Here is a 144,179-nt window from a genome sequence, read left to right on the forward strand (position 1 = left end):
GGAAGTTCTGATTAAATAGAAGGAAAAACATTTACATGGGAGCTTAGAGAGACGGTGAAACCCCCATCCTTAGGGACACTCCACACTGGCCTGGAGAAGGCAATGATGACTGTAGCTGGCGCTGCTGGCGGCAGTGTGCTGGACAAGATCGCCTCTGGACGTCCCTTCCAAACTACATTGCTCTGATTCTGCAAGTCTCTCTGTGCTTCTCTAAGTAGTTGATTTAAATTTAAATATACTTACAAAAACATCCAATCCCTTTCCTGGGAAAACACATCTCACTGTCTGAACCTCAACTGTCTTTATTTAGCTCCAAGGGAAACAGACATCTAATAAGATAACGAGATTTAAATAAAATTTCTTTTTCTTTATTTATCCTCTTTATATGAAGTTGTGTTTAGAAATTTTACTTTACATGGTTACAGCTAATTACATTTGGTAAACTCATGAAAGAGTTATTTTTAAGGTGTCAAATACTTGAACTGCAGAAAATTAGCCACTGCTTTACATTCAGCAGCATTTGCTGTCAGGGAAGCAATCAGAACGTCCTGTCCAGCGGATGAGAACAGGTATACGCTCTTTTTTCCAGTACCTGCTTCGCAGCTTTTTTAATACAGTCATCCAGATTTTCATCTGCATCTGTGGAGAGACAGAAGGGAAGTTAAAACTAAAGGACCATAAATAACTTTCCTAAATTTCTTTCAAAAAGGCTTTTACAAATGCAAGTACCTACACTTCAGTGCCAGGAAATAATTCAACATTATCTTCTAAAAAAGAGTGATTAGTGCAGCCCAAGTTTCACAGTGCAAATGCCTTATTGGTCAGTATTTAACCAAATAGGTCAAATACCTAATTGTTAGCTAGTATTTTTTTTTACAGGAGTATTTGCTACTGACAGATTTTATATTCCTCCCCACGGCTGGGAAAAAAGAATCACTGCAGTTTGTTTTATCTAATCTATTAAATGAAGAGTTTTTATTTTCAACTGGTACCAGACCAGTTCTGTTCCTCATCCCAGTTCAAAGCAGAGCAAAACTATTCTGTTGGTCACATCAAACCCACCTACTTTTGATTAGAGCCTCTGAAAGCCCTAAGAGTATAACGTTCGTTTTAGTTCACAGAACTTACATTTTTGTAATTGAGCCATGGCATAATTATTCTTGAAATATGCTTCTGTGCAGAAGATATTTGTAAGAAGCACCTGAGGAAACAGTAGAATTCAGTTAAAAACTAGTAAATTAATTTAATAAACAAAATAACGTAGTAAAAATACAGTAATTTAAACTTCTGGAAGTCTAATTTTGTCTCTTGCTAACAGAGCCTTGCAGGCTTAGTCGTTATCTTTTTCCCCACAGCTGCCCAGTGTCAGATTTGGGATGACCCCTTCACTCAGAACTGCCCAGAAGACACTGTTGGTACTAAAACCAGAAGGGGGTTACGCACACAAAATCTGAAGTCTCAAGGCCAGTGAGGACAAAGGTTAATCGGTTTGGATTTGTCTAACACTTAATTGTGGCAAATTTACTTGTCCTGTAGCATAACCGTTACAACAAAACTTTAAGTGAGCTACTATACCATCACCTCTCTGCCAAACCGCCACCTTACTGTCAATAAATTGATTGTCAAACTATGGTTGTTATTACACGTTACTATTTATTAATGATTGTATGGGAAGTTTGGGATGAACTGCATGGTATTAGCAGGTTTAAGAGAACACGCACATTTGTAATTCATTCATAAATGTGTATGTATGTGTGAAAATATTTTAAATAGTACGATAGCATGCAACTCGTATGTGGCAATTGGTGTGGGTACTGCGCTCTTGCACCCACCAGTTTAGAACCATTCTGGTGCACTGTTGGTTTTACAGGAGAGTTTGCTGCGGTACATACAAATTCTTAAGAAATGCGGAGGGTGCTTTTAAGTAAGTGTAAGGAAAGCTGATTTGTCAGTGAGGTTTCGCAAAGTCCGAGACGTTAGCACACAGTGCCTGCTGGTTTAGAGCGCTCTTTTAGGGCAGCATCATGCTCGTGCAGGATTCAGAGTTGAGGGAAAGTAGGCAGGTTGAGCCTGTGAAAGGCAGACAGGCGGTAATGCTGCAGAAGTCTGAGGCTGGATAGCGCCTCTTTATTACAAAGCACTTAGTGAAGCAGAACGGTAATAAATACCGATTGTTAAGCTACATGATCCAAGAAATGCAGACGTTAAATGGGTATGACGGATATTAAAGTACACTTACTTCATGGTCGTGGTTTCTTAGCCCGATACTGATTGACCGGCTGGCTCTGGAAATAGCTGCGGTCATTGCATATAGATTAATGACTATATCTGCCACTCTCTTCAGAACCAACTGCTCGTCCACTATTGTCTAGAAGAGTAAAAAATGGTTACTGGCTTCTGGTTCGTCAATTTAAAACTTTACCCAGACATTTTCTTCATGCTTTGCATTTCGGGTCATACTTACTTAGCACAGACAGGTAAGTTGTTAACATAGAATTTTTACCCTAAATCAGACAGTTTTGCATTAATTTATGCTCTGCCTTGTAACAGTTTTGTATTAACTAACTATGTTTAAACTATGAAGTTTTGGATTAACTGTGTTCCACCCTTTAATGGTCTTTCTGGCTGCAGCCAACAGTAAAATCAGGTCTTGAAACCACTTTGGTAAGTGCCAAAATCACTGACATTTAAGTACCAAATATAGTAATCTGTTCAAAAAATGTATTAGGTAAAGTGGAATGTGGTGGGGCTTAGTCTGATAAGCGTTCTCAGGACACATCAGATTTAACTGTCACAAAATTGAAAATCCAGGGTGTTCTAAGTTCAGTCTCCTATTTGAACACCTCTACTTTGCATGGCATAATTACAGCTTCGTCAGCTGTACAATACTGATGAACAGCATCAGTTCTGGTGTAGCTCTTCATCTGTCAACAGGGGAATGGGGTTCAGTGACTGCTCACAGCAACTACTTAAAATGGTCACCAGAGCTGGCAGGATTTGTGCCCACAGAGGTAGAAGAAAACAACTCATTCACAGAGATTGTTGGTTTTTTGGTTGTTGTCCATTACATCGAGTCTAGAATTTCACTATGTTTTCTTATATTCAACGGAAACATGTTGTATAAAGGAAGTCCAGCCTCTTGCCGTACACACCGTCCACTCTAGATTCTCGTGAGGCCAATTTGGTTGAGGATAAACTATTCAATAACATGGATAACAGAAAAAATAGTAGTTACCTTGCCAAATCTACTTAGCAGGCCTCTCACTGTAGTGCCAAAATAATAAATGTTTTCTTCAAGTTTCTTGCCACTTTCCTACAAGATAGAACAGAAGACAGAATAATTTGAGTAGCCTTGTAAGGGACAGGAGTAGCCTTGTAAGGGACCGAACAAGCCGTGCCCTCGCCCCCTTAGAACAGGATGCTTGGCTAATCCGCAGGCACAGCGCAGGGCAGCACCTACAGGCACCCAGCCGATAATCCAAACCCTCGCCTTGGGCAACACGACCTCTGCCTGAGAAAGCAGCTGCTCTGCCTGCCCGGATCACTGGTGGGTTTAGTGGCCAGGACACAAATTAAGAGTTCTCAACTACAGCACAAAACCATTTTCCTTTTTTAATTAGCCAAGACTGAAGTGTAGCAGAACACTGTTAAGAGGTCTGGAATCAATTCCAAGTGATCCAAATGAAGGAACAATGTACGCCAAGTTGAACAACCAACAGGCCATTCTACTGAAGCAAGTACCGTGTAAGCCCCAAGATGTGCACCCCAACACAAGGACAAACTTCCCCTCTCTAAAGAAGTGGCGGTTCAATTTTCTGCTAAATACGGTGTTCATTATCAACGCCTAGTCACTGACCAGAATTCCCCTTTAAGATGATCTTTCACCATTTTACGTATTTTTCTTCCCATTTACGTAAGAGGTACCGGATTATAAAATGTTATTCTTTTCTGAGGGGAGAAATCACCGTCTAGATGCAGCCCTGGTATCCTGAAGCCCAACTAATACTAGATTTTTCTCTTGGCCAGCATTGGGATTTTTAACATTCATCCAGTTTGCTGCTGAAAGCCAGAGAGGCACTATTCTTAGGCTTATGGAAGTAATAGTCTGGACAATCCTTATGCAACGTTTAGTCTGCACGGCAAACCTAATTCTTATTCTAAGCGCGGCAGGTTATGAAAGCCCTGAAAAAATCAGGATTATCTGGTGCTACTGTGTGAATTCACCAATTGTCTCAAATGCTGGTATTAAGTAGGAAAAAAATTTCTAATGTCATATTTGGCTTTTATTAATTCATAAATGCAACTAATTCATTACAGTGACTCTTGTAATATGAAGGCAAGTAAGTGGGTTTGAAGCTATTTAGAGGAAATTCAAATTTAGCGTAACAGCTAGGTCAGAATTGCTGTTGTTAAAACAATCCCCCCCTGTACTCCGGTGGCGCTGCGGCCCCCAGAGGGGGATGCTGCAGTGTTAACCTGCTGTAGGGGAACAGGACAGCGTCAGCAAGTCCCAGCAAATCCTCTTACCTGTGTGCCTGAAATAGCTGACTTGGAGGACAGGTATACTCTCGGAACGGTAAGTCATTTTGTTACAGTTCTTCAAATCACTAACAAAACATCATGGGAGAACATACCTTCTCTTTTTTTTTTATTAACAGAACAGTCATCTTTGGTCATAAAAATTACTTACGAAGTGATTAAGTGAGTACACATATATATTTCACAGAAATTCTTATCTAAAACTGTGTTACTATTGAACAGGAAAAAAATACTGTGTTTCGTAACTGAGCATATTATGAAGGGCAGCAACAGAACATTACGAACAAAGACTTTAATACTGTGAAGGCTCAATTTATATAAATTACTAGAATGGCTATAAACCCGGATTTGGTATAAATAGAGACTTAGAGCAGTCTTCATTTTACTTTGACATGTACCCATATAATATCTATAACCAAGTCCTTACCCTTGGAAGGGTATAAACATCTGCTTAAACTTGCAAATCTCACTTTTCCTGAGCGCGAATTTTGGTCTGCATAAACAGGGTATCAAGCAGTGATGGGAATCAAACGTGAAAGACAGAGCAGTGTGTGGATCTGCCCACCGAGCCCTGTGTGTCCCCCTGCCTTACCTGGAGGCTGGGATGCACCACTCCACGATCACCGACCAGCCCATAATCCACTTTTCTGCCCATCGTGTCCCGCAATTTGTTTAGAAACTCCCCCAGTGCCACTCCCACGTTTCCTTTCTTGATTTCTCTAAAACGTTGGGTAAACAGCAGCAGTTAGAGGCCTTTTCCTGGGTTGCAAGGAAGTTTCAGGAGGTTTGCATAACCAGCTGAAACTCTAAATGCTTTACAAAACACCCGCAGTTTGTCTAAGAACCATCAAGTCTTTTGATCCATTTTACTGTGAAGCCTGGAGAACAATTATACGGCCTTAGAAGTACACAATATGGTTCATGTTCAGTTCCTCCCAAAACCACCATAAATTCCAGAGACCAGTACATGTACTCAATATGCATAATACAGCTGTCTTACCAATAACACTTTGTTATAAAATCTTAAGTTATAAAATTTTAGTTACTGGACTGGTAAGAAAGACTCTTACACAAGCTGTGATTGTAAGATAAAATAGAATAAGGCCAAGATTCCGAAATCTATAAAACAGCCAATTAAAAAGAAATAAACCCACAGCACTATAACATTGCACTGCTTTTTAGACAGATAATACATCGAAAAATACTGTGGGCTTTTTTCTACAGTTTCCCCTCTTATCTATCGTTAAACAGTTATCAGATTCTGTTTAGTTTATTAAAAACTATTAGCAATAAATAAGAACATACTTAATTTTGTCAGTTAAGATTTTGCCTGCATGTTGCATACCCGTCAAAGCAATATACATTCGCAGAATTTCATTTGTTCCCTGTAAAAAAACATAACATAATATGAAGTCAGTATCAAGTACAAAGTATTTTCAGTATCTAAAAAGCTAGAGATGCTCTGCTAATATTTTGTGTACTTTTTTTTTTCCTAAAGCTACTTTTACTGTCTAAATTAAAAGGGTCGGGGATACTGGAAGCAACCAACACAGACTCAACACGCTATTTAAAGTACATGATTTTGAAGACAGGTTCTTTAGTTAACTACAAATTTAGTTTACAATATTAATGAATATTTTTCCAAGCAGGTCTGTTGTGCCAGTCTTCCCTTTCTAGTGTTCTAGCGGTAAAAGATTCCTCTTCATCCATCCGTAAATGTTTGCGATCTTTTGCTTTACCTCAATTATAAATTCTGATTTCATTTAACTGTGAAGACGTTCGTTAGTATTATCATCTCATATGGATGTACCACAATGAAAAAGAAACCAGACCAAATACATTCTGAGTAAAAAATAAAAGTTCTGCATTGTTCCAGTAGAGGAACATCTACATAGTTGTGAAACTGCTCGATAAGCCTGTTGTTTGAAAAGCAAATGCAGACCAAGAAATTAAGATTCTACTGTACAATTTGATGTCTGGGAACCCATTATATGACTGATTGGTTTAATATAGGTGGCTGAAGAATAAAGATCAAAACACAGAAGGCTGAAAAGCATCCCCAGTATTAAATCAGTGTCAAAACCACAGTGACCCAGCGACAGGCCAAGGGACAGGGGCTACAGCGCACAGGGAAAGGATGGGACTGTTCCCGAGGCAAAGCAGGAGGTTTTGGAGGGGCACGTACACAGCACAGAGCAACAGACACGTGTCCTGGCACGGATTCTGTCCTTGGCTGCAGCAAACTGAACTTATCATCTGATGCGCTTGCTGGTCCCTTACAGACATGCCAAGATAAACAAGGAGGTAAGCACAACCTCCTTCTTTTAGCAGAAGAGTAACTTTATACAGCTGTTGGGATCTGATAAAAGAAAATGAGCTGAATTACAGGAATTCCAATGGTGCAGTGTTTTGGTTTTTTTAAACGAGACTTCCTATAACCTGTCCCATGTGAAAGGTCTTCTCTGCTTCAACCAGTCTAGACAGCACTCCTTACATCTGGTTTTGGTTTTACTATTAAGAATGTCTGTCAGATTCATAACTGTCACAGGAGGTAGGAGGATGACCTTATAGGTTGTCTGGTTTTGCTCTCTAATCCATACTGGAATTGACTCTTCCTACTTACAGGAGATAAACACACATGGATTTGCAAGAGCAGATAGGTGACTGCTATGCACTGAACTGCAGTTTGCAAAGTGTTGCTTGCACTAATTTGCAGCTGAGATCTCGGCTGTCCTGACACCAGGAGGTAATGGAGGTAATGGATCCTTTCTGAACGGTCCATCAAGAAAAATCAAGTCTGTAAGTCTGACTCAGACGCACAGATGGATGGTCACTGATAATCCCACTTGGAAACAGAATACATTTCACGGCCAACATTTTTTAAAAAAATAAACAGATGCACATCGATAAATTAATTCAACTTCTAAATTAGCTTTTGTGAGTTTCCCTACTTGACTTGTGAGAAGCATGCAAGAGAAAAGGTTACTCAAGTCCAGGCACCAACAGAGCAGTTTAACCACACACAAAAAAAATAAATAGAAAATCCTATTAGAGAAATCTATTTAAAGATTAAAATTTTGCCCGTACCTCTTACCAAATCCTATCACTGTCATTAGTACAGATACACAGGAACAAAGGCAGCAAAAAAGTTTCAAAATATGCTTGATACAAAGCAAGATGGCCAACTTCCTTCTCATAAGGCTCGTGCTGAGGCAGCCATTGCACTCTGATTTCACCATGAGTCAGCAATGCAATTACAACTGCTTACGGACCATAAACCCAGGAGTTACTTTTGTCAACTAAAATAGTTTTCGGCTTTTACGCTAATTTAGAATCCTTTAGTCTGTTCAAAACAACAACAAACCAGACCCGTGAACTGCGACTGTTTTTTTCTCATGACAGTGCATTTAAAGCAGCTGCATATTTTGTTTAAAACATGCAGAAAGTTTCTAAACATTTAAGAAACGGCATATACACTACCAGTGTATGTAGACAACTGTATATATACTGCCATGTATACATAGTACCAGTTTGTTCTTTTCGGAGGCAAAGCCGGTGCCAGTTCCTACTGTAACTCACACTTTGTAGTTAGTCTATAAAAGCCATCGTATCTTCTTTATTATTAAAGGAAAGTACCAACCACACCTCCAAAGAAAACAAGGTTAGTTCTTCAGTCTTGTACTATTACAGACTTTGCGATGAAAGGAACGAAAGCCCACGCAACTGACTGCTCGGGTTTCAGCTCAGGTTCACAGATCGTGAGAGCGTGAATTTCGGTTTACGGTAAAATCAGTATATTGATACTCGCCTCAAAAATCAGCAGTATCCTGGTATCGCGGAGATAGCGTTCATAGGGGTAATCTTTCATATAGCCGAGGCCGCCGAGAATCTGCAGTGCTTCACTTACGCAAGTCCACGCACCTTCAGAACTGAACACCTGCCGTTGAACAGTATTTTAATCCCCACGCTACACAGTAAATACAGAACATATTGCGCCGTTATTATAGCTGCGTGACGTAGCTGTAGTATTTTGTACTGCTGTTACAACAGTCCTGTTCAAAGCTCACCTGAACTAGTGTATACTCAGGCTCAGGGTGTATACTTGAGTCAAACTTTCAGTTTCCTTGAATCCACAGAAATGTCTCTATTATATTCCCGGAAGAGTCAGAGCCACAAAGGGACAGGGCAGCTGTAGCTGGGTGGCTGGAGCCCTTCACGGCTGCCCCCATTCACCAGGACATGAGCTCTTTCGAACTGACTGTAAGGGACCATTGACAGGGGCTGAAAACCTGTGTGTCCTCCTCCAGGGAGCACCCAGCCCCGCGCTGCAGAAATGCCTCTAACAGTGACGCTCCAGCAGAGAGGCCCGGCTCTGTCTCAATATACATCCTGCGACCACGTCTGAGTTAAAGGCAGGAGAGAGGCACCTGAGCCAGGCCTGCAGCTGGAAATACAGCTGAGGGCCTTTTTACCCTTCCTCCCCTGTGAGGCCACATAAAAGCAAAGTTCAAGAGGACTCTGGTATTCCAAACCTGCTGGATGCGGTTTTTATTTTGTACAGTGACAAAAGCCTGAATCTGTAGTAATCAACAGTATGTGGGACATAGAGAAAACAGTAATGTCTATTTTTGCTCATCTAGCTGAGGTTTTTTGTATCATACGTTTAAATGTAATGCCTGAGCCTCTCAGCAATCTGGAATGTAGACTGAAAAACAGGAGAGGTGTTAGCCTGTATTAGCTTGAAGCTGTAAGTAGGCAAGTCTTCCAATAAAATTAATCACCTTGACCATGGCTGCCTCCACAGAGCAGTCTGGAAACCCGGGCCTGTCCATCATTCCTGCAGTGAGGTACGCCATGCTCTCCATAACATATGCTTTCACAGCCATAAAACAAAACTTCTCCTGTCAAACAGTAACGCAAGGAGTCACACAGTAATTCAGAGGCAAACTCCCACAGTCAAGCCCAAAACTTAAGAGCACAACTCCAGTTTTCATATGTTTAATATATTATGAAATACCAATTAATAAAAAGTACTACTGCAAATCAATCATGAAAAATCTTAAAAATAAAAAAAATGCAGAAGTTTGCACTAAGATCACACGAATTTAATACCACTAGCGGTTTCTTTACACCAGTACAGCTGAGAACCCCACCATAACCTACGTTCTTGCACTTGGTCAATACAAAGCACAGAGATTTAGATTTTCATGTTTTACCTGAATTAATCCAAATTCGCTCAGTTTCTTATTGAACTGTTTCCGGGTACAAGCATACTCTGCTGTCATTTCTTAAAAAAAAAAAAAAAAAAAAAAAAAAGAAAACATCATCTCTAACCAGCTGAACTGTAACTGTACCAGAGCATTCCCACTGACAGCATCTTTCTGCTGATGGACTGTGACGTGCCAAACTCTATCTCGTAAACCCCTCGTGGCCGCAGTAGCAGTAGTTTGTGAAAAACACCCTCAAAATAACAGTGTTGATGAAGTCTGGGAACAGCATGCCGAAGGCTTGGAAATGGGGATCTGAGGCGTGAGCCTGCACTCTCAGCAAAGGCACACTTTAGTGCTGACTGACTGCTTTACAGGGACTTCTGTGACTAATTTGGGCAACTATTGGTAGAAACCAATGATGTTATTACTCATTACTGTGTATAAGCTTTGAGCCGGTTATTCAAGTGGGAGGTTTTACCGGAGATTACACCTTCTAAAAGCAACAGTATATAGGCTGTTCTCTTAGTAAGAGCATTTTACCTCAGAAAAATTAAACAGTGGCAGTAACTTTCCACTATATGAACTGAAAAAACTTCACTGTTAAAACACTGTAAAAAAAGGCTTTTAATAAAAATTTACAATATTTTTATAAGAAGTATATATACTTATATATTTATATAAGAAGTCAAAGCATGTTATCAGTTACAATCTAGCAATGTTATGATCAAGACTCCCGTTACTATTCTGAATTAACTGCATTATATGCCTTATTATATACCTTATGCAAGTCAGTTTTTTGCATGGCATCCAGTAACCCAGAACACCTAATTAACCCACCTATCAATTTTTTAATCATTCCAGCAGACGCACTGCCCATGCTGAATCTTCCACTGTTTAGGATGTTCATGGCAACCTGTGAAGAAAAAAGAATGCTTTTCAGGCAACGTTGTTGCCACACCACTTCTCCTCAGGTCATGCTGGTTCCTGCTACCTTGCTTCGTCTTGCAATTTCATTCCTCACTGGAATACGCATCCTGTCCTGTGACCCACCCTCACACTGCTCAGCACAGCATTCGGCTTTTCAGGTGACCTACCACATCCAATTTCATATCTGAAATAGTTTTCAGATACTGATGACCCAGTGACCTGGAAGTAATCCTCCATTCAAACTGCATTAAGGCAAAATGCAGATAAAAATGTATTTATCTGCAGCTAGACAAACAACATTCACATTGGACAGCACTGCTGAAGTTTTATCAGGTGAAGGAGAAAGAATATTGTTTAATGTGTGTCCACAACAGCCAAAGCTAAAAATCTTCTCTGCAGCTGAGCTGCGATAGGTGCTTTCCTGCTTCAGATGCCCTTCAGCAACACACAAGACAAGGGAACAAGAATGAAAGGTACAGAAATGAAATACAGATCAATAACGTACAAAAACAGATTCTGAAATCTAGGATTATTGTTTCTTAACAAAAGGAACATGGGTGACTCAGTTCAAAGACACTTAGGAAATTTAGCAAGAAGTCATTGTTCCTACATTTTAATTTGTGATAATTATCTGAAGAAAAAATCATAAAAAAAGATTCTTTTAATACGCTTACTACATTACAGACAATGGTTTCATTTAGCATTTCGGTCTGGACTTGCCAACTAAGTACGAAAACTGATTATGAACAGTTTTGCAAATCCACACGTGAGACTCCCAGAGAAAGGTTACAGCAGCGAAGTGACCAGCGGCAGCTTTCCTGCCGTCCCCACTTCTCTGATGCAGTGCGGAAATGCCAGTGCCAGAGGAGCATTTCAGCAGACTCCTCCTCCTGTTACTTTCCTGTGCCATTACCTCACGCTGGAAAACCACCTGACAGCCACGGGACCTCGCACGGGATCCGCACTTCCCTCAAACCATTCCCCCTTAAACTCATTTTGTTTGCTCCCTTTCTACACAGTCCCCAATTCTGGCTGTAGAAAACAGCAGAAGACGTTTCCCTGATTCAGTTCAGAGGTTCAGAAAAGGGAGCAACATTTTCTACAGAAGAGAACAGTATGCCATGAAAAAACATAAAAAGCCAAAGAGCAGAACCAGCTCTATAACTGTACTGAGCAGAAATACAGACAAATCTGGAATTATGGCATGCTCCTGCACGGTGGCAGTGAAACCAACTAGTACAAAGCACATAAGGTAAGCTGAGAAGTCCATCCTTCACTATCCTTCAGTTTGACCATGTTCTTAACACCAATAAGGAAACTTTGGTACAGAAAAAAAACACTGTAAGTCTCCTTCAGGCTTTTATAAATCATCAGTAGTTATTTTTACAGCTTACCTTAAATCCCCCTCCTACTTCTCCAATTACATTCTCTATAGGCACTTTTGTGTTTTCAAAATGTACTTCACAAGCTGAAACACAGAGTGAACAGCTGATGAATTATTTTGTAGAAATATTTAAAAGACAATCAGGAACATAACTGATTCTTTTTGTAACAAGAAGTAGTTTTCCTAATGCACTGTTTGTAACAGAATTACATATGCTTTGCCAAAGAAGTCAGAATTTGGGAAAAAACTGTAGTTGACATCAATTACTGATGTAAAATATTCAAAACATAATTAATGTACATTGTGTAAACAGAGAACTATTGTTTTGTCTCTATTTTAAGGAACTGGTACAGCAGTCAAGTCCAAATAATAGATGGTGAAAAACTATAACTCTCAGTAAGCTTAAGGAGAGCTTATGAAAACTTCTACATTAAAGTTATTTGGTCACTGAGTCTTCAGAGCAATTTGTTTCAGTGCATCATTAGGGAACCCTCACATGAGCAGAAAAGAATGATACAACGTGGATACCTAATTTCAGACCCTGCACTTGGAAGGACTCATAGGAAAAGCCAGGTAAAGAAACATTGGAACTTAAAGAAACATGGAACTCACACACTGTTACACAGAATAGATACAGATTTGCCTCTGAATTCAAAATGAAAACATTAAAATAATTTCTGTTAACAATTTTAAACAATTCTTACTATTGGATCCTCGAATGCCTAATTTATCCTCAGGTTTCCCATGGGTGACTCCACCAAAATCCCGCTCCACGATGAAAGCAGTAATCTTGTCTTTTCGTTGTCCATCTTTATCAACAACCTCTGTCCTAGCAAATACCGTGAAAATATTAGCGAGGCCACCGTTTGATATCCAAACCTGTTTTGAGAGAGGAAAGATGCATAAGAAAGAGATACATTTGCTCTGATTTTGTGACTGCTGCTCTTAAGCACTTCCTAACAGACTAGCAAAGAATGGAGTGGTGAAAAATTGCTGCTTCTTCCCTCAGATTCTGAGTGTTCTGCTACTAGTTTTGCCTCTTGTGAACACATTTCCAAGGAAAGTTGACCACAGAATGCTAAGTTTAGAGCAACTATAAAACCAGGTTGCAATACAGATTTGAATTAAATTAAAACCCATGGTGCGTTTTCACAAAAGCTTGTGTATCCCGCTACTTGTGGCACGTGAGGGATACACGGGTAATACAGACTGTAGAACCACTCTGCCCAAAGTAATTTCATCTCTGATGGGGAATTCTCTGTGTCAGGCCCCATACGTACGGCCACTCCCACAGGACGGGTCTCTTCACATCACAGCCACAATCACAGATCAAGTCTGCAATGCATCAAATATTGCTGCATCCAGTACATCTCTACATTTCTTCAATAGTATTTTGCCAGTATTTCTTTTAGTAGAAACGTTCCAAGCAGTCCTATTTCCAATTCAATGTCAAGTTTTCTTTCAAAAATACCTACAAAATCTGGCCTGAAGAATGAAGAGAGGGGAAACAAGGTTTTAGGTTTCTTTTTGCCTCCGCTGTCACAGAGGCGGCTAACCAACGAACCCTCCCTGCAGCTGAACACCACGAGCTGGCGATACAGAGAAGGAACTTAGGAGAGGCTTTTCCTGTCTTTCTTACCAAGAGCTTGGTGAAGGTCATTCCCTAAACAGTGAGCTTTTCTGTTCTCTTTGGCCCTAAACCAACATGGGTTGTCATTCTGACACGGTCATTCTTCACTAGGTTGGAACCTGCAGGATTCTGACGCGGCTGCCCAGCTAGCCTCTTACTTAGCAAAACCGACTGACTGCAACGCCGCAAAAGACAGATGATTTCTACAAACTTGTAACAACAACCTGTCACGTTTCCAGTCTGTGAGCGCATACCTTGGAACCATTTAGTAAGAAGTATTTCCCATCGTCACTGAGGGTTGCTCTTGTCTGGATGGACGCAGCATCACTTCCACTAAAAGCCAAACCAGTTATTAGTGTTTAATGAAATAAACATGCTTTAGAAAAACATCCTCTCCCTCTTTGCATCCTTTAAAAAGGAATGTTAACAGTTGTATTAAATAGTAGTATATAAATTTCAGTTTTCAACTAACAACGAAACTTACTAGATTCAACAGCTCTAAACAAACCTACTTGTTGCCTGAGGGGACACTCTGCCCCACATATGTTACCAATCTCATGACCTGACCACAACATTCAGAATGCCACGTAAGCAGCTTTTTTGAGCTACAGGTTGAGCTATGTGAACATACAATGAATGTGTCATCCTAAAAGACAATCAAGTTCAAAATGTCTAGGTTGTTCCTCAAAAATTCACACCCCGGTTTTATATCCTAAGTGAAAAAAGGCTCAACAGAAATGAAAAATAAACGTGTGCCAATCTCTGTCAATGAGCACTTGAGCACATCCAATACTTTCTACTGGAGCAAAGTCAGCAGGTGAATTACAACAAATCAATAAAAATTTTACATTCTGTGATTAAAAGTTCACGCCCTCTCTCCAATCACCCCCTTATTACATAATTACCCAGCAGCACATCGCCTCCCCTTGAACGAAGCCTACTCTTCCACAAATTAAAATGCCCCAATGGATCACTTTGGGCTGGAGCTGAAGGCAGTCATTAAGTTCTTGGAACTGCCAGGTCCCAGCTGGTATTTTAATAGGGTTACATTACTGAAATTCAGTTCTAAAAACAATTGCTTCTGTGCACTAGAACTAAGGTCTCTAAGAAGACTGAAGTTACTGAGACTAGCAATCTTTTTCAATAATACTGGGCTAAATACACGTCAGAAGAATTTCAGAACACAGTTAGCTCTTGGTTTGTTTTCCTGTGTGTTACTTCAAGTCCCTTCCATGGATCACTTTGTTAAAATATCTGTGCTAGTTTAAATTTTGCCTGCAAGTGGTGTAGCTTTTAGAGGGTCAAAACTTGGCTCAGAACTCTTGCATAAAAACCATCACTGATGGGCAGGAGGTATTTACGTCACAGCAACATGAGCATTAGCATGTAAATCAAATGCTCGCCACAAGTCATTCTAGCAGACAGGAATTCAGAAAAGACAGTTTCAAACTATGGGTTTGTATGGACAAGAAAGATTCAACTTCAAACATTCAACTGGTCTCAGTCCTTCAGTCAGTTCCCTTTACGATCACATAGTAAATCATGCCCCTATATGTTTGTAAGAAAACTGTACCTCTTCTGCATTAACAGAATTTGCAACATTAGCAATAATTAATGAATAAACATAATAAATATAACTTTATCTTTGAAATTAAGTTGCTGATACAAAGATGCCTCTTCTAAACTTCAAGGAAAGACGGAAATTTCTTCCTGTTGTTTTTTGTAGCTCCTTCAATACAAGCTTTTATAATTTCGACAAAGAACTAAACTTTCCTACAGCAGTCAGAGCACATTATTTCTGACATCACAGCACATTATTTCTAACCTAGCACAAACTATGCTTTCAATGCATATTCAGTAATGCCAGAAATTAAGTGGATGGATTCCTGGGATGGGAACAATGGTTAGCGATTTCATAGAATCATAGAATTGCCGAGGCTGGAAGGGACCTTTAAGATCATCATGTCCAACCATTAACCTACCCTGATAAAAACCACTTCTAAACCATGTCCCTAAGTACCACATCTACCCTTTTTTTAAACACCTCCAGGGATGGTGAATCCACTCCCTCCCTGAGCAGCCTGTTCCAATGTTTAATAACCCTTTCAGTGAAAAAGTGTTTCCTAATATTCAATCTAAACCTCCCCTGACATAACTTAAACCCATTTCCTCTCGCCCTATCACTTGTCACCAGGGGGAAGAGGTCAGCCCCCACCTCTCTACAACCTCCTTTCAGCCATTTATAGAATATTTCATCTTTCAATTTCATGGAAACTGCCTTCAGCAGCACATTGGGAAAGGATGGATTACATGATTTGAAGTGTACCTTTTGTAAAAAAGATAAAATTTTGACCTATATACTGAAGCCATAGACACCAAATAATAAAGATTTAATATATTAACCGACCACTGTAATGAAGATGAAAAAAAATTAAAAAAAAAAAAAAAAATCATTTTGTGTTTTGGTGCTTTCTGTAGCTTTTAAGGTTACAAACCCAGTACCTTCCAGGCTCAGTGAGACAAAAAGCTGCAATGTGCTCCCCAGATGCCAGTCTCGGCAGGTACTTTGCTTTCTGTTCATCAGTGCCAGCAATGAGGATTCCCTAAATAGAGAATTCATAGAAAACTTTTCAGCATCAACCTGTGTAAAAAGAAATGAAGCTGACAAGCTTTGCCAAGTTCAGGAAGCTCAATTTGCAAATTTCATGGCATAACAAGACGACATTTAATAAACAATGGGCATTGCTATTTATCAGACATAAAAGTATGTCAGTTATCATCACACAGTTGTTCAAACGCCCACAAGAAATGGGTTATTGTTCAGGCTGCCTTCTAGGGTAGATTTCACCTTATTTATGCTGTAAGTCAAGACATTGAGATAGTCCTTCCTTTATAATTTATCATACCTTCATTACTATCACTATAATTTTATTTTAAGAACCTCAAAACCAGCAATTTTCAAAGCTCCTAATCAGAGAACAGAACACACAATTTACGTAGGTTCCGAATTATTTCATTACATAGGCATTCAATAACTTCTTGTGAGAGCACACTTAGTTTAATTATCTCTGTTGTATTTATTTTTTTACAGCAGGTTTCTTACAAAGAACAAACAAAATACAAAAATACACAATAAAGCTAAATAATGAATGGTTAAACAGCTAAGACACAGTTACTCAACAAAAATAGGACTAACCCAAACTGGCCACAGCAGTGACAGCGGTTGTCTTACACAACCCTTCTCGCTAGACTGCTTTACAAACCAGCCCAGCTCACCAGCCCTGCTCTAAGATGGTGAAATGTTAAGTAAGGTGAGGAATAAATACATATTTTTAATCAGCACTGTCCGCTCAATTCCATGAAGAATGTTTCCTTGTTTGCTGTTTCAAGCTTCAGGCTATGACCATCCATTCATCACTAAATGTAGATACCTAAGGCTATATTATACAGAAAATGAGTTTAAAATTCACACACTTGCTATAGCATGTTGGGTTTGGGTAAGCTTTCTTCTCTAAGCTCCCCCCAACATGCAGCTTCATTCAGCTAGAAAAAGTCGCACCCTTCTGAATTCTCTGCATGACTGTCCCACTGCCCCATAATTTTAGCTCCCCCGATATGTTGTTTATTTCAATATTTATTCTAGCTACTTTTATCAAGTTTGCTCAATTTAAAAATCTCGGGATTGTTTAAGGTATTTTTTCTAAGAATCATTACCTCAATGTTTCCTGGACTCATGATTTCCTTGTGTACTTCACATTCAGCCTTTATGCTGCACAAAGGTCTTACGCTGAGTCACTGGCAGAGGGTGCTGGGCACACAAATGGCCAACCTGACGTCAGAATGTTCCACCTGATTTATGCTTCACTGGTAATTCTTGTTTGCTGCTCTCACACTCCACACTTAAACAAACTTCACATCACCTTTTCTATGCAGGTTGTGTAGAACTACTTGACATAAAAGAAGAGCATTACCTTAAGCCCAATAGCTTGATGAGCTGCCAGAGTGACTGCGATAGATCCATCTAAAGAAGTGATTTCTCCCAAACGTGCATACATGGTATTTGACAGACCAAGACCACCTGGAACAAATACTGCGTTTTATTCAAAGTAGATACCTTAAAAATTAACTTGCCCCGTTCACCAAGAAAATCCCTTTCAAGTACAGAAACATCAAGAATGTAGCTGTTAACTGTGGAGCATCTTAGTATAGACTGGATAGAATATATCCACAAACAAGTACGGCATTGCTGCAGATGCGCCAGAAGAGTGCATTGTGAAAACAGTAACTTTTTTAATAAGCATGAGTTGTGCTGGATTTAGTTCTATTCAGAAAGCAGATGTGTTTGTGTTCAAGCACACACGCATAGTAAATACAGCATAATCCATCAAATGGTAGAAAACAAGCTTGTTTATAGCACTCTGTATGTGAAAATGGTAAACGATTTGGTACAAAAATTGCTGCAGTCTGAATTTCTGTGCTTACAGGATAAAGTGATTTTTTGGTGGCATTTCCACACTAATTGCAAGGTTAATTGCAAGGCCAATTAACCCCTGCACAGCTGACCAGCCGCAGCCCCAGCAGCAGAGGGAGTGGTGCTGGACAGAGCTGGGCCAGTCCCTGCACAGCGACAGGCTGTCAATGACCTGGACAACAGGACTGCCACAAAGTAGTTCCCAAGCAGACTTCCAAACTGGTACTAAAGAAAGATAAAATAGAACACTTCAAAAATGTCTTTAATCAAAAAATATGAATATATCAAGAAACAACCTTGACACCAGCACACCCTTTTAGGAGGAGTTTTGTGATCTGCTGCTGCAAATGCAGAGACTATTTGTAAGGAGCTTGAAAAGCACAGAAGTAGTATAAATCAAAGCTGCATCTGTACGAGTCTCATGTTCAAGAATATCTTGTCATCAGGACTAGAAGTCCTGCTCCCTGTAATTTGACAGTATTTTATATATTACTTCTGAATAAACAACTTAATCTAAAGATAATCCTTTGTCCAGGTTAAAAATTTTCTACTTGGGACAGTGGTGTGTCAGGATAATGAATACCTTATTTCAGCAGATGTCTCAACAGTCCTACTATTTACGTATACCGAATAAATGCAAGAATAAGTCTCCTTGATACCATTAATTCACATCTCTGCCTCTCGCACCCTTCTCCTTCAGAGCATGCTGAGATGAATAAAAACTCCCACTCCTGCTATCTATACACTCTGACTTCTTTTCCCCTTTCTACGTGGTGCTGGTTCAGGACTCAGCTTGGAGACTACCGATGATGCGCACAGTAATTCCAGTGATGCCCATGTTAAAGCAAGACATTACTCCATGATTTACATGAGCTTCATTTTTCCTATTAACATTCTGCATTTTAGTGCTTCTGGCAAATATACCACTATTACAAACCATTATGAAAACTACCACGCAATGCACGAAGCACTGAACATGTGCGACTGAAGAGTTTTAAAATATGACAAGCACCACCAACAAAAATACAGCAGGTTTAAACTACAGAAAATGGGAAACCACCTTGTTAGAAGCATATTATCTGTGATGCAGAAAAGAAGTAGCTTGCTTAGAACACAGTGATTGCTTTCCATCTTCTGTTTTTCATCCAGCATACATGTTTACAAGACAGCAGGACTATGATTTTCTACAAGTACACTGAATGGGTTGTGAACTTTTACAAACCAGAAGCTGAGAGTATTACCTCACAAGCTTCAATACAATACAAGATCAAAACAACAATATTTTATTAAATTAAAGTATGATTTCTACATCAAATACATTGCCTTTCAGACTCTTTAAAAAAATTAACAGAACAGGAAACTTATTTCCAGTTAATTAACATAAGTTACACTTCCAACATCACGACGCTTGCTAACGCTCTGCTTTGAGCTATGTCCTTTGTTCCCTGCTCCCAACACCTCCTGTCTGTGGACACTAACCTCCTCTCTTCTTCCAGTGTATTTCTTAACTCCAAAATACCTCTCTCTCCCAATCTGGGTTAAGGTGCTCTGTCCAGACCTTTCTCCTCCCCAGACACTGTCCTGAAGAGAAAAACTTGGACGAGCTTGCAAACCTCTTTTCTATCTTACTCTCACATCATCCTGCCTGGTTCTGAATACACATGAAAATACCATTTCAAAAGTATTAATTATCAACTAAATAATCAACAGAAATCACATGATGTTACAGTACAGTTGTCCGATACACTTTAATGAATTTGTATAGAAACAGTTTATTTAAAGAACTGAAATCAGTGCAGGACAGCAACATTAGATATGTTGCCCTATACAATAAACAAAAAACGTCTCACAAAAAATGCTACAAAATCCAGGATATTACTTCAACACCAAGTAAATACTAAGGTATGTCTCCAGCTTTACATAGTACTAGTGTTATCACTGAAAAAAGTATTGTTTCACACTATTCTGTTGAAAAATTAGGTATTTTCCCCACTGAAATTATCTTCCGCAGATGGTCAGAGACAACTTCCTCTGAGTTATTCTCTTTAAAGTCATCTTTTATACTAGACAATAGATGATATGAGGATCTCATTTCTTTAAAAATTTCATGTAAAATATTAGTTCCAATCCCAATTTTTATTTTTTGCATAAGTTACCATTTTCTTGAAAATTCCTTTGCAAGTTTAAAGGTTAATCCACTGAGGAACTACTGTCTCTGATCTCAATGGGCACTATAATGTCCTTTAAGACAAACTTTTTGTTCAGTATGGAATAGGGAAGATTTTATACAAAAGCTACACTTTTAATGACAGATATTATACTTTTACACTTCTCTAAGGTCAAACACGTTCCCATCTGCCAATGACAGGTGGCAGATTTGATAGATCAGTTCCATGAGACATAGTAGTTTGGACCCATTTCAGGAACCATCAGCAAGAACTGCAAGTCCCGCAGAACGTCAAGTTACTCTACTGTGTCCAGAAAAAGAACAACAAGGAAAATGCTATGCCAAGAGGAATTTACACCATCTAAAATTAGTTATCTAAATCAGGCACCCAAGGTAAGAGTATGCAGAGCTCCCTCCATAGCCAACAGACATTCTCGGTGCCCCACATGACTTTATGAACTAAAGAGGAAACCTCAGCTCCTGATTTAGACATCCAAGTCAAAGGACTACACGTAGGACAGTATAGACTCATTTTGCAAGACCCAAAAATGCATTACTTAATACATAATACTGGGTAATTCTTTTGTGATCGTTTACTCACCATATTCCTCTGGAATCTGCATGCCAAAGAGACCCAGGTCCTTCAGTCCTTTTAAAGTTTCAGGTGGGATTTTTGCATCTTGATCAATCTTCTTAGAGTCCACTACGAATACAGAAAGTTTTATAATTTAAGACTCAGCGCAGAAAAAAATCTCTGAGACCGCAGCGTTCTCAAATCAGAGCCAAGGCCACTGCGTGCTATGAGTCAGCAGCAGTATGATCTCTATCGGACTGAGTGCCCAGACCCAAAGAACTGAAATAATGTACAGAAAAAGGGGCTGCTGGAGCATCACATCCCTCCCTGCTGTCATTTTCCTCTAGTCTCCTGAAGCATCTTTAGAAAAGATGCAATGCTTGTTGCACCACATACAGACATAGTTCTCATCCCTAACTTCACAAAAATTATTCTTTCTACCTCCACTCTGCCACCCCAAACCGTCCTCCTCCTGCAAAGTGAAAAACAATGATTTTCTAGCCTTTTCATGAGGATCACACAAACAAGTCCTAAACGTTGCAATGGAAGGTCTCAATTCTGTTTCTGGGGAACTTCACTTAAGTAGCCCACTTTATTACACCATCAAAGTCAAAATACAGAACCCAAGAATACTGATTATGGCTGTAAAGTCATGACATAGCCAGGAAAAGGACTTGGTAGTGGGAAAAATCTGTTTGTTTTTTTTTATTTTCTCAAACATTTCTATGTGTATGGATTGTGCTTGTGCACGTTCGCAGATTCCATGACTGGAAGAAGCGAAGTATTTCCAGGATTTTCTATCAGAACTATGTCTAGGTTATGATTTAAAAAAAAAAAAAAAGTACATAAATGCGTTAATTACAAAAATCTTGTTCTTTTGAGTTATTCAAAATCTTGGGGGATTACAAGAGCTGTTCTGTACTGTGACTGAAAATAACAGCAATCGTATTAAGCAGCTCAAGAAGGTTGTACGCTGCAGCAAATGGAACACAAGCCATCTTTCCAAAAAGTACAAAAAAAGAAGTAAGTCTGCAAAAGCAATGGCACTTTCCTAAAAGAAACTTAAATGACGCTGTAAATTCTATAAGAAATACAACAGGGGTAGGCAACTAAACATCCTGATGTCCTTTTAAGAGAAGTTACTAAAAAAGAAAATTCATTAAAAAAAAAAAAAAACAAAACCAAACTTTTAATTCACCACACTAATTTTTTAGCTACATGGTGTGAGATATATGTGTGGTATGCCATCAGCTCTTCTGGGGAGAGAAAGGTGTTTTTTTACTTCTCCCTCCATTATGCCCATACAGACCTATCTGTGGTGTCTGGATGCTGTCACGCTTCATAATGACTCTGCTGAGATGAATTTCCTTACCCAGTGCCAATCATATCAAGTTTCTAACTATTTAAGGCTGCTCTCCTAACCTATTTTTACCACACCCGTAAATTACCCTGGATAATGGAACAGGAATAGCTGTGAATTCGAACAAAGATGAGTAATTTCCACCTTTGGTTAAGATTCTATAATTTGACATTTTTCCCCCTCCTTAAATATCAAGTTTTTTTACTCAATAAACAAGGTTTGGCAACAGAACAAAGAATTAAAAAATGTAATCTGTATAAATTCTTAATTTACGGTTAGTGAGCAACATACAATTTTATTGTTAAAATTTCCTGGATCTCATAAATTGTTATCTGTGACAAACACAGGCTTCTTTGAACTCCTGCAGTGTTTGTCAATCTAGATCCAGTATCTTTGTCAGCGGGAAATCTGAGATGATACTGTTTAACTGTCTCAGAAATTGCTGTCTATAAAAAACAATTTTCTACAATTGTTCTAGAATTGGCTTATCTATTCCACCAGTAATAGAAGAAACACCCTGCAACCCTATCAGGAATGCATTAGGCTATTACAACTTTACCCAAATAGAATTACTACTCTAATGCTGAAAAAACATAAATGCTTTTGTTTTTTCATAGCTTCTCAATGAGTCATTGCTTATGAGTATCTCTGCTGCATTTTGCTAAACCCAGTTTTAGTACAATAGGACAGTTACAAAGTTTCAGAAAAAAATCACAATATATGAAGTGGTAAATAACATTATTCAACTGAGCTAAAACCAATTTCAAGCCCTACCTCTACAGAATTCTTTTACTTCCTGTTTTTTCTATTTATTTTTACCTGTTTTGAAGATTTATTTCTTCTCATCAGCATCCAAATACTCAATATGAAAAAAAGCCATAAATGAACATGCTTATAGAATCAGCAGCAGTATAGGATTGGCAATAAATGTATAACATAACTTGAATACCTAAAGTATAATAATCTTATTCAACTGCTACTGTTAAAATCACGGTAATCACTTGCATGAATAAGAAATGAATAACTATACCTTCTTCATTGAAGAATTTTTCTACAGGTCCTACAAACTGGTTGATCTCCTCTAGTTCTTCATTGCTAATTTCTGGATAAGGGAAAACTTCTTCCTAAAATACAAGGCAATTTTTTTTTTTTTTAAAAAAGCACAAATCATGAATTGAAATAAAAACTCAAGAACACATGCCTTCCAAATACTAGACTCTAAAGAACTATGAAAATTAAGAATTGTGAAATATGTTCAGCAATAGGATGCAACTTTGCTACATATCAAAATCAAATCAGAAGGTTATTACCTGAAAATCAGAAACATTAGGAAGAAATAGAGAGATTTTAAGAACTAAAAGGATGCAAAAATCCTTTACCAACCATGAATTTTGTCAATGTAATCCCATTTTGGGGTAAGAAAAAAAATTAGTTAATTTTAATTTTTATCAGAATCAACCGTTATCATGTTTTCAAAGCTTAGCCCATAAACGCTGTCCCTTAGAAACACACAGCACATTCCACCTGTTCAATGTCACCAGTACAAAGGTTAGTGTGTTCAGTACTCCTCTTTATCATGACGCTGGGATTTCTGGTTGTAAACTGGAAACAGGATGACCTGACAGGCTTGAATAAATAAAAAAAAAAAAATCCAAGCAACTAACACAAGAAGCGAAGTGAAAGATTACATGAGAAGTGTGCTCCTAATTTTTGTCATACATCCCCTCTGCCCAAACAAGGCTGTTCATGATAGTCTGAAGAATCACATCAGCTCCAAAAATTCAGGATCTAGTAAATGCTATAGTTTTTCAGAAAACTATTGCATTGAAATCTGAGAGGGAAAAAAAGGCAAACACGAACAGGGGTTTAATGTGATGGAGCCTGACTGCTGTTAGAACACTATAATACTCGACAAGGTTTGTTTGGGGAAAATTTATTGTTCAACTCATTTCAGTGAATTTAAGTTACCCCTTCTTTCAATTTATTTATCTGTAATCTCTGATAAGTGTATACACTAAACTTGGGATTAACAAGTACTGTTTTAATACAGCGTTATATCTCAAATTTGCAACTTCATTGTCCAGCGGCATCCCAAGACAAAATAAGAACTTCTATCTTTCCTACAAAAAAAAAAAAAATTAAATAAAAGATCTTGTCCCTGAAGTAAAGTCTTGTTCCCTGAAGTAAAGAGAGGACAAACTGACCTAAATTCTGCGGAATGCAGCTGCTCAATGCCCAGAGCCCAATGCAAACAACACCAGTGCGTTTCTGTGGGGAATGTACTGGGCTTGCAGGAACAGGCGACCGTGGTTTCGAGCAGCCCTTCAGACGCCGCTTGTTCTTGAGCCATCGGAACACCGTCGTGCCTTTTGCGCGCACAGGTGCAAATCGGTCAATTAGTTTAACCCACCTTCAGCTGCGGGGCCGACGGCCGCACCTGCGAGCGCCAACAGCCCGCACTGCACCAGCTCTCCCTCTCCCAGGGCACCCTCCCTCACCCGCACCGCCACCACAGAGCCCTTATTCGGTTAACAACCGCGCACCGCTAACTGCCGCCCGGGACGGCGGGGCCCCGCGGGGCGCCCCCACAGCCGCGGCCCGCACCCACCCCTCACGCGCCGCCTCCCACAGGCCCGCCGGACGGCGTCCCCTGGCCGGAGCGGCCCCCTCACCTTCCGCACCGTCCCCAGGAAGAGCTCCTTGGCGAAGGCGGGTCGCGGGGCGGCGGTGTGCAGGCGGCGGAGGGCGGGGAGCGTGGCGGGGGTCGGCAGCGCGGCGCGCAGGGCGCGCAGCAAGAGCCCGCTCATGGCCACCGCCATCTCGCCCATCCGCCGCTCTGAGGGAAGCGCCACGTGACGGCGTGACGCCCGCGCGCCTCTTCCCGTCACCCCCCGTGGGGCCGGACCTGCGGCCGGGGGGCGGGGCCTGAGGCGGCCGGGCCGGAGCGCGCTGTGCTCTGGTTAACGCGCCCGCCCGCGGCCCCTCCGCAGGGCAGGAATCACCACAGAAACAGGGCCGGCGGGGAACGAACCCACTCGCGGCTTCGTCCTTGCGGCTGCAGGGCCCCAGCGAGAGCGGGCCCGGCCCGGCTGCTCCGCCCGCCCCGCCCGAGCCCCGCCCTCTGCCCTTTTCGGGCCTGGGCACCACCGGACAGCATCTACAGAAATTGGGTCTGGTGATAGAAAAAGTGCGCCAGAGACAAGGGGCGCCCTTTGAGGCGTGGTGGATCCACAGAATCGCCCTCAAAACCCAACCTGCGCGCCCGTGGGGCTGGGGGGAGATGGTGTCACAAGCTGACAGCCCTCGCCTGAACGGCCCTTCACTGGCACCGTTTCCACAGATAACTGAGTGCCAAAGAGGAACCACCACTACTGTGACCGGGGGTGAACACTGCGCTGAGGATGCTCAGATTTGTATTTCCTTCGCTTTCATCTGCCCTGCCTTTGACAGCAGGTTTTGTTTCATTAAAAACCGAAGCGGCAGACCCATGCCAGGTTACTGAGCTGGTTACCCAGAGCAGTTAGGAAACACGCACCGCTCCGTTTCTGTACAAGAGGTCACCAACCGAGTTTGTTGCATCACACCCCCCCCCCACCTACTGCTCTCACCTGCAGGGGGGCACAGTGCTCACTGACGCGCAAGTACTTAATGAATACTAAACTTCATTGACGCAAGGGTAGAATTAATTTGTTTGAAATATTTCTTTCAAGTCGTTTGAAGGCTGTCTCTACTCTCTCATTTTAAGGATCACCATGTCCCGCTGCCCTTCATTCTGCATCTGCCCTTGTTTTGTTTTGGTCTGGGAAGAGACTTTCAAAACGCCAGGGATTCAATAAAATGGCATTTAACAAAAGAACAGGTACTAAAGTTAAACACAGGCCTAATAGACTGATTTACTTTGCTTACTTATTTGCTTACTTCACTTATGACTTGTAAACTGTAAATCCTTTAATCCTGTAGTCCAAATAATTTGCCATTTCAGTTGCCTCTCAGGCACCGTATTGCAACTTGGGAACAGGAAAGGACTCTGATGGTGAAGGGAAAAGAAAACATATCTGATCTCCAGCTCAAGCAGCTTTGCTCACTGTGTTGGTTTTCTTTTTTTTTTTTTTTTTTTTGGTGTACGTATACATGTATTCACATTGTGGTAATCCTCAAATCCTAAGTGTTCACAAGCAGGCGGGTATCTGTCAGAGCCCTGTGCACACTGACCAGGCTGACTGAAGCCAAAGGTATCACACAGGTATGTAATGCTGTACGCCTGGGAGGAGGTGAGAAATATTTCACTCATTTGGTTGGTCAATCAGCCAGACAGTGTGGAGTCCAAACACGTGCGGAACTCTGAGGAAACAAACCCATCTCGGCCAGAAAGGTTTTCCTTTTCACAGACTCCTTGATCCCATCAATTATAACTATTAGTTGGGGATACAATGCAACTTCTGAGTGCTCATCTTGTGACAGTCTCATGAAGGGTGAGTTTCTGATGGTCTGGATCAACTACTTGTTTTTGTACGAAACATAGCCACCTTATTTATGAGAGAAAAGCCAGCCCTCTTTGCTAGCCCTTTGGTAACGGCAATAGGCTGCCCTAGAAGGCAGACAGCCCAAATGATAGCCCGAAAGGCTACCTGCAGGACCCTGCTCCTCCATAAGATTACAACACTTTCACAGTTTTATTGTTACATGAATTCAGGAGTACCGACCACAAAAACTGATCCTGAGCTAATCTCCACATGTTCAGTTCTGGTTAAGTAAAGTTGTCCTACTTCTTTTAGTTTTGAAAGGTAGAAAAATCAAGAGGTGACATCTAGTCCTATCAGGACAAAATAAAAAAAGGGTGGGGAACACCAAGATGGCATCAGCACTTTGTAATCTTTGGGGTGGAGTGATAACACGTTACTGCCTCTATAGGGTGCTTATATCTACAGCCAGTTGATGGTATGGATAGTGAAACCAAAAAGCCTGCTCTGCTACATGTCACATCAGGTTAATTGAGCAGAAGGCCTTCCCACACGATGTCACTGAGAGGGAACCTGTCTGGCACCGCAGTGAAATGGTGGAATACTGAAGAGAGGGTGATGCCCCACCAATGCCACTTCCCAGTTCTGGACAGAGGTGGTGGCAGCTAAGACATCCTCCAGGGTGTCAGGAGGAGAGGTGTGGGTCCAATGACATCCTCCCCAGACTAAATATGCTAAGGACGCAAGTGCTAGAGCTGAGGCCACCCTCTCTCTGCTGAGACAAGTCAGACAGGTTCTGATCAGTACAGAGGAGGGTGATGTGGCAACTTTAAAGAAAGGATAAACAAAAAGCACAGTAAGACTGCTTGAAGAAAATGATCCAAACAGTGAAAACAAGGCTAGGCCAGTTGGGAAACAGCAGGAAAAAGATGCCTCATCAAGAAGTTCAAAAGAGCTGAAACAGCAGCCAGCACGCTCCACCCTGTGCATTCTTTCATGAAGAACAAGAATGGTATTGTGCGCATATCCTAAAGAAGTACCTGATTTTTTTTTTCCAACTGCAGAACAAATCAGAGTGGATGATAGCATGTCCACAGCACGAAACTACAAGCAGACTATCACTTGCACATAGAGAATCCTCTTTGTTTCTACACTGACACAAATGGTATCACACCATTTATATTGTTCCATACATGCAAATCTTCCTAATGTTGTATGTAACTACAGCTGAAAGCACACTCCTGGCAGCTCCAGTTCTCTGCAACTCTCCATAACAATTCCACCATTCTGACCTATAAACAATGTCAAACTGCATTCCACAGAACTGCACAATATGCTGCTAAAAAGAAATAAATACAGTTTTTGCCTTCTGCTTCAGCAACGTGCCCAACCTTTTTCTTTCCCCACTTTTATTTACAACCCATCTCTGCTGTCTCTGGCACCACATTCATCCATGTGTTCATATCATCTCAGCTTCCTTTGAAATTGTTAGACCCCTCTTCACTACCTTCCTGGACCAGCTAATCCCTCAGCTGTTAGAGAGCTCTTCATAACTCACATTTTATGATCAACCACGACTACTGCAGTGATGTCCATTTCAGTGTATTCCACATGGAATTGCTTCCTTGAGAAGCAATTAATACAAAAGAGATCTAGATCCATAAATGAGTATCATGAAATTGCCCTTTTGTTTTTACTCTACCATATTTTTCAGTAGCTGCTTAAATAATGGCATTCAATAATACAAACATCTGATAATATTTAGTGCCTTGAGACATGGATATTTTACTTACTGAAAAAGTGCCACTGTAGATCTAAATTACTTTATAAAAATATTCACCAGTCTTTGCGGCGCTTTCAGGAAAATACATACAATTCCTTTAGTAGCCTCTCCTCCCTTTATGCAATTGTTTTCTCCTTTACAATCAGATAGATGGCAGGAAAGTTTTAGACTTTAAATTCATAATTATCTTCCCCGTGGGCATGTGATGATGTGCTCATTGCATCATCTCTCCTGTCTCTGAATATTTAAAAAAAAAAGTCGCCTTACAAATTAAATCTTGGGAAAGGTGAGAGCAGGAACTGGTATTTCCACTTTTGCTCCTGGTTACATGCTGTGGAAGTAATGTGATGTGTTGGAAATGCAGATGTTAATGTGGTCACTGTCTAAATACATTCGTCCAAGCTAGCGTGCATCCAGAATTATTGTGCCGTGGCTATCATAAGAAGTACCTGAAAAAGAAACAGATATATATTGTTAGTGAAAGGGATTACTCTGAACTTAAGGTAGCACTTATAGGCAAATCATGAATTAGCTGTCATATTAGATTAAAAGGAAGCACTAAATTATCATATGTTTTTAAGTATTTTATTTCAAGTAATAAAGCATTATAATTTTTTCTTTACAGCCAAACAAGTTGGTTTTGTTTTTGGTTTTTTTTTTTTTTTTTGAGAGAAAATAGGCCAAACGCTGTATTGAAATCAAGTCGAATTCTTGCTCTGTGAAGGAGATAACCTGAACTCTCAACCTGGGAAACAAGCTGTTACTATGGGATACCGTACAAACACGTTTGTGGATAAAGAGCGACAAGCCAGCCTGGATAGTATAGGTTTTGTATCACCCAGAAATGACGGTGATAGGTGAGAGAACAAGGGTGGCTCTAAAAAGACCTTGCAGTAACTGCATAACACACATCTTGGCAGTATTAATGGATACAGAAGGGAGATTTGTCAGAGCCTCTTTGCCAAAATACATTTTATTACACTCTGATGTTGGAGAGCAAGGAAGATGCTCCACGGTCTAAGGAACATTTTATTAATATTTTTTAGTCCAATAATTTGCTTCATCCGAGATGAGGCATCTGTTTCTCCCCTCTCATATACGGAGAGAAACAGATGACCCAAAATGCAAGTGCTTTTTCTTCACGTTATTTCAAATTCACACAGTCCGAGGAATTGTTCAGGCTGCCTCCCCTGCGATTCATTGCTAATACAGAGACACCTTTTTTGCACGAAGCTACACTGGCAGTTTGCAAGTACGTCAGAGTATGAAATACTCCAGTAGACCAGAAATTTGAATGCTGCGGTCACAGAAAAAAATTAGAAAGAGTTTCCTCCACATTTAGGTATAAAATATATACACAAACTATTTTGAAAAATTTAAAAATTGCTACAGCAGGAGAGTTAGCAGAAAAAGAAATTTTTAAAAATTGCTGAAATGCTGTGAAAATTCAGGGCTATAAACACCTAGGAAGCTTAAAGTCCTACTTAGAATACTCAGTACACATTTCTCATTGGGATAGAAAATGTTAGAAAATGTTACTTCCTGTGACTCTTCTTCAAAACTCACTAGTTTTTGTGGTTTGGTGGTTTTTTTTTTTTGTTTTTTTTTTTAAATTTATTTTATTTTTAATTACAGCAAAGGCATTTTTGGAGGCTGGGGTAAGGGCTGAGGCAGAAGCAGAGACACAGGATTACCAGAAAGATGGAAAAGACAATATATAGGATGAATCATTAAATAAAAATCTCTTCTTCTCTGTTGTTGGAGATGGATATAAAGGAATATTAGCCAGTAAAATGAAAATAATCATCAGTCAAGAGCATACGGTGAGCTCATGGAGGAGGAAAATCCTCCCAGGGGTTGTGCCCCACTGCACGAGTGCAGTCCTGCCAAGGTCACGCATTCAGCACGAGACATGCTCCTCTGGTTTCTTCCTCCCTCACCCCAGCGCAGCATTTGCTGTCCTACGCTCGCAAAGGGCACAGTGCTCTCTCTCCTGCTCCCCGGCCTGACCCACAGCTCAGCTGCGCGGGGACCTCCAGAGGGAGAGGGACCACTGGTTTGTACAGCATCAGGAAATGGTGTGTTCCGTTCCAAGGATCAGGTACAAAGGAATGGCCGCACTTACTCAGCACAGCTGGATCCAATGCGATGAAACTCCAGCTCTGAAAGTCAGATTGTTTCCTTGTTGAAAAAAGAAAAAAAAAATACAATAGCAATGATTAAATTAATTCATTTCCAGCTTTGGTTTATTGTGATACCATTGCTAAATAACAGCCTCCTAACCCAGAACACCTGCAAGGTCTTTGCTTTTTCCATTTCCCTAGATAAAAAAAATAAAGCCCATTTCTTTGTCAAACACTTGTTAATGTATTATTTTGTAGCAGAAATGAGAAGCTGCAGAGAGAAAGCGTTTTTCCCTATGCGTGCGTAACATTTCATTTGCGTTAGAATGAATTTGCCCCATTCATCTTATTAAAAACAGATTATTTTTTCTTTGCCCATTATATATACCTGTTTAAATCGCTATGTCTAAATATGAAGAAATAAATGAAAGCTGAAGTTGTGTATGTCATTTTACAACAGAGCTGATAAATGGTATGCTTCTGTGATTTGTTTGAGCTGGCTGTGTCTTGTGAACCATGATGCTAATTTCACATCTCAGTTATTGCAAAAGTGCCAAATAAAAGGGATTTTTTTCATAACATTTTATCCCTAAAAATAAGCATTTATACGTATGGTAAAAATAAATTTAACCAGTTGAAAAAAGTGATGGTTTCAAGTCAGCATTACCCACACAACTTTCATTTAAGTCTTATTTAGCTTAGGAAGTACTTCAAGCAAGGATCTTAATTTAAGCATTTCCTAACATTCACGATCAGCCTCATCCTGCAGTTGATTTAGCTTAGCTAAGTAATACAGGATTGGGCTTTAATTTTGAAATAATAGGAAACAGAAAGAAAGTCTACTAAAAAATACACCTAAAATGAAGTATTTTTCTGTCATTTGTGGATTTTATATATTTAAAGTTATCAAGTTAGCTGTGCTATGTTCTCCTATACAAATTTTATATCAGCAAAATATAGCAGCAAAAAAAATAATCACTAAGATACTAGTAAGTAGGCTAAAAATACAGTATGTTCCCTTTTTGACAAAGGGGTATATAATGCAGCTATAATACCAGTAAAGATTTATTGTGACTTGTTACTGTATGTACATTGTTCATCTTATGCAAATGCGTTTTGTCAGTACACACGCATGCTGAAATATGATTTATCACACAGTCCTCACAGCATCGTAATTCTGATACCCTGTGACCATTGTTTGAAGGACTGCAGAAAAAACCCTCAAAGTTGGGTTAATGTTTCAAGCTCAACCTAAACCGCTGAGGGATAAGCAACAGTGTATGGAAGATATTCTGGACTTTGACAATGTGCAAGAAAGTTAAAAATCATTGCGGCTCCCAAATCTCACCTGTGCCCAGGTTGTAGCTGATGAATAAAACATCACACAACTACTATGTATACTCCAAATAAATACATGGTAAAATGCTACTACACCTGTTGTTATGAAGTTCCTGAATGAAAAGCAACCATTGAGGCCAACTGGAAAAAAAAGTTAAATAGAATTCTTAAGATTTTTTTAAACCAACAAAAACCTGATGAGAGATACAGATAAAACATATCGCTGAAGTAAAAGGTATGAAGTTCTTTAGTTAATTTTCCGGTCATTTCAATATTGCATTGCTTTATTTTAACCAAAATAATACAAAAAATACCTGGAAAGTAACACCTACTTAAAAAAGATGCTATTCAAGAAGAGCTTGAATAACTTGTTACTGCATGAAAATTCATTCCTGCAATTAATGTGTGTACTGATACACGAATAGAAGTACCAGTAAAGAACATCATTGCAAATTCTTCTATTTCCACTAGCAGAATGTTTCTATGAGGCATCGGTTATCTTCTAGTGTGTCGCACAGCTCGGAGGGATGGCACACTGGACGTATCTAGTAATAAATGCGCACTTACCGAGCAAAAAAATCACTGATCAAGATGCACATCCTGAAATTACAGCCATTCAGAAATAGGTCATAGTTGACTATTCCCACAAAATAATTCAAGAATCTCCTAAAATTCATAGAAAAAACAAGCAAACACAGTATTTAGTTTAAATCGATAGCTAATCATTACTTTTGACAGGCTTTACAGACACGCTATAATCCCCTTGAAATTCAGGAAACGCACAAAACCAAGAACACAATTGAGTATGCCACAGGTTATTACCTCAAGTAATTGCAGGGGTGTAACATCAAAGATTGTGAAGGCCCCGTGTGGCAAATATGCCTGTGTAGTGATGCTTTTGTGACGTAAATTACGACATGCAGCAAATAAATACAGGTACAAGCAGTAACGGGCTAACACTTATTGAGTTACATCGCTTACTGAAGTATGCTGCTGGTTCCCTGCCAATGGGCGCACAGAAGCAATGACTGCTCTCCCAGCTCCATCCAAAGAATGTAGGTTACGCTTGGGAAACGAAGGACTGCACGCCTGGGAAGGACAAACTGAGAACACTTATGAGTCAAGGGCAGACAGTCATCTGAACATGAGCTCCCAAGGCAACGTGACAGCCAAAAGATTAATGGGTCAGTCGAACACGCCAGGCAGCTCGTGTTTAAGACGATTCAAAATCTGGTTGCTGTTTTTCAACATTGGCACGATTTGACAAATAGCACACCAAAAAGCCTCTTCAGCGTTACCTCGCATTGATGGCAGATCTAGGTGGTGTATTTATTGCTTTTTATCGTACTTTGGAACTAAATGTATTTACAGCACCACCAAACACATCAAAACCTATTGAGAAGGGATCACAGACTCCACAGTACCGACCATCATTTCCACCAACTTCTCTACAATTTAAGCTGTGACTGAAATCTTGGCCCCTTTGAAGTGAGCGGCAGAAATCCCATTGTCTCAGTGAGGCCAGGATACCATTGGAAGGAATTTCCTGCAGTTCAAGCCCGAAGAGTTGAAGTTCTTGGATTACACAAAATGAGAAACAAAGAGTTTTAAATGATTTATTTGATTTCTCCACATGATCACAGTTATAGTTTTACATCAATAGGGTCTGTTACTACTTACAAACAGAATGCATATTAAAATGAAAGCACTCCTTTCTTCCCCATAGTTACAAAAGGGGTCTCAAGCCTCCCCAGAACAGAAGCTTCTTGTAAGCATAATGTTTTTTTGAAGTCTTTAACAGTCTGCATTCAAGACCTAATTCTAACAGTTTAATACAACTCAAAGCTGATTTAAGTTCCTAGCAGGAGATAGGCAACCTCAAAGTGACTGCAGACTTATAGTAATACTAATTTACACACTATGTACAATTTAGAGAATTATCTATTCCCCCTACTGGTCCCATTCTCACCACCCCCTTTTCTCTTTTCCAAATTTAGTCTTGCTATTGGTTCCACTTTTCTTTTAAATATATACACAATAATCCATTTCGCAGGCAAGAAGTGCGATGGTATTTTACAAGGGAACAGCAAAATGCATGCTTAACTGCAGAAAACACACAGCTTCATATGGAACAGCAAGTCAACATCTAGAGATTCATTGTTTAAATATCTGCTGACTGTCTTTCAGCTCATTTTATCAAGAAACAAGAGGCTTCTGCTGCATGCAGTACATGATGGGAAAATCATTCTACACTGTATGTCAGACTTGGCTTTTTTTAGCAATACAAGACGCACATTATATTAGGATGAACTTTGTTTTTTGTTTTTACATTGTTGTACATTTCATTCTTAACTTAAAAAAATAAAACCCCCAAATATATATTTGATTGTTGTCCCAGAAAAGATTTTTGTAGCCACACCTTCATTCTTTATGTTTCCCTTTCATTTTTTCAAATCAGCATTACTACTTTGCCACATTATTGATGGGAAAAGAGAAACACGGCCACTCTGTGCAGTTCTGTACCAGTTTTTAATTGGCAATGGCATTTGAGAAAAAAACCTCTCAATTCTACTCCTGCCTGCAGGCTGAAAAAATTAGTTTTCTTAACCACACGCAGTGTTAAAGTACTATCATCTTCCTATTCTAGGCACGATCCACACTGCTCTAAGCAATTGTTAATCAAGGGTGGAGTCGAGAGAGGTTATACTACGACCCTAAACAAGCAGCAAAGTTCTTAAGACTTATGCTGACACCAAGACACATTTGTTTGTTTAAAGTACATACAAACAGATAGTCTAAAAATAATAATAATAAAAAAATCCACTGTTTCTCCTCATTGACTTGAAATAATAGAGTTTACAAATACTGTGCTCTTATATGACCAGTTTTGTTTTTTTAAACTAGCCGCAAAATGATTTGTGATTTTACACATGCAACTTAATGCACCTAGAGGGTAGGCACAAGCTCTTTCCCCACGTGTACATGAAATCATGTGTAAATGGCTTTTTTGCATGCACATCTGTGACATCTCCTGAATATTTAATCGATTGCACATGGAAAACCAGTGGTCAAACGTTAAAAAGTGGCTTACTGTGTAAGTTTAGAATATTTATATGTAACTCTAATTTAAATGAATGAAAGGGGTTTTTAAAGATATAGCAAATGCGGGTCTGGGAGATTTAACATCTTCATTGTTAGTTAACACAGCTAGAGTCAGATTTTCCTCTCCACTGCTACCGCATATTCTGTATTCCATACACAGGCCATTTTACTTACGTTATAACTCTGCATCTGAAACTAGTACAGACTCCATCACTCAGTGAAGAGGAGCATTCTTACCTCTGTTTTAATTAAAAGATGCAGTTTCTGAAAGATGTTTGTACCTGAACGGTTCTTTATCTTTTCTGGAACAACCTATAAATTACAGTTAGACTCTACTATTGGTACAGATGTATGAAGAAAAGTCTACATATTGAAATATGTTATCACTTTACTTCAACTAATATCAACAGTAACACTGATATATTTTGCAAATATACAATATGTAGAGTGTAGCCTCACACTAATAACATTAGATGACATGCAGACAGTTCTACTTTCCCTTATAAGAACAGTATATATTTTTTTAAACTGCAAGGAACAGAGCCTCAGGGGACCCGTAGGAGCCCTCTTAAGGTAAGCCGCAGAATTTAGTATGAGTGATACTTAAAAATAATTGCTCGTTTTCTTTTCTTTTCACGAAAATAATTTAGAGGAGAAGGAGCAGAAGGGGAAAACATATTGCACATGTGTGAAACAAACGTGGACAGCTTGAAACAAAAGGCTAAACTCTAGATTGCTGTATTTGCTCTCTGTGGAGGGTAACAAAGTGCTCAGTTTGCAGTTTTGCTGGCATTGTGATATCAATGGTATGAAAGGGAAAAAAAAACCAAACCACTCAACCTCTCTCCCCATCCCCCCAAATATTAGAGATGCCATGAGCAAGCCAATATGAAGTGTCTCTCTCTTGTTCTCATGTCCTCATTCCTGACAATTTTATTACTATTAAACAGAAAATTGACTGGTTGTTATTATTACTACTTTTACCCATCTCACACTGGAACTTTTTGCTCATCCTCTTCAAGGTTTGCTTTTAGGCTGGTACAGTTTTGCCGTTGTGATTCCTTTGTCTCTACTGTTTAGGTGTAAAGTCCTTGCAGTGGCTCAAAATGCTGAAACTACAAAGTAGGCGCCATGTATAACTTTGTACAGGATTTCGGGATAAAAATTGTATAGAAATTTGCGAATGGTTTGATTACAACACATAAGCAACAACAGCACAGCCTGTTTTTATGTGATGTCTTGCAACTAACTGGACTATGAAAGTGAGGGTTTGAGCACAACTCAGCCTGCTGAGTGCTGGGTACTTTCAAACTAACAAATGTGATGAGTAAAAATGGTGAAGCCACTTTGTTGCTAGCACATGGCTACATGGAATTACATATTTTGTTTTAATACATATATAAAATCCCTATACTAAATTCTAAAACAAACCTTCAAGCTTTAGAGCACTTCCACCTGGAAACACTCTGACTAGAATTCAGCTTCATTGGGGGTAAACATGAGAAATTATGGTGAACAGGAAACAAAGTAGCTGAGAAAGATGGAAGTTTGCCATTTTCATGTTTGAGATGAATGTTTTTGCAGTGTATACATGCACCTGTCATAACTCTTCGTGTGTCTTCGTTAAATTGTATGCATACAAAAGAAATGTGGATCATGTAAATTCACAGTTATCACAGCCTTTAAAGTGTCTAAGAATTTGTGTGACCAATGCTTGAAGACAACCACTGGTAAATGGTCATCCTACATTGCTACGGTATAATTACTGCATCTTAACGAGTTTGCTTACCTGAAATAGCAGAGCAGTTATAATACTGATTACGTATGATATTATCGTGTTAATAAAATAAGGATTTATACAAAGCAGTATTTGACTACAACATTTAAATGCTATGTTACTTGGCACATTTAGTAATGATTGCTTAGAAATCTCAGCAAGTCCAGAGGACTTTTAATGAAAATACTGAAATGTCTGAAATTTGTTTCTAACGTTTCATGTTTTTGGTCTACTCTTTCATATGCTATTAATCTATTATACTGTCCTATCAAGTAAGTGGAATTCCTTGTAAAGTCTATATTGCTAGTTTTGTGGACTGAAAAAATTTCTTTCCAAGCACAAATGTTAACTATACAGTATATATATATTTATATGTATATATTTATATTATATAAAGTTTACTTACGTACTTTCATCAACCATATCAGGTCTACTTATTTTTTTGCCCATTGACAATAAAAGAGCAAGAATGCAACACTTGGTTCTGTATCACTTTTTTCCTTTTTTCATAGACTAAATTTTTATTATGCATGTAAAATTGTCAAGGGATTTGGCGTAAAAGGTAGCTTTGCTCATATTCAGCAAGCAGCATGTTTTCAAGGCAGTTTGGAAATAAGAACTAACCAGATGGTATGCATCTATTGAGTAGATAAGTAAAACCAGTATCGATTGCGCTAACTTGAATTACTTTATTTAGTAACAGCAAGCCTTTAAGCTCACACAACTCAATTAGATTGTGTAGGTAAAAACTGACAGTATTATTTGTTGCTTCCTGTAAGTGCCTTTGTAACTTTGTTTAAAACTACAGTTATTAGGAGGGTCAGTATCTTCTAGACTATTGTGCTGATGCCACTGTGTTTGGGCTTAGTGCTGGCTGAAGTGGAGGGAGGAGGTGGTGGTCCGTGGTGATGCTGCGAGTGCTGGGGATGAGAAGAGTGCCCCGGGTGTGGAGGGGGCAGTGGTGGGTGAGGAGAGTGGGTATGCTGCGCGTGGGGGTGCTGCATGTAAGGAGTATGCTGGGAGTGTGCCGCATGCTGGGAATGTGGCACGTGTTGGTGGTACTGGTGTGGGTGCTGGATGTGCTGGGGAGGGTGGTAGTGGTGGTGGTGGTGGTAGGGTGGTGGGTTCTGCTGCATATGACAGTACTGCGAATGGTGAGAGTGCACTTGTGCCTGTGTCTGCCCCTCAGCTGGCCCTGCGTGATGCATGGCAGAAGGATGCTGTGAGTGTTGCTGATGTGGGATTACTGGAGGGTGCGGAGGTTGCTGTGATGAGCCAGATGGTGGATGGCCTTGGGAAGGTGGCTTTCCCCTTTTACTACCAAATAAGGAACCTAGGAGTGAGGAGGAGTTAGGCATAGTCTGGTGAGGGCGAGATGGACACTCTCGGGTTGATGTAGCTCTTCGGCGCATGTGAGGACTGCTAATGATGGACCCCTAAAAAGAAATTAATAGAAATAAAAATTAAAAAAAAAATCTTAAAATGTTTAAAAGAAAAAGTTCACACTGACCCACAAACTCCTCCTTCAGTGTTCACATGGGTGGACTATGTTAAGAGTTCTAGGAAAAATTTTATTTCCACCTTCTCTAAGTTGCCAATGAGGCATTCATGCCCTTCTTGGGATATTTTAAGCATTAAATGTTTTTCTCTCAGTACTTTAATATCGAAAGCTATGACTTCAAATAAGAAAAATGTCACTGAAGAGTAACATGACATAAGACCTAGGGGTGTATTTTTAAAGGAAAAATACATTTTAAAATACTGTAAAAAAAACCCACCATACTTGCTTTTTTACAACAAAAAATAAAACTACATTAAATTCAACCTAAATAATTAAACACATAGCAGCAAATATTACAGTTACAATTCAGGTTTCAAACCAGTATTTTACACTTTTTTATAGTAGTTTTCCACTACTATATGCCACAGTGCTGCTTCTCAAGCCTACCTCTATGTGTTAAATGGAACCATACCGTTTTTGCCACTAAGATTTCTATGTGATTGCATTCTTCTGACCTGTGGTCCAACGTTCTCTATTATTTAGCCTGGAATGGTGTATTTAGCTTCTGGAAGTTTTGTTTGGTTTGTTTTTAGGTTTGGTTTTTTTTTTTTTTTTTGTTTTGTTTTTTTTTTTTAAGTTATGGGACACAACAGTACTTAGGCAAAGTGTGCTAGATTTAAACTGCAATCTACCTAAAAGCAAACACACAAAAAAAAGAGGAAAAAAAAAAAAAGAAAAAATCTGCAAGCTGAATTCAGAGACATGAACAGTATATATATAAATGGTTTGAAGATGAATGAAATCTCATGAAATCCACATTGAATTCACCTATCTTAATAATTTTTTCCTCCCATGCCCTATCTGTGCAATTCCATGGTGTCATGACTGCATACATTTAGCAATTTAACTCGAAAATAAGCAATGGGAATGGTTGAGCATGAAAGTCGATAGTTGTAGCTAAATATCAAACAGCAAGAACAGTGTACTTTGTAACAAAGAGCAAGTGGGCTTTTAAGCTGGGACCAGACTGAAATGGTGGCAAAAGGACACATCATATTCATTTAACCATGCTTGCAGGAACAAAGGGAACAAGGTTAGCTCAAACCAAAAATGGCATTGGTCTAAAACAAGCTGTCAGTGCTTTTTAAGCTGGAAGAATACGGAGTGAGTAGCCTAGGCATGCATTTTATTCGAGGCAGGCAGGTTATATGTTAGAAGAAAAAAGAGCAAAAAAATATGTATATAAAAGAAAGGTTTGAAATGCACATCATCACATCCAGCTAGACATCAGTAACTTCCTACTTACTTCCATATTGCTGTCTAGCGATCCTGCACTGCTGCGTCGCCCACGCTTGCCTGCCCAGGACATGCAACACCATAGATTAGAGACTGAGACAAGACCCGGGTGAAAAACAGCTGCTTTCCCTGAATCACTAGAGGAGTCTCTAAATGCAACTAGAGGGGCTGCAAGGGGGTTGTTAACATTGCACTGGACTGGAACAGCAGCTACTAAGGCAGAAACTTACATTTTTAAGGCCATTAGTTACATTAAGTTTCTGTACCTCACTAATTTTTAAGAGGTATTGTTGTGAATCAACTAGCATTAGCGGGGTGTGATTTTTTAAAAATTTGTACAACTCTTAAAATACATGTATTTTAGCATCTATATTTAGTACTATGGTTACGATGATGACCAGCAACGATTTTAAATTGTCCTATTTCCTGGAATCTAATTTTCTATGAAGTTTCTTTCTGTAAAGACTGGTAGCACATATATATATATATATTTGTGAGGTGATACTAATTTAAATACAAAATTTCATATTGACATATTCTGAACTTCAGTGTGGATGATTGGTGAGGGGCATTGGTTTCATCATTTCATTTTCAGTTTTGAACCTCAGTGGATTTCATATAATCTTCTTTCATGAGGTTTAAAAAAAACTAAACTTAATTTTTTATCAATAAATCTGTAATCTGTCTTGACATTATGGCTAGATTTTGTTTGTTTAGCTGTGCAGTGCTTTATCTTTAAGTATGATGGAATTGTTCTTCAATATTCTCAAATTGCCAAAGATGTTTGCCTAAAACTACACATGACACACCAGACTGTGTGCCTAAAGAGCCAGAATACTTCAGTGGCTATATATAGGACACAGGATCCCAGATTTTCTCTCTCATTTCACAGAAGAGAAAATAGCATATGGCTGCAGGGGAAACAGAGATTTGTGAAAAGATAGCTTGTTGAGCATTGCTTTGCAAAGTTTCAAAATACTTTACTGGCAGGGTGTATAAACAAAGCTAACCTTTGAAGAGCAGTCACGTTCTCAAACGCCTCTCTAAAATCCGCATGTTTTTAGAAACCACAATTTTCTCAGTGCTTTCTTCCTTGCTTTCCTGCAAGCCCAAATAGCAAGGACAGTCTGCACCCTGCATTGGTACATCGCAGCCTTCAGAATCTTCTACTCTACAGCTGGTTTTGGAGAGGAATGTGAAGATTTCAGCATCACTGAACCTATGAGCCACACGCTCTCGTCTTTAGAAGCCCAAAAGGCACATGGTGTCAGAGCTAGAGAGAACAACTTTGGGACTGGTTTGTAAGTGCGACAAAACAATGATTCCTGGGAGGTTCACCCTTACTTCTTGACATACCCTCTCATAGACCAATTTAGACAACACCCATAAGTCTTCTAAGATCAGTGTGATCTAAAAATACCAGCTATTAGATCCATAAGCATGACTTTGAGCTGGTTGGTCATGGGATGCCGCCCTGCAACACAAGCTTCTCGAGAGCTACAGTTCTGTTCAGACTACTGTAACACTTCCCCCTCTCGTTATCACCAAGAGTTACTCCCCAGAACAAACCCCTCTACGTTGACATTAAATTGAGCGAAAGGCATTTGTGGTCAAGGTGTTTTGTTCGGCTTGTTAAATTTGTTGGAATTTTAAACAATTTCCCTAGACAGGCTCTTTGTCAAAAGCTTGGCAGTTATCTCTTGCTGCTCTTGCAGATGAGTTTTAGGCTCATCAGAGCCATAACTGTGCTATCCTTATGAACACCCCAAGAAAAACTGGTTTTGATACCCTTATTTTTACTTCTTGTAAAACTCTAACTCTGCTCTGCTAACGGGATTAGTACTGATTAACACTCAAATCACTCTTGCTTGCTGATACAAAAGCACAGAGGAAGATAGCCATCATTTAACTTAGCAGTCAATATTGCAAGTAAGACTGACAGCAGCCACAAGCCATTAAATGTGGCCAAAAATGAAGGAAAATCTAATGCCTTTTGCACATGGCAAAGTCTCTAATAAAATAACCATGAACACGGTATATACATGGTATATATGGACAGAGACAGATGGATTTTTGCTTAGAATAACTTCAGGGCAAAGTAGTACTAGCAAAGCCAAGGACAAACAGAAAATCCTACTTAAAATGCCTGTAATTTTCCTCAGATAGGCACTATCACAATAAAGAGTGCTTTCTTTATTTTCTTAAAAACAAATCAAACCCAATTCTCCATTGACCTACAGTGTGATGTGAAAGCTATTAAGTAAATCCTCTAGAGCATTCTCCCTGCCAATGTGTGTTTATACAAGACTGTTCTTGTCTTTGAGGTGGCATCCCATCTTAAAAGTGTTTCCCTAGAGCTGCAGCGTTCAAATGCATTTCAAGAAAATGGGGAGTCTTGACTAGAATTGTATGTAAGCATAACTCTGTACTTACATAATAACAGCTGTGATATAAAGCAAGGTGGTATTTATCAAATCTGAAAACCAGTTTTTCTTAATATCTTCTGATTTACTTGAAATTTATAAGGATGTTAGTGGGTTTTAATTTATTTTTATAAAATTAAATTTCAGTTAATTTAATCTTTTCTGATTCATTCCGACACCTCATTGATGTTAGATATGAATATACGTTGTAAGAAATATCTTTAACTTACGTAAGTATAATATGTCCCGTATGTGTACATGCATTATATGGGACTAAGAATATTTCATATTTATAGCAGAAATATTAAGTGATCAAAGTATTTTTACAAACTTCAACATTCCAAAAGAAAATATAGTTTCATTAATAAAATCCATTCCATCTAGCAGATCTCACAGATGTGCAGATCATTACAGTACATGTAAATATTTCTCACTGCTATCCTGTACTTCTTGAACCTCTGTTCTGCGCCAGTGAAATACATTGGTATCCAAACAATGTATTGTGATCTGGCTTTGTATGTCTTGGGGAAAAAAGTTTGGAATAAAGTTCTAAAGTAAGGTTTTGGTAAAGCAAACTGGTCTAGCAGCTCATATAACGATGACTCATTATACTAGCCTCCAAAGGATGCGAAATTGATATTCCCAGCAGCAGCAGAATCTGTACCTATCTCGCTACCGAGCTTATAGGTATTACCCAACCTGACTTGCTCAAAATTATATGAACAATATGCTCTAATGGTTAAATTTGAGAGACCACTTTCCAGGGTGAAAAGGCTCTTTGTAACCTTCATATTTTCATCTTGATTTCTGGGTGAAACAGGTGTTGTCTTAAGATCACACACTAATTGTTAAAATAGTTTCTTGGCATCTTCAAACAGATTGTTCTCAAAATACTGATAAAGCCCCACAAGATGAGAAAACGGCATAACTACAGCTCACATTGCTGACCAGCTCCTTTGCTGGAAAAGCAGCGTCTCTTCCATAAGACAGAAGAGTTGTTGATACAAAGGTGTTTATATACAGTGTGGGGTGTCTTTGTACAAGATACTTGTAAAATGGTTTGATATTAACATATGCACGTCACCAAAGACTTAATTCATACAAATCTGTTATATGAAAAAAAAAACAGTAAATTCTATCATGCCATTACCGTTGCTATTCCACGGAAGAAAAGGAAATATAACAACAGTGACAAAGGAAGAGACAGGAAAAATCTCTCCCTACTTGGAAAGCTCTTCTAACAAGGGAGAAACAGACTGCTAGTATCCTCCGTCCTATACAGTGCAGCAAAATCCATGGGAGAGGTAGGAGAAAATAACCTAGTAACACTGCCTGCATCAGATGGGGGAGGAGCCAAGGGATGGCACCATCCCATCAAAGATCGATCCAACAGATTAAGGGATTCTGCAATTGCATGAACTCAGAGTCGTTTTAAGGGGATTACAATGCTGAGAAGTTCCACTATCTTTTCCATTACATTTTGGGATATAGGAAATTTTTAAAAATACGTGATGAAATTGTTTGGGAAAAAAAAAAAAAAGCTTTTGTGGAAGGTAGAACAAAACATTTAAAAAGTTCAAGGTAGATGACTGAGATTATATGCAATATACAAATAGAATTATTTTAATTCTTGAACTACTTTATGATTGGTGCTTTTCTTTTTAGTAGTCTCTACTTGTCATTGTTTTGAAATAGTTTAGCAGATTATGAGACAAGCACAACTTATATTAATAGTAACAGTTATACCATCCTGCACTTCTGTGCAGATTCCAGTATCACATGGGTATGCCAGTTGTGTATTACTGAGGCAAACCACAAAATGACAATTTTTAAACCAGTGCAGCGTGTAAATATTCCCCCCCTTACAGGTTAGGGATGGGGGGAATAAAGCTTCATTTCCACAGATGCTCACTGCTGTAAACACAATGTGAAAGCACAGAGTCCTCCAGCAACTCAGAGCCACTGGAATTCAGATTGACTAACCCAAAATTAGACAAGAAACCTGTGAGACATACAGAATCAGAAACACAACCAGTCTAATCCTCCATGCTTTGCTCTGGTGACCAAATCATTCTTTCCGCGTACTAATGGCCACAATGGAACTTCACACCTTTCATATCCTTCTGTAAACCTATCTATCATGTAATACAGAATGTGAAGTGGTGAAATGTTCAAAATTCTATCAAAAGCCATAAAACTCAGCTTTAAGTGCATTAAAATTTATCTGTCTTCTAATATTTTCATGTAAATTAAGAATTTCCAAGTCTGGGACAAATAAATTCAGTTCTTCCTTGACTATAAGCTCAAGTATGTGTAATAAAAAGGACATATTTTTAGTTTGAGAAAAATAAAGCACTTAATACTTTTGACATATTCACATCTTGGAACAGTTGGTTGCCACGTGCTTTTTTATTCCATAGAAAGAACTGTCAGTCCAAAATGAACAATACTACCTTTAAAACCAAGAGACCCTCATGCACATCCTTTTTGCAATTATGATTTCAGCTATTGTGGCAAATGCATGGAAGAAAAACCATCAGGAAATGATTCCTGACATTGTTTCCTGACAGATATATCATGCCTTTCCTGAGGGTTTACAGCTTTGGAGTCAGAATCATTCAGGGTATCAACATTCATTAGATCCAAGCAGCTTATGAATCATTCTTTTCCAAGAGAGAAATTTAAAGTCATTTTCCACAGCCACCATTTAGTACTGCGATACCTGGTAGAGAGTAATGGACTGTTTTCTTAAATAGTTTTGTCATATACCCATGCAACCAAAATGCTGTTCAATCAGATTTCCCCTTCATTGAATAAATATTTTAAAAAATTTCAATTTGTTTTTGGAACGTTCATTGGACAATTATCTGCCTTACTGCATAAATACGCAATCAGGTCATTTTCTCATGTTTATTAGACTTATTTCTGTTTAAACATAGGAAGGAACTCTCTAAAAATCCACTTTCATAATGCCTTTTCCTAGAGAAAGACACACATCCACGCACAGTGCCACCACTTTTGTTCCTCCTCCTTTTTGAGCCTGTGTTTCATCCACAAAAAGAACTGAGGCGACCTAACTCAGTGCTCTTTTACAGAAGCAATTTAATGTGGTGTAATCACTGGGACGCAGTATCTTGCTAACTGAAAGAGGTTTCTTTGTTTTTCTATGGATCACCTCTACCATATTGCAACAAAAACAGCCTCACATGCAAGCTATTCACTGAGAAAAGGCAGAAAAGACATGTATAATCTCATTAAAATTACACCAACTAACAAAGCAAATAACAGGTATGTAATTTCTCAAGTCAGTTGCACTGCACAAGACCAAACAGAAACTCTCCATAATTCTCAATTTGTTAAAGTTAAAATTAAGTTTAGTTGGGTTTAACAAACTCATTGATAAACCCTGCAGTCTGTGAGTGATTTCTACTTTTTATTATGGAAAAAAGTTATTTTCAGTAATAAGCATGCCAATTATAGGCACGCCCTGTTGAAACATGAAATGTTTTCATGATCACAAATACTTGTTTATTGCATAAAACCCATAATATGAATTGAATACATGGCAATATTTCAAAGACGGGGATGAAAAATTCCTATGGAATAAAAAAAATGAATCGGAAATCACATTTATGGGTACAGATACCCACTGAACTCACATATTCAACAATATGGTAGTTCTCATTCTAATGAAATAAAAACAAAACAACAAAGATGATGGAAGTGTCCTCAAATCTGAGATATAACAGTGGTAAAGACTAGGGGCCTGATCTAAAATCCATTGAAGCCAATCAAGCACCAATATTCAACTTCAGCCTGATTTTGGATCAAGGTCCTAGGTCTTTTTAATGAAGCAAATGGACATATCAGTATGAAAGCCTAAACCGAGAATGAAATAATTGAAAGAGCTCATTCTCTACATATCTGTATGCACATACATATACCCACAAAACACAGGCTATAATTTCGGTTTACAACAATTTTATTTCTTGCAGCATAGCTAAAATCTCTTCTTTAGTTAAAAAAAAGGAAAAAGATAAGTAGTGTCTACTACCAAAGACATACATAGCATTGAAATTATGACTATACTATAAATCATCACTGCAACTAAAAGAATAAATCAGAGTATGTAACACAGACGCTAAAAAATTATTTAAAAAAAAAATATAGTTACTACTATCCCCAGAAGTACTTTCTGAATAGTTGGCACGGTGTTCAGATACAACTTCTTGTCAGTGACAGGAGTCACGTTTAACACTGAAACACAAGGTTACTACCCCTGGTAGCCTTTATTGCATGGGTATGCCAGCTGTGTATTACCAAGGCAAAGCATAAAATAAAAACATACCAAACTTTCCCTGGCTTTTCTTTGGCTAAAAAAATCACACCACCACTCCTTTCCAGTCTTTAGCTATATTAATCAGTTAACAAATCTTAAGACACATCAGTGATTTTGTGGGATATCGGTATACTTGTCCACTAGGGCTTCCTTTATTATATTGGCAGTAGTATTTCACAACAACCTCTTTTGCAAGAATTGGGAACTATATCTTGAGTTACAAAATAATAAGAGAGCATCAGGGACACACTGTATCTGAATTACATAGCTCTAGGCAGAATTTAGTAGGGCTTCACTCAATTTCATTCATCAATGTGGTAACACAGGTACACTTGAGCACAAAATACACAGAAAGCGGTCATTACACAGAGACCAGTTTCTTTTCTTTCTAAGCTTGTTGTATGAAGGGGAAGAAGCAAAAGGGAAGAAAAAAAGAAAGGAGAACTAAGTGGGTTATTCCTAGCGCAAGTCAACCATTTCTTTTATAAAACACTTACAATTTGTCCTCTGTCTTCACTCTCCTTTAAAAGTATATATAGCAATCTACAATGGTTTAAATGCTTTCAAATAGTGGTTGCTTAATAGAACAAGGGTAAAAAACAAACAGAAATTAAACACGAACTGTGAAAAAGGAACCATTTAAAATGTTTGAAGCTTCAGTATTACTAGTTCTGGAAGCCCACTGTGAGCTGGGCTTGCTATGCATCATTCGGGCATCTCTGCATGCACTAGTCAGAGCAAGGAAATAAAAGCAGTGCCTACCTGCTTCAGACAGGTCTCGAAGGGAGCTACTCAGTGCACTTCTTTTCAGCCCCTCCCCAGTGGCATAGCTGTCATCCAGGCAAGCTCGGTTCAGCGTCCCATTGCCAGAATCTTTTTTCAGGCTGGAACATTGAGACATGCTTGGACGCACCACACCCTTCTGTTTTTCTAGCTCAGCTGAAACAAAGAGAATAATTTTGCAATTCATATTTATAGACGATAATGAAGGACATGGTAACATCACAATTTCTGTATGAGAGTACTGTGAATAACAGGTAAGAGTTCATTTTGCCACTGTTAAATGCCAGACAGGAACTTCACCCCTCTACTAAAGTTTTCTGTTACAACATAGATGAAAGGCTAAAATTCCATGTTTAGACAGTCATGTGACTTCCAGCAAAATATATCAATTTGTACTATGGCTACCTAATTGAGACAATACAGGAATCTCAACGTGGAAATGAAGAATAATTCAGTGAAACTTATTTGAAGGACCACCACTAAAAATTTCAGTGATGTAAATTATCCCCAAAATCTTTACTGCAATATATACTACAAATTACAAATCCATCTCTTCTCCTTCCATCGCTATTTTCAGTTTATCCAGGCTAGATTTCCACTGCAGCTACACTTCAGCAAATAATAGTGAATGAACTCAGATGGGGCTTAAGATATCATTGGGTTTTCCTCTTTCTAGAATCAAAGTCATGGAAAAAAAACAACATTATTTTGATCTTTTAAAGAGCTCTAATAAGTTATACACATATTCAAGATTTTCTTACTTTGATTAGCTTGAAAATGCTCTATTCTATGTACCTTGGTACTTACACTCTATTCTGTGCTTTTCCATTTCTTGAACCTCTGCAATTGACTCCCTCAAATCATCTGTAAACTTCTTCCTGTCCTGAGGATTCGGTGCATTGAAATTTATTAGTACTTTGATATCTGCTCCTGGAACAGCTGACGTGAGCCGAATACCATTGGGATAATCTAGAATAAAGAGTCAAGAAAAACTAAGCTCTGATTATTCCAATGACTTTTCTTTTTATAAAAGAAACCAAACAAACAACAAAACCAAAAACACCAAAAAAAACCCTGAAGGCTTTTTAATAATAGTTCCATAATGAGGACACAGTCAGAGAAATAAAAGTCTGAAGGCAGAGAATTAGAATGAAAATCCCTAAGATATATTGGAACCGCTTAACTGTCAAGATACAGAATAAATACTGAAAGATAGTCTTTATGCAGCTGTTACCCTTAAGGTACAATCTACAATATAAAAGAAAAAAAACCCAAAAATTAAGGGGATAATTTTTGTTTCATGGAAGAGATCCCATTACCCCCCACCTTACTCAATTATGATCAAAGTTTTGCTGAGTAAAGACTATTTGAATACATTTAAAGTACTAGAAATTGTCTTATACTTTTAACTTAACATTTGCAGGAAGACAAACACACTAGGATGTCCCTGGACATCTTACTTTCCTTTTTTTTTTTTTTTTTTTTAGAAAAAAAGAAGTTAAAATTATCTGTGAAATTACATACTGAGGAATTAAAAGGGGTGGTTTGGTTGTTGCCCCCCCCCCCCTCCCTTTTGACCCATATTATGGACACCTTCACAATAAGAGACAGATTTTTCAGAAAACCATCTTTGCCTCTTTTCTAGCTGCACATCTGAGAATGCAAATTTTAACAGCTGATCAAAATATCTCCTGGTTGAGATAGAAGGTTCATTTACAGAAAGACATCTTGTAACCAAGATACACTCTGTGGTAGACAACAGAATTAGCCTTTGCTTGAAGCACAGACCTGTAGAAATGGGGTGTCAGAAAAACTCAAAATATGCATTCTAATTCACAATATTTTCTTTTACTCAATGACCTAACCTTATTGGTTTGCTAAAGATCTCAAATATTTACTTAAGTATTCAACCTGAAGTTCAAGTGCTCCCATGTACAAAAAATAAGTTCCCTCAAGAACCAGCAGATGACATAAGGTAGTCTTTTCCCTCAAATCCATTAGGTTTCAACAAGACAAAATATTGAAAAACAAGTGCAAATGCTATGCTTTCTTAAAAGGATATCTTAACTTCCAAATCAGAGTCACAACTAAAAGTGAAGCCAGTCTATTTACCGTTCAGGCAAAAAAAGGTGCCAACTACCGCAAGCCTCAAAGGGTACAGAGGGAAAGGAGGGAGCAAGACTTTGGGGCTTCTGCCAGGGTCTGATATCAATACCTTGCAGAGAAGTAACGTATAGCTGATCTGCTTCTCCTGACCACATGACAATTGCATCTACCTTCAATCGAATAAGACAACCGCCTCAAATTTGGCTGCAGCTGCTGTTGTTCAGAGCACAGCCAAATGGCCAGCAGGGCAGAGGAGTCTGCTGCTACGCACGCTGTAACACCACATCCTGTTTTGAACACTGAAACTGGATATATTTCTTTTTAAAATTTATTAAGCTTGGCATCAGAGGAATTACATATTCTTCTATTTTTAGCAGAATCCAGGATAGAAATATTTGGCCTTCTCTCTAAAAATAAATTTTATATCATGCAATGTGTGCACAAGAGAGAAAGAATGAATGTGTATGCATATAAACAATCCGCAGGCTACATTGCTGCTATAAACTCTACAAAATTTTCCCTTTTGAAGTCTACAGAAGCTTTGACTCAATAACAGCAACTTCTTTTGAGTGAGATGAGCATTGGAGCACATTCTTAAGGACAAGCAAAAACTAAGAGCCTTCCACAACAGAAAAGCACAGAAACTACTGAATGGCACACTGAACTCTATTTGATTTATCGTGAAGGTGAAGGTCTGGTTTACAAACCATGAAGTCCAGTCAAACAGACTGTCTCCCTGTGTACCGTACAAACAACCATGTTCTGCTATGTTATTACTGATGCTGTCTCTGGACTTAAAATCAGGACATTAGTAAACTATTTGCCTTTTTTTTTTTTTTTTCCCTGCTAACACTAAGCTGGGCAAGCTTTAAAGATAAAAAGAATATTGGATTGATGCAGATTACAATTGACAAACAAAATGTGTCAGAAAATACAAACTTTAATCCAGACTCTCTGCTTTGTATTTATATTTGAATGAGTATACATTACCTAGGCACAAAGTTAAGATACAAATCAGGAAAATAAATTACTTTGAATTACACGTATCATTACAATAGTCATTATTTATTATCATACATTCAGTTCCAGCTAACTGTACCATTGACTCGGCAACAGATATATTTGTTTCATTACAAATATTTTATGTTTTACAAGTATTCACAAGCAACACACTTAGCTAGATTTGACTTCCAACTACAACCAAAAAAATCTAACAGCAGTTTTGCCGTTTCTTAGAATGACACCATCTTGTTTTAAACTTTAGGGCTAAGTTAAGTTCAGAGCAATTTTATTCCTAAATGCAGAATGAAGTCCTGTCCATCCCTTTCACTCCTGTAATTTTTTATTTTATTTTCTTTATAAATAATACTGGTCATCAAAAAAGAGAGAAGACTTACACTGGTTCTCAAAAAGAAGAACTTGCATTCCATAGAGGGAAAATGACTGTCGAAAACTGTATGTAACTGAGTTCTTCTTCTTCTGAAAAATCTTGGTCACCTGAAAATTATCAAACAAACAAAATAAAATATCCCTTTTACCATATGTGTTTGTGGAAAACTATTGTTCTTAAGAATTAACATATGATAAAATATTTTATGCTAAAGCAAGCTATAATCTGCCAGAAAATATGAACTTGTATTTTTTTCCTTTTTTTTTAAAATACAACTGATATATTTAATCTACTACTACTGAAGAAACAAAGCTAGCTTTGAAGCATTGGTATCTCTTAACCAGAAGGTTTAATATTTTATCCAGATACAAAGCCTTTGTGTTCTCTGTTCTCCAGAACTCTACTACTTGAAATTCCAGATAGAAAAAAAAAACCTGCATCCTTATCGGGCACTGTATATGCTGGCAAAAAAGTTAGTACGTTTAAATTATCCTTTTTAAAAAACATAGCTACTACCACACTTTCCTTCACGCTTTTTTCTCACAGTGTGACTACAGGTAGGATATGCCTATGGACTGTTCCCCACGAGTTTAATTCTTATTCCTTATTCTCACATGCTGTGACCTTCCAAACCTGCTTCACTTTTGTGCCCCTCCAAATACCGTCTTACACTACCTCATCCGATGATGCCCTGTTTTCCCCAAGATCCATACAGCACCTATCTCAATAAAAGCTCTGAGTCTGTGGAAACCTTTACTTTTTGCTATGATAGAAGTAACATAATGCTACTTACCCTCAATTTTGGTTCTCCTAAAGTGTGAATGCAACCACTCTTTCTCTTTATAACCAAAAGGTTTATTTTTATAGTTCTTTCTAATTTTAACTTTTGGCAATGACATTTTAGTAGAACTGACAAATTTGGTCTATATTACTTACAAAACAGTTTGATAAAACTACTGACATCTGAGTAAGTAATAAAAAATGACAGAAAACTTGGAGCCCGAAGATAACAATGTTCCATCATTTTACATGCAAGCTCACATTTACAACTTGGAGGTTATACTCACAATCAAAAGGATTTTTATTTTTTTTTAATTTACTTCCTGTTTTTAAGGTCTGAAGGGATGTAAAAATTACACACAATACAACTATGCACGTGAAGCATGCATTTTTCATAACAAAGCATGAAATATTTAGTTTAGTTCTTAGTTCTCAGGTAACAGCCAAATACATTCCAAACAGTGCAACAAATTTCCCTATTTTTAAGAGTAAATCAACCAAATAATTCCCAGCTGTCACTAGTTTTGTATGTCCATTTTTCAAAAGACTGGCTCAAGTTAAATGCACACTGAAAAGCAAAGTCAACTGTAAAATGTATTTCAAATTATCCTATTCCTATTTCAATGCATAAGCATATCTGGTTCATAGAACATCTGGGGAATACAAAGGAGTATGTAATTTTGTTTTTTCCATAAGAAACTTGAATTCATTATTCACGGAATAAAGAATGTCTCTGTTTGCCTGTTAGGGAGATGGGTAAACTGGAGGTAATTTTAGTTCTTTATAGCAAAAGCTATTGCATCAAAGTACTTTCTTACAATACAGTGTAGTAATCAATAAAAGGCTTCAGTTTAAAAGCAAATTATATATATAATTAAGAAAATTAAGAAAATTTAAATCTTAGTCATCCCAAGATTGTTGGAGTACAGAGTAACAGGTAATAGATACTTAGTTTTAGGAATGCTCATACACTTAATTGCCACTAATTTAATGGAGATAGGCATTTCTGAATACCTCAACTAGAAGTCTATCCACCTGAAAATACATACCACGAGAAGATCATTAAATAAAAATATTTCTCGCTGGTGCAATCCAAGCTTCTGAGGTTTATTTGGATCTGGAACTTCAAACAGCCTACAGTAGCAAACAAGCCTCCGGTGGGGTAGAGAGAGAACCTATGATAATACAAAAGTTCATGGTTAATACAGCAATATTTAGCCAAGAAAGAACATCTTTAATCCCCAGAGTCTTTTTTTTGAGTATCTCAAATATTTTTACCTCTAAACCCATTACACTTTTTCATCAAGGACCAACAACAGAAAAATAAAGATTTATAAGCCACAAACTTGGCATGACATTCAAATTTCCTCAAAGTTCTTGTAGAAAATATTCTCTAACAGCCTGCATTCCTGTATATGGACACCGATGAAAGTTTTGCTGGGGATAGAGTTTTACTTTGAGAAACGATAAAACCTTGAAAGAACTTAAGATTAAGCAAGTGGGAGCTCAAAGCAAAGGATGTTTGCTTTCCTGAGCATTTTTACATATCTTTGTTAGAAGAAAGGATGCAAAGCAACTTTAGCTTTTGTTAGATGAATACACTGATGTTGTAGATTACTTTTTATCAGCTGAGTTAATTCAATTTGTTCATTCCCCGATACCAAGGAAACGGTAACATCAGTAAAAAGTAAATGCATTTTCAGTCTGGCTTATTTTCTCTTGCCAGCAAGAAAACCAAGAATAATTTTCCATTTTCTTATTTGAAATGTCTGCTGAAGGTATGTCCAAAGCTGTTGTTTTCAACCTAGTGAAAATTAATTTCTTTCAAATGCAAATGGTGATATCTTCCAGGAGAAGCAAGGTGGGGGGCATTCAGCAGAACTGCCACCTTGGACTTCTGGAGGGTGGGCGGGCTTTGGTCTTTTTAGGAGCCTGGTTGACAGAGTCCCTTGGGAGGCAGACCTGGGCAAAGGAGTCCAGGATGGCTGGATGTTTTTCAAGAAGGAAGTCTTAAATGTGCAGGAGCAGGCCGCCCACATGCCAAAAAATGAGCTATCTCAGAAAAAGACCAGCCCAGCTGAACAGAGAGCTCTGGTTGCAACTCAGGGAAAAAAAGAAGAGTTTACGGCCTTTGGAAGAAAGGGCAGGGCACTTACGAGGACTACAAAGATGTTGTGAGGCTATGTAGGGAGAAAATTAGAAGGGCCAAAGCCCAGCTAGAACTTAATCTGGCTTCTGATATTAAGGACAATAAAAATATTTCTATAAATACATTAGTAATAAAAGGAGGACTACAGATAATCTCCATCCTTTATTAGATGGGGGCAGAAACATAGTGAGCAAGGGTGAGGAAAAGGATGAGGTACTTGATGCCTTCTTTGCCTCAGTCTTTAACAGTAAGACCAGTTGTTCCCTGAGCAGCCAGCTCCCTGAGCTAGAAGACAGGGACGGGGAGCAGCATGAAGCTCCCATAACCCATGGGGAAATGGTGAGGGACCTGCTACAGCACTTAGACATACACAAGTCTACGGGGACAGATGGGATCCACCGCTGGGTGCTGAGGGAGCTGGTGGAAGTGCTCACCAAGCCATTTTCCATCATTTAGCAGCAGGTCCTGGCTAACCAGAGAAGGCCCAGTTGACTGGAGGCTAGCAAATGTGATGCCCATCCACAGTAAGGGCTGGAAGGAGGATCTGTGCAACTACAAGCCTGTCAGTCTGACCTCGGTGCCTGGGAAGGTTAGGGAACAGGTCATCCTCAGTGCCATTATATGGCACATGCAGGACAACCACGTGATCAGGCCCAGTCAGCATGGGTTCATGAAAGGCAGGTCCTGCTTGGCAAACCCGATCTTCTTCTATGATAAGGCGACCCACTTAGTGGATGAGGGAAAGGCTGTGGGTGTTGTGTACCTAGACTTTAGTAAAGCCTTTGACACCATTTCCCACAACATTCACCTGGAGAAACTGGCTGCTCATGGCTTGGATGAGCGTACTCTTCACTGGGTAAAAAAATGGCTGGAAGGCCAGGCCCAAAGAGTTGCGGTGAATGGATTTAAATCCAGTTGGTGGCTGGTCACAAGTGGTGCTCCCCAGGGGTCAGTGCTAGGGCTGATTCTGTTTAATATCTTTATCAACAACCTGGATGAGGGGATCAAGTGCACTCTCGGTAAGTTCGCAGAGGACACCAAGTTGGGCAGGAGTGTTGGTCTGCTTGAGGGTAGGATGGCTCTACAGAGGGATCTGGACAGGCTGGATTGATGGGCTGAGGCCAATGGTATGAGATTCAACAAAGCCAAGTGCCAGGTCCTGCACTTGGGTCACACCAATCCCACGCAGTGCTACAGGCTTGGGGCAGAGTGGCTGGAAAGCTGCCTGGCAGAGAAGGCCCTGGGGGTGTCGGTTGACAGCTGACTGAATATGAGCCAGCAGTGTGCCCAGATAGCCCAGAAGGCCAACGGTATCCTGGCCTGCATCAGGACTACTGTGGTCAACTGGACTTGGGTAGTGACCATCCCCCTGTACTTGGCACTGGTGAGGCTCCACCTTGAATACTGTGTTTGGTTTTGGGCCCTTCATGACAAGACAGACATTGAGGCATGGGAGTGTGTCCAGAGAAGGGCAACGGAGCTGGTGAGGGGTCTGAAGCACAAGTCTTGTGAGGAGCGGCTGAGGGAACTGGGGTTGTTTAGTCTGGAGAAAAGGAGGCTGAGGGGAGACCTTATCACCCTCCACAACTACATGAAAGGAAGTTGTAGAGAGGTGGAGGTCGGTCTCTTCTCCCAAGTAACAGGCGATAAGACAAGAGGAAGCGGCCTTACATTGCACCAGGGGAGGTTTTGGATGAGTATTAGGAAACATGTCTTCACAGAAAGGGTTATCAAACATTGGAACAGGCTGCCCAGGGACATGGGTTAGTGGTGGGTTTGGCAGTTTTAGGTTGATGGTTGGACTTGATGATCTTAAAGGTCCCTTCCAACTTAGACGATTCTATGATCTTGCCAACAATATTAAAAGAAATGCTTTGAACTTTAAAAAGTTGAAGTAGAGAATATTCTTTAGTTACTAGACATAAATTTCATTTATATGCTATATTTCTTTATAATACCTGATTCTGCATGGGAATTACGAGATTTACTAGGCAAAGAAAAACAGTCTAAGACTGTTAATGCTGCTTCTCCCCTTGTTCCTGGTTGGTTATCAAGTTATTTGGTGAGATTTCAGTTTTCCCCCCAAATCCAGTGACAACAATATTAATAACAGATAAATTTCAGATAGCATTTATCTATGGAATTAGCTTAATTATCCTCCCTGAACTTGCAAGGAGAAGGTATTTAAGAAAACAATGTAACACATTCTACAAGAGCCAGTGTGGTGAAGAATGTTGGAGAAATCAATGGTTTCTATTTTCAGGCCATTCTGGTAACTGAACAGCTTACATAGGTTCTCAGTGAAAAGTGGCATTCTCTCCTACCTCCAGACTTAGTTTCTCCAGCACATGGCAGTCTGAGATTTGCTACAGCAAGATAACAAAACCCAAGGGTAGTCAGTGAGCCTAAGAACTTGCAAACAACTACAGTGAGCTCTGGTATTGAAATTTAACTATAGACAATGCTTTCATTCATAGCAATAGATGATAAGATTCCCTTCCACCATATTTTATAAAGGTCACATCTTTCAGTTTGTTTTTACAGTCCAGTGCTACTGCTAGACATTCATCCACGAAACAATGACAGGTACTTCACTTAGGAATACGAAGCTAGCTTTACATGATTTTAATTGTTTACATAGAAAAAAGCAAGAAATAGAAGACTGAAAAAACAAAGGAAAGTTTAAAGTTCCTTCTCTGGATTTTCCTGAGTGAAGACACTAATGCACAGTGCAGTTATAACTGAGGGGAAAAAAAATCATGACGATTAAATTTGTAGAAGGTAATAAGATTTCAGAGCACTGCATGCACTCCTCTGCTATGAGGTGGTTGGTTTGTTTGTTCAAAACTATTAGCAATAATATAATAACGAAATTAAAGTAAGCGGAACACTACAGTAGAAGGATACTTTTAGGATTATTATTGAATATGCCTATAACTTAAATCTGGAATCAATATTTTCTATGTTCATCTACCTTTCTGAAGAAAACTGTTAAATGAACTGGTAATATCTTTGTAGAGTATCATTCAATACTGAAATGGACCAGAAAGAATAAACACACCAGGGCCCAGGTAGAAAGCTGAGAGACAACTGCAGTTTTACTTAGTTATTTACTCTTTACTGGCTGTCTAATTTCTACAGTGATAATAGCATTTAAAATGCATAAAAAGTGTACTAAAAAAAAGTCTAGAAAACTCTTGGCAATAAATTAAGCAGTCTCCCTGGGAAATATATTTTTAAGAAAATCTTCATACTTTGGAGAGATATTACTACAACAATAGGAAAATTTTGCTTGAAAGAAGCCTCATTTTTTGAAAAGCTAAAATGTAATAGAATGCATTTTTGCCATTTTAAGAAAAAGCTGCCAGTTAAATGACTATAAAGTTCGAAGGAGTATGAGAGAAATACGTACACAACCAAGTCCATGATGCAGAGATCCAATCTACAGTAGAAAGACATATACAAGTTCGTTAAACTTCAGAGAAAGACAGTACTGTATCATAGCAAGTAAATACGTCACGGTCTTACTATGACTAAATGCCTATAAAGTAAAAACAAATATTTCTATCAATACAGACTGTTGGCTATTTCCTAAATTTTCTTTCACACAGTTAAAGTCTCCCAACAGAAGAATCCTTGAACCTAGGACTCCATTGAGAGCATTGTTTTCTTAATCCCATTTAATTTACAAGGTCAGGATTAGTTTTAGGATTTGAATTGCCACATTCCTGAATAAAAAAAGAACCTGGAAAAAAAACGTCTCCCACAGAAGCCTATATAAAAACCTAAATCCCCAAACAATTACAGAAAATAAGTTTTGTATGTAAGCATAAGTGACTTAAATATTGACTTTAGAATATTTATCTCCCTTCTGCTCAAAAATATGGAAAAGCTTTTATTAAGAAAATTTTGCTTTCTCTCTCCTCTGCTTCTTCCAAGAGATCTCCTCAATATTTCCTTATGGGGAAACACAAGTAAATTGGATTTTCTTTGTTTTGGTGGTCCCTCATTCTCTTCTCCTCCCTCCTCGCATTGAGGCTTGTCTGAGAAGAGATTACAATCCAAAGTTCTTTAAAGGTAACAGGGAGAATTTTGCGATCCATGCTCTTTTTCTTAATAAAAAAAAACATCCTCCAACACATCCATCCGTGCTTCAGTAAAGTTCCCCAGAGCTGATAAAAAAAAATTATGTAGGACTTCAAAAACATGCAAGTCTAGTCTTTTTTTGGCTTTGTTCTGTGCTGCCTTTGTGACTATTAATGTGAAGATTTTCAGAAGATGGCTCTAGGACTTGAATTCAGGAAGGCTGAGTATCCATCGTCCCTCTCCCCATTAGATACAATTGTTAGCATGTAAAACATTGGTCTTAATATCTCTGTGTTCACTCAGCTCCTAGAACACAGGAAAAAATGCTGTGACCTTCCTTTTCTCTCGCTTTTTCCAACAGATGCTTCGAAAATGAATTTATATAGCAAAGTATTTAAAGATTTTTCCCACAACAAAGCAAGAGGTATCTTAGGATGCTCAAAGCCAGCACTAGACTCCCTGGGGCGTGAATTCCAGGGTACATTCTGAGACAAAATGGCACAATCTCCCCTTACAAAGACCAGCCAAGAAAGATGCTGATGTGAACATGAATTCTCTACTGCTCTTGCAAATTGCAGTCATAACTGATAGCGTTGGAATACAATTCTCTACAAAATTACTTTAACAGCACACTTAAGTTCTCTTGAAACAAACGTGAGAACTGCCTAAAAGGCAGATATTTCAGTGTGATTTCAGAATTGTAAAGATTCACATAGAGAAAAGAGTTTAAGACTCATAATGTCATTACTCATGAATACTAGACCGCAAAAAAATTCATCTGCACTGTGAACGCTCCAAAATTAAAACGAATCTAATAGCGAATTATTTTGTCAGTTTTAGCCTTTTGGCATTTATCAACCAATTTATAGTTCTAAGCAACACACCTCTGCATTGTTCTACACTGTGCATTGCCCTACATCTCCTTTGAAATTGACAGGCAGTGCAAAGTGAACTTACTGGTTTCTTTCCTACTATGAGTTTTTCAACCTTTTGGACTTGGGATACATGATCCTCATTCGTCTTCAGTTCCCGTTTGCGGATTCGCTCATAAATCCCAATCAGCATTTCTCGTGGGATATCCTCACCATCATCCACACCTGCAGAAGCCAACAGTTTTATTATCAGCCTGGCTCTGAATGATCTGACTAACAAACGGTGTTATTTCTCAGCATTGTAGGCTTCTCAGCAAGGAGAGGATAAAACCACGGTCAATCTTTGTTTCCTTTGCTAACAGTAATGCCAACGTTGCCTAAGACTGCTGATGTACTTGTTTATGCTGTTTCATTTTATAGCTGCCAGTAATCTGTCAGTAACATCTCCTATGCAGTGCTTGTGTCTACCTTATCAAAGCAGCAGAAGGTATGTTACTCCTTAACTGAAGCGCTGATTTTTGTCCAAAAACTTGCTGCCTCCGATATGCCAAGACCTTGATGGAAATTACACAGGTTTGTTCTTTTTGTTTTAAAACTCCAATCTAAAACTAAGCCATAAAAAGGCTAATTTCCTATGTAACGTCTTTTTTTTTCCTATTAAGGTTCCTCTGTTTGATATTAAAGCTCAAATGAGTTAAATAACCCTTTAGACACTAAAAATCTCCGTATGACTTTCTCCTAGGAGTATACCCACTGGGAGGAAACAGAACAACCATTCCATTTTGCCTCAGTCCCCATATTACTCAACACTCTGTTCATAAAATAATTTCCTACACGAGAACCTGATGAACACCAGTAAAACTACTTTAACCTATATTTTCTGTATGATTTCAAAACCAACTGATTTACTCAGGAAGAAACAAAAATCAACAAAATAGCCTAGTTACAGTATTATTGTTTCGCACTGTGATTATCACTGGCATGTCAATATTCTAAGAAATGCCACAGTGTCTTGAATACTTGATCCTGAGTTTTTAATAGCCGTGGAAGGAGCCCAATTTCAGTAAGTGACTTAAAGCTGGATTGCCAGGGGACAGGGAGATGCACGTCTATTTTTTAAACAGGTTTTAAAGCAATAACCTCTTATCTCCCATTCAGAAGCCAAAATACAATTTTCATCACCCAGTGGAACAACTGCTCACATAAAAAATTCTGTGATAAAATGCAGTTTCTTTGCAACTAGAAGCAAGAAAAACAGCCTCTGTCCTGTTCCACACCAGCAAGTCTTCCAGGGACCACCCTTTTCAATGCAGTCATTAAAGTCAGAGGCAAGGTAGCCTGTTATAAAAATGCCTACAATAATAAGAAATTGCTGGCATTCAGACTGGAGGTCAGAAAGAAGGTAGTGCATTTAAAACAACAAGTATAACCGCAGTATTATGCTGAGATGAATATTGGGCCTTTTTAATCTTTGTGGACTTTACGATAAAATCTCAACACTAACTTAAATTTTGCTAAGCTAAAACATCTGCTAAGCATAGATCATTTATTAATGTCTTATATAAATCTAAGGCAATAAAATCACCAAACAGGACTTTCCTTTGGTAGATCTGAAATTCCAGACCACCACAAGCATTTTATTTTTACTAGTACTAAAATTAAAGTACCACATGCACACATGAATACCAGCTGCCATGCATCTGAGATAGGCCAATATATTTTTTTATATATTATGCGACTTGATTCTATCTTTCTGCCATTCAGCCCACTTTTAGATATCACTGAGAAAATGGCTGATAAACAATACATCAGTACTTGCTGGTGCCTGCAGTAGCGGGCCTGTTCTGCCACCATGCTGCTACATCCATTGTTGCCAAAAGAAGAGAGACTGTGCACTACGTTGCGCTTACCCTGTGCTTAAAAGCAGGGGGAGGAGGAGGAGAGGACTGCAATGACTGAGTGGGCAATTTTCCTGGCCCTTGCGCAAACACACAGTAATGGAACTATAGTAAAAGCTGCTTTTTCCCTGTGGGCACAAACTATCTTAAAGGGAAAAAAAGGGATGGGGACCTTCAGCCTCATTTTATTTCTCTAACATCCGAGTGCTCTTCTGTGATAAAAGGTAAATGCTGTCTGATCCATTCTTCTTTGAGTGCCCAGGAACAACGGGAGGCATCACCTCCCCATGCACGATCTTCCTCCCCAGCTCTGCAGTGACTGCTCCCTGCCAGAGCTGGTACTTCATAAAACCCTGTTCTTTTTTTTTGTCAGAAAGAAGCAGGACAGAAAGATCTGACACACAGATTTGAAAAAATACCTGTGTTTTTTTTTGCAATCTGATTGCATGCTTAGGTGTGCCACAGCCTGGTAAATAGTTTCTTGATCAGGAAATATACCAATGAAGAAATGAAATTGAGAATTCTGTGCTATTTAATGTGTACAAGAAGGTTTTGGAACTGGGATTTTTTTTTCCCCACTAAGAATTTACATCTTTAGTTTATTTCCAAAAGTCCTCATCATGGCACAGTGATTTGTGTTCCTTAATATATATACATATACAGCCTGAGCAAACGGCAATACCCAACATACAAATTTCTAGCAAAGTCATTAATCTGCATCTCTTAAGAACATGGAAAGCTGTTATGTTGCTTCGGGTCCCAGGTTTGGGTCCCACTCTCTAACAAGACCATGGAAACAATGGCTCTATCTCCTCTGCATGTCTACTTAACAAGAAGTTTATGCTTTTCAAACTAGGGGAGGAAAAAAATTTCCTTTTAGAATAAAACTCTAAAATACGTGAGAGACCTTACTTGTTTAATTTTTTCAGAATAGAGATTTGATATCCCTTGTAATACATTGGTTGCTATGGAGAAATCACAAACCACAAACTATGAAGACAGCATCTCTATAAGAATTCATTAGGAAGCTTACACTGCAGTGTAGCGGTGCAATTCACTATCTATAAATCAAATTCCTTCCCTCACGAATAGGCCACAACATGCAGTGAGGCTATATGAAAATTTATATATCTCTAAACAAAACCATACACATTCATTTATCTTCATTCACGTGCATAGAAGTTGTGACTCTGTAAAGAGTGTAAGTGTGACAAATTCCAATTATGCCTAAAAAACTGAGGTACTGAAGAATTCTGAATACAAGGTAATGGTCACTTTTCAGCTACATTGAAAAAACTGGGAATAAAAGGACCTGACAATACATCCACTCAAGACAGACAAGATAAAAATGACAAAATACTATATGCTTAGTTCCGCCTTCACTATTCCAGAAATAACTAAAGCCTGTAAAAATGACAGTTGTTTTAAAAGTTAGGTGAAATCAAAATCAAGTGCCCTGTATTTTGTCTTTTTCCCAGAAGATACACGGTGTCCCTCCAATGACAGTTACAGGGAAAAGCATTCATGACCATCACAGTTAGAGTTTGCTTACCCCTTAGATTCTTGACAAAATCTTCTAGCTTCATTTTGCGTTCTGGTTTCACATTTGGGCTGTACATATCTGTGTTTAACAGAATGATGGCAAAAGCTAGAATGAAAATGGTATCGGGATTTCTAAATTGTCTCACAACACCTGGATTGCAGATACAGTATCGTTGGCTGTAAAAAAAGCAAAGAGGGAAGCTGTCAGAGCTATGAATTACTATTCTAATTCCACCAAATACACCAACTGCTGTTACATTCCAGAGGCTGAGCAAGCTATTATTCGTGTTCCATACATACATTTAGTTTTCCGTCCACATATTTTCAAAAGCCAGTCCTAGAATGTGGAAGGCTTTTGTTTTCTACTACCACTATAACTTCACTTCTTAGTACAGACTCTGAGCTACAATAACTTCAGTATTTCTTTTTTTTTTTTTTTTTTTTTCAGTGAGTAATACCTATTTATATCAACCAAAAATACAGCATTGATTTTAGCTTACTGCCACATGATAGTTTACATCTTGTCCTGGCCTGGATAAAGTACGCTTGTGTTAGTATTAATAAGTTAATGCTCTTTATTTCACTATTGTTGAAATGTTTAATGACAGGTTAAGAGCATATATGCTCTAAAATATAAACAAACTCTTAAATGCAAATTATTAGACATTAAAAAAAAATCCTTGAATTTTTTAAATAAGACTTCTTATTTCATACATACCAAAACCACAAGTGACATGCTCTATTTGAAACTGTTTGTAGCTCACAAGGACAGTGCAAATAAGCAGGGAAATAACAGGTATATTCAACTTCCCCAGTTCTCCCGTTTGACCATTAGACAACGGCAGGTTTCTGGGGACTGAATAATTTATTTCAGCATCATACCTAAAAGCTTCAATGAGCCGTTCTACTTTCTGGGCTTCTCCTTGAACACGGATATGAGCCTGAAATTTCCTGAGTGCTTCATCCAGTTCCATTGTTGAGAAGTCCATCTCATCCACAACACAGCTAGGATAAAAACATATTGCCATTGCGTTTTTTAATTTCTAAGAATACAGTACCAAAGGCAAGATTTTGAGACCAAAAGAACCCTTCTATTTTCCATCTCTTGTAGAGATTCATGAAGTTTTCTGAAACATTCAGCAGCAATTGAAATAATTGTAGGTGAACTGTGAAGGAAGGATCGCAAATAACAGATCAATGAGAACACGAACATGTAAGCAGGCCCTATTTTTCTTTTTTAACAGAAGAGCTGCTGGAATGACAAACGTCTGACTAATGTAAGTGACGTACCATTGCCAGGAATAATTATTGGCTTTGTGCTTCAGGCCAATCAATTATTACAATGCCTATAATAATAAATAGTTTATACTGTTCAAAATATCAAATCTCAAACAGCCTACAGCAAGCACAATAGTCTGCTCTGTGTCTAGGAATGTTCTTATATATGGAGAAAAAAAACATTAATCTTGTTTGGATACTCTCTTACTATTACTGTTAATTCTCATCTCCCCATCATTTGCCATGTCTTTCAGTTCACATTTATGGAGAAATAATTACTTTCTTGCTCTGAAAATATGGTGTTGACAAAAAATAATAAAGGAACCAGTTTAATACGATCAACAACGTGAACAATGTCATTCTAATACTTTGTTGAAAGACTACTTTAAAATTAGAAGCTTATAAATTTCCTTTCTTTAAACTTAGCTTTTAGTTTTTAAATAACCAGACATGAATCACTGCAAGCAACAGCACTGTAATGCAGAAACCACAGAAAGACAGAACAATCCAGTTTTAAAAGCCTTTTCTTAAATGTATAGATATACAATGATAAATTAGAGTAGCTCACATTTTTCTTCTAGTAACATTGTAGCTAACAGATTAATTTATTCACTTTGCCTTTAAAATTTTTCCTTTTAAGCAGAAGCGCGAGGAAGGAAACAAACAAGCTTGGCATTTCTCACGCCCTTTCCAATCCACACCTAAAAACCTATTATCAGTTCCGCAATAATGTTCACAGTCTTCCCACCTATTGTAAGTTCTGTAACACTTTCAAAAGCTTTTTTTCGCCTTCAAAGGTGTAAAGCACATGTGCAGACAAGCTAGAGTGAAAATGAAGTAATTAGAGCAATTAATGACCTCCAGAAACATGCTGGCCAACAACATAATGGGGAGGGGTCTTAAACAAGCTTTTATATGAACTATGGAGACAGCAGATACACCACCATGGTCAATGTTCTTAACTGGAACCAGTATTTTTCTGCAAATATCTCAAAACATTCAACAAAACTTTTCTAAGTGGCTATGTAATGACAAAAAAGGGAATAAGTTACTTTGGCTAGGTCTATACAGCAAATGGGATCATGAAAGTAAGATCAGGCATATATAGTTAGCTTTTTTTAAACAATGGTTAACAAAATTATAACCCTTGATAATAATACCATGATCATAATGATAAACTGAACATGCTTCAGTGGGCTTTAGTCACTGCAGGAGAACTTGAGTACATACATAGTCTGGGTGAATAAGCCTGTGCTGAATGACCACAGCCTCACTATTACAGTTACATCTCCCAGGCAGGTAAAAGCGAGGCAGCTAGGCTTCACCACTTCTAGACAGGCAGATAATTGAAACCTCTTCCTGGGAACTATCCCCTGCTTAATACCTCTCTACAAAATTTAGGCAAGAAGAATGAAACATACCATTTGCTGTGTCACTGCAGCTACAACTGCCTCAATTCTCTACTGCACCACTTGCCTGTACTCTTGCACATAACTGTGTAGTGTCATGAACTGAAATGATGGAGTCCTGTACAGAGCAACAGAATGTCATGCTTCCCCTATCAATTTTAACAGTGTTCTTTATATGATGGTTTTACTTTTTCTTTGAGTGACTGCACTTTTGTTTTCTAATGCAAAGTCAAGACACAGTAAAAGGTGAGATCCTCAGCTACATCTCTGCTACATCAAGTGCTCCTTGGTCAAGCAGAGAGAGAAAGCTGAGGCTTGCTGCAGAACAGCAGTGCTTTGGGAAGCATGTCTGATATGCTCATAATGTTGGCCGGGGCCACATCAATGCCAGCCCCACGCCAGCCAAACAATGCCTTTACAGTTGAGCTACCACCAGGTAGCAACTACAGTAGGCCCAGAATGTAGCTCTTGGTCAAAAATTTAGGCTACTCTCTTGAATATTTTCTAAGCTCCAGTGAAAGATTTCAAACATTTGAAACACCCTAATTTCCAGGATCTGGGAAACTTGAAAACAAATCAAAGCAAGTAACTTGAAATTAAATTGTGTAACAGAAAAAGGATCATCTGTTAAAATATCTTTTCTATGCAACAACCTGAAGTTATTACCAGTTCGACAAAATACCTCCAATCTGTAAATGTGATATTCAAGATGAAATGCTATTCCATCAACTATTCTACCTTGTTTCTATTTACAGGCAAGGTTCCGAACACTATCGAGAGACCTGCACTGCTTACAGGGTGTTCCTTGCTGCAAAGCATAGCTGAAACAGCTTATTTAAGAACAGATTAATTTCAATAAAAGGATTGTTGTGGGGTTGTGACCTTACTCTTAACAATTCACCTCGTCACAGATACAGCATCTGGCTTAGCAGAGACACACCTCTACTTACCCATATTCTTCTAGTCTGTTTGAGACCGTGAGGGCAAACGATTTGTTCAAGATCACAAAATGATAATCACCTAAGATTATTTATAATCTTGTCCTGGACCTGTACTGTTTTCTTTTAAAAAATTAAAATTAAAAAATACACTCTTTGGAAGTCTTCACCCTAGTCTGACTCATAATTGTAAAATCCAGACGATCATTACAAGTAGCAAATAATGACTCATGCTAAATAAGGATTGCATCAAAATCAAGCCATATTCTACTCCTCCTTATTGTAAGGCTGGCTACTAGACTTCACTGTGTGCTCTGGTACAAACCCTCTTCCATTGCTTTCTGCTGGGTACTGTACTATACAAGGCACAGGCAAGAAAGAGACGACCTCTAAAAAGAGGTCTATGTCATATATACAAGGCACAGGAAAGAAAGAGACGACCTCTAAAAAGAGGTCTATGTCATATGTACACATGACATTAGCTGTATTAATACAGTGTTCAAGCTTGCAATTTGAGATACGTAAGTTCTGACAGCATAATGGTAAGACCAGGATGACAGTACGAAATGTAACCAACATATTTGCAGTATGAAGCCCATGAGAGGAGTCTATAAGAAATACGCAAAGAAAATATCAGGTGTTGGCAGACACTTTGTATCATGATACTAAACTTCAACATTTTTGAGATGCATAGATATTCAGTCTTCATATAGACTTCAAGAAAGACTGCATCTATAAACCAAAGCAAATTTCAGCACAGTTTCTATTATACTCTGGTTAAAACCCGTGGTCAGAATTTTCCCTAGTCTTCCTTAATAGGCAAGATGTGGAGTTTTTTGTGCTTTCATTCTCAGCAGTTTTGTTAAACATCTAACTAAATTTTTTACACAATTCCTTGAACAAAACTGGACTAAGATGTATTCATGTTTACAGGTCAGTACATCAGATACAAAAAAAAGCCCCCAAAGAATATATGGTTTAAATCAACAACTTCTTAAAATAAAGCAACTTCTTTTTTCATCTACTCTGTATATAAGGTTTAGAAATTTATGACCAAGCTGCTGAAAGTCTAATTTTCTGCTTTGAATTTCTTTGGTTTTTAAACCAGTTTTTGTTTATCTAATCTTTTGGAAAAGAACAGTTTGTATAGCCTCTATGCATATGCCTGTACACGCCGAAATCCCTGTTTATCTAACATCTGAGCCATTTGGCTGTAATAATTATTTTCCTGTTCTGTTACTGATGAAGCCTTATGTTGCGTAGAATATTATTTTGTTTCATTCACTAAATTATTAGAGAGCCTGAGGAAGGAAAAAGACTTTGAAATAACATACTCTAATACAAATAAAATTAAAACATAAATTTAGAGTAAATGTACACGTCTACAGGGAATATAAAGCCTTGTAAGTATCTTGTTGGATCAATAAAAAACCCTAGTAACTTAGCTGGAAAGTGAAGAAATAAATATTTACTCATGTGCATGTCTTCTTCCTTAACCCTTAAAGTCTGGTTTGCCTCTCCTTCAGAACAAGATCCAGTTATAGGCACAAATCATTCAGAGACCATTACTACCTCTAGCTTGCTGAAACATCTTACTTGAACATTAAAATATGCTTACCTCCTCCCCACACACGATACTCACTCTAATACATCCCGGTTGAACTGCTTTTGCCGATTTCCCAAAAATTCTCCAATCATCTGTCTGCTGAGACCTTTCCTTTGCAGGAGAAAGTGGGCAACACCAACTGGCGTGTCTGGCACAAAACCTCGCTCGATTAGGTATTGGACTCCCTTTTCAGGTTTTCTGAGGAGAAATGAAAATGCAAAACTATTAATTTTCTTTCATTGGACCTGAAGTCATCTGATTAAAATTTTACAACAATTTTGCCAATCACTTTTGACTAACATGCTACTAGTATGGACTAGGATAGTTTCAGGATAAATATAACCACCCCGTAGGACATACTGTTCACTGTTAACAGCTTACTAGCTTTAAAACACATCTTTGCATGTTATTACACATTTCCCTGCTCCATAACCCTTCCAAAGAGAAGCTTTATATGCAAACAGCTTCAGGCATGAAAGTCAAAACACTTGTCAATGCAAAAGACAAGTCCAACATCAGCTACTAAATGCTCCTGTTGCTGGAAGAGATGTACCTTCCAGAAACTGAACTAAAAAGCTGCCAATGACAAACAAGAAATAAAGAACACCCCTGACCTCCCACCCCTTTGCTGTCAAAAGTTAAACTTATTGAACAAAAACATATGAAGAGGTATAACTTGCAAGCTGAGAATTCAAACAATAAGTGAAAAGAAATGAAGACAGTCATGCAAAAAGAAGCAATTAAAAATAGTGGAGTTCCTGTCTAATTTAGGTTTTGTTTTTGTTTTTGTTTTTTTTTTCTTCTTGTCCTTTAACATACCCATTGCCCCAGATCTCCCTCATTCAGACAAGCACCTTCATAGTTTCTGGAGTATTTCACATCTCTTTATACATCATCTCCAGATTTAGTTGTAACCATTTTCAGATCTCAAAACAAAGCAAGCTGAAGCTACCCATTTTAACATATTAAGAAGCATGTGTTGGGGATTAAATTGATTTCTGGCAATAAAATCTACCGCCTACAAAGGCAAATGCTGCTAATATTTTACAGTGATGTAAAATTCCCCTCACAGTACATATTGTGCACTGTGTCTTCCAGCACTGTGGTGCAACAGACAACCATAATTTCTTTTAAAGATATTAAAGGGATATCTTTACAGAACCAGTAATTTCATTATCATCTTTATTTTGTAAGGAATTATAATATAATGTCCACCTGTAAGAGTGAATGATTTGCAGCATGCTGGATGACCTGAAAGATGTTTCCTTTAAGGCAAGCAAAATCAATTTCAAAGGACAAGGTGACCTTACTATTTTTATACAAGGTCGATCACACAACCATAACCCTTCCTCGGGGTTTTTAATTGCAAAAAATATTAGTAAATACATCACCATTCAGTTCTCCTACTCTATTACCCTATTATACACTTAATATCTTATTAAGAATTAGATAGATCAGAGGAATATATATGTAATTTAATCAAAGGGGAGTTCTCAAATCTCAATTTCTTGCATCAGGCTTTGTGGATCTTTGAAATAAGATTACACACACGGTCATCTTCTAAATACAATCTTGTAAAAAGAATCTCCTTCGTACTCGAAAAGTACCCTTTTTCTTGTAAGTAATGTAACTACGTTCATATGCTTTTGAGATGTATTTCAGAATTCATCTTTTTTAATTTAAATTCACAGCATCCAAGAAAACAGGAATAGTTTTCTCCATCCCCCCTGTGTGAGTAAGCTACATCTGTCCATAAAATCTGCAGTGATACAAACCCAGGAGAGTTCCTCTCCAGCAATTGTCAAAACAGAAAACAAAGAACACTCAACTGAAGAGCTACTTGTGGGTTGACCCCAGCCAACAGCCAAGCACCCAGACTAAGCTGTACAGAGCTACTGCTAAAAATAAAGAACTCAAGAATTAAAGAGCTTCTCTGAGAATTTCTAACAGGTGTTGAGATAAGAACTGTAACTTTCTGTAACGTTACTTTGATCTTTCTTTGAAGGTTCCGATAGTCATCACTACAACTGGGATAAAGGATAAAGGATTTCTTAGAGCAAGCATTAGCAGGACAATTGTTCTTAATACCAGAACCTATAGAATCAGGTGGTCTTTTGGTACCTCAACCCAAGTAATGAGTCTACAATAGAGTACATTCTAAAGGACACCATAAAGGACAAGTAGCCTGAGGCAGCTGTACCACTCTGTAGTTGTTCAGGTATCACTCATTGAGCAAGGCAGCCTACAGTGCCTTCGGTTTTCCTATTACCAAAATGAATACTATTTGGCTCACAAGAGAATTCTGGAGGTTAATGGTTATATGGGAATGTGCACAAATAAAGTTCTAAATAAAATAAGTTTCTGTGGCTAAATCTGGGTGCTAAATATCAGAGGAAGAAAAAAATTCTTATGCAATGGGTATCTCCCCAGGGAGGTTCAGAGGGTTTCATTGCTACTGTAGGCTCCCTCCCACCCCCACACCAGGTGGGACATTACCTTATTCAACAGCAAAAGTACTTAGTGGAAACTGTGTCTTCGTAAGAGCACTCTGAAGTGCTGTACTTCCAATGAAATTTTACTTAAAAAGTAAAGCTAACAATAGGTTAAGAGAAAAAGGTACACAAGGGTGCCCTCCCTCTCTGTCTTTAAACACAAGCAATATTTTCCCTCTTTTCCAATTCAGAGAAATGGAAGAACTAAAAAGGCTCATGGAAATGTACATCATCCCCAATATCACAAATTTCAAATATTATTAAGTATGAAAGAATTGCTTCTTAAATCCACCAAGAGGACATGTAGGTTGTGGCGTTGACTATCAGCAAACTACTGGAAACTCACTTGCTCCTTGCCAATAAAAGGCAAAAAATACCAGGTAGCTGCCAGGGATTCTGGGAGGGCAGGTTTTAAAAGACAACACAAGCAAACAGGGATTCTACTGCTGGCAAAACCAGCTGTTTTAAATTGGACAAACTTTCTCGTTCACCAAGCCCTAATTTTCCTGAAGTGTATGACTGGATGCAGAAGGGAGCAGACATGAAAAGGTCATGGATTTAACATGAGATAGGACATCTGACATAAGTTATCCTCATTCTGCCTACTCAGAATTGAGCATAGCCTGGTTTGTACTTACAACTAAGAGTCTTTTGTGATTAGGAAAATTCCCAGTGATGGCTTGTTAATTACACCTACCAATAACAAGGAAGATGAGAAGTCTATAAATAGCAATCGTGCAAGCTGCATAAGCAGACCATTTATTTTCAGATTTGAATATTAACTAGTACCAAACTACACCGTCTAAATCTAGCGCCTTACATAGCTGATGATATAGATATTTAGACAACTTTTCATATTTACAGGATTGCTTCCAAAAGAAAGCTTAAAAATGTCTTCTGCCTCAAAAAAAACCCACCAAAACAAAATCAAAAGGAATCTACTGAAGGGAAGAAGAAAAATCAACTAACACAAAAAGATGTGCAAAAACGTATTTATAGAAGATTCTCAGATGTTGCATAAAGGGCTAAGGAATTTGCAAGAAACTGATTAATAGCAAAACCCTTAGGTTTAATGTGACTTTTAGGGGAAACATGTCAATGGAGAAAGCAATGCGAACTTCAAAATAACGGACCAAGCCAGTATATTTTCATAAGCACGCCTCTTAGAGACCACTGGTCATATCCAGTAAAAATGATGTCTTTGTGTGTTTCTGAAGACAGATTGGGTCCTGCAGCAATTTTTGGAAACTGATATATTTAGGAGGAACTTCTTCACTTTGAGGGTAGTGGAGCACTGGAACAGGCTGCCCAGAGAGGTTGTAGAGTCTCTCACTCTGGAGACATTCAAAACCCGCCTGGACGCTGTCCTGTGCAACCTGTTGTAGGTGACCCTGCTCTGGCAGGGGGGTTAGACTAGATGATCTTCAGAGGTCCCTTCCAACCCTGACTATTCTGTGATTCTGTGAAGCGAATTGCAGGAATAAAGAGTGCAAAATCACACACAGTCAACAATTAAAAAAAAAAAAAAAACAAAACAAAAAAAAACCAAAGTGCAAAAAACCCAAACCCCAGCCCCCTTAAAAACCCATTCCCTCAAAAGCCAAAACAATAGTAAATCACTGTACAGCACTGCCATTTCCTCTAGTCAGTATTACGTCTTTCCTTCCTAGGCGTAGTACTAACTAGAAGGAGATGGCTTTTTTACTCAGCAAGTTCTACATGCAGTACTGAAAGCGTAAATTCAATGGAAGTTCATATAACTTGCTGACATTTGCGTAGGTCTCATTAGAGTGGTGGTTTGTTGGGGGTTTATAGCTTGTGAAGCTTCAGAGGAGTTGTTTGTTTTTTTTTTTTTTTCTTTAGCAGCTGTGCAAGTTTGAATCTGGAAAAGCCACAAAAAAGTCAGTATGTTTAGGAGATTTGCTAATGTAAATGATGCACGAGGGTCTCCTAAGAATCGAGCTCTCCCTTTGGAGAATGGGGTAGAAAAGAAGAACAATAAATAGGGTAAGAAGATAGAGGTTGGTACATTCCAGAGAGAAGTGTCCCTTATCCAAGTCAGGAACATGTAGAAAGTAAAAAGAAAAAAAAAAAAAAGAGTATGTTTTCTCATTAGACTAAAACCTATATGTATATAAGCAGCACAGTATCTTTAGAAAAACACTGCATTCCTAATATTTTTATTGTCATGAGCAAATTAGTAAGGACAGCAATGATCCAGACATCTATAATTCTGAACGTCATTATTTGTCTCAATTAACTTTCACCTGGTCACAGGAACCACTGACAGACAACTTCAGGATACATGGTTTATAATTATTTACACCACATAAGAACACAGTCACCCTGCAAAGACAATCACCAACTAGCTGTTGCAGAAAATCTGGACTGCCAATGATTAAAAAAAACAGCCCTAAAGCTCCATGAATTACTAAATATGGACTGTCAAAATCACATGCTGCCAGTCCCTGGTTTGACATTTCCTCTGCTTGAATTCTGTTTTCAGTGCTGCTCAAGACCTGCTGGAGCTTGAGAAAGCCGGAAAGCCACGGTCAGAAGCAGCTCCTGCTTCGGAGAGGGGAAGGGTAAGAGCATCTGCTGAATGACTGCCCAAGTCAATCCATAGCATAGTGTCAAAAAGTGTGCTCACACAACACAGCAGGTAGTGTAGGAGCAGGGACAGACACTCAGACTGCTGTTTAAGCCACAAAAGGAAACACGGTTAGAAATACACCACCTTATGCCATTGTTGGACATGCAGTAACACCAGAGTCCAAAGCGGTACTTGGGAAAGATGGCATTGCACTACCTGGATAGTCAAAATGTTATCTTTCAAATTGTAGGAAACACTGTTTTTGCAAAAACATTGCAGCGAATTTGAAAAAAATAATTTGGTGGAGCAAAAGCTTTTACTCAGATTCTAGATGGTAAGGAAGGGATCAGCACAAACTTCACATTTACTGTTATCTACCAGCCTTACTGGTCCAGCCAGTCTTACTGCTACAGCCAGTCTTACTGCAACACAAACACAGTAAGCCCAAGTGCTGTAGTTAGGTGAGCAGTGGTGGCAGCGCCAGCACTGGCATCAGTCTCTGCTCTCACTCCTACTGCTGGTTTAGGACTTCCTGACAAACAGCACTAGGAGAATAAGAGGTTCTGTTGCTTTGCATTTGTGGGGTACTTTGGTGTGCTGGTTTGTTTTGATTTCTTTTTTTAAAAATCCAGTCAAATTCCTGCCATAGCTGCACAATCAGTTCTACTAACCAAGCCACAAGTGTGGATAAAGTGCCTATGTCCATGCTCAGAGGGAGGAGAGAGAACAGCAAGTACCACCTCAAAAAGAAATATTCATCAAAACCACAGCACAAAAATGTATAAAGCCTTCCCTAATTTTGACTTGCTAAACACGTAAAGCTTACAAGCATCCAAAACCACATTAAATCTTTGTATTTCCTTTTAGATGCTCAGACAATAACAGAGCTGTAAAATGGAAGCATTAATAAACAAACGAGCACAGAAAACAGCTTGCCCAAGTCTACATTTCCAAGACCCAGCAATGCCAAAAGTCTCTTTTGAGGTAAACTAAGGGTTTATTCACACAATGTAAATAACCACAACCATACTGTTCTTACAGCCATCTAAGGCAAGGGGGATAAAGCTAGGCTGACTGAAGATGAGGAGCTCGGTGAAACATTTTGAAAGAATGTCAGTATTTCTGAAGGCACATCTATGCTTTTTGGTTTCCTCTCTACGTTTAGGCACGCACAAGCGCGCTACACTGAAGGACCATTAGCTGAGAGAATCTAGAAAACAAGCAAACCAGAACTACAAATATTTCTTAGAGGTTGTCAACACTGCAAACAGACCCAGTCCACAAACATGCTGCTGCCAAAGAAATCTTTTCTTGTTGGGGGTGGAGAATTTAATGCAGCTACGATGCCAGCCCTCTGTTAAAAGAAAATAATCTTCCTTGCCTTTGATACTGAAGATATCGTTTTGAAAATATTTACAGTTGTCACAAAACTAAGCATTAGTTTAACATTAAAATCCAGGGATGTTTTTTTTTAATAGCAAAAATCTAAGACTTTTCTTAGGATCATTTAAGAAGTTGAATATTTTTAAAAAGTCAAGTTGGCAGTAACAAGCTAGTTGAACATTCTCCTTAGTTTGGCAGACAGCTAAATTTTGTTTCTATAGTTGCACTTCTTCCTTCACTTTTGCTGAATGTCCTACTGCTGCCTCAATGAAGCTAAGAGAATCACTGCTTAATTTAAACCTTCTGGGAAAGAAGAAAGAAACCCAATATTCTTAAAATACTAACAAAACTAGTGCCAACTTCTTAGAGTTCACTCGACTATGCAAGCCAAGAAAGGGACTGAAAGGAAAAAAATTAAAGAGAAATTGACTGGGAAGCTTGATCTGTGCCTTCCTGGTGTAACACAACTGTTCAATAAAGAGATAGGAGAACTAGGTGTAAATTGCATCTTCTGGTAATTACAAGAGTCTCTGGGTGAGGAAAATAAGCCAAGAAAAAGCACATTTCTCACAGCTTCTCTGCATTTTGTTGAAATGGGGAGATAGTTATTGATGTTATTTGGGCAGGAGCCCTACAGTTTCAACCCCAGTGGGGAAGACTTCTCTCCACTTCATTATGATATGTTAATCTTCTCAGTCTGGAATGAACTTCCTCAGGTTCATTCAAGACCAAACCAAAGAACTACCACCACAGGTGCGAAGGTCACAGTTTACTTACACCAAATTACCTGGAGTAATCTCCATTCAGTGAAAGTTAATTTATACACATGTAACTAACAAAAGAATTCACTAGGAAGTGATCTCAGTGCCCAGTTCTATTTGGTGGGGGAGCAACATGAAGAGAGGAAACGCTGTAGGCTTCTGTTTTCGTGAAGTTGGGTACCTGACCTGAACAGTTCTACCATTACTTTCCGTCTGATCAATCAGTTTCTTTATGTCACCATTTCTTAGGAGAGTGCAATGAAATTATACGTTAAACATGATTGCTACTGAATGTTTAGGCTTGCCTGAGAATTATCACCTGTATCAGAGCTGATTACAAAACTGTAAAAAGTGTATAAAAGGCAGCTAAAGGGTCCATGCAGAAAATCTGGGTTATTCTAATAAAGGGGGGAAAATAGAGTTTAAAGCTATTTCAGAAATAGGATTTTTCCATATGAGAAGCAGCAGCCTTGAGGAGCAAGGCAGTTAGCACAGTGAAGAGGATTATAAGGCACACCCCAAGCAGTTGCAGTGCAGTAGCTGGACATGTCCTGGCTAGTAAAAACAATCCTGACTCATCATGCTATAGCAGATTTTGTAGCTCCTCATTATTCCCTCTCTTGGCAGTGGACAGCCTGCTTTTTTTGGTTTTCCCCTTCCCGCTCCTTCCTTCCTCGCAAGAAAGAAAATATTTTAGTTAAATAAATGGTCCAAAACACTCCATGAGGATTTTCTCACCTCCTCTGACCCCTTTGCATCTCTGCATTTCTCAAAGAGTAGTAGGGAAAAGAGTTTGTAGCTGCCAGCAGAGGAAAACATGCTCTACTTTGAGACAAGATACCTGAAAAACCTGCCGGCTCTCTCAGAACTATTTGCCAGGGCTGAGTATTGCTTTCATGTTTATGCAACTGTAGTCAGGGATGAGACATTAAGATGACTATGTCCTTGAAATTGAGGAACAGTCCCTGTCAATGTTTTCTAGTGTCCCTGCCCTAAATTCTCTTTCCACACCCTCACCCCAGTTACACATATCAGAAGCACTTCAGCTTCAATTTCTGCAACTCTGCTGACGGCAAATGGGAAACACTGACAACCACATTTACCTTACCTTAAAAGGAATACCTTTTAAATTAGCAGTGCAAAAATACCGTTAAAAGATCTTCAGATTTTTCATTTACGGATCCACCAAACCCAATTCACTAGATAGATGTGAATTGTTATACAGGAGGAAAGAGTTGGTGCCCCCTTCTCTTTTCCTTAACTCTTCTTCCAAGGGTTCCTATACAGTCTTTCCAACTCCCCATTCAAACTGCCCTCTGTATGCCTGCAAAGGCAGCTGGTCACATTTTTCACCCTCAAAATTTGGTCACTTGGGATTTGGGGATGGGGGAGAATGAATTCAAATTCTGGCATCAGGAATCATATCAGATGCTTGGCTGGGAGGTGCTCACCCAGTCAAATGCCTCCATTCCCAGGGTCATTTTCTAAAAACCGACTGCATCCTGAGCACGCACCCAGGCATTGTTAGAGCAAACCAGTTACCAATTCCTGGCACGTAGCAGCAGGAGGGAGACGTGTGCCCAGAATGTTTAAGGGCAGGCGGAGCTGGCGGCAGAGAATGAGGTAATGGCTCTTTCACGGTTCCAGGGACACAGCTCACACAGTTACTGCTGGTCATAGTGCAGCCTTTCAAAAGCCAGATTTGCTTTCAACATTTGGTAAAGTTTATGCTCCCTTTTAATAGCAATAAAGGGAATCCTTGTGCCCATATTTGAAACCGGCGCTTAAATATACTATTGGTTCAATTCTCACAGTTATACATTTGAGTTCTTTTTAATGGGCAGGACATAACGTATGCTAATCAAAGCACCCATTTTGGGAAAAAAAAAAAAAAAAAAGGAGGAGAAATGGGTCCTCAGGGACAAAAGACAAAACATGAACAGAACAAAGCAAAACACTCAGAGCTTTTTTTTTTTCTTTGGGTGTTCTCACTTAGGGCTAAACAATTTTAGAAATAATGAGAGTCATACTAAGAACATTCTTCTCTTCTTACTAAGTCCTCGGCATGTTAGAGGACAAGCTACATGGAGTGCTTTGATTTTAATTTTTGTTGGAACTGTCTGTGGCTGAATAATCTGCAGTCCAGATGTTGTAACAATAGTCAAGTCCTTCTCAGTGTATACACCAGGATGGCAAATGGCTCTGTTGCGAAATCCTGAACAAGTCTCTTGTCTCCCTTTTCCTCTTTCCATTGAATCATTCCAAAACATTACAGAAGATATATGATTTGCAAATATATTAGAGATCAGCTGACAAAATAAAAGATTTAGTTCAAAGGTAAGGAGAACCAAATGAGTTTGATTTATACCTCCTCCTTCCTATCCAATCTGCACTTACAAAGTCTAAGATCATTAGAAACGTTTCCAATAAGCTTTCCACTTAAAATTCTAAGGGCGACAGTCTAAAAGGACATGATTTCAGACCAGACATTAGAATGCTGAATGGATACCATGAGACCTGACTAAAACCAATAAAGAAAGTATGTTCAGCACCTTAAGTGAAATTCATTAAGCATGCGATTGGGGTAAATTGAGGAACATCAGATTAGTACACTTACTAAAATATTTAAACTAATGGCTACTTGCGAAACATGTTAAAAAGTTAATAACATCTGGAAATTTTTAAGGATTTCAAATAGAGAAAAGGTTTGCAGTACCTTCTGAATGTAACAGTACAAATCAAAATTACCTTCAATCTCTATCCACATGTAAATGGTAGAAACTCTATACCTCTGTTGAACAGTTAAAGCTGCTTTCATGGAAAATGAAAAATGTGCTTTCTCACAAATATTGAGTGTCTCAGATTTCCAACAAGAATTTCTCTAGAAATTGTAATTTGCAGTTTTTTATTTGGCATAATCCCACCAGCACTCAGCAAATTCCTCTCGTATCTGCTTAGTAAAATAAATAAATACTTCCCAGGGATTCTAGACATGTTTTAAAAGTCTGTTCCTGGAATTAGTATCCAAATCATATCAATAGCAATTTTTAAATTTCAAATACAATCATCCTCATCATGCAATAAATGAAGCCAGCAGGGCTTTCAGGCTTACAGGTCAAAAGATGATACATCACTGCACAATGCACACAGATATTCATGCCTTTTTAGTTCTTTGGAGACCTTTGGAAGATTGGGAACCTTGGTAATAGCTCGTTATGAAGGAAGCTACAGAAAACTCTTCAAAACAGGATGCTGTAATGGACTGAGGACATACAGGGAACAGTTTTCCATCTGTCACTACCCCTTCCAGAAAGCAAAAGAGGACAAAAAAGGGGAGGGAGGAGAAAGGCATCTGGGAAAACTTACTGTGAAAATATTTATAGCCTAGCCTCTGTTCTAGCAATGTAAAGTGGTGTCACGTTCATCTACCTCCAAGATGTACGTGCAAGATTAGGCCGTAAAACCTTCAACAAAACACTACACAAAAAGAGCCCTCAACAGAATTATGCCACAGCATAAAAAGCACAGCAGCATGGTGCAAATGGCCCACTGTACTTCACAGTCTCGCTTCACCAGCAATGTCAGAAATTGGTACCAGCACACCTGGCTCCCGCGGCAAGAAATCACAATGCCATAGGAACACTGCCAGATGAGAGGACATTTAACAGTGTCTTCCAATATCTGATATCCCAAAGGAGAAACTAAATATGAATCCAGTCTCTGCTAAATTAACAAATGAGTCTGAGAAACACAAACTTATCTCCCATATTTTATAATACTAGGCACAGTCACATCAAATTTTCAAACCACTCTAGCCTCGTCCACGTTTTATTGAGAATACTTTATTAATACAGAATGTTTGTACTCCCTGCCTAAAAGAATGCTGAATCATCACTACACATTCTATTCGACATGGCCCAGTTGGGCATGTCACCGCAGTTTGAGGAGACAGTGATTGAGGGCAGTGTTATCAACAAACATACCTGGTAGCCACAAATACCAGGGCAAGGAGCCAGAGTTACTGCCACCATCGTGGTGGCACAAGAGAAGGGAATATGGCAATATACTTCTTCCTACACACGCACAACTCTGCACAGAATTACAGTCTGCTGCTACTGGCTGCAAAATTGACTCAAGGGCAGGACACGTTTCCTCAGACTACTCAGGTTAAACCATTCAGTCCTATTTTATCTGGTAGAACCATCAGTGCACTGGTAGCAGAGGGGAACCTGAAAATCCTACCAGATTGGGCTGCAATAACTGGTCAACCTGGTATTTCCAGCCTGCAGTCAAAACAAACAGAATAAAATCACAGCCCTTTTTACTTTTTCTTTTCCCTTTTAAAAAAAAAAAAAAAAGCAGCAGTCAAAAGCCCTCTTGAAGCCTTGTTTATAAGCAACTCAGTCTCAAAGGCTGGATTTGCATTGGCAGGCTTTGGAGCCTGCAAAATAAACCTTTCTAGGTAGTGTTTTCCTTCTGCCTATAAGGGAGGAATGGTTTCTAGTGCAATTTCTCCCAGACTACATCCCTTTCAAACTACACTGAAGAAAATGCCTAATTCAGCACAGCTGGCCTCACCAAGCTTCCCTGGGAGCCACTGCACCCTGGGCACGCACCTGCAATCCTTCCTTTAGGAAGGCAATGAATGAATGGTAACACACAATCTGACAGCCTATTGACAGGGTAAAATCACTACTGCCATTCAAAAATAGGAGAATGTACAGAAGCTCTTACTCACTTGCAATTTCTTTGGCAGAAATCATTCTGTTTGGGTGATACTATACGTCCTAGTATAGTGGATACCACAAAACATCTTTCTAAAAAAGTATACTTCTTAATCACACGAAGGTTCCAAACTGAGTGCCGAGTTACAGTTTGAAACAAATTCTATGATCAAGTAATAAAACTCCTAGAAAAATGGTTCTTAATTACCTATAGTTTTTTTTCTACTGTCCTGTGTTCTTTGTTCTCCAAGGACCTTTGTGCTACTAATGTTTTGCATATAATGGTGATTAAGTGAACTAGACCGCCAGTTGTGCTCATCTTTTACTCCACCTAATAACTGGCTGTTTTAATAAAGGGCCTTTGGTAAGAAAACTGCACTTTGGGTTCTGAAAATTATTATTGTAATAGGAAAGCCAGAAAAATTATAAAGCATCTGTTGAAATCTCAGCTGTAAGGATAGTGACTTTCCATGCTTTTTAAAACTTCATTCTATCAACACTCCTTGTGAACAAAGCAGAAGTATTTACTCTACTACAATTCATGCACTTCTTTAAGGTTATAAACTCTTTGCATTTCAGCCAAGCTTCACGTACCAGAAAGAAATGACATGATTATTTGTTAATTAATGTTTGGGATCTTAATTTGCAAGAAAGCTTTCAAAGCTGCAATGAAATGAACATGAACTTCTCGTGAAAGGCATCCCTAAAATTTCCTCTGATAGATGCAAACATTTGGAAAAAAACTTGACTTCTTGTAATAGGTAACTTCAAAGCTACTTCTTTCAGTTCTGCGCAGAGTCCTTCCGCATGGGTGGAGCACACATCCTCTCAGGAGCTTGCTGCCAAGACTTGTACTACTCCCTCATTTTATGATCATAAAATGTGTCACGGAAGATCATGTGGTCAAAAGATACCTAAATGATTCTGCTGCATTGACTTGAACACCAGAGTGTAGACTAAAAAATGTATCCCATCACCTTGTCGGTGTTTATCTGGTCACACGATAGGAAGCATAAGCAGGTTGCAACACAGGACTGAATGCGCAGGCAGACCCTTGCTTATATGAGACGTTGGGCAGCTGCATTTTTGCCACATCATGAGAGAGAAACTGCAAAGACAGGACTGATTTGCAAAAAGCCTGTCTGACCTGCGGGTGCCCTTCCTGGACCGTGTCTAACCAGGTTGGGCAATCCTCCTTTACGCTGTTCTGCATGTGAAATAGCAGCCTTCGCCAAGGAAGCTGCTATCTATGACACAGCTTCCTTTTCAAAAAACATTTGGACACACAAGATGCTATGACATGCTTCACGTGTGGAGAACAATGAGCATAATGCTCAGAAGTTAACTGAAACATGCATCTGTACAGCACATATCTAAAAGGAAAATGTATTCCTCATTTTGAAGAAATCACTACTCATAAACCCTGGCAAGTGCTTGAACACAATCTCTATCCCTTCACTTACGTCACAAAATGCAATTTGCAGTCCCACTGACACACTACTAAGAGTCTCCTTCTGAACTTTTTAAGGAATAAAGCTTTGGAAGTTTCCCAGCTCTCTTTTCAAAAAAGCTTACAGATTCATGCACCATCACATTCTATGATGGTTCTATACCTGACATTGCACAGAGGGGAAATAATGCTATTAATGAAACGTCACAATATGCAGACTTAAAGAGCCATAATCAAAACCAAAATACATGAAATACTCAGGAACGGTCTGAGCTATCAATAGGATCAGAATGACTTGGCAGAAGGTAATGAGAATCTTCAGTCCTGTATCAGTTCTGGAGATAAAACGCAGTGGGGAAATGAAACAATCAAACACAGTAAAAGATCATGTACAGAGGTGCTACCTGGAGTTCTGCTCAGTGCTGTCTTTTAGAACTCACTGCTAAGAAACTGCAAGTCATCTTACAACTGGCTGATATATAAATAAGGTTTATCTACTCTCTGTTTAAGTCTATGCAGTAAGATCACTGAGATGTGTTTCAAATAACGCTCTCTTTTTCTCCATTCCTGATGTTTCTTTTTCACTTTCAGCCTCCTACTGAAATTGGATGTCTCACGAGAAGCATCTGACAACTTCCAATGCTCTCATTCATTGCTGCATGCTGCTTGAGCACTTCTTCCATTCACCTTTTTTTAATTACACCCTTCTGCAATTGACTCAAAACACTGTACTATCAAACCTGAAGTTCACTGACCATCGACTTCTTAAGGCTTATTCCTGTGCAAAAAAAACGAGCAAACACGAAGTCTTTTAAATGTCACCCAAACAGTATCATCACCTTCCTCCCTACCCCCCACACCAACGATGTTAATGTTTTCAAACCTTCTAAAAAAAGCAAATTGATATATCTTCCTATCCAGTCTACTTCATGAGCAGTAAAAGCTGCAGACATCTTATGACTTACATACTTCCAATTAGTTAAAAGCTTCTGTAAAGGCCTATTAACTTTTTACACAGATAAAAAAAAAAAACCTGAAAAATTTTCAGCCAAACCTGGCTGATCCATACTTAGTACTGGAATGCACAGCCTCACGTGATTGTATCAAAAAGCTTTAATTATCTGCAATGTTACAACATATTATTATATGATGAACCACTGACCTATTAATCCAAACAAAACAGATCACAGCACTGCTAGCTGAGAAGGAGGGCTGAACTCTTTCAAGCTGTAGGGAGACTGTGAAGCAAGGCCTGTGGCAGCACCCTGAAATATCTATTAGCTCTTCAGAAGCTACAACATTTTCATAGAGAAATCCTGAAGTACTCTGTAGAATATTTCAAAAACTTCTACAAACACTGTAAGATGCCAACATTATTTTAAAGTAAAAATAGGAACAAATTCTGGCACTATGCATCTCTCATCTAAGTGTTCTGAGGTGCTTTATAAGCAGTAGTGTCAGGAAAAGTTTAAGCAAATGATAGCCATTCTAGGGCAGGGAAATTGGCACACCAGGCATCAACTGAGCAGTGAAGAAAAGCTAGGAATTCTAATGGAAACCACCTAGCTGTTCTTACCTTCGATTATGATAGTTCTCATGAGATCTGTGTAACTCCAATAATGTGAATACATACAGAGTTTAAGCAGTATATTATTTGTTACGCTCTATCGCAATATCCATGGTTTCACTACAGCCACATGGGAGCATCCAAAGAAGAAAGTATTTCAATAAAACAAAGAAACCTCAGAGAGTTATTTTATAGAAGCTTTAAACAACTCCATACATGGGAAAATTAAGTCATAGGCAGAAATAAAAATTTTACTATAAATGATAAATATTTGTTTAGCATAAAAATTGTCAGCACATCGCTTTTTAGTATTAAAGTTTTGTTAAGATCTACTGAAAAAATTTCAGGCCCTACCTGTGTTAAATAGGAAACTCATCTTACACTGCTTGTTATTTCTAATTCCCATATGACAAGTTTTACAATACCTACCTGATTAGGGCAGCTAGAAATTTGTATTCGTTACAACACCAAAAATGGATCAGGATGAAGCCACTGTATTTTCAACAAGAAAGGAATACGATCCATCCTCTTCAGTAGCTTACTACCATATATATACACACATAATTACATTTTTTGTTTTCCCCTGAAGCTGTTTAACAATGAAGACATCAACTTGTAAGCACTCTAACATGAACAGTCACCACAAACTGCTTATTTTTTCACTGAGAAGTGAGTATCAGACACCAGTCTTACTTATCTGATGCAAAAAACATATTCCTGGTTCAGTGGCTATGTTTCTACCAAACACAGAGAGAAAAGGAGGAAACGCTGTACTTACTTGTTAAAAAGGTTCAGTCCAATCCTATAATGGCGTTTCCTGATAACATCGTTACTGAAGGCAGGGGAATCCCAGCTGTTGCGAGTTTCTTTGTGGTACGTTTGTTTGCTCAAGGTTTGCTCCCTTAGGCTGTCTCTGGAAGAAGATTCCGAGCTGCAATTTATTGTATCATTAGAGTTAGAAGTGCTGTTGATGCTGTCATTGTCTCCGTCAGAATAATCAGACTCTGATTTGCTTTGCCTGTTTGCTGTGCCATTGATAGCTAAATGACTATCCATAGGCCTAGCCCTATGTCTTGCCTCCTGTTCCTCTCGGGATATAATCTTGGCAGGAATACTGTGAGGGATATGTTTTGGGCTTCCTTGTTGACTAGTGATCCCTCGGTCATACGCATTTTGTCTCTTTAATGAACCTCTCTCTGAGCGATCACTCAAGTCCACTGAGCTGTCACTGGGTGGCTCTATAGTTAGCAATGGTAGATGATCCATTCTCATCCTCTGTTCCTGACATTCCAGTGACGGGGTACTCCTGCAGCTCGTATCAGTGTCTATCTTATCATCTTTGTGGGTCATGGACCAGTACTCTTGAGAAGAGTTCACAGACCGGAGCCTCAAATCAGATTCTGTGCTGGACGGTCTGTCTACTGACTGGGAAAGTGGAAGGGGTGGAGATAACTCTTCCTCATCAATATATAACGTAACATCACTGTATGACGCTGTCATCTCATCAAGCTTCCTGTGATCCACATTGTGAATTGCTGGTTTAGTTTGAGCACAACTATCCCTTTCCATCTCACGACTTCTGACTTGATCCGGAGTCTGGACTTCATCAGAATGTAGACTACGGCAATTCAGTGCATCATCAATGGACTCTGCAAGGGATTTTACTTGCCTGGAAAAAGCGTCCTCCAGTTCTGTTATAGCATCAGCAAAATCAGTAGATGCTGCTGGAGACTTCATTGTAGCTGACTCTCCGAGGTCATCGCATTCAGACGGTACCAGGGATCCCAGCTTTGACCCATCATTTGTAACAGAAACTTGTTTTCCTTCAAAGTAAGAGCTGTGGACTTTCTCAGGTCCTTCAAAAGAAAACTGCATTCTCATATTGGACAGTACAATGCGTCTTGACATACGATTTTCAGACATAGAACTTCTAAGACGCTCAAAATTCTTGTTCATCTGATACTGGCGAAAAGCTGTTTGTATAGTACGAGCAGCATGTCTAGTTATGAGACGGCCTCCATATTTCCGTTCTAGCATTTCCACCTGTGAAAGGGTGAATACAATTACTTTGTAACTTGATGCAGGTTAGAACAAGGTTAAAGTGTATATATATTCTTTTAATAACTTTAATTTTCAGAATTTTTTCAAAGTGTATGCGGTTTTTGAAAGCAAAAACTCGAAACTCCAGACTAACAACTGCACAAATAGTGAACTGAATAGTCATTTGCAAGTACCACCATAAAAATACAGACAAAAATATCACTATGTGAATATCGTCATATAAAATTCAGGTGTTGGCAGTTTGTGTGTGTTTAAATTTTGGTTCTCACGCATTAGCATTGGTGTGCCCATGTTAAAGCAGACAAAATAGCAATCTAATGCAGCATAACGCAGTCGTTCTTTCTCTGTAGAGATGTGAAATCCAAGTATAAAGCAAATTGCCATATTTTGGGAGTAAATTCTAAAAGTGGCCATCACCTTTCCAGGCATGCAGCGCTTTCTACATGAATAAAACCCAGCATCATTTCACCCAGGCCTGAGATCAAAGCAAAACTGAGCCTCCTAGATCATACGCTTCCAGAGGTTTCTCTGATAGAATATCCACATACACAGTCCTTCTCAAACCAAGAATGTATTTCAGACTTACTAAATACAAATTCAAATCTATTTTGATTCTTGTAATTACACTCAATATTGCCGGTGTTTCCAATTAACAGAACGAACATGCAAAATAAATACATTTATTGTACCTGATACAGGCTATCAATTTAACCTAGTGAAAATGACATGTCAATACTTTTGGAATACTTGTTAGATATTTTCAAACCCTTCTTTCCAAAACATGAAAAGCATCACTTATTTAAAAAACACTGAACAAGATGAATAACCTAGTTTTATTTCAGTTTTTTTCCCCAATATTTAATTTCTGTTCTGATCATTCTTTGCTGGATCCTTATCATTCACAAACACAAAACATCCATCACAAATCAATATGTTTAGTACTACAATTAAACCCACTGTTTTTCTAGCAGCATTTTCGTATAAGTCCATGCAATTTTCATAATGCACCAGTGATTCAGAAGTCATTTCTCCTCCCTTGCAAATCCAGATACACATTACTTAAGTTACATGCACGTGCACACACCACCTCTCCCCCTCATACTTTGGAGATCTCTCCAAGTAACTGTTAAGTTCAGATATTGATGGGGCTTCTCCCCTCTTCTATGGAACGAACTAAATGCTACTAAAAATATTTTCTAGTCCATTATGTCTACCATTTGGGAGTAGTTGACATTTTTCTTTCAGCTCTATTGACAGGTTCAGCGGCTCCCATTCCTCTTCCACATTAAAGATGATCTTTTTTGCTCGGTGTTTTTAAATGTGAATCACTATTTTATTTTTCTTTTATTCTAGATGCAAAAAAATATTATACACAGTTACTGGCATAACCGAGGAGACCAACTTCTCAGATGGGCTCAGGTCAAGATTACTGCTAAGAAATTGTTCTTTTGACTGTATCTTGAAACTTCTTTTACCTAAGCTTGAAAAGCTGTGACTGACCTCTGAGCTGGGAATCTGTAAATATCTGCATGATTTTCTACAATTTGTCTTTAAAAAAATTGTTTAGCCTTTCACCCCCAAATGGGGGTTATATTACCCCCACATTTGCACATGCCAAAGAGGCTATGAGGTTACTTGTAATGCATTCTGACGATCAAAAAATTATTAAGAACTTCTATAACAACCCTGTCACCGCTGCCACACATCTGCCACTATTTCTATCCCTAGTATACATTAGGTCACATGTATTTAAATAAATTGTAAGAGATTATTTTGCTGAACTAATCTCAAAATAAACGATGAATTATTAATTTCAAAATTAAATGTCAAACCTAAAGAAAAGAAAACTGGCAGAGCTGGTGTGAAAGAATAAAACAAAACCTAATATTCTATAAAATAATCTGGACTTTACTCTTGCAAACAGGCTGTTGTCCTTCAGGTTTACACAGCAAATGACATCATCATTAATTATCATAAATTAGGGGCTTCTGGAGGGAATTTTAATTGAGAATATTTTAGAATTTGCCTAGATGATTTACTAGACTTGTGATTAATATGTCTAATAAATTTTAATTCATATTTAATGCACCTTTTTAATGCATATTTGATGCATATTGCCTTTAGTTAAAGCCTTGGACATTTTCCTAAATATTTTTAAGTATCTTCTGAGATTTCAATGAGAGCTTTTCAAGAGCAGTAAGCAAATCTTCAGTATCAGGCTTCCTTTATGTATCCTTGTCACTTTTTATTGGGTAGGACTCCCCGGACACATACAAAATAACATCTGCAGTCCTCATTCGCTATCAAACTGGCATAAAAAGACAGATGGAACTAGGCTCTGTGGAATATCTGCAGTGCAGGAGACTTCTTTACTAAGCCTAACACTCTGTATCAATCCCTTACAAGACATCTAGCAAAAATGACTGCTAAAGGTGGAAAAAGAAGTAATATTTTTGATCTCACAAGGAGGTAAAATTTAATAGCAGAGCTGGCATGATCTAGATCTTGAATCAGGAACTTGGTATGTCCCCACTCCAATATAGAATTTGGTGAGCATAAAGGCTAAACTAAACTCATACTTGCTATCGCAAATATTAGCTTCAACCTTAAGTCAGAGCTCAAGCTCTACTCTTCCAGGTCTCTCTGAGACAACATTATACAATTCTCTAACCTGAACTTTCAGGATAACAAACAGATGGCAAATGAGACTTAGCCCCTATAAATTTCACCGACTACCAACGTGTGGTCAAAATTAGGAGTAGTTTGCTTCCTGTCAGTGGAATTTTGCCTGCTTCCACTTTCACCATGTTAACATACAAGTTGGAGTGACTATGCGATATACCATAATGATTCACAGTAAACAAAATACTCTGTGGCAAGAAAGATCTAACAAAAAAAAACCAAAAGCACCTCGAAACAGCCAACCAAAAAACATTGATGCATTGGTTACTGTTCATCTATCAGTAAAATCCAGTGCATCCTGCATATTTGTTTACCTCAAGCTATTACAGCATCATTTTCAAATGACAGAATCACAGAATGATAGGGGTTGGAAGGGACCTCTGGAGATCATCTAGTCCAACCCCCCCTGCCAGAACAGGGTCACCTACAGCAGGTTACACAGGATGGCATCCAGGCGGGTTTTGAATGTCTCCAGAGAAGGAGACTCCACCACCTCTCTGGGCAGCCTGTGCTAGGGCTCTGTCACACTCAAAGGAAAGAAGTTCCTCCTCAGGTTTAGATGAAACTTCCTATGTTCAAGTTTGTGCCCATTACCTCTTGTCCTATCACTGGGCACCACTGAAAAAAGACTGTTCCCACCGCCCTGGCACCCTCCCTTTAAGTATTTATAAGCATTAGTAAGATCCCCCCTCAGTCTTCTTTTCTCTAGACTAAAAAGACCCAAGTCCCTCAGCCTCTCCTCATCAGAGAGATGTTCCAGTCCCCTAATCATCTTAGTAGCCCTTTGCTGGATTCTCTCCAGCAGTTCCCTGTCCTCCTTGAATGGTGGATTCCAGAACTGGACACAATACTCCAGATATGGCCTCACCAGGGCAGAGTAGAGGGGGAGGATGACCTCCCTCCACCTGCTGGCCACACTCTTCTTGATGCACCCCAGGATGCCATTGATCTTCTTGGCCACCAGGCCACATTGCTGGCTCATGGTCATCCTGTTGTCCACCAGGATTCCCAGGTCCCTTTCCACAGAGCTGCTCTCCAGCAGGTCAGCCCCCAACCTGTACTGATGCATGGGGTTATTCCTTCCCAGATGCAGTACCCTACACTTGCCTTTGTTTAATTTCATAAGGTTTCTCTCTGCCCAACTCTCCAGCCTGTCCAGGTCATGCCAAATGGCAGCACAGCCTGCTGGTGTGTCAGCCACTCCTAGTTTTGTGTCATCAGCAAACTTGCTGATGGTACACTCTATCCCTTCATCCAGGTCATTGATAAATATATTGAAGAGGACTGGACCCAGTACTGACCCCTGGGGAACACCACTTGTTACTGACCTCCAACTAGACTCTGCACCACTAACCACAACCCTCTGAGCTCTGTCAGCCACTGTTCAAATCCACCCCACTATCCATTCATCTAACCCACACTGCCTACCTAAGCTTGCCTGTGAGGGTGATGTGGGAGGCGGTGTTGAAAGCCTTGCTGAAGTAAAGGCAGGAAACATCCACTGCCCTCCCCTCATCTACCCATCCAGTCACGCCATTGCAGAAAGCTATCAGATTAGTCAGACATGACTTCCCCTTGGTGAATCCATGTTGACTACTTCTGATAACCTTCTTTTCCTTCAGATGCTTTGAGATGACACCCAGAACGAGCCCTTCCATCATCTTGGGATGGAGGTGAGGCTGACCGGCCTGTAGTTTCCTGAGTCATCCTTCTTGCCCTTTTTGAAGACTGGAGTGACATTGGCTTTCCTCCAATCCTCAGGCACCTCACCTGTTCTCCAGGACCTTTCAAAGATGATGGAGAGCGGTGCAGCAATGACTTCCGCCAGCTCCCTCAGCACTCGCGGGTGCATCCCATCAGGACCCATGGACTTGTGGGTATCCAGTCATTATCCAACGATAAATATGAACTTACATGGCAATAAACACCTTTCAAATAGGACTACATTCAGAATAAAGTTTAAAAGGAATGGCTGAGGCTGACTGTCTTACAGAAGCACCCTTTTACAAAGGCTTTTAACATCTACACAGCTTCCATCCGGTTCTTTGTAAAGCATATAGGAGTTGCATACATAGCATATGCCTAGTTGAGTAAAAACCAATTAAGACTTTGAACTCACGCCACAGATATGCGAGAATATCAGTTGCAATAAGTTCTTCCTTCCTTTCAGCAACAACAAAGATATCCAGAGGTTTCAAAATGTCTCATTTTCTTAGAAAAATATTTTGCATTACTACATTCTAGCACTTGTCCCAAGCATCAAATCACAATTCCTAATAGAACTGTTTTTATTTTTAACACTATTAACATATCTTTTAGGTGTTTCTTCAGGAAGGGGGAAAAGGGTATGGGACACAGGGACAACACGACACAGAAATACTGACATATGACTATATTGAACTAAGTTGGTTGCAGGAAACGAGTATTTTCAGCCTCAACTGAAGTGATGGTAGAAAACATTTTTCCCATATTACAGACATGTCATCATTGTCATAAATGAGGTAACAAAGCTCAAATACCTGCTTATCTTGTAGGTCTGAAGAGAGTTCATAGCTCTCAGAAAGTGATCTTGACCTTTTAATAGCTTCTTCCTCTGCTTGTTTTCGCAGTATGGATGTTGAGTGCTGAAGTTTTGGCCTCCGAGATCTTTGTTGTCCAGGGGAGACAGAGTACAGCCCGTAAGCAGAATGATCGTAATGGTCTGGACTTATAGCTGAACTGTGTGTTATAGGTCCTTGATGGTAAGCAGATGGGCTATCCAAAGATGTGCCAGTTTCACTGCTTGGAGCTTCACCCTCAACACTAGACAGAATGGAAAGACAGGAAAATCCTCAGGTGAGCATTGCATACCAAAATTCACAGTAACAAATAGCATAGTTTTGCTTAGTATCATTTTATGTAGACATCCAGTACATTTTGTTCAAATTCAGATGCAGTTAGTACAGGGTAATGTGGCTTTCATGTCAAACACCATAGACACTGGCTTAGATTAGAGTGAAAACTATTTGCGTTGCAGAGGTCATCTTTAGAGCATGAGTCAACCAGGAGTATGGCGATTTCAAGCATTATTTATCTTTATACAGTGATTACTAATAACATCCTGAGTAAGTCACTCAGCAACTACTGTGTAAAACAAGTGAAAACTTTTAATTTCTTATAAGTCTCCTCATTTTCAATTTGTTCTACTTCAAATTGACAGATGCTTATTTGTGTCCTTTCTTGCTTTGACAAAAAACCCCAATAGTTTTTTACTGTTATATTACAGTTTGACATAAAAGGATTACTTTCATGTTACTTAATGGAGATTTGGGATTTAGTGGATCTTGTGAGCTACTGTGTTTCTAGAAACTGAAGTTGGGAAAAAGTACCTACAGGAGAAATCCCATTTATTTCACTAACAGACAAAGATTGCTCCCATGGGATACTTTTGACATGCTTTGTAGTAAAACATCCCAAGTGATGGTGTTCCTAGCTAATGAAAGCAAAATAGTTTCAGGTAGGGAAAACACAGTAGGAGCTATCTGGCAAATGAAACACTTTGTTTTCACAGGAATGCTGTTATTGCTGAGGAACAAAGGAAAGAAAAAAAAACCAACTCCTTAATATTAAAGGAGCTGTACACAATAGGAAACAATTTAAAACTGAGTCCTAGTCAAGGTTTATCCTGAAGTACTGATGTCTAACAGCAATTTGTATTTGTTTTATATTTACAGTAGGGTATTCTCACATTGCAATAGCGTATATGCACTTTCACTCTTGCACAGTATGTCTTTTTCATATGTTTCACATAAATATTTACTATCTGCTTCTTCCTGTGTACACATAGCATTGATAGAAAAAAGAAATTTTACTTTTTTTTTTTTTTTTTTAAAATCAAAAGACTTAGTAAACACTCCACACATGCATGAATATAAGCACTTGCGGCACTTCCCCTACATTTTGCTTTAGGAACAGGTACATCCTCTAAAGGAGTAAAATTCCACCTTTCCACCACGCCCTGTATTTCTTATTTTGCTTTCATTTACATGTGTATGAACATAAAAAATAAAGCCCTCCCGTTGTCTCTCAGAAATGAAATGCTGTGACCCTTGCTGTACACGCATACCACAGCAGTCCCTTCAACAGTTCAAAGTACAGAGCGATTTCTGAAAGAAACTCCACCAGACTGCAGTGCCAGAAGACATCAAGGTTAATGCTGGCAAAACTCTCCCAGCTTGAACAGCATGTACTTTTTAAAGCAAAAGAGAAAAAAAGCCCCTTAGATTTCTCAAAATGTTTCTATAAATACACAAAACTGAAAGCCAGTCCTCTTTCTTTGCCCATCAAAATATGGCTCTACCCAAAAGGTATTTTCAAACATACTTCACCCAAGCTGGAAATATTTTCAGTGTGCACACGTTACTTTTTCCAAAAAGGAAGTTGACAGGAAACTAATCCCTTTCCCTCTGTGATACAGCTGGCTTTCAACTTGAAAATGATAAATTATCCAGGGTTTTGCCTGTGACATCGAAACTGTGTAACTACCCATTAAAAACAAACAAATCATTCTCTTTAAGTATCCCTTAAATAAATTAGTATCTTACTGAACTGCTTCACATTCTCTCTTTAAATACTAAAATATATTTCTCTTTTCTGCTAACTGCGACGCCACACTATTTTGTACATCATGGGTTCCCAATTACAAGTTTATTTGTAAGTACTTTTCATACAGCTATGGTAAATTTGTTTTTAACAGGAAGTCACGAATTATCACTATTTCCCCCTTCTTAGGTTCTGTGACTTTTTTTGCCTCCCATCACCCTCAAATCGAACTATTTAATAACCCTTCCACATCAATTATAATCTCATGTTGACATTTTAATAACGATACCCTCAATGGATCACTTAACCTTTTCACTAACAAAAAGGGTACTGCCCTAATCAGAAGATATTGGAAGGGGTCTGCCTGAGGCTTTGATTAAAGTTAGGGTTCTTCTTTATTTTTAGTTTGTCTTTCATACTTTTTCCAGCCATAAATATGATGCCTGACTGACTGTAATGCTTGATTTCATTTTGCTCATAGGCCTATTCCCTGCCATCACATCTGACCTTTGAAGCAGGGAAGTAATTATCTTTTACAACAGGCAGCCTCCTGCACAACAGTATGACAGCCCTTTAAAGCAAACAAGCGCGCACAGTCAGTGCAGCGTATTTGAAGGCTTTCTGCCATTCAGCTCTTCCTTGTCCCTTAAGTTAAGAGCAGCTTAATAACTCATACAAGTTATTTCATAAAAATGAAACTCCACTGACAAAGAAAAGCAGCTTGCTTTCTACTTCTTACTACTTAACATATGTTTGGAAAAGAAAAATATTTCAACAAATATGACCTGTATGAAGCTTTAAGGATGTCTTGCTCCATCCACCACGGAGGAAGCACATGCAGAGCATCATGGAACAGGAGTATAAAACCGAGAATGATCCTGCCCATGTCTATTTTGAAAGACTGTATACTAAAAACGGTACCTTTGCTTCAAAACAGACTCAGGACACGAGCCAGTCACTGCAGGGTTACAAGGGCAGTTTTTACCTATCCACTTATTAAAAATGCCAACACACAAACATATCAAGAATTCTGGTCCAGGCTTGCAACAAGAATTAGAGTAAGTTCCCCTGTGACTAGGCGAGAAGTTAGGCACCTCTCTAGCACTAGTGCACTTCCAGTAGCCACCCTGCACACGCTGTCTTTCTCAGATGGGTGAGAAATTAAGTACATTAAGTTCACTGTAAAAATGGACAATATTACCCTTGACCCAGTCCCAGCTAGAATTAGAAATAATTTCTTAATAAAGGTCTCTGATTTGAGGCATCTGCCACCTACTATACACATCCAGTAGAATTACTGGTAACTGCAGTGTTTAAAAAAAAATATCTAGTGGATGAATTTGGTTCATCTCCCTGCAATGTGCAATGGCATATTACTAGGGAGACAAGCAATATGTTGAGTATTCCAACAGTGCAATATTAGAATACAAACCAGTTGAAATTAACCTTTCATTTTTAGAACTCTGATTGTTTTATCACACTCCCATTTCAGCAGAAAATAGACATTCATTATCTGCCAAGCCAGAAAAAGAAAAAGGTTGCTTGCCAGTATTTTACAAAAAAGCAGAGAATGGAACAGCTAAAAAGTAAAAATGGAAATTAAATATTTTAAAATAATTAGTACTATTAAAATGACTTTGAATGCACAGAACAAAACATTAGAACAGAGCCATGGAAATACTCTGTTTCTTCGTGCATCTAAATTACTTTTTTTGAAAGAGTGGCCAGCACTGACTGAATCGGTATTTTATCAGAAATTGACAGTAGAAGTTTCTTCCTGCATAAACCTCAACTTCTAATAATGTTAAAAAAAACAACCATAACACCACTGTATCAAGGAACAATAGGGAAGAAGAAAGGCTTACAGAAAAATGCAAACAGACTGAATACAGTATTTTTAACATATCTCAATGAATATGTAAAACTATTGGTGAAAATCAATTAATTTTCTAATGACTATAAACCAGTATTAAATACCAAACATAGATGGATTCAGGCATTTTCCTTTCTTTTGTGTGTGTGGGTCTAGACTTCCTGCAGGAGCTAAGTCACACGCTCTGCAAACACTTTTAAATTAAAATACATCAGTTGAAGTGACATATGTGCCTGCAAGTAGGATCTGTTGGCTTCATCAGCAGGGCAGTGAGATAAGGGTCATTCCCGCGGTGCAGCTAACACTGTATTTACCCATGATGCACATTGCGCTCTAACAGTGACAGAATCAAAGCTCACTGCTCTGTCTGCATCAAAGACTAATACCAACATGCAGGCAGTGCCTGCCAAAAGCTGCTTTTCTAACTAATTTGCCTAGATAGCAAAGCTGAGTACCATGGTCCACGGCTGTAGCTTTCAACTAAAGCAGCATACAATAGACTCAGGCTGACAAAATGTGAAGTAGATGTTGCTAGCTAGAAAAAGGTAATGTTTTTTTACAATGATTTCCCACTATTCAGGTGATAAATTCATTTCAAGAATTACCTAACAAGAGCGAGTTCTGTCTCCTCCTTCCCTCTGTCTAATCGCCAAATGTAGTTGTGTGGTCAGCCATGACCAAAACAAAACATTTCCTCTCCAGGCATTTTAGCAGCAGAAACCTGGCAGGTCTTTTCTTCCCTGTCTCTCATTTTATACATTCAGTTATTACTTCTGATCTCAAAGACTGTTAATTAGTAACCAATACACTGAAACCACTACCATATTTTAAAACAACATATTATTCAGGATGTTTGAATATCTGCTGTTATTCTTTGATTTATTTTTCATTTTTATATTCACACCTTCCTTTTCCTTCAAATCTTGCCCAACCATTATCTTAGCAAAACCAACAATAACCACAATAAAGACAAAATTTTGAAAAACAAGAAAACTTCAACATTTAAGCTTAAAATGGAAACTGGAGTCTTCAAGACCTAAACTTCAGCAAAGAGCAAACCCCAAGCTTTTCCATGAGTACAGACTTACTCATTCCACTGAGAATAAAGGCAAAATGATCAGAGAAGCTGCAGGTTTGGATCCATAGGCACAAGCATTTACATCTGAGACTATACTATGAAAGAGAGACGATAACCAGAAAAGCAGAAGTTCCTTTTGCTGAGGCCCAGTACCTTATCTTTAAAACTATGTGCGTGTAAAGGGGAAGTATATAACAATAACGTCAGATGCAAGGAATTACTCAGTATTCCCACTAACCCCAGAAACCTCACAGTTTACAAGTAGTTAAGTGTCTCAGTGCATTTCTGGGACTACAATACAAAGATAATGAGAACATATGCTTACAGAAATCATCCAAATGTTCAAACCAGTGTGTTGCAGATTTAGATTGGATCTAAAGGCAACAAAGGAATTCAGCATGCTTCTAAATAATCTAAGTGCCAAACCAAAACTGCATGCAACATTTTAAAAAAAAAGAACCTAAAGACCCTTCCAGCAAAACAAAGTAAATACTTGAGAAATTATTTTACCCATGAACAGTTTCCGAAATCACTAGTTAAGTTCATCAGTCATTTAGAATGGACTTTCAACAGCGTAATATAAAGATATGAAATTGAAAACAGGCCCTAACAACTGGATGGTACGTGCATGAGAACCAATCAGCATTATATTCATCCTGTAAAAAAAAAAAATTCTTGGGACATATAGAGAAGTATGACAATATAATAAGTTTGTGCTGATACATCTTAAAAGACTTTTCCATAGCATTTTAGACCCTTAAAAGTAAGAACACAAGTTCAAAAGTACACAGAATAAACTTTTCTTCAAAATGGTGGAAAATATGCACAAGTAATAGGAATACAGTAAGAAAAACACGGCCAACTTAAACTTCTAGTCAGCATGAGATGGTAAAACCACCCAGCTTCGCCATGACACTACCAGTGTTCCGTTCTTTAGGAAGCAGGCAGTTTTTAAAGCATGACCACGGTTGACTATCACTTGCCAGAGACAGAAGTCAAAACTCCAGGTAGTCTGCATAACCTGAATTCAAACTGAACTTAAGTATTTATACATTTATTTTATTTTTTGCAACAGTGAAGCATTTGCCTGAGGAGTTCCTCATGAAATTTCTCAATCACATACATTCCTTCTCTAAATTGCCTACTTTTCCTTGAATCCATGCAATTTATTCCCCTCTTCAGGAAAAATGCACGTAAACCTGGTTCCCCTTAAAGACATATCTAATGATAGAACAATTCTGCAAGCTTATTTTCTTCCTTTGTTTGTTCCCAAAACTTTTCTGTCCATAAATATTAACATAATATCTACAGTTGAAATATCTAGACACCTAGGGACTCTGCCAATATGATTTATGAAATGGATTTAAATGCAAACCAAAGAGTAAAGCTTTTTTTATATTAAAACCTCATTCCATAAACATGATTTCCAGGAAAACTTCTGCCTCGCTCAAAAATAAATATCCTATATAAATTGGCCCAAATAAATATCCTATATAAATTGGCCCAAATAAATATCCTATATAAATTGGCCCAAATAAATATCCTATATAAATTGGCCCAAATGCCCAGAAAGGAAGAAGTGCTACGCATCTGTTTTACACTATCTCTTTTTGAAATTTGGAGGTTAAAAAAGTCAAATTCTGATCATAACTCCTAATTATAAATACCCACTTGAAATGGATCCAAATTCTCTACCTAGTTCAAAGATGCAGACCAGAAGTCGCCCATGGAACTAACTCTGAGTAACAGAGAAGCATGATGGCAGGTGCTGGAGCAGCTGGTACGGTCAGACACTTCCAACATGAAGCCTGAAAAAAACCCATTCAAAGGGTGAAAATGTTTAGGTCAAATCTAGGCATTCCCCATAGGAACAATCCTCTACAAAAGTTAATTTCTTGCAGATAACTTTGCCTTTCCAAATGCAACAAAGTCCTAATTTGAATGTGAAATTTTAAACGACAATTACAAACATAACACTGCTAATTAAAACTATGACTCCCCATACACGACTTAAACTGAACATAAGCATTCATTTGACACAAGGGTACACCCCACTGCTTCAAAGTTGGCTTACATTTCAGTACCTGTGGTGCTTTCTGCTATAAACTAGGAGGTGTATTTAATTAAAGCTCTTGATGTATGCATTGTATTATCTCAAATTACTCTCTACAAAAAGTTCTTAATGTAACTTCTTAAAATGCAAAACTAGCCATATGTAGTTCATACAAGCTAGGTTTTTAGCATTTTTTTTCTCCCCACATTACAATATTCCCCAATGGAGCGAGAACGTTTCAGCAGAAGTATATTATTAGTACAATTTGCAACAGATTAGAATCTAGTTCTTATTACCATGTCTGTTTTGTACTGTCTAGTAAACAAAAGTCAATTATATTAAGAACTTATACAAATCCCCAAATTCAATAAATGCAATAACATTAACAAACCAATCTACCTTCAAATATACACTGTCAAAAGTTCAAAGCCATTATGACGGACAAGAGCATTCACAGGCACTGACAAAAGCTTTGATCCAGGAAAGAAATATTGACCAACTTGTTTTACTTAGAATGCACTCTCAATTCAGCTGTTTCTGTTAAAAACAAATGAAACCTTTGAATGCACATCAAAGTAACGACCCAGGTAATTCATCTCACTGAAGTTAAATATCATTGCAAGAAAAATCCAGACAAAATTTGCATGTGTCTCAAAGCAAACACTAACAAAGCAACCACTTCATTCTGTACTGTTCTGTGTAACAGACTGCCAATAACAGCCAGCTTAAGTTCAAACACAGTCTGGCAACCATTGACAGAGAGACCACAGTTCCATAGACAAGTACCACTATGTGCACTACAAACTTTCATTTGCTCTCTGGTCCAAGTCCTGGATTCAGAATTACAGGAAAAACCCCAACATCTGCTCACTTGGACACTACCAAGTTTTAATTCTCACTAAAATAACCCCATTACAGGCATTAATAAAAATGTTTTTTAAAAAAGGGCGTTTTGACCCACAGTTTTATATGCTATTAGTAGTAGTGAATGAAAGTAGCAAGATGAAAAGAAAGCTAAACAAAAACCTACCCAATTTCTCCATTTTAGGAAACAACCTTTATAATAGATTTAAGAACTAAGAATATCCATTTGAAAAGAGCTTACTTGAGTTTATCTTTAGCTTCCAAGGAGGAGAAGGAAGGTTAAACACCTCAGGTATCACCTTTGTCTAAGTCAAACAGTGGGAGCGTATTGGCTAGCAGACATAAGTATTTACTACAGAAGGGCCAAACAAACAAACCAACCCACCCTAACACAGTACCCATTTAATGCCTTATGAAGCCTACTGGCTAAAGGCAAAGCTGTATTCAATTTTTATTATTTAGCAGCTGGAATGTAACAGAGGAGACTGAGAGCATCAACAGAACTTGAGTACAGCTTACAAGTGTTAACTTCTATCTCAGGTAAAGACAGACAATGTCATTCTCTGCTAATCTACGTTAATCATCACCCAGCATATGTTTATTCCAGACTTCAAACTCTTAAAAAAAAAAAATGAATAAAATATTATTAAAAGATGACTATGGTAATAATTTGAGGCTGTGGCTGGCGGAAGAGTTCCCAAATTTATCACCCCAATTTTTAGAGGTTTTTTTGTCAGCTCCTCCTCTTGATGTGTCAGCATAAAACAGAGTAACATCAGAATATGTCATGTATGCTTTGAAAGGATGCTTACCTTCTTATAGAGATTAAAGCTAAACATTTTGAAGTGTAACTGTGGTATCTGACCATTTAACAAAAGTCTGTGAAGGTCTACCTACCACTGCAGACTTTGTCCTGTTTCTACTATGTAAACTCTTACACAATAGGATAAGCTTTGGAAATCTAGTTTCTCAATGCAGCTGTGATAGAATTTGACCTCAACTATTTATTATTTGTTTAGATATATCATTCAGCAACTGGAATCCTCTTATTTAGCGTATCTACTCTACATAAGACATGTATGTAAGATAGTGAGATATTAATACACAGTCTACTGTTTATATCATGACATGACCTTTACACAATGCTAATTTTAAAAAGGAAGATTTAGTTTCTGCAACTGAGAAAAAACTGATTTGCGCGCACAGCTGAAGCAGCATTTCATATAACACAAAAATCCTTGGTGTCCTATACCAGCCATCCTTGTATTTCAGCCCTGTTGTGGTTTCAGCTGTTGTGTCAAGCCCACCAGAGGAAGCAGCGATACAGAAAGGCACTGCTGAGACATCAGCTTGCTGGCAATTAGGTTCTGTAGAAGACTAAATACTAGTTACCTCTCCCCATTCAGGCCTTGGTGGATAATATCCTTCTTTCCCCTCTTATACACTGTATATCATATAAACATGAATCAGTTTAAAGATCCTTAACGAAATCCTGTTTACTGAGTAAAAACAATGTTTCAGGCATTGAAATTTCATACCTAGAACAAAACTATATTCTCATCTTAGATCAAGTATACTTGATAAAGCCTATCATTTGACTCATTTTAAGGTTTTGCCCCTTTACTATTCAAAATGATTGCAAGTAAGATGCAGTATAGAGAGCTAGGAACAATTTTTGAGCAGGCCAGCTTTTCCCTTCAAGTATGCCTGTGTGCCTGGGCAGAGGGAGATCATCATAATCATCATAAGCCAGAGAGTACGCAGAGGGCCCACGCAGCAAAAATGACAACAAAACCATCTTTCTGTATTGGGCACTATATCAGGTAAAGTCAGATCACATCACAACTATATTCATTCAGACTGTATTTTCACTTAAGTAGCAAATGAATGTTATACAAAAAGACCTATTTAAAACAACCAAGGGATCCCATGTCAATTAGTTAGTAATATATTGTTACTATCTAATGAGGTGTGCTTTAAAACAATGTCACTGATAAACACAAGATAATTCCTTCTCTCACCTGGATTTAAGAAATAGTTGGCTAGAGTTCTCCCACTTCTAAAATCAGAAAGAAAGGGATCATTCAACTTTTAGTGGTTGGTTGACTTCTCTCTGAAGTTACAGATAAACCTCATAAGGTTATAGAGCAATGTACTCAAAAAAAGCCAAACCAAAAGGATGGACTGTTAAAAGTCTGATCAGAGAAAGACCTTTTACTGATCTAACTGAATCTAGAAGTATATATAAAAGTATCACTCAATTTTAAACACTGCACAAACCCTGCATTGTGCCAAGTCTAAAAAAAAAAAACAAAAAAAAACAACCAAAGACAAAGAAACCCTACTAGTTTTCTCTATGAGACAACAATGTAATTTTGATATGCATATATGCAAATAGGCATGGGAAAACCTCCCCAGGTAGGAAAGAAAATGAATGAGAACACAGAACCCTTGTTCCTGCTTCCAGTGAAGTTCAGAGCACTGCTACCAAGTTAGTGAGAACAGGAACTGGCCTTGAGCATTCTGCACGCACCAAGAGGTCTGTGTTGTAACTTACTGGAACAGAATCACTGCTAACTAGTCCTTAATCACAGCCATCCTCATAAAAGTGAGATTTTTATCCTCTGCAACACACCCAAGGTTTATATCAAAGTGTACAGAACATAATGTTTAAGGAAACAAAATGGTAAGAGATCTTTTGTTTGAAGTATGGCAGTTTAGTGGAAAAGAAAATGTTTTAGATGTTACTTAAATTCAAGGCAATGCGTTCAAATACAGAAGCTATTTGTAGAGTACTCAGAAAGATACTGTGTCTTACTCAGAAATATTGTGTCTCACGACATGTAAATTTTCACTCTTAGGAAAAGGAGACCTCGGAAGATTGCTTGCAACCTCTAAATCAGTTAAAGAGCTGACAGATGCTTTTTCTCATTCACAAACTTCCTTCCTTTTACATTTCCTCTTCATTATGCTGAGTGCATACATTTTATAGTTTTCTCTGTGAGTAATTAAATGTAGGCTTTCAGTAGGATTTCTGACCCACCTCACTGATCACAATAAAAAAGTACAACAGGTAGCAATTCCTGTCTTCGAAACCCACAAATGCTATTTGAAAGCTTACTATAAGCCAAGAACTTTCTCCTTACAAAGCTTATCTATTATCAAATTTAAAAATCTGCTCTATGTTCTAAATAATTTTATCAGCAACTTCCAATCAGTACCTAAAAATAGAGGATTTACTGCACATACACAGAACAAGAGTAATAGTTAGGTTGTACTGCAGCTTGCAGCAGCTTCATTTCGATGCAGTGCACAGATGCTCAGTACAGCTCTGCAAGTCCTGCTCCCAGAAGCATCGACAATCTGCAGTGACTTCTGCTGATACAGCTTGCCTTAGCTGGGGCTGCGTGTGAGGCTCATCAACCACAAAAGAACATTGGGTCTAAAATACAGAACTCGGATCATTCTTAGAATTTATAGGCTCTTTCCCATTACTTAATTCATAGCTCTTTCCACAGTGGAAAATTGTCTTTTAGGACAAGGGTAAAAGTCCAATTCCTGAAAACAAGACTCACCATTTTGTGAACTGAAAATGAAATATTGTGCAAAGACAGATTTCGAAAATGTCAACCAAAGACAATGATCTCGTGTAACATGCTGCACTGTGGCAGTGCAAGAAAACCTGAACTACTTCTTTTCTTCTAGGCTAACCTAATCAAAACCATCTTAATCACATTTTAATAACAGAAGAAGAATCCAAGTTTGCAACAGGTTGTCATCATTTGGGACAATTTCCATTAAGGCTAGGCAATCCTCCGTTCTCTTTCAATTTCATGAAGCATTAACTACTAGCATTAATAGGAAAGAATTAGTTGTAAAGTCCCATTCTCCTCAAACTTCGAATTAGAATCAGCTCCTTCTTGAAACCAGTTTCTACTAACCGCTCCATATCACTGGTATCTTCTAAACAAGGTTCACAGAATAAAATACAAGAAAAGAATATATAAACAATACTCATGAACTGCCGTTCTTTCAAGAATCTAAGAACAGCTGAAAATACTATCTAACATTCAACACCCTGTGAAGTGTTAACTTCAAAGCATGAGAATCACCCCAGATACCTCTAGAATGGAAATTCAACAGTTGTTTCACACCACATCACAATAAAGCAGAACCAGGTAAGAAAGAAAAATAAAGATAATCTTTATTCCCAACTGAAAGTGCAGAAGGAAGTTAGATTGAGAGAAAAAGCTATTATTAAGCTGAAAGATGGCCAGAAAGTCTGGGTTTATACAGGCCTGTTCTGTCACATGTACTCTTAGACCCCTAGGAACTGCCACTGGATCACGGACACTGCTGTCCATCTCATTTGAATGATGACTTCCTCAGCACAACCTCCCGTATTATCTGTAAAGGCAGGAGTGCTTCCAACTAAATCCTCCAGTCCTTCCCGAAGATTTATCCTCGGAGTTCCGTGCAAGTACTGACATGGCCTACCCCGACTTGACTCACAAAAACTGAAAGGATCACAACTATAATCATGACGGCTGTAGGCTACACTAAGAAGAATACACCAAACTCAAGTTAAATACAGTCCAACGTACAGCTGTCTAAGCTACAATGCCCTCAGCCACTGCTGTATTTAACTCTCCATGTGATCCGAGATTGAGTTTGGTCCGTTCTACTGTAAAGGTGGGGAGTGAAAATTAAATTCAAGTCGAATTGTGACCTTTCCTGTAGTGCAGTTTTAGGATTGGCTGTAAACATACCCTGCAACAGAAAAATCCATCAGGTTTGCATCCTTGCTTCCTTTACACTGCATAAAGATGACCTGAAAGGTCATGTATGTATCAACAAACAGAAGGAAGTTAGTTTCTTTACTCTGTTCTTAGCAAAATATTTAAACTCATGACACATCCATCCTTGTTAATCTGGTGAATTTTAGGGGCCACTGAAATTTTTTGGACTAAACAATGAATGTACCCCTCAAAACAAGCTTAGGATTCTTTTTTCTGTTGCCCTGCCGTGTACAGAGCCACTTACGTAAAAGGAAGCCTAATCACAACTGTTGCATTTTGTTTGTGCTTGCACAACGTAAGGCAACAGGGAATTGGGTCCTTTGTTTTTAAGCACAAGTTTAACTCGGATGACACCGAACTACTGAAAGAAACTGATTAACAGATATACTATATCAATTTCCTGTATTAAAGGCTGTCAAAGCCATCGTTCTTATTTTCGGCTTCTGTCACAGGGACAAAAGGGTTTGATATTTTTATCACACCAAAGCTTGGCTTTTTAACTTTATTTTTATTAAAGACATCTTTACAGTGATTTCATTAAAACATTTCTAGTCTTTTATCTCTTGTAAGGCAGCAAAAGAAGATTTATTTAGCTAAATTTGCAGTCCCCTTTAACATAATACTAGGGCTTTGTGCTACACTGGATTAAAGCAGCATCTGTTCTTCTCTGGAAACCTGGAGTCAAATCCCAGCAGTGCAGTAAACTTGCCATCTCTGTCTGTACCCTAACTAGAATCGTCCTTCCTCCAAATAAAATTCAAATGAATTCCTGAAAGACACAAAAAGGGCTATGTAACTAAAATATTTTTGGTTAATAAGCTTTGCTAAAAAAGCCCATGATCAGTAACTACTTTTGCATAACAAAGATGTATGAATTGAGCAAAATTGTATTTACATAAGTTTTGACATAAAATGACAATGTACAGGATCCTAAAAATGAACTTTCAAATCCAGGGCCCGATTCTGCTGCACAGTCTTCTTTGACAGCAGAAATAAAGAAGCAAGGTTGGGAATACGAATTTGGCTTGTGGCCCATACTCAGTTTAAACATAAATGACATCTAAACTAAGCACGGTTAACAAAAACAATGCACCAACACAATTTCTCCCTCAACCCACGATTTATCTCTTCATGATCCCAGTTGTTCTGCTGATCAGGTAGTGTCTGGGTTAAGGGCCACATCCTTGTATATTTAATGTAACAAACAGGGCAATCAGGGCTCCATCTTGATTACAGTTTCTGAGGTCTCCTGCAGTTCTGCTATTAAATAAACATAAAAAGCAATAATCAATTGACAACTACTGTGATTAAAATATGCCTGGCTCTGAAATTAATAAAATCACCGTCGATTCTGACAGAAAAAGAACTATGTAAATGCTGAAAGAGCAAGAAAATTGCACCGTTAATGTCCTTCACAAATTATGGTAAATCCTTGCAATGATAAGGCACAACAACCCAGCTAATCTACATCCATGTATCATAATGCTCAAAGCAACAAAGTGGGTTTTTTCTCCTCCAATTGTGGTCCTTCACAGTTGTTTCAAAAAATACAATATTCAAAGATACAGTAACTTGAACCATTCCTTTGCACCTGTCAGAATCAAGCAGAAACTGGAAGCCACATGGGTTTACAACAAAGAGGGTGCATTAGTCTGGATCTTGAGATTCTATGCAGACCTAGTGGATAATTTCCAGGACGTCTTTATGGCATTAATATTTCCAAAATAAAGCTGCCCTGATAGCAGGCTAAATCCAATTTTACTCATTGAGAGTCACACAGCTGAGGCTATGAAGTTAAGGCAATGCGGCGTCTTGAATTTCAATTGGAACACCACGCAGTAGGCGAAAGGACATGTTTTACTAGGAAAGCAGCATCTCACTTCTAGCACTCTTGTTTCCCAACGTTCTGCTAGAGACACCTGAAGTCTGAGTATCACTGGTGTTAAATATCAAGAAGCACAACTGAAATATGTGAGAAGATATTAAATACCTACAGGTAGCATCTCCACAAGTGTTGGGTTTGGTTCAGGATGACACCTTGCATCCACCAACAGAGGAGCAGCTCCTTTTAGGCCAGCTTTTATAATTCACAGCTACTTCTTATCGGTGTTCAGGGCAAATAAAGTTTGCAAGCATAATTAGAGTAATCACATAAGAGTGCTAATCAGCTATACAATTATGAGATACTCCTCTTCAGAAAGTTTGACTCTTGAATTGCCATCTTTATACTTCAGAGAAAACATTATCAGTATAAAGGTAAATTGTTGTTCCACCCGAAGTCCTAGCACCTAACCTCTAGATCCTCAAAGGCGTGAAACAATCCCCAGCCTCCAAGCAACGGAAGAGTATTCTCATGAAGACTCAGTATTTGGAGGAATACTTTCTCTAGCCATATAAATCGAAATGCAATTCCCTTGACAGAATTTTCATTTTGAAAATATGAAATGGTCATAAAGTGAGAAAAAAAGCATGTAAGGCCACAGGGCTGCCTATCCTAAGAAATCACTTCCCAATTCTCAAGAGGAACACCCTGCCAACTGCTCGTGAAGATACCTTCTCCAGCAGAGAAGGTCTGCTTGCCCAGCAGTAACTCGCTACATCAACTCCTAGCAACCTTCCAATATAGATTTGTAACAAGAACAACAAACCAGAGTTACTGTTCAACTTGGTATTTGTACTTTTCAGGTGAAAAACTGAATCCTTGGGTTTTCTTACCTGAAAGTTGCAAATTATGCAATGAAACTGAATTGCAAACTGTTTATTAACTGCACCAGGATTCCCAGAGAGCTCCTAAAGGGGCAAAGAAACAACTAAGTACTGTTGATAGACTGAGTGCTATAATTTTCACTGGTCAGCTCCAGATCTTGGACTACAGTTAGTACCTTTGATGATAATGCGGTATTTCAGATTAGTAGATATAGGAAGAAAATTGATGATAGCTGACTTCACACATGAAACCCCAACACCGAGCATCTGTTTAACTAAGAGAAAAAAAAAAACCCAACAGCTGACTACCATATAACAGTACTCTCAGTATCTGCAATTTCAGGAACTAGACAAAGGACATCACAATGACAAAACAAATCTGGTGCAAAAGTAGAAGTAAAATGGGAATTGGTTCATTTTATTCAGCAAGGCTTAAGTTCTCCCAAAGCACTAGAGAGATGTAATGAATTCTGTGTTTATATGAAGGATATCTGCCACAAGAATAGACACAGTTAAATACAACCATCCAAACTAAGTACTCAGCAATTCCTCTTTTAACACATCAGGCAGAATAATCAAGTTGAACTGAAAGGAAGTGCATAGCAATGTGCAAAGGGAGGAAAAAAGTCTGAAACAATGACTGAATAGCAAAAAGTAACTGCATTAATACAGGCAAAGCTGTCACTATAGTAACATTTATGAATTATGTTTTGCAGTAAGCCATGCAAATGTAATATCACTTATGCAAACATTACCAACTCCACACAGGAAACTTACAGGCTCAACTTTATTATTTTTCATAAGGGTAAAAATGGGCTTAAAGATCATTAAACGTGTGACTAAACTGTACTAGAAAACGTTTTTCTTTATTAAAAAAAAACATTTTTTCCTTTCTTTTCCAGAAAAGACACTGTTGCATTCATATGAAGTTACACGGAGTCTAGTCACTTCCTCCTTTTATGTTTTTCCACATATGCACACACCCAATGTAAGATGTTGCCTATCTTTATTTAAATTGGTTATTTCTTTAACAATCAGCTCAGAATTTCATCGAATTATTTGGTGGAATCAACTTTCACAATGCATCGGAGATAGATTTATTTTGCAAGTGCACTTGCCAGGATAACTATTTTGGTCTATCATAACCTACACCGAATACCGCACAAGAAAAACTAGTTTGTACCTCTAGTTTTCAAGTGGCTCATATGACAGAGTACTGCGTTTTTGTAATTTTGCTGCACGTTATTTTAGGAGTGAACAACAACGTCATAACAATAGAGACAGTACGGAATTAACATGACAAATCCCATTTTCTGTTTTTTTTTGTTTGTTTGTTTGTTTTTTCTTGCATGTTATTCAGTATCCCTACTTTAAAAGCCTTTGAACGAAACTTTTTTTTTTCTTTTTTTTTTTGTTCTGGCTGAGGGCATGAGTGGCAACTGACCGCTTCCCCTAAGCAGCATCAGTGAATTTAAGGCGCCTTCCCATGCTGGCAGTCACAACGCCAGGTCTCCCGGCCGGTTTCGGCCATCCGGAACAGTATGTCCCCGAGCTTTGAAGTAGAGCTCGCCGCTTGTTTGCCACCCGTCATGTGATTTCTTGCGCTGTATCGAACTCGATGAAAAGAAGCGTTTTCGTGCTTGTGTACACCCCGTGCACGCATCTTAGCGGCTACGTCCGATCCCGTCCTAACAGCACCCTTCTCAACAAGCTTCTGCCGGTTTTCTGCCTTGCCTGCCACCGACAATAGACGCACGGCTCCACTTTTCATGCCATGTTTAACCCACTGCGATTTTCGTCGTCCCGGCCCCCCCCCCCCAAGACACAACTCTCCCCACCGCACTCCCGACCGCCGCCAAGTCCGCAGCACCCCGCAGACAGCGGGGCTGACCCCGGCGGCAAGCCGGGCACCCCCTCTCAGCCGGGAGCGGCTCTGTGCTGCCGCTCCACCCGGCTTCCCCCGGCTGGAGGAAGGGAGGGAGGGAGGGCCGGGACGGAACGGAGCCCTTTGTGTGACAGGAGGAGGCTCCCCGCCGAGGGGGCGCCCGGGGGGGACCCCCTTATTCTTCCCTAACCGAAACTTACCAGCTGTCAAGCTCCAGCTCCAGCAACGACTGGGTCCTCTCCGAGCTGCAGTGCAGGCACCACATGGCCGGGCCGAAGTCGCAGGCGGGCAGCTCCGCGCCGCCACCATAGCCGCCCCTCAGCCCGCCCCGCCCGCTCCCCTCAGCGGGGGAAAAAGGAGGGGGGGGGGGGGGGCGGGGGGGGAGAAGGAGGGAGGAGAGGGAGCGCGCGCCCGCGCGCAAGCGCAGAGCGCGGTTTCCCGGGGAACGCGAGGCGCCAACGGTCGTTCTCCTCACGGCCGCCGCCTCACGGGCCTCAACCGGGCCGGGGGCCGCGGCGGCCCCCACACAGTAGAAAAGTAACTTTTTTTCCCTGTCGCGGTATCCTTATTCCTGGCAAATTTGTTGGCGCACAACTCGAGTTTTGTCACCGTTATCGTGTTTAACAACATCTCAGTAGTGAACGTTATACTTAGACTATTCCATCTTCCCTGCTAAAGCTCACCACCCTTATTTTATTTCTTATACGGAAATATAATTAAACCTTAGATTAAGCACAACACTGGAATTTTGGTTCATCCAGTAATTTACATAAATCACTGTTATTTAATGTGTTAATAGCTAAGATAAAGTTTATAAACCCCCAGAGTGCAACAAACTCAATTTGTAATTATGAGCACACAGCAATTTGTATAACGTGCCATCTAAATCTACAGTAATTATGACCCTGCTTAAGGGTAATTCCCAACTTAATCACATTTAATACACCATTATTTCAAAGATCTAAATGGCTGAAACGGGCATTTATCTTGCATTTTGCTTGAATAAAAGCGAAGGGTTACCCAGAAGAACAAAAAGGAAGAAATTACTCGGCAGTAGTTTTCTTCCTGCAGAGTATAAACACAGCCACGCAACACTGTACAATAAAATGCATACACAAGTTAAAATACACATTATTCCTCTCGCAGCAGGCTTTTGGGGGATATTAATCCGATTACTCCCTTGAAAAAAAAATATGCGGATCCATATGAATCCTTCACCTCCTCCTCCCTCCCATGATGAATCCTCTGCTTCTCATGCTCTCCCTCCTCCACCCATGCTCACCTGTACACCTGACAAAAACTAACTGTTCTTTATAAAAAATATGGGCATGCCTCAGTTTCAAGGGCATACGGCACAATGGTCTTTCACAACATTCTCCTTTGGTGCATGACAAGAATTATCAATAAGCAGTAATTGATTCTCTAACTGTATAAAACATAGTACATCGCAATAATTTTCCCACATGACCTGGAATTACATAGGAATTCTCAAATACGCCAGGTAATTCTCTAAAAGCTAACACTTTACTGTTCTGATCTCAGAACAGTAATGTACATTCTGAAATATACATTTCTTTATTGCCTATAACTGCGTACTAGTTCACTTAATTTTTTAATGCCAATATACAAAAAATCGGCATTAAAACAACAGCTACAACCTCAGTTCATTTTTTGAACTGAACTTATAAAGCCTTTAAATAAACACATCTGGGAAAGGGCCTTATGTTGTCGGTTGCTATGGAGTAGGCAAAACAATGAATCTTTGTAGTCATTTTGCTCTCCTAAGAACAGATCTGAAGCCTATTTAAGGCAAAGGAAATCTTCACTGACTTCAAGGGTTTGTAGACTCAAAGCTGTACTTTTCAGCTACCTATCTGAAAAAACTCCACCTTTACAAAATATAAATAGCATTATCCCTATGTGAAGGATGGGAATATCACAGCACAAAAGTATAAACCATAGCAGAGAAAAATTAGAATAACTTTTCACAGTCCCCTTGCAGATCAGTGGGAGAACTAAAAATGAAATAGATCTACAAGTTCTGCTTCTTTATCCCCTCCCATAAAATAAGATACTTAGCTCTACAGAGGGAGAAAAGAAAAGCCCTCTGTCACTAGCCCTCAAAAGAACCCCTGCCAGCAAAAGATGGTGCTCTGCAGCAAACTGTCTCCTTAGCCCTGGCTAGAAGATTTGGGCAAGATTTCGGAACAAAAAAGGAAATTTCACAAGGATAACAATGTTTCAAACCGCACTGATTTATCCAGCGTGGAGCCACGCAAACCACACAACCCTGTAAACCGTAGCAAGTTGTAAAACACACATTCAAAATCTCAGCAATGAGAAAAACAACGCATGAAGAGGATTAGATCACCGTCAAACCATTAGAACAAAGCCAGGATTCCTGACTCAAAACTGTCTGCTGTCTGACCTGGCTTTGTCCCTCAAAGTCAACAGTTGATCCTACAAACCCTCACTTGCGCGGAGAGCTATTGTGACCTATATTATGAGGTGCACTACAACACTGACTGGCTGTTTACACCCACAGGAACAAAAAAATAACATTAGGCACATGGAACAATTGTTTTGGTGTAAATACCACGCGACCTTCCTTTCAAAAACCCTGAGCAGGAGGCTTTCAGCACCCATCGGTGTTGCCGTGACTCACCCCAGCAGCAAAACTATACCTGAGAAGCAGAAGCTGCAATCCAGGTCAATTGGCAGAGAGCGGTGGTTCTTCAAGAGAAAATACCTTCTCACAAATACCTGTACAGAAGGATGGTGGATGCTTGGAAATCCCCCAAAGAAAGTACAGAGGCTGAGAAGGAGCCAGACAGCCCCTTTTGAAAGAAGCTCATCTGTAAGCCAAGAAGGCCACTCTATTATTGCCAGAAATTGTAGTTCGAAATGGCGTGAAAGGGAAAGGGAAATCTCTAATCTGCATTCTTGGGGGCAATAAAGGCAGGACTCTGTACTGCGAATGCAAGGTGACTGCAATTACAAGTTTGCTGATACCATTATCCATATAATAGTCCTTTGTCTCTTAAGAATGAAATACATACAAGAGTGGCTCCTTCATTTTCCCCACTTGAAGTGCCATGGTCTCTGGTGAATCCAGAGTTCCCACAGCTTAAGACACACCTAAGGGTTTCCAACACTTTGCTGGCTGCGCGTTCGGGGCCACTACGGAGCAAGGGTGGTGGGCACCGAGTCCATGTGGCTCAAGATTGAGAAGCCAGGATGGAAGGAATACATCCTGATGCTCTAAACCAGCAGACCTCACAGAGAGAAAGCTGATGCCGTGAGCTCCCCTTTCCAGACTGTTACTTAGTCATAATAAATGACTGAAAAAGTGAAGTAATTCTCCTTCACTAGAGAAATGGAGCAGATCTGTGGTCAGATTAAGCCAGTATTGCCACGGAAAGAAGCGGCTTTACCTTCCCCTCACCTCTGCACCTTCTCCCCCACCTTGCAGGTGCATGTATTCATGTCAATGTGATGGGCATGAACAGATCTAAAATAAAGCGGGTTTTGGCAGGTTTGTTTGGAATGTTTCACCTTATACAGGGCAGAGGCATTTGCCAAAGTTGCACACTGAGTAGCAATTGGTATTGATAAGACCCACTGAGTATGTAGTTAAAAGGCACAAGAGAAAAGCAATGCAAATGGTCACTTTTGTTCTTTACCTCTAGGTATTGTCTCCAAATGGGACTGGAATGGACAAATTATTATGATTTGGGACTTTTTAATATTACCAAGTACCACTGTGAAAAGGCCATAAGAAGAATCCACTGGCACCAGCTGATATGGAGCTCCACATACCGCTTATGCAGTAGTTATCAAACTTGGCACTGAATAAAATATCTTTAAATGAAGCTGGACAGAACATGAACATTGAGATGATACATAAAACGTAGGTAGCTAATACACAGTATATTAACGCTCTTAAAACACCCTGTGTAAACCAACGGAAACTGACCCATCCTTTAAAAATACACTGTACCACAAGGTTCCCCACACCCGCCTCTTTTTCTGCTTTAATTTTATGGTAGTAATAATGTGCTGTCTGCAAAAAGCATTTCTTTGGGATTAACGGACAGCTGAGATTAACAATGCTTAGTTATGCTTCACGTCATCAACATCTCAAAAGCTCTCAATCCCCAAGAAAAGCATAGTTTTTATTTGCTTGGTATATAATGGTGTTTTTTTTTCCTGTTTGAACGATTCACAAATTTAGTAAGATGAGTGAGCTTGTGTGTGCACATTAGGTTTTGTGCACACATTAAAGTCAAGAAGAAAAATACATGACTGATTTTAACATAGCTTTACTCATATTTTCTAATTCTGGAAAATACAGAACTGTGTTTCTTTGAATAAAAATGGGAAAGAATTACAAATCCCACAAATACTGGCTGAAAGCTTGTGACGGTAATTCCTAGTCAGTATTAAAGTAAATACCTGAATGTTCCTAATTTATGTTCTGTATGGAACTGCCTTCCTACCAGCGTTTGTGACATCCGGCTCAGTATAATGAGCTATATTGAGAAATCATGTGTGCAGTGCACACTATGTAGAAGTATGTATTTTCCATGGTTTGCCTTCCTACAAGCACCATTCTAAACCCAGAAAATTTTCCACTTGAAGCTCAGATTGTTACAGATGTCTATTTTGATAGCAACCATTAAGTTTAAACTGTTACTAAAATGACAAGCACCAGTGAAATGTCTCATATATAAATAAAAGCAACCAACCAAAATCCAAATTTAAGGTAAAGAAATAATTTTTTTACTGAGTGCATATTTAAACAAACAAGTAAGAAGGAGGTTATAAGGCAGGTCTTATTATTGACCTAATAAGCTGGATTTAAAGGTATTTATGAAAATATTTTGCTGGGTTCTGTATTAGTGCTGACTCTGCAATACCACAATTTTTAATTCAGGAGGTTACTTACATTCACATTTTGTCAAATGCGTCAGCATGGAGATGCACTGTATCACTCAGCTAAAAGGACTGATTCAAATGCAGAAATATTTACAGACATGGTGCTGCTTTGCGGCAGTTGCACATCCTTAGGCTGATACCACCAGCACTGTAGAGTCCCTTTCAACAAAATTCAGCGAAGGCCTCCTGCTTTGCATTATGTATAAAGCTGTAAGAGTGATCACTAAGGAAAAACAAAACAATGAAACTGCATTCCCCAGCAATGATCACATTGCAAAACGAGTTACTGTACTACAGCAACCCTATATATATACACAACACAGGAAACAGCTGTGGCACTGACACTACCACTGTGTGGTAACAAAGTCTGAGCCTCCACTAATTAACTTATGCCTGTGAAGTAGATTCATGGAATCACAGAATGGTTTGGGTTGGAAGGGACCTTAAAGATCACCCAATTCCACCCCCCCTGCCCTGGGCAAGGACACCTCCCACCAGACCAGGTTGCTCAAAGCCCCATCCAACCCGGCCTTGAACATGTTACTGCTCAGTAACCATAAAAACTCAATCCTAGCGTAAATTATGCAAACAAATATTGACTTTTTCCATGGTAACCTTTACAGCTAATAGAAACTCTGAATGGTGTTGTGAGCCAGATATAAAGTCAACAAAAATAGGAGAGGAACCAATAAACACACACCTTAGAGAAACGCTCCACACTAACATGGAATGAAGAGCATTAAAAAAAGTATTTTTGTTCCGCAGTTTCCGGCACCAGCAGCACAGCATGTTTCGGTGTTCTCACTACACAATATGATGAACTCAAAAAAAGCCTGGGCAGCACTGGCCGCTTTCTCAGGGAGACGGACCACGTTCCCCTGTGCCGGCCCTGCCCACGGTCTGAGCAGAGCAGAGGTGAGACAAGACAAGCAGCTCAGGCTCGCTGTCCTGCTGCCTGTGCCGGGCAGCTCCCAGCCAGCTCCCAACTCACCTGCCTGAAAATACACCTACTGCACACCTCTCTAAACTTGAAAACACAGAGGAAATGTGAAAGAGTAGGATAACATTACATTGCCTTTCTATTAAACAAGAGGGAAGAAATGGTCAGAAAATACCGCATTTAAATTATAGCACTGGATTTTACATGCAATGCATCAGGGATTTAGAAGCAGGTCATGTGTTACTACAGAGTGATAAATTCAAGCATAAGGAGACTTAAATATTTGTTCCATCATGCTCATTTACAGATTTCTCCCTAATACTGTTCCTTCACCTGTCACCAGTATGGAACACAGACATACAGCTGCTAGCGTCTGGATGAAAGCATACCTTCAAATCACTTTCTTGGTAATAATAATCTATACAGGTCTGTTAAGGTAAAAAAAGGACCAGGGAAATTCCTCTTTGAAACTCTTCAGTGTGGAAAACTAATTACATTTGCTATTATGTTAAGTGAAAGAAGAAACATGTGTCCCCACTGCTAGATGCAGAGGGAACATCCAGCAAGCAGCCCCTGTGACACGGGCCTCTGTTTTAAAAGCTTATATCAGATTTGCCTTAAACCCCTGTAAGGCACCATTAGCAAATGCCAACAGAAGAAACAATTTGCATATGACTGCACAGTACATGTTTGTTCATAGATGAACAGGATAATGGGAAGACATTAGCCTACTAAGTTTTCATCTTTTAAAATTATTACTTCCTACAGCCCTTGTTTTGAATGTAGTTGAAAAAGTAAAAATCAGTGATGGTCCACTTTGCACGAAATAACCCAGCAGTTGCTAAGGGGAGAAGAGAATGGTTTCACCACACGGCACACCCCCCTGCGGGCCAGACAGGGCACGCTGCCCACAGCCCATCTTCCCTCCGCCTCACTGAAGGGAAATTTCCACAAAGCACCAACAACCACCTGCCCCACACCGTCTGTAATAAGGGACCCATACCACAAACAAAAGCATATTTTAAATCACTTTGCCTTCAAAAAGCAAAAATGGCAAAAGAAATCCCATTTTTTGTCACCCATAATGACAACTACATTACCCGAGGCACTTTTAACTTTTGATTGACTTTTTGCCCTGTCACAGAAAGTATTTAATAAATTAAATCTCATCTAAGTGTTAGATAAAAAGAAAATGAAAATCCATTAGGGTAATTAATTACATGGTATAGTTAAGGGTAGGTATCCTTTCAAATGCAAACAGTTAATTTGCAACAAGAACCACCCCCAGGTGTCTTAGGAAAAGCTGCTAACCAGTCTGGAGATTAGAAACAGGAAGTAATTTCAAATACAAATTTATTTTCTTTACGACCATAAAATGTCCTTTTCCCCTCTCTTATCTAGGCACCCGTGCTACAAACTGCAGTAACTTGGCAAATAAAAATTACTCTGGGGCAATAAAAGAGAGGAAGAATGCATTGTAAATGGGTGATCTTTGGCACCCACCGTAAGATTATTCAGTGAATCAGTTTATACTTATCTTCATTAATATGGAGGAAACATACTCTGGACTCTAAGGGACGCCCAATTTCTCCTCCTCGGCTCCACACATGCAGGACTGCAAAAGCACTAGCAATTTAATAAATTTGTATCCTGCTTTCATGTTAACTGACTAGAGAGATTTCCTCCTTCTCTAGGGTAGAATTTATCTCGGTGTGCTCAAAGCTCTGTTTGTCAAGAATCCAAAAAACTAAATTACAAGAAACATTTTATTTTGTTGATGGGATTGCACAGTGGCAACTGAGGGCAGAGCACAGCCACTTACATGCAGCTGGTGTCAGCTACAGTAGACATAGCGGGGTAAGAGAAGACGGATGCAACGCAGTTCCAGCCAGCGGTATTCTATGGAAACCTGACCATGGCTTTCCCATCTCATGAGCTTCACAGGTACTGAGAGTACAGATGAAGATGAAATAGGCTATTTCATAGACTGGAAGTCATCTGGAGTCCTCAGAAGGTTTCTAGTATGAAGAATATTTCACAGACTGCAGCTTTGAACTCCAACACTAAATTAAATTTAAAGCTAAGCTTAAGGTGCAAACCCCACCACGCATGTTCGAAGGAGACCACAGGAAACTGTCAGGGGAACGAAAATGAGAGAAATCAAACAGATGGCACAATCTAACACTTTGTTGGCAAATCCGTTTTCAAATATCGCAGGTATTTTGTTCTTGTACAAACATGGGGATAAATCTTACTCTTGGTGGAAACCTGAGAGTGAAGTGTCAGCTGCTGTGGTCGATGTGCAAATTAGCCCAACCCCTCCTAACGCCCCTCCAGCGTTTGAGAACATGGCCTAGCAGCCACGTACAGGCCTCTGTCATCCATGCCTATAACCTCCCAAAGACATTTACAATACTTCATACAATTTAATCACCTCATATTGCTTTGGGCCTCAAGTCTGTAACGCAAGAATAACCTATTGAGCTGTGGACCCGACCACTGACGCACTCACCACATAACCCCAGGAGTACACAACTGTACTACAATGCAAGCACGCAATTAAACCTACGGTTATTCTGACAGCCCCAGATTATTCCTGTATATGCGTAATGCAATGGTTATTCCTGTTTGCAACCCCACTGAAAAGAAGCAAAAGAGTGTAGGACAAGCAGTTATATGTTTAGTTATCAACTTAAAAAAAAATGGTACTTAAGTCTAGGAGGAGACTCCTGACTTCCTAGAGACAGAAGAAAAACAAAGATAACTGTAGCTCAAAAAGAAGCATTAGAAACCCTTTACATTCACTTGACTGGATCACCAGCTTGGATATTATGCCATCTTTCGTTTAAATTATGAACTGCAAAGTAATTGAAATGTGAAGTATTGCTCAATCAATTTAAATTTTAATCTCAAGAAATTCAACCATACTTGATTTAAAGTAATGTTATTTTTCTTCCTGCCAAAAAAAAAATCAAGAGAAATTAAGAAATTTTAATCTTGCTACACTGTATTGTTTTTAGAATAACTTTTAGTTACTCTCAACTGACAACAAAATCTTCTAGCTTTTTTAGGTAGACAATTACAAAAAACTTTACGAAAATAATCACAAAAGTAGCTTAATGTGTCCGATCTGTATCATTGCTTACTTTGCAATCATTTCAGTAATTTTTCTCCTATATCACTTCACAGTCTTTTGCTACCCCATCATAATGAGTTTCAACAAGTACCTATTTTCAGATGCGAGACAGATCTTTAACTTAAAACTGGCAGCAAAGATTTCTACAGTTCTTCTGCATATTGCAGACAATAAAATATTTACTTGGGCTAAATATAAATGACATCATTCATTTTGCTTTGACCTTGCTTATAAAGTCAGCAGAGCCTATCCTGATATTCTTTAGTTAGTGATGTTTCCTTACATTAATTTTATATTAAATGTCTACTTACGAGCATATTTTCAGTATTGACAGTGGGAAGGTGTTTGTTGTTGTGTTTTGGATTTTTTATTGATCAAATTAGCTTTCCCTAATGGTGAAGTACTTGGAGCACCCCTTTATCCCTTTTTGTATGGTCCTGAAACCTCTCCCATGAGCCAGAAGGAATGAAACAATCTAGCAGTCCAAGCTGGAGTTATTTCAAACAGATTCCTTTTGTAATCCGCAGGAAAAAAAGTACATTTTGAAGGATGTGGAAAGATCACCTCAGTATTACAGACAATCTAAACCTCTTATTTTTTCCCCTTAAAATGGATATTTGTGTAACTGTCCAACAGCACCTACCAAGCCCTTCACAAGACAGATTGATTAATGTGAGAAGACGACAATCGCTCATTTCTGCACAAACACCTTTGCACTATGTTGAGCCATGGGGTGAAACCACGGACAGACAAGACACCCTCCCCAACCACATCCATATGAAAATTGAAAGGAAACATAAGTGGTTCTTGGCCATCCATTTTTCAATGCGCCATTATCTTTCAATGATAGAGTTGAGAGGTTGAGGGGTTTATATTTTTTTGTTTAAGTCTGAAGAAAGCATTCAAATGGTGATGTATACTGATATATGTTATTCACTGTACTTTGTAGCATTAGGATTGTTGAAAGGAGGTTGCAGCTCAGAATAGCTGAAAGGAAGAAGCAATGCCAACGCTGAAGAAAGGTGAAGCCTTCCACAGAATATTCAATGGTACTGGGACCCCTCCAGGCTGCTCTTCAATCAGCTGCAACTTGTTTACAACATAACCATGAGAGTTCTGACAAAAACCTGCCCATTTCACAGACCTACATTTACCCTCCCTGCAATGCAAACAAATATATGTAAAGCAAAAAAACCCAAACGTTTAAAATAAAAGGTGCTGAATTCTAGCCTCACAAGCACTCGCTGCAACAGTATTCCATGCAGAAACTGGTATTTAGTGCAATTGCTGCTTTGGTCTGGATGCTCAGAAAGATTTCTCTTTCAAACGGTAACGACACTACAACTGTCAATCCTGCCCACAGACAGGCCACAGAACACACATGCTAATAAGAAAAACGTCTTCATTGTTTCTTCCAAATTTTCTAATGTTATTTCACTGTGCAGTAATCATCCAAGTTCGTTCTCTCCTCCTTTTCCTCCACCACCCAAACACAAGTCAAACAGTCTGTCACAAACTACTATCTCTCTGCAAGCCAGATACACTCTCGAGCAGACATCTGGTGAAAATTTCTGCATATGCTGTGCATGGCTTTACATAACGCAACAGTGGTCCTGCAGGGAATTATAATGGCACACACATTCTTCAGCCAAATAATTTCTAAAAATGAAGGATTAATTATTTTAAACCTTTTAATAAAGAAGTCCAGACACTTCTGTAAAGTTTTCAAGCAGAAATAAATTCTAGTTTGTTATGAATTTTATTACACCAAGTAAATCACCCTATAAAAATCTCAGGGATTCATTCTTTGCTCAGATTAATTCCAACTGCACATCAGATTTTCTCTGTCCAGAATATATTTTTTTCTTGGAATACTCAACTCTGTACTTGAGGGCTCTGTGTGCCCATACCCTCACGCACATGAATTCTACATAAAGCGTTCACGAGTGCATCCACAAGTACGTGATATCTATGTAAAGAGAGAGGCGATACGCTCTCAAAAAATTCACATACAGTCTTATTTTGGAGAATGTATTTCTGCTTCTATGCTTTTCAGAACATGCTGACTCACGTGTACGGTCGTGGTTGAGAGAACAGCATGTCTTCCATAGGTGGCAATCCCCTCCGTGTTTGTGAAGGCAGTAGAGAAGACCTGATTTCACATGAAAGCAAAAGCTGCCGAATTCAGATATAAATGCCAGCTAAGAAGGCTTTCTGGATGTCTGGTAACCGCAGTCAGTGCTTTCAATAGCTCTGCTAGCAGAGAAGATTTTGGCAAAATCCCAGATGGGCAACAAATGCCTGAAGCAAGTTAGCTTCTGCTACAGGAAGCATCCGGAAATACACTGAATGTTCGAAGTCTGTATCATTCAAAACATAATTTAATCAATTTACCAAAGCCATTAGAACGTTCCCCTCCGGGTAAAAGGCAAAGGCACACAAAACCATCTCATCTTGGTTCATTTTTTATAAAGTGTGGTTAGACAAAAACGAGCATGATGCTGAAATTGAGTTTTTCTTGCTGCTGTAGTAAGAGAATTTAAGATGTGATTTTTAATTTTATGTGTACAATGTTAGTTGCTGCACGTAGCTGTGTTTTGACAGCTTTCTCTGCACCATTCTCTCTTTTTGGACCTTAGCGGGCTTATTAGAATTAAGTCACCCGTGCTGTCAATAAAACAGTTATATAAACCTGCTTACATTTTATTTGTTGTGTTCAAAAACGAGTAGGCTGTTAGCGGATCTTGCTACTGCAGACAGTTTTGAAATAATATTAATATTCCATGGGCTCAACCAACAGGCATACCAGTGTTGCCATTCAGAACCAGCTGCAAGCTCCTGAGCAGCAGCAGAAGCACCAGCGTCAGCAGAGCCGGTGTGCTCAGCCATCACTGCGGGCTCACCCTGCCTCCGCGGCACAGAAATCTGGCCTGAGACACCCACCTAAGCAGCAAAGGCTGTACCAAACTATTCGCTGAGAGCACTACATAGCTCCTGATGAGCAGTTCAGCTCCAATGAGTGAAGATGCTTATTTTTACCATTATTACTGTATTTACAGCTGAAGTGTTAACATACGCCAAGTATAAACCCTGAAACCTATATACAGCTCTTAGCAACTGTTCCTAAAAAGCTGTGAATCCAAAGTTCTATAAGTAGCAAGCAATCTCAAAAATAATAGTGGAAGTTTGCTGGGGGAAATACCCTCTTCCCTCAGTCTTCTGATTCTATTTAGGTGGTACAACTAATTGTATTTTCCAATTAATGATGACTTCTGATAAAAGGATCAATATGGATGTATGGTTTTGCTTTGTAGTACGAAAGGGCTGGTGTATAAATGATCCAAGCAGCCTTTCAGGTTGAACCAAGCAATGCAATGTCATAATTCCTCAAGTAGGATAACAATACCACGGAGCTGACAGTAAGCAGAATAACCTTGGAGGTTTGAGACAGGCGCTCAAAAAAGCTGGAACAAAGCCTTTACTGAAATAACTCAGTATTTATACCCAGCTCCTACAAGAATACTCTAAGAAATAAAACTTACTACCTTTGCCAGATGAAAGCAGAAACAAATTTAGCTTTGAGAAACAAGTCTATCTCCGCTTCTTTCTGTTCATGTAAATCTGGCATTTTAGATTCAAATTCTACAGCCAAGTAGACTAGGTGTTATTTTACCTGACACTGCTAAAGAGCATTTAGGCCAGTCTGCATAAAGAGTCAGAGCTTTCCTGATGTCAGCTTTTTGGCACTCTGTCTGCCTTTGGACAGTTTCTCCTGCTGCTCTCTGATTAAGTTGTCGTTTTCCCATACGAGCTAATTTAAGATCAGGTGACATACTGTGCATTTTGCTTAAGCTGTATTGTTGTAGGAAAGTAAAAATCTATCAATATTTACTTTGGAAGATGTTTTCCCTCTCGGATACATCTCGCTAGAACTTACTCCTAGCTGGCTAGAGAGCACTGTACAATCACTGTAAGAAGGCTGAAGTAAGGGACCTTCTCTCTCGCAGACAAATTTGCATCGAAATCATCCTGCTGCAGTGTGGGGAAACAGCACAGCAGCTTTGCCTAAAGCTCTCCCTGAACAAAAGGTTTAAGCATCTCTAGGTACTTTGCCGTACCCCAAGATGAAGAGAGTATTCTGGATGTATCAATACACACATAGATAAACAAGACAAGGATTGTTTAGGGCATGAAGCACCATGAAGATTATGATTAGCAATATTATTTATCTGTGTTTTTCCAATATGGCTCGTTTCAGAGTCGCTCTTGATAATGAAACAGGTGTGCATCTCACTGAAGCAAAAGCATACAAAATGAAGGGAGAAACACTGGTGAATGAGAAAAAACTACAGTAAATGTGTTCAGCGATGTCCAACACTTGCATAAAACTTCATAGTTCCATTAAAACTGAAATGGCTGTTATCAAAGACCAGCTGAGTGTCCCAGCTGATAAGATACAGAACAACTGTGTTATTTCGTTCATACTTTCTAAACCACAGAAAGAAAAGAGTGAATTTAAGAAGGTTAGTAAACACAGCACATTTTAATTATTTTGTTTCTTCTGTGTGCAGTAAAAGCTACCGTATTTTTTTAATGCATGTTCTAACTCAGATTCTGCATTTGTTATATTAAGGTACCCTGTAAGAAAAGACAAAATCTACATTAATGCCTTAAATGCAAGTGCATTTTGTAGCAGAATTTATAAATGTTAACAAGATAAAATTTACAAATGCAAAAGACACAATTTGCAGCTATAAATGCTTAATTCTGAGGGAATAGGAATAATATTTTCATATTCATGCAAGTCTTAAACTATAGTAAAAGAATACTTATGTACAAAATGTTAAAAATAACAGGCCAAACCAGTATTGATCTGAGGTGATTCAAAGTGTTCTCTGCCATCTTTTCTAGCCTCAGTTCAACGTATGACTTTTAGGTCCAAAATATCTTTTTGTATTGGTAGGAAACTGGAAAGGGGGAGCCCAAATAATGATATCGGTTTTATTAATTCAATATCCTCTTCTCTGGCAGAGTTCATCAATATGATTGCTAATAATAAGTGCTAGGCCTTATCAAACACCTTTCATGAACAGACAATGAAAGAAAGTTTATCAAGGTCCTCCTTCAATAATCCATCCAGATTACGGTCACAGTACTCATTGTTTTGCACATGAACAATGGACAAACAATCTTCAGAAATTACTTTAATGTCACAAATCAGGCTTTTGCCTTCTTTTTTTTCTTTTTCTTTCTTTTTCTTTTTTAAAATCAAGCAGTCACCTTAGAAACCAAGTCAGGGTTCAGAGCTTCTGGAAAAAGACCAAAATCTGGTTACAGGACTTAAGAGTGGGGATTTCAAAGCATTGGCAGCGCCTACTTCTCACGGGATACTAAGGGGGGCTGAAAGCCCAACTTCTATTTGTGCTCTTGAAAATACGTGTCCAATGTTGACAATACAGGGCTTTGCTTTTGAAAATCTCAGCCATGGTGAGATTTGCTGAGTCTAGGTGACTGGCATTTGTTTTGCCCCCTTTTATTTTTTAGGCTAATAGTTGCAATGGTTGAACTTTTGCCATCAACAAAACAAAAAATTATCATATTTACAACCTTTCCACCCCAGAGACCCCCTGGCTGGGGTAGCAGATGAAACTAAAGCATTGCAGCGACGCTTGCATTTTTTCCATCCCTGAACTAGGAACGTGAGCTCTCCTTTTCATTCAGGGCCAGTGAAGGCCAAGACTACAAGTCTCTTGTGAGGTGGTGATCTGGCAATAACCTGACTAGTTTAATTTCTCACTTCTACGATCACCAAAACATTTGGGAGAAAGAGGAATGGAAAATGAGAAAACTCCCAAGGATCAGATTTCTAAATAGCTCACAAATTCACCCGGAGCGTTCCTCCTCCTGCACACAGTTACTGTAACTATGCTGTCAAATTTGAGAAGTGTATACATGTTTTTCTGTTTGGTTATTTATTTACATATGCAGCACCCAAGTCCCCAAACCACAGCCAGAAGAACATCCCTTTGGTGACGAACAGGTAGAGGTGAGGCAGATTGTCAGGTTAGTTGTCACTCCAAGCCAACATTTTAAATAGCTAAATGTAAATGTATGCCATAAAGTACCAAAATATAACTCCTGAAGAAGAATACTTCCAGCATCGCAGAGATAACCGAAGTAACTGATAATCACCTTACAAGGACCATTTATTTCTTGTTTCTAACTAGCATGAGATATGGGGTGTTTTTTCCCTTGCATCTGTCACTTAACGTATAAGTTAAGAAATAACAGCACGGCAAGAAGAACGCAGCATAAAAGAAAGTCAATATAGGCTGCGACACCAAGCAAGCTTCATAAAAAGTACAGCATTTAAGATGAAACCAGACTAGAGAAAATTCTTCCATATAATCAAACTGCCATTCTCTGCCTAGGCCGACTCCTGCATCATCAGCAGTAAATACCTGCTGATTTGACAGATAATCATACTGTCATATCACCTTCATCAACAAATTCTCTTCAGATAGTTTCCAAGCCAGTAAATAAACAACAACATAACAACCTAATTCTCTGGTATAAACACACAGGCGAGTGCAAGACGAACTGCATATTGTGCTATTAAACTCTTTAAGTACCATTTACAGTTAATTGCCTTTCACAGTGGAAAAAAAAAAAATAACCCCCCCCCCCAACCAGTTCCGTGCTAGCTTCCCCAAGCTCTAATTGCTTACTCAAACGGGGATCGGAGGCTAACGAGACTCTCAAGCACTACATTCAACAATGGCAGCTCAGCAGAAGTGTTCAGTTTTAGTATTTTTCTTCGCTGCAGGCCAAGAGTTACAGGGAGCAAAAGCCTTATGTCTTCTGTTTCTCATGAGAGGTTGGCATGCCATCGTAACTACAGAATAACATCAGAGAGGCCTCGCGGTCCTATTTCAACTCCAAAAGGCAGCTTAGACATCTTATTTCATAAGTAGAATTGAACTAGGTGGGAATCATGTTTTAACGAATCTATTAATTGTAGAATATTACGACTGTATTTATGAGACGATGCATTATTCATGCCCCAGAATCCAGTCGGCTCTTTCGCTCGAGCCATTTCATCATGACACAAAATGCCGTAGTGTTTACTCTGGGGTCAAGAAACCCCTGCAGCTACACGGAGTCTTCTTGGCCTTGAATTGCCCATGGTCTTATGCTTAAATTTTTAAAGAGTAAACAACCCTTTATTGATTAAATTCCTTTTAAAAACAGTATTTTAGTCCCTTGATTTTCTGCATGTACATATAATTTTGCAAACGTGCATAATATGCTTTTCTTTTTTTGCTCTTACTCTCAAACCCCAAGGGTGAGGTAAATGAGAGAGCAGCGCAGGGTGGGGTGCAACAGTATTTTTAAATTATTGACTTCAGAGCAGCATGTGAAATACTGTTCTTAAAGCAGCTGAAAGGTCGTCTTTAATGAATTCCAAAGGAAAAACATCTACTTCTGAGTTTTCACTTAAGCAGGTGCACACTGTAAACAGTCGTGTCCTATCCATAACAACAGAAAGACAGAAATAATTTTCAAGATAACCAAGCTGCACAATTTGTGTTGTATACCTTCCTGTTTCAGGCCACACACTGCAGGGGACTGTTTGGCTATTTTTAGAAATGTACTTATGCTAACACATTCTATTTTACCCCATGTGTATATACGTAAGTATCTTCTAGCTCTCAACAGCTCTTCACCTGCATCAAACTGTGCTTCTCCCATAGGCTATAAGGCTGTCATTACTCCAGGTCATGTTTATTTTCAGGTCAAGTTTCCAACGGTAACAAGTACATCCAACTTCCCATAGCAGTTTTATATTGGTAATCTGCTTCCATTACCTCCAAAACAAGCTGTAAAAATGCATTTAAAAGCCCTCACTTCAAATTTATTAACACAGTGTGGATATATAGACTGGAATAAAAACCAGGCAAGTCCTCTTCTCACTTGCTTTCTGGAAGGAACAATAAAACTGCTCCGTCCCCTGCATGATGCAACTTAGTCTTCTTTGTGATATTCTGTGGAGGGTGTACTGCTGGTTTTACAGTCCAGCAGAGGAAGGACCAGATGGTTTTGGACATGGGCATTGCCACAGGTCAACCCATTCAGAAAAGAGCCAATTTGAGTAAAACGGAAATATCTTCTCTTCTTTGCCCTTACCCTCCAATCCCTTCTCCATGAAATAAGCTCAGTGGAAGCCAGCTCACGATGACAGGTTACATCTCTGCTTCGAAAGATTTTCTTGGGCGTCCTCTCTTCTCTATACCTGCTCGGTATTTCACTATGCTGAGAGAGGGGGAAGAGGGAGAATTCCACCACCTGTCACGAGCCAGGGTATAGCTCGTGAATGCCGCCGGCCATTTCAATCCTGATGCCGTACTTGCGTCTCAACAGCAGCCATAGTGCCTCGGCAATGTGCGACAGCTGCTCTGGGTTTGTGTAGCCGCAAGAATTCACGCTCTTCCACGGGGAAAGCAGCTGCAGAAGTTTATCTCCACCCAAGATCCTGCAGTAATTTTAGGAATCGGGAACAAAAACTTGAACCCCTTTTGCCTTGAAGTCACGACCCAAATGATCTGATTCATAGGGATTCATTTGTCCAAAGCAAACCCAAAGACATACTAAATCCACTGCAGCACACTCCAAGTCTACCACGTGAGCGTTTATGAATCGCTTTATTTAACCTGACCGAAGAGGCTGCTTATGACGCTGGGCTGTGAGAGCAGCTTTTCAAAGGTATTTTTTGAAAGGACTCCTCCAAACCAGGTGGTCTTCCTGAACTTGTTATGCAACAGGCCCATAAATAGTTCATTCAGCGCGGTCCTGAGGATTAGTCTTGTTCAGCTGGACACTTTGTGCTTAATCCTCACCAGGCAGCCGAGTGGGGTAAAGGCATTCCTCAGATTTGCTGACAGGAAGAATCCGCTGCCAGAAGTCAACCAAATATGTAAGCTTTCAGAATACAGCCTTTCCTTAGACACTCCAAGCGCCTATTCTCTATTACTCCTGGTAGTAATTACATCAGGCAACTTCACATTCAGTTGTCACGAAGCGCCAGCTCACTCGACAGAAAACATGTAAGGTGGCATTTTAGTCCTATTGCAAATGACAGTTGAGGGTCAGCAGCTGGCCACAGCTGAAGTAAACTGTGCAGAGGAGAATTCCACAGTGCTAGTGATAAAAAGGGTTCTGCCACAAATTCTAGTAGCAGTTTTCTCTGAAGCGAAGCAACGATTAAGCTTTCAGTAGGTATGAACAGTGTTGTCTTGACTGCCTGTCCATATATGCACATTTAATTATTGTAGCACCACAAAAGGATCAATTATATTCCAATTTAAACTCCCTCTCTTGTTTCTGCCCTTTAATGTGCTGAAAAATAAAAGCATGAAATAATTTGTATTCATCATCAGAAAGGCTGGGAGAGGTTCAGAAGCTCAGAGATGCAACCAGGCCAGGACAAAATTGTCCATATTTGTGAGGGAATTTTAATTGTGGAAGTTTTGCACAAGCTAATAAGGAATCTGTGTGCTGAGACTGCGAGAAAAATATACTCTGAGAATTCTATTCTAAGTTTATAGAATTAAAAAAAAAAAAAATTGATGAAATTAAATTAGGATTACATCACCACTGAACATACAGCCAACAGGTCATATCTCTTGGTGGTGGTGATCTCAACCACAAAACTCACTACTCCACCCTGTTTTGGCAAATAAAAATAAGCAGTTGTTTGGAGCATTTTGTGAATATTGAAACTTTATTTCCTCATACTCTGGTTAAATATTTCTCTTTCTGATAAAAATGAAAAAGACAAAGACCTTCAGTTATTAAAAAAATGTATTCCAGGGCCTCTAAGGATGTTACAGGGTCTGGGGACAGTTTCTGGAGCCTTATTGAGAGGGATCAAACCTGCTTTCATAAGTTCAGGAGAACTCCATATTAAGATACACATATATGTTATTCTAACCTTAAGTTCCTTCCTCTTATTTAAAGGTCCAGAAATGTGCAATGCTCTGGCAGCCAAACAGCATGGATATTTTTTCTCAAAGAAACCCTTCATAATTATTATAGAAAGAATCTTGGCAAGCATCTGTAGCAAAGCACACATCAGGAGCTAAAATTTATATTACACTTAAGAGAAACTGCCTGGTGGCTCCTCCATGCTGACAATGCAACTATGTCATTTGGGGGTGGAAGGTAACTCTGGTTTAAAATTAATCGTTTAGTGTAGGAGTCAGCTCTGCAAATGAAGTCAGATGATTTGCCCTCCTGTAGAACATCATACAGAGTCTCTGCTGACAATTAATTCCATCTCCCTTGGCGAGGTCTGTGCCCCTCTCGCTGATCAAGTTCTCTCTGAGATGGTCTCAGAGCTAGTACGGGTTAGCATAGCTGCTGTGCTTCGCAAGAACAGCACTAAAGTATTTCAGTTTGAAAGACAAACATGTTTGTACAATTAAAGCGCCTATTCAACAGAAAGCAGCCTTTGTGGTTTCTGGCCCATGAGGACTTCACACAACTCTCTGGCCACGCGGCCATACAAGCGTACCCTTATTGAAAAGCCGCCCTGCTGCAGCCATACTGCTTCACGGTGCAGTTACGCGCGGTCCCACCAGCTACCTGGGGAGAGGGAACCTGCCCTCTGCTTCTAGATCAGAAAGGCCCCGGCCCAGGAGTCATCATATAAAGTATCTCAGCTGGCCAGACTTGCCCTCGCTCAGGGTTAGGCAAGGGTCTCTTAAGTTGGGACTGTCAGAATTTGGCAGATGAAGGTCAAATCCGGAGAAAGGAGTTAGATACTGCACAAGACATAATTTAATGTCAGAGAAACGCCTTCCAGAGCTGTTCTACCATTCTTCAGCTAATAGGGTGGCTATTTAAAGAAAGAAGGCATTTCGCAATGATCCAATCATTTTGAAAGGACTACTGCGTGACCAGCTTTGGTCACAGATTTTTCTATTCTTATTTAGGGAACAGAGACCATCTAGTTATTTCTGCACAACTGAATAGATCAATTAAAATATTAATTTCCATTAGTTCTGATCCTCTAGAATACTTCCAGATAGAGCACCCCTCAGAACCAAAGCAAAGGTAGCACAATGCTCAGGAAGTGCTGAAGAGGTTGGTATTAAGACTCCAGTATTTTCATTTCGCTTCATGCTCACAAGCCTTTATTTCTTTTACATCACCACGAAGAGGCAGTCCCTGCTCTGTGCTGTCCAGGCAGATTCACAAATTAGTGTCTCCGCTGTTAGTGAAATACTGCTTTGAGAAGGACAATCAGGTACAACCAGGCGAGACAAGGCCTCTCGTTAAGTGTTCCAGATGCATGAAAACGGGCAGGCATTTTCCTCTAGGAACCGGAGGAATTAAAACACCCCAAATTTTAGCTGTGGAAAGATCACCTATGTACACTTAAGAAATCTAGGTAGGTGTGGGGGGAGATGCCCACAACATTCCCTCAGAACTGCACTGTTGTTAATATTTAGACTGCTCTCAAAATATATTCAGATGCACAAACCACAAAATGTCACACAGCAAGTCTGAACTCCCCTTCCTGCAGGACTGGTAACTTCCACATCTCCTGACAGATTATACCTAATGGCTTTAGGACATCAGCTCAGCTTACTATTTGACCAATTGACCTCTGTAGATTTCTGTTTTTAACATTACCCACTGCTCTAGATCAAACACACCCACGGTTTCTCCTCCTCTTTTTGACAGCACGCTTTTGCCTATATGGTACCAAAAGAAGTGGTATGGTGCCCCAGAAGCAGAGACTCTCTCTACATAGTAAGTGGACAGAAACTTTTTCTCAGACACCATAGTTATCTCACACGCTGGCTGGTACCATCCACGGACTGGAGTACTTTTGCAGGAAGTTTCAGTCAGCATCACCACCGCTAGCCTGAAGATTGCACTCTATCAATCAGCTGTTTGTACGAAGCAGTGAAACAAGGTTGCAGGCTGGCTGGCTAACGACGATTAGAAAAGAAAATCCTGCCGTATCTTCATATGCTTTAAAAGTATGAACATTTCTTCACTTTGATACACTTCCTTGTTTTCTGTGCTGCTTTGAGCTGTGAAGTTCATGCAGCAGCCTCATTTTTCAAATTCAGTATGGGTTGTGTGAGAAACAAACGGACACTCAGCTATTGCTCTAAACAGAGAGATCAGCAGAAACTTCTACCCACCTATGGGGGTGCTGTAGCTACCTTGGGGCACACCCAGGAACCCGTGATGCTTACACTCAGACACGGAAGGATACACATCCAGCTACTTCTCTGCAATGACCTTAACGTAGCAGGGGTGTGTGAAGTTCAAACCAGTGCTAGTGATGAACTACTTATCGCTGTTCTCAACTTCTTGCTTTTCCCTCACATTGCCATCTGGGGTTGCTGGAGCCTATCCTTGATATGAAAAAAAGACAGGGGACGCCTTCAAGGGAAGAATCAGGCACGCTGAACTCAAATCTAAAACTCTAAGGTGAGAGAAGGCATGAAGCGGTATGAAGTAACAGCTCAAACCTGGGGAGTGGAAAACATCTTTCAGCCCAGGAATTTATAGGCTTGAGACCATCTCACTGGGGTCTCCATGTAGGCAACTACACAGAAAACTGGTCCTATAGATGAGATACGTATTAGAATATATTTTTTTCTCTGATGACCCTCAGTAGCCTCATCATTGCCCCCTAAAAACGGGTAACTACACGTGACAGTTTTTGCTTGCATCCGCTGGTACAATCACAATACATTTTGCTCAGGTGCAATGATGGAGAGAGCAGACCACACAGTTCCCTGGAAAGCTAATATACTGCTGGAGAACCGAGACCACAAAAGGATCTTCAGAGACCACAAAAACGGCACATGCGCAGGTGACCCCCAAATCATCATGTCTACTATGTTCATAGGTTTGTAGAAGCGTTTAGAAAAATTTTGTTGCATGCCAAATGTTTTTCACCCAATAAACTATGTTACAGTAGAAAAAAAAAGGTTACTTTGTCAATATCCCAAAGCACGGAAAAAGAATAAAACCAAAACTCCACCTATAATGATAGATACATATACTTAAAAAAAAAAAGCGTATGGAGTTAACATTTGCTTTACCTCATCTGACCTACTATTTCACGTCTTACAATTTGTTGCTCCAAGTAACCAAGCTCTATTAGATACGAGTCTATATTTAATATAAAGCACCTAGACAATCACTAGACAGTCCACGAATTTGAGAGACAGAATTTACTCAATTCCATTCTAATTTCTATTGTGTATAAAAGTGTTTAGAGTGTGAGCCTTGCTCAGAGATGACAGAATATCATTATACAGTAATTCAAACGCTTTAAAGACTGCTGAGAAACCTCCACTGAAATGACAGGCCTTGTGAAGCGCTTAGAAATGCTGTTTCATCCATTCTAGATGGGTTTAGGCTAAGAAAATTCATATAATAAGATCATATATTTACAGCACATAGGCTAACCTTTAAACTATTTCTGCAATCATATTATCCAGAATTGGATAAGACTTGCAGCATCAGTATTCGCATGGTATTTCTGAGCTGAGATTTTTTTTTTCAGTTTGTTATGAGAACCAAAAAATCTGGGAGGACATTCTTGCTGGATGGCATCGTCCTTATCCACAGTCCTTCTATCAAGTTGTCCGAGATTCTTTAGCAAGACTGAACATTAGCTTCCTTTAAAAACACTGAGCTCAGGAAAGGGGAAACAACTTGACTTACTATTTATGTGCCAAGATAAATACAAATGTCAGAGGAAGTGAACATTTAAAAAGATTGGGTAAACATACCTTAAGAGGGTGGCTCACTTTTCCTAGATTGTTCAAATACCCATACTACTTTTTTGTTTTTCCCCCATACGAAACCCAACTGAAAATAAAATCTATTCCATGGCACAATTCTACCGTGATGACAAGCAAACAAAAGAACACAGCTTCTGTCCAAGGTTCTTTTCACCACTGTCTGGTTTTCTTTACCTGGGATGATGTTCTTACCATGGTGCATGTTGCACCTACTGACTGCTTTGTGCTCTCCAAGACATCAGTCAGCTGAAAGGTGTGATTTAGTCCTGTTTTCATCAGAGAGCCGATCTTCTATGGTTCAGCCAAGATATTAGTCAATCCAGGCAGTAAACATTATACACAGTTTTATCTATGGAAGTCTGAGCAACAGATAAGGGAGACAGTGCAGCACTGTAATGATAAATCAAGGTACACAGTTCTTCAGCTTTCATTCAGCAAATGCAACTCTTTTCATCAGTTTGTCCTACTCTAATACCAAAGTTGAGACCTGAAGGATCTTATGATATTCACTGAAAGATATCCTTCAGAAACTTCTATGTCAATATTGTGTTAATCTTGGTGTTGAATGCCACTTTCCCTTTATAGACAAACAGTTTTCAAACATAAACAAATAAACAAATAAAAGTCAACTCTCTACATATCTCCACTATCATACTTCCACAGTACCCTCCAGTTTATACTCTCAGGAGTGACGAGACAGCCTCTTTACCTTCTCCTAAAACAGTTAATAATGACAGTCTTGAGAACATGGACACAAGTGCACTACGGACACTGGATAAAGAGACAAACTTGGTTGTTTGCAATCTGATTAAAATCAAAGGCTACATAAATAAAAAAATTCTACTCATTTGCTGGTTTGCTTCACACACTGGATTTCTTCAAGAGGTCCTGTTTGGCTTCCAGGAACCTGTTTATCTGGGTAGAAGCAGCTTGGAAATTTTGCTGGGTGCTGAAATTTTTTGCAGTGGGCAAAGCTATTCGGATCAGATATTCTGAGTGGAAGAATATGCAAAAGGATGATGTAACAGTACCCAGGAGATAGTATGGAAGGTACAGCATTCAGACAAATAACTAGAGTTTGCAAGAGAAGAAAGCTTACAAAGCAAACATAAGGATGAACTGCATGCACAAGTGTTTCAAACTCTGATGCGGCTCCTGACCTCAAGCACCAGTTATGCTACGCGTCAGATGCAAGCTCGAAAACACTGCTGGTATTGATATGCAAACATGCACACCAGGCATCTTGCTTCATTTCAGACTTCCTAGATCTGACACTGCCGTAGCAAACAGCTTGTACCGGGATGCAGAAACCTCAGTACCAACGTGAATTGCTTGGGTTTTGCTCCTGTTGCATACTAATACTCTGTATTCTCTAACAGCTGACAGCTACTTCATTCACTTCTGCTGATGTCTGAGCTCTGGACCGAAGCAGAAGTTGCACATAAATCTCCCTCTGCGGGTTCCCTTATCTTTTCAAAAAAAAAAAAAAAAGAGCGGGTGCGGATGCTAAACCGGAAAGCTGGAGTTGGGCTTTTGTTCAGTCCCCTGCAGAAATGAGGACAAGAACAAAATAAAAGCTTTAGCTTCCGTCAAGGCTTGAGGCGGTAGGGTGTAGGCATCATGTCTGGGCCCACAGACCTACAGTTAGAACCATCGGGTCGCTGCCTGGCTTGAGCGCACCCGCCGGCTCCGGAAGCTGAGCGAATACAGCAGCTCCAGCCCTCATTTGGACTGCTGAATGCATAAGCAGGCATTTGTGAAGAAAGAAAGTCCTCCACGTTTCTGTTCTTTTTCTGTCCTGCTACCTACTGCAGAAACGTCTGGAATGAGAGTTTTCTGCTAATAAAGGTGGCGGGACTGACAGTTGAACGCGATGGGTGGTCAACAGCATGAAAAGTCACTCTGGTGCGCTCCACACTCTGCAGCTTCGCGCTCAGAACCAGCTGATCCCGCCTGAAGAGCCGGCTGCAGCGTGGGAGCCTGCAGCACACACCTCGAGGGCTCCTCTCCCCACTGCACAAAGCCTTCCTCATCCTCACCTAGAAGGAAAGCCGTTCCTCGGGAGGCAGTTTTTTCTGGGTGCCTTTGCTGAGCTTGCAGCCAGCAAGGCTGCCCGGCAGCGCAAAGGTCACGCTGGGAACTGGATGGAGAGAAGCGGTTGTGCCGTTTAGGTGGGGGGAACTCACATACCCCATCATAGGCGTATGTTTTGCTGAGCGAAGAGAAGAAGAATTTCTGAAGTGTGGTGTAGTGCGGAGAGATTAACAGAGCAGCCAAGCAAGCAGTACTGGTAAGCTATAAAGTTCAGGGCAAGCACTGGGGTGGGATGAAGTGAGAAAACAAATGGCGTTACAGGAGTCCCATGACAACAGGACTCAAAGTAACACACAAACAGGAAGGGAAGGAAGGAGGAAAGGATAGCTGAGCGAAGTTTAGCCGTGCAATTATTTTCTTTGGCTTCTTTTCTTTCCACCCAGCCTCTCGTACGTTAGTAGGCTAACGTTACCATCTTTCCGCTCCCCAAGCAATGCTTTTGAAATCCATGCGTGCCACTGATTTAAGAGCACAGTGGCACAGATAAGCTATTCTATGCGATACAAACGCCTTATGCTCAGACATTTAAGACAGCTTGCCCCTCCCCATTTCCCATCTCATCATTTCTGCTACTGATAAGGCAACGGTGTTTTATTATTCCATTAGTCTATTCATCATGTTAATCAAGAGACGCAAAACATCACAGTTATACTAACGTGTCCCACAGACAGTATCCAACTAGCAAGGTCTTATTACCAGGAAATGTTTTCCTATGGCCCTTCACTGGAAAGAAACACATCTGAGGCCACGTCGCTTTGGCAGCAGTTGTCAAACAAGGAAAAAGAGCACAGTGTCTAAAAGGCAATATATTTCCCCCCACACACTTTTGGAACTGAATCCAAGAATATTCACTAGATGAAGCCCTGTGGAAGGGGCACACAGCTGAACCAACACCCTTTATTGCACACTCCGAGTACCACAATAAACGCACAGCAGCACAACAGGCCATTTCTCAAGCTACATTCTTTGCTCCCCGTGTTCTCCTCTGCTGATTGCTGCCTTGAAGACTGTCTCAATTGATTCTAAAATTGGCTTAAATCTTAGGAAAATACTGTTGGAGCACACAACATCAGTATTAAGCTGTCTGCCTCGAGCATGAAGAGGTCATCATAATCAACCCCTTGCCTCCCAAGAAGTTGGATTTTCTCCCCTTTGTCCTCCAATATAATTGCATTATAATTGCGCTGCTTAGTTGTGGTTCAACTGACGCTTTCTGCATCTGCAAAGTGGACTTCAGCATTGCACTAACGCTTGGGAAAATTGGAAAGTCTGGGAAACACGTTGTCATGAGTTTCCCTTTTCTGTTTGCCTGCAAATATCAGTTGCTTCCAATATTTTTATTGCTGTGCTCAATATTGAAAGTTCAGGACAGTCCAGCTATGTTTCCCCTGCATTTTAATAACAAATAGAAGTAAAAAGTGGGATGCAGTAAGTTATGCTGTAATGTACAACATGTGATTACACCCATTTAAATAATACTGTCGATTCAGCATTGCCTGCAAGACATTGAGTGTAACTCAGAGATCTGGTTTCACTTGAAAGAGGTAAAAATGTTTTCCAAACACCATATTCTGCAGATGTCACGTACACAACATGTACACACACACACAAAATCACACTTAAAAAAAATTATTTCTCTATCTCATTGTTCAAGCATATGAAATAGATATTGTCTAATGCTCCCAGGCAACTGTGAGAGCACAGCACCGGGAACGAAGATTTCTAGAATCTAACTCTGCCTCTAATATCAACTTTCCTCTGCAGCTGAACAAACCGTTCTTTCCCTTCCTCTCCCTCAGTCTTTCCATCTGGAAAAAAGAAGACATTTGCATCTGTACTGCGGGTGCCTGTGCTGTGCATATAAATCAGCAAATGGTTATAAAAATGATTTGAAGATTGAAAGTTAGGTATTTCTGATTTAATGCCTTTGTTAATATTTTTGTGGAACACAACAAAAAACCCAACAAACCCTGCAAACCTAGCTCTGTTGGAGCCCATGAAACTCCAGTTCCTTTAGGCTGTGGCACAGGCACCTCACGCCCGATATTAAATATGAGGGAGTTCTCATTGCAACCCAGGATGAACATCTACCAGCTATCACAGCAGAAGCAATTACAACAACCGGCAGCAGACCCGGCGCTCCTCCCCAGGCCCTCGTCCTGGAGCCCTGAGTGCTGCTACGCTGCGTAATGACTGCCAGCACCCAGAGGAGCCCTTCCTGTCTCCCAATGCTACTACACACCAGCTTCAAAAAACCCTCCGATAGCATCATCTTGGTACACGGTCACACTGTTCACATTAACAAACTAAGCTTTCTAACAAGGCGGCTAAAACATTTACTAACCTCCAGGCTGATCAGTCTTCGCATGTTCAGGGCCTGGTATTTTTTTTTTTTTTCAGAGGCCTAAAAGAACGAGGAGGCTGGATTAAACTGAATTTCAGCAGGATTTTTCACTTTGGCGAATGTGGCTGCTTGAGGACGTAGCCAGCTATGCTGTTTCTTCTAAGAGGCACAGATGTATAGTTTTGTATTGTGGAAAAGTAAGTATTTTTTAATTTTTTTTTTCTTCTTTCCTTTCCATTTCCCTTCTCATGCTTCTGGAGACAATTTAATTTTCCAATAGGCATAGCAGAGCAGCCTGATAACATTCTAAACTTTGACAAATCTAAAGTTTCTGCTTATAAAGGAGTCCCCTCTAACAACTGCAGTGGCTTCTGCCTGGGAGAAGTCTCAAAACAAGATCCAACTTGCCTGCAATGGTTTCTTTCCTTAATAAAAATTCTGTCCTGGAAAATGTGAATTTCCTTCAGAAGATTTTAAGTACACTGAAGACTAAGCTTTGAGGAAGCAGGAATGTATTGGGACATCAACATTATAATTGCATAGTCTATTTATTTAAACTTCCAGCTGCCTGCACGAACACCAAAACTTCTGGTTGTCCTCTCTTAGGATGCATTTCTTATTGTGACAGCATTGCCATTTACAGGTAGGAGTCTGAAAAAAAAAAAAAAAAAAAAAAACAACCCACCCTAATTATGGCTGTTCATATGATACCCTCCAGCTAAGCACTGGTATACACTAGAAGATACCCTTTGCCTTGCTTCGTTGCAACAACCTCGTTCACAGCCTTGCCCCCAGCATGAGCCTCCTTTGTTCCCGAGCAGCACACGAGCGTAGGAGAACATAAGCGATGCTGAACAGCCTTATACACCACTCAGGACTGCAGCAAACTAGCAATTCCCCGCCTGCACAGTAAAGCAAAACTAATATTATTTACATTTAAAAAAAATATCTAAATTTGTTGATAGAGTAATGAAAAAATGCTCCAACTTCATGCAGTTGCCGATGCACTGTTTGCCCTTCATGAACACCATTTCAAACTGGCAACTGTGTATATGTAAATTAAGGGGTTTATTGCTTTACTGCTGTTCAGCATGGGGGCCATTCAGTTTTTACTAGAGTTCCTCTGGCATAAAGAGCATGACTTGACTAGTAATGAGACATGCCTTGTCTCTATACCCTCTATAAACATAATGATTTCATCAAGAAGGACTTAAGTCCCCCAAGGTCCCCCCCTCAATTTGTGTACTGTATATGGAACTTTTACACCCAACATGCACAATCCTTAATATCCAGGTTACAGTATACCCAAAAACATGCATGTGAAAGGCTCTGGATCTTCAAACATGTAATCACATAAATAACTACAATCACAAACACTTAAATTCTAACGAAGCTATGCATTTATAAATTCAAGACCTATATTTTTTTTCTTAAGCTGCAAAACAGTACCTTTTGTTCTCATTTAATTTAGAAAAATGTTTAAAGTTATTTATTTCAGAAAAAAAAAAGAATTAGGAAAACCCTTAGATTAATGCTTTTAAATGGTACCATGTTTAAAACCAAAGGGCAATTTAGTGAAATAAGAAGTCATTTTCAGTAATGTGTTGTAGTACTTTTCTCCTCTTCAAGCACTTTTAAAAAAGGACGAAACAGAGTTTCTCACGTGGTGGCTGGACCCACAGATGTTGCACACCGACTTGGCTCTGAGACGAGAGGCGCATCACTCGGGAGCCCAGCACGCGTACTGGAGACACCTTGCCAAGCCCTGACCAGAGCAAAGTGCCCCACACTGCTCTCTGGCCGGGCTGGGCCACGCACCAGGCACCGCAAAGCACCGGGAGGAACAGGAGGGTTGGACTTAGGGGAAGCACAGCTGAATTTCTCGGCCTGTGACCTTCTCAAAGTGACAAAGGCTCTCACCCCCAAATACCCTTTAATCCACTGACGCAACGCTACTGACACCTCTCAGTCTGCTTAAAGAAATTCTGTATTTAGAGGTCAGCCTCGTTCAACGCCCCCCAAATCTGTTGGCCAGCGGCCCTTCAGCGTACAAAACTTAGGTCCAAATTTACTGGTTTCATATCATCCCTAGCTATTCTATAGCAGAGAAACATTGCTGACATTTATATCCACGAGCATATGATAAGCCAAGATATTTTTCATTCTGTTTATGAAGTTTCCCATAAACCAGCAATCTGGCTATGAATTTTAACTTTAGCTAGGCTTACAACTTAAGGGTGTTTTTCATTCTTTTACTTCCAACTGCAGGTAGACGTTAAGAGATCCGTAAGAGCACCATCTCCAAATCAACCGACTCTGAAAAGACTAAAAGCACTGACTTTTTGACAGGCAGCACATACGAGAGCTTTGGTTTTTTAAAGGGGAATCCCGCAACTTCCTGCCCTGGGTGCTGGTGGCAGCTCCGATTTCTGCTTCGCTTGTTCTAACCATTCCTTAGCTTTGACACAGTCAAACCCCATCCAAAGCAGGTTAAAGTAACTGGTACTTGAAAAAAAACAGCAACAATTAATAATACCGCATTAAAATAAGAAGATATTAATCTACTATCATTAATCTAGTATCTTTTAAAGCCAATGACACTGACAGGAATTAACAAATTTGTTTTAAAAACATGTTAAGCACAAGAAATGTATTACATACGCTAAGAGGTATAAAAAAATAAACTCCCCCCCCAACTCTGGACCACTCCATCCCCGTGCCCCCGCCAGGCATTATGCAACCGCAGAACACCTATACCCACAGGCCAGGCCAGGCGTCGTGCTCTGGGAACGCTGCGAGGAACATACGTGTCTGTCCTATGAACCCACACATTCCTCTACACAAGACAGACACAAGACCGGCTTTTTAAAAATCCAGAACGTACTCATGGTTTGCATGAAAACCCCCTCCTTTAACAAGGGCATAGACTGCATGCGATCGAACAGAAGGATTTTGCTTCCTGAAACATTCTGCTCCCTCTGCTGTAGGATTGTTTATTGTTCTGATGATTTATTTAAAAGCGGATACACAAAGAAAAAGAAATACATCCAGCAACAAAATCAACAGAAATTCACCAGAAGGGATTCGGGGTGGGCACAGACTTGATTGACTAAATGCAAATAAGAAACCCGAACCTACGGTCTCGAATCAATGCCAGCAATCTACATAGCACAGTACATCAGCTACGATGATTAACATGCTTATTTCTTTTTGCTGAGAACTTGGCATGCTTTGTAAGAATAAAACACGTCATTCCATTAATTCTAGCCCGTTAAATGGATAGCTTTGCCTTGAAAAGACTGGTTTTCTATCATTTTAAGGAAAACAAAACCTTTATACATGACTACTTCAGGGATAACGGAAAGCAACATAATTAGAAAATGTCATCTGCTGCACCTAGAAAGCCTTGTTTTGCCTCGCCCCCTGCCCAATACATGCACGAACAGAATTTATTAATATTTTCCTCCGCCGTTAGCCTGATACATTAAATCATCCCCTCTGTAGCGAAGCTACTGCTGCAGCAACTTCCTGCACTGCATCATTCACCTACCTCTGACTTCATTGTTCCACGGGCCATGAATAAATAAAACCAAAGATCCAGGTGGAGCCGAGAGGGTTTCCCTTTGCGGCGGATGCGCAGCAGTGAGATGAGAGGAGCCGGCCGGTCCTCCAGGAGGCTGGAGCTGGGTCAGCGCCTCGCTCTGGAGCCGGGAAGCGCAGGGCTCTTCACAGCCTCATATACTGTACTGCTCAGCACATTTACCTAACGGCGCTGGGATGGGCCGGACCTCCGAGCTTCTGCTCAGCAGCTTTCCTACCCCAGCGTACCCGCAGACGTGCCGCGGCTCCCTGGCGATTCCAGCTAGTAAGCAATCTCGCTGCAAGGTCAGTGCCCTTTTCAGCCTCCCAAGCCGGAGCAGACAGCTTAAGCAGCAGATGCTCGGCTGTATAAAAACGATGACGCTACGTGTGCTTTCCCACAACTAAATCACTTTCTAAATTTGGTACTACTTCTCAGGTAATATTCAACTCCTATACTGTTCAGCCCCAAATGAGGTATATTACTGACTTACAAACTCCAAATTTGGAACAATACCAGCGATGCATAAGCATCAAAATGCTGTAGAATAACTGTGATGCTTAAACAGAAATTTTACTTCTAAGCATAATTTTATTTGTGATTCTTCTTCCCCTGGATTGTCCTCTTAAACATCACCAAACCAGACAGAATACATATCAGCCCCTCAGAGCTCCCGCAGCATTTCTTGAACTCTGCCCATTGCCCCCATCAGACTTTTGCACGTCACTGGAAGAGCCGAAGTACAACTGTATCAACATGGACGGGTACTCAGCACCTTTCAATTGAAAAAATTATTGCTCAGCCTTCTCCAGCCTTCAGAGAAAACACTTTTCCCTATCTCTTCTTTCCTGTAGAAGTACCTCCTTTAACACAGAGACACATATTCTGTGTTCGCTGTTACTGCGGCATTTTCAATACATCTTGAAATAAAACCCGAAGCGTGGGCTAGACGGCCGATATCTCTTTGTGTACGGCAGCCTAAAGTAATTCAGGTTTTAAAATCATAAAGTACATAAGAAAGCAACACTGTTTACACTGTTTCCATCGAACCCATGAAACTTGAGCTAAGCTTTTACTCAAGTTCATGTGCCCTTTAGAATGGTCTGAGTACAGACAAATACTGCCAAAGCCAACCCCAATTAATGCTCACTAGTTGCCACGGTTCAAACAGCAGCAAATCACAGACACGTAATGAAAAAAAGTAAACCAGGATGTGTTAAACCAAATGCAAGATCTTTTCCACTATTTTGCCAGAGGCTTCCACGTCCCTTGGAAAAGGTAAATCTTTGAACAAAAATTTCTCAACTACCTTTCTGGAGCTTTGCATACAGACTTAATGGTAGATTAGGAGCTTTATATTCTTTCTATTTATTATGCTGCTAACACATGAAGTACTACACGCAGCTTTTCCTACCTGTCGGATAGCTGTATAGCGCGTGTTATGATAGTATCCGACTACGTGATGCCACTGACTGCAATTAGCATGAGAGCTAAGAAAGTGTCCCTGTCTGGGATGTAAATGCAGTGAGTTCAGCTGAACTAAACTTGGAGCCCAAGGGTTTTTACAATCCTTTCCCAAATCCGAGAAAGAGTTACTGTGTCCTGCTTCACTTCGTACTTACCAGACTCCTCTGATCCTAAAATTACTTCCTTTCATCCGGCTCTATTAGTTTGCTGGGATAGTATTACTAATGGTTACTTGCAAAGAGGCTGTCAAGAGGAGGACTGGAAGCTCTTTCAAGGACTGGGAAGTACGGCAGAAGTTAAGTGGAATTCAGGGTAGACAGACAGGGTTTTCCCCTTTTGACAAACAATACCATACAGTAAATTACAAGGTATCTGAAATCCAGACTGTCCTATCAGGCTGCCAGGTTTCAAAGCCCCTGTATCAAACCACGCGCGCCGTCTGTGGGCTGTTCACCCTCCTTCCTTCCCCTCCTTGGTGCTCTCATCGGTGCCTCCTTACTGAAGGCAGATCTTTATGGTTTGCTGTTACAGGGACTCGCTCCCCCCCCAGGCTCCCTTGTATCATCCCAACCTTTGGGTTCACCTCTGCAGGGATGCATGAAGCGGATGCTTTTTATGAGACAGAAATAGCGTGTTCAAAGGTCTAGAGTGCTGACGCGCATTTTCAGACAAATTCCTCACACAGCCAAGGGAGCTCGCTGTGGAGCCAGGGCTGTGAGCAGTCAGTGCCTTTCCAACATGTAAACAACATGGCCACGCAAAAACATTAGGGAGATAATTCAATTCAACTAGGAGAGGAAATACAGAGGGACTAAAAGGATATACGAGCATGTCTGTGTGTCGGGCTCCTATCCCGCTTTCTCCATCATTCCCAAGCACCCCCTCGCATAAGTCCAAGATCTCCAGTGCAACCAGAATCTCTCTTTACATGGGATCCTCCTGCCCAAAGACAGCATGTCCAGAGACACGCTTCTCGGCACATTTCTGCATAAACCTGATCTGTGACAGTTTCCCTGCTGTACGATTCCTTCACCATCTTTCTCACAGAATTTGTCGTGTCTCTTCTGGAGTTCAAGGTCAAAACATACACAACCCAAAATCTTATGCAGGAGCTTCCCAGCGAATGGAGGGTCACGTGGACTAAGCAGCCTCCTGCACCCAGGCCTTGCATCACTGCCTCTGGAGCAGCTTTCCAGTACAGAGGTAAAAAAAGAGCAGGGGGAAAAAAAAAAAAAATCCTAAATTCAAAATCCAAGTGTGTCACCTCTCCAAAACCCACACCAGAAGTCCTTAAAAGCTTGCTTCAGCTTTCCCTGTGAAAAAAATTGAGATAATTTCCACTCCCTTCTGAGATTTTCAATGCAACGATGCTGAATAAGTGCAAAATATCATTGAAATACATATTGGTAAGAACAGTTTTTATCACTCTCACAAGGACAAAATAAAAAAGACTGTCAAGCCTGCATGCTTCAAAAGACCAGCTGGAGCTGGGAAGAAATCTTCTCATATGAGGCTGTCTAATTAGCTGACTGGAGGAAGGCATTCATCCTTCTATGCTGTTAGACCCCAAGAGCTGAAGTCTGATCAGTTTTACACTCTGGGAACAGCTTAGTTTCTCCGCATTGTTCTTACTGCGCTGCTGAATTTGTTTTGGGAGATGGAAGAGGTCATAATTTGGTAAGAGTTGACTTACTTTTCCTGATGTTTTCTACTTGAAACCTCTTAATAGCTCAGTGACCCAGCCTGCTTTAAAGCAAATCAGTTGTGATGTCACTATGAGGATTTTGACCTTCAGAGACAAAACATCCTAGTGAGGAGCTCAGACACCTGGGATTAGGCACAGAAGCATGAGAAAAGCAGCAGCAGCATGAAGAAGCCAAAAGGGCTCTGTGGTCCCAGGCAAAGGGGTGTTCGCACAAATTCTGGTAAAAGTTGGGTGAATGACGCTGAAGCAGCCGGTTTGCTTTTACATACCGCCATTCGCCCCTCTTATTTGAGCTGAAAGTCTAACACCTGCCCAGGTCAGTCTCCCTGAAAGTCAAAGCAGAAAAAGCTCAAGATCACGTAATTCTGATCCTACTTTTATTTACCTCTGTAAAGTCAGGGAGATACTCATTTGCATTTATCAGAATTATCCCTGTCCTAAACCAGCCCCTTAGACAAGACAAAGTGCCGGGAAGTTTTGCCTTGAATGGATGCAGATTGCAATTTGCAGCTAAAGGGGCATTCATCTTAAATGCATTATGCTTCCTTTCTGCACTTGGGCTTGTCAGTTCATCTGTACAGTTTACATGTTGCGTGCCTGCCACCTCCAGGATTGTAAAAGGTGCCAGATGGACAATTTGGGCTCTGTTTAGCCACTGAACAAAATCCGTATACAAGCCCTCTTGACACTGCCTCAGGCATGCACGTGCATATATAAAACGCACAGTGTGTGTTATTTTATATTTTAACACATGCTAAGGAAACAATTCCAAGTTCCTCGCCAACGAGAACACGTCTTATAAAAGCACTGCCTTGTCTACAGGCAGCCTTGCAATCACGGGAGCCAACATACCTGCTGTGCTATCAGTGACCATTGCTGCGATCTGCACAAAGGCAAAAGGAAACCGACAGGTCTACGTTTTCTTGGGAAAACTTAAGTCTTGAACGTTGAATCATCGCCAAACATCGCCTTGGTCCTCCCGTACAACTGATTGCATCCCAGAGCCAAAACACGCCAGCTTAGTCTACCTAATTTAGCACTGCAGTGGCTGGCCTAAAAGTTACTGTGAATGTGATGGATTTAATGGATTGGAGGTAAAGCTCAAGGCTGCCCGCTCCCAGCACCTGACAAAAATGTTTCTCTAGCTCATAGATACAACTGCAAAAGGTCTTGGCACCTTCATGAGTTCACGAAATCTTTCCTATATATTACATAAGCATAATAACAAAAGCAGATAAACTCTGTGCAAACGTTACTGGGTGAGTGCAACAATTATAGCCCCTAAGAGTCATAGCAGGGAAATTAATTCACTCTCAAAGAGTGACTACCATTTTATTATTTTTTTTTTCACCAGAATCTCACATGATTTAGTTTTTAAGATAAATTCAAACCAAATTTTTTCTGTTCTGGATTACTGACTGCCAAAACAGAGCTGAAGGTAACCTGTATATGCTGTCACATACAGTGTGATTTCAATTCCCTTTAGAATAATGCCCAGACGAGTGGTAAGAAATTACTACACAGAAGGTTTGAAATTAGAGGACAGGCAGAGCAGTTTTAGCTATATTTTTGGCAATAATTTAGCACTAGCAATAGAGATATGAAAGAACATCACATAAGATGATTTCATTGCTGCCTTCTGTGAAAACAGTAATGAATCCTGTATGCTGACACCTTCCCAGCTAGTCTGCAAAGAGGAGAAACTGTTGGGAAATGAAGCAAATGACATCGAAGCTGTGCTACATGTAAACTAGTGCCTTCGGGAAACAGAGACAAATGTGTACTGTTACTTATATAATTTTTTTTTTTTTTTTTCTTCATACTGGCCATTTTAGTTGCAGAAGAGATAGTAAATGACCAGAGACCAGACTTAAGCCACGTGCTGTGGGGGTGCAGCAGTCAGCTCCATGGAAGCCGCAAAGGCTGCCATGCTGCTGAAGACACCTTGGTACCTCGCTTTCCCCTCCTGAGGTCTGCAGTTCTACTTCAGTAAAACCTCTTCTGCAGACAAGGACTCTTGTGGTCCTATCACATCTGAACTGGTATAAAACATCTTACACTTCAAAGAACAAAGAACGAGCTGCTGACCATTACAGCTGCTGCCTGAAGGAGGCAGCATTGTCTAGACTTCAAAGGTGGGGAAACTGAGGCAAAAAACCCTCAGCCGGTGGCAAGAATTTTGGTCAGAAATGGAGAATTGCAGCACATCACATTCCTTCATTAAAAATAAACCACAAACAAGCAGAATCACAGAATCGTCTAGGTTGAAGCCCTACGTCTTCAAATGCTAAAGAGCCTTACCAGTTTCCCAGCAGAATAGTCCTGATGCGGGTTAGAGTTTGTACCCTGCTCTCCTTATGCATGTTCATAACTACGTATTTAAAGACACTTTGTCACCTGCAGCGTAAGGTAAGGGTGATGCGGGGCATTTCTCATGTATGAAAATGATCATTACCCACATTGTTTGGAACGATATTCCCTTTCCAGAGAAAGCGGTCAATTTGTCCATTTATGGGTAAAGCTTCTTTTAGTTGGAGGCTGTCAGAATCACTTGTAACATTATCATTGCTGGCTTTGGAGAGATGCTTTTTGTCATTTTGCTGTAGTTTATTTGATATACGTTCATTTCTTTAGTGATGCAGTCTCAGCCATATTCTCCTTATTTCCCAATTGGAAGCTTAATTGCTGGCAGGGTATACATTTAGGGGAGGATAAGAGACAATGAAGACAAGCCTGACTGCAGTCATTACGCGCTGTGTGATCAGCGTAATCATAAATAAAACAAAATCGCCTGAGATTAATAGAAAAACTGGCATAACTGTACAAAAAGAATATAATTTGAAAGATAAAGCAGAATTAGATGTAGACAAATATATTTAAAGAAATGCATCAAATAGTTATCTGATAATGTTTTCAATGCACTAGAGTTTAAATTGGGATCTAACAGTTAGGTACTTAAATCTGACTTAATGCGAGTAGACCATGTTTCTAAATATCCAATCTTTTGCAAGGATTTAACCTCTGTTATTTGATTTCTCCTAAATTCTTTCTTATTGAGACTGATCATCCTCAGTAGACCGTTCCTCCTTCCTCGCTTATCCGTACACTCCAGTATCTCCCCAAAGAAGGGCAGTTCCATGAATTCCGTCTTTCCACCTGCAGGAGCATCCTACCTTTTACAGTCCCTGATCCGACGCTTAGCTTTTGCAGATCTTAGCTTCCCATCTTTTACCTTACTGTGCTACGGAGCTCATTTACACTAAAACCCCAGGGGATTTTTCCCCGTCACTTCACACTGGTGCCATTTCCATTCTTGCTACTCCTGCCTTCTCACAGGGCGCTTC

At 39.4% G+C, this 144,179-nt stretch overlaps 2 protein-coding genes and 1 long non-coding RNA gene across 3 annotated transcripts; all 3 read right to left on the bottom strand.

Annotated features, from left to right (window-relative positions):
• Window positions 1-362: 362 nt before the first annotated feature.
• ACAD9 (acyl-CoA dehydrogenase family member 9) lies at window positions 363-25,107 on the bottom strand. Its single transcript, XM_082487593.1, has 18 exons — window positions 24,935-25,107; window positions 23,293-23,386; window positions 20,930-21,031; window positions 17,662-17,768; window positions 16,193-16,293; window positions 13,945-14,023; window positions 12,765-12,939; window positions 12,071-12,144; window positions 10,587-10,662; window positions 9,756-9,826; window positions 9,321-9,440; window positions 8,348-8,476; window positions 5,845-5,924; window positions 5,132-5,258; window positions 3,236-3,313; window positions 2,240-2,368; window positions 1,129-1,201; window positions 363-639 (listed from the first exon to the last, which is right to left on the bottom strand). The coding sequence occupies exons 1-18, from the start codon at window positions 25,088-25,090 to the stop codon at window positions 539-541; spliced, it is 1,872 nt and encodes a 623-aa protein (XP_082343719.1). The 5' UTR covers window positions 25,091-25,107; the 3' UTR covers window positions 363-538.
• Window positions 25,108-32,077: 6,970 nt separating this feature from the next.
• On the bottom strand, window positions 32,078-32,829 carry LOC309675359. Its single transcript, XR_014269484.1, has 3 exons — window positions 32,789-32,829; window positions 32,534-32,632; window positions 32,078-32,107 (listed from the first exon to the last, which is right to left on the bottom strand). It is a non-coding gene; the product is annotated as an uncharacterized lncRNA (long non-coding RNA).
• Window positions 32,830-37,554: 4,725 nt separating this feature from the next.
• Window positions 37,555-107,125, bottom strand: IQSEC1 (IQ motif and Sec7 domain ArfGEF 1). The gene is made up of 14 exons (XM_082487871.1): window positions 106,994-107,125; window positions 89,474-89,756; window positions 82,990-84,254; window positions 67,278-67,439; window positions 62,893-63,015; window positions 62,021-62,187; window positions 58,656-58,795; window positions 57,025-57,054; window positions 52,513-52,638; window positions 50,691-50,790; window positions 47,995-48,156; window positions 47,167-47,343; window positions 39,653-39,702; window positions 37,555-38,281 (listed from the first exon to the last, which is right to left on the bottom strand). The coding sequence occupies exons 1-14, from the start codon at window positions 107,056-107,058 to the stop codon at window positions 37,676-37,678; spliced, it is 3,456 nt and encodes a 1,151-aa protein (XP_082343997.1). The 5' UTR covers window positions 107,059-107,125; the 3' UTR covers window positions 37,555-37,675.
• Window positions 107,126-144,179: the final 37,054 nt, after the last annotated feature.

Source organism: Vanellus vanellus (genome assembly GCF_965231255.1).
Source record: "Vanellus vanellus genome assembly, chromosome: 9".
Taxonomy (NCBI): Eukaryota; Metazoa; Chordata; class Aves; order Charadriiformes; family Charadriidae; genus Vanellus; species Vanellus vanellus.

What these genes read in the sequence shown, in the direction of transcription:
- ACAD9 (XM_082487593.1), bottom strand. Translation starts at nt 25,090, where the DNA reads ATGGGCGAGATGGCGGTGGCCATGAGCGGGCTCTTGCTGCGCGCCCTG. An exon ending in ATCAAGCTATTGGGCTTAAG is followed by an intron (nt 16,294 to 17,661) that starts GTAATGCTCTTC and finishes TTCTCTATTTAG; the next exon opens with GGAATCCTCATTGCTGGCAC. An exon ending in CATGGCTCAATTACAAAAAT is followed by an intron (nt 640 to 1,128) that starts GTAAGTTCTGTG and finishes GTCTCTCCACAG; the next exon opens with ATGCAGATGAAAATCTGGAT.
- IQSEC1 (XM_082487871.1), bottom strand. Translation starts at nt 107,058, where the DNA reads ATGTGGTGCCTGCACTGCAGCTCGGAGAGGACCCAGTCGTTGCTGGAG. An exon ending in GAGCTGGAGCTTGACAGCTG is followed by an intron (nt 89,757 to 106,993) that starts GTAAGTTTCGGT and finishes CATTCTGTCTAG; the next exon opens with TGTTGAGGGTGAAGCTCCAA. An exon ending in CAGACCTACAAGATAAGCAG is followed by an intron (nt 84,255 to 89,473) that starts GTATTTGAGCTT and finishes ACCCTTTCACAG; the next exon opens with GTGGAAATGCTAGAACGGAA.